At 41.7% G+C, this 135,477-nt stretch overlaps 2 protein-coding genes and 1 long non-coding RNA gene across 7 annotated transcripts; all 3 read left to right on the forward strand.

Moving 5' to 3' along the window:
• The first annotated feature begins 21,389 nt into the window (after window positions 1–21,389).
• TOPAZ1 (testis and ovary specific TOPAZ 1) lies at window positions 21,390–62,897 on the forward strand. Of its 2 annotated transcripts, none has more exons than XM_075745721.1 (20): window positions 21,390–22,855; window positions 24,341–26,801; window positions 31,821–31,888; window positions 34,253–34,383; window positions 36,358–36,419; window positions 38,744–38,859; window positions 41,105–41,190; window positions 41,912–42,049; window positions 46,779–46,842; window positions 47,919–48,070; window positions 48,241–48,333; window positions 48,607–48,722; window positions 49,999–50,065; window positions 51,114–51,288; window positions 52,398–52,498; window positions 56,436–56,601; window positions 57,452–57,616; window positions 58,682–58,885; window positions 59,967–60,150; window positions 61,463–62,897. In XM_075745721.1, exons 1-20 carry the CDS (start codon window positions 21,685–21,687, stop codon window positions 61,674–61,676), a joined length of 5,934 nt encoding a protein of 1,977 aa, XP_075601836.1. In that variant the 5' UTR covers window positions 21,390–21,684; the 3' UTR covers window positions 61,677–62,897. The 2 variants fall into 2 exon arrangements, with proteins under 2 accessions (XP_075601836.1, XP_075601837.1); XM_075745722.1 differs by having other exon boundaries at window positions 41,120–41,190.
• Window positions 62,898–67,185: 4,288 nt separating this feature from the next.
• Window positions 67,186–89,889, forward strand: TCAIM (T cell activation inhibitor, mitochondrial). Of its 4 annotated transcripts, none has more exons than XM_075745723.1 (12): window positions 67,229–67,369; window positions 69,694–69,769; window positions 69,896–69,958; window positions 73,047–73,182; window positions 73,724–73,877; window positions 75,081–75,327; window positions 76,921–77,043; window positions 79,650–79,747; window positions 81,948–82,039; window positions 84,251–84,483; window positions 85,021–85,152; window positions 88,592–89,889. In XM_075745723.1, the coding sequence occupies exons 2-12, from the start codon at window positions 69,741–69,743 to the stop codon at window positions 88,815–88,817; spliced, it is 1,533 nt and encodes a 510-aa protein (XP_075601838.1). In that variant the 5' UTR covers window positions 67,229–67,369; window positions 69,694–69,740; the 3' UTR covers window positions 88,818–89,889. The 4 variants fall into 4 exon arrangements, with proteins under 4 accessions (XP_075601840.1, XP_075601838.1, XP_075601841.1 ...); XM_075745724.1 differs by lacking the exon at window positions 67,229–67,369 and adding an exon at window positions 67,535–67,635; XM_075745725.1 differs by lacking the exon at window positions 69,896–69,958 and having other exon boundaries at window positions 67,186–67,369.
• Window positions 89,890–92,501: 2,612 nt separating this feature from the next.
• LOC142600534 (uncharacterized) lies at window positions 92,502–94,693 on the forward strand. Its single transcript, XR_012834070.1, has 2 exons — window positions 92,502–93,441; window positions 93,820–94,693. It is a non-coding gene; the product is annotated as an uncharacterized LOC142600534 (long non-coding RNA).
• Window positions 94,694–135,477: the final 40,784 nt, after the last annotated feature.

The following is a 135,477-nucleotide window of genomic DNA, read 5'->3' on the forward strand; positions in this document are numbered from 1 at the left end:
GATAACATATTTAAGAAAGAGAAAAACAGCTACAGCGAGCTTTTGCAGCCGGAGAGTGAGAAGATGTAAGAACATCTGCAGACACCAAGGTCAGTGCAGAAGGAGGGGCAGGAGGTGCTCCAGGCACCGGAGCAGAGATCCCCCTGCAGCCCGTGGTGAAGACCATGGTGAGGCAGGCTGTCCACCTGCAGCCCATGGAGGAAGGATGAGGGGGTGTAGAGATTCCACCTGCAGCCCATGGAGGACCCCACGCCGGAGCAGGTGGAGGCACCTGAAGGAGGCTGTGGCCCCGTGGGAAGCCTGCGCTGGAGCAAGTTCCTGGCAGGACCTGTGGACCCGTGGAGAGAGACGCCCACACCAGAGCAAGTTTGCAGGCAGGACTTGTGACCCCGTGGGGGACCCACACTGGAGCAGTTTGCTCCTGAAGGTCTGCACCCCATGGGAGAGACCCACGCTGGAGCAGTTCGTGAAGGACTGTAGCCCGTGGGAGAGATTCACGTTGGAGAAGTTCAAGAAGGACTGTCTCCCGTGAGAGGGACTCCATGCTGGAGCAGGGGAACGTTGAGAGGAGTCCTCCCCCTGAGGATGAAGAAGCGGCAGAAACACCGCGTGATGAACTGACCGTAACCCCCATTCCCCGTCCCCCTGTGCCGCTGAGGGGGGCAGAGGTTGAAGCTGGGAGTGAAGTTGAGCCTGGGAAGATGGGAGGGGTGGGGGGAGGTGTTTTAAGGTTTGATTTTATTTCTCATTCCTCTACTCTGTTTTGCCTAGTAATAAATTAGATGAATTTCCTCTCTCAGTTCAGTCTGTTTTGCTTGTGATGATAATTAGTGAGTGATCTCTCCCTGTCCTTAACTCGACCCATAAGCTTTTCGTTGTACCTTTTCTCCCCTGTCTAATGAAGGAGGGGAGTGATAGAGCGGCTCTGGTGGGCACCTGGCCCCCAGCCAGGGTCAACCCACCACAGTTATGATCACCTTAAGGAGAGATGTTCTTGAGGGGCACCTTGATTGTATTTGCAACTATACATATCTCCTCATCCTCTTGGTATTGCATGCAGATACACTGCTACCTCTCAGGTGCCCATGGGCGACCGAAAGAAATACTGAAGCTGTTTTACCCCCTATGACACAGGGTGCCCAAACCAAAGTGAATGCTGAACCCAGGTCCTCAGGGTGTCAGCTCACAATTTCAGCTAAAGCCATCTTTTCTTCTCATCACTTGTTTCCAAAATCTGATTGTTCTTTCCATCTGCACCTGCTTTGCTGCAGCGCGGTCATCCTTTCTCCCTGCTGACCCCTGCCTGTATTCCCGTGACCGTCCTCATCCTCCCTGGCGAGCAGTGCCTCAGTCGCTATGGGTGCAATACCTAATGCCTCCAACGCCCAGTGTGTTTTCTGCACGCCGTTTTGGCAGCATGGATAGTCATGGTAGACTGACTCTTCTGCCTTCTCATTTCAGCTGCTCTAACAAATATTCAGGCTATGGAGAAGCAATAGAGCACTTTCTAGACCACAGGCACAAGCTTTTTTCTCTAACTAAAAATAGCCAAACTAGTGCAGCAAGTGCAGACCCAGCCACCCTCTGTCAACTGAAATGTGATTCTCATCTCAGTACAAAATCAGAACAAAAGTTTTCTTTCAAAGACTTTCTGACTGCAAAAGCATGGGAAGCAAATATAACAAGTCAAATCCCCAGCCTGAGATAACATAGTCGATAGAAGGCAGGATATGGCTTTTGGTTTGAATTGGATACTGTCTTATTAAATGCTGCTAGGTGCTCATGAATATAAGTTAGCAGTTTCCTTTTATCTAATGTTTTTGTTTTCCTCTGATATGACAGACTCCTGTTTTAGTATATAAAGTTGCTTTGGATGTATCGATGCACCAAGAATTTATCAGTCATGGGGAAAACAAGACAAACGATCATAATATTGGGGGGTTTTGTAACACAATTGTTGAGCTTTCATGATATAAGCATCATAGTAAAATGATTAACTACATACAGGAGTACACATCCAGCTTGCTTTTGAAAAATCGCATTCCAAGCACACACACATACATTTCTATAACAGCCATATAAATAGATACTCAGTCATATCCTAACTTACAAAACATACACTACTGGCAATCAGAGAGATAAACCCTTGTCTAACACCCAACAGCTTTGTCTCTTCCCTCGCTACAATTCTCTACCATGTTGAAAACAATTTTGCATCGACTGCTGAATCCAGGCTCTGAAATCTGAAGACTGTTGTATCACCATGCTGTACAATCACCGAATGCCAGATTAAAATATACGCAGGCACCATATTATTCCATTATCAGGAGAGCACAAATACATCTCCTTTCAGATATTATTTATATGGTTTTAAGAAGCTACATTTCTTCCCAGAAAAGACTGTTTGAGAATTTCCATCTTTAGAATATAGTAATGTTACAGGTATCTAAAGGAAAAAAAAAACAAATGCAGCAATTCGTTTTATACATATTTTGTACAGAATGATTAGCTTCTTAAAAATGAAGACAAAGTTACACCCGTCAGAGATGTGAACATTTTGTAAAATAACAGTGCTTTTCTTGGTGTCACAAAGGATGAAATTTAATTAAAATTTTACATTACTGCTGAAATACATTTAATGTAACAAAAAAAATACCCTTAGTAACGTTAATAGCTAGCTTGCTTTAACAGCTATCAATAACTGATCCTCACAATGACTTCATGTGCCACAGAAAGCCGCAGTATCCCCAGAAGTCTACATGCAGGGAAATTTTAAAAAGCAGTCACACAGCGAGAGATAAACCAGGATCAGAACAAAAGTAACCCCAGAAGCTCTATTTTTTTTTTCTTTTTTTTTTTTTTTAGCAGTAGAGGCGTGCCAGTCCTCCTCTCATCCGCAGCATTAACGTTTCCTCGCCGGAGCCGCGTCAGCGAGAGCTCGGCATCTCGGGGAACAGGCACTCCCGGGGCTCCGGCATGTCAGGAAATTCCTCCTGCTTTTTGCTGGCTGGGCTGCACTTACTGTGCTGGCGGAGCAGCTCGGGGAGCAGAGGAGGGAGATGCACCGCGGAAGGGGGGGGGGGGTTGCCCGGGGAGGTGGGGAGCACCTGGGAATAACCTAAGTCACACTGGCCTTCTGCCTCGCAGGTGTTTGCAGGAGTTTCTGCAAGGGAAAACCCGATTTACAGACAAGCCAGAGAGTGTCCGTTTTCTATAACGTGCGAAATCAGGCAACATGGCATACGTGTGAAATTAAACCTGCCTACACACGATGAAATTGCAGTCTTGATTCAGCTGCATCATTTCCCGTTGCTGCTGTATAAAGAACAGCGTTTAAAACCTGACATCACAGCCCTTTTAGACATACAGGGCTTCCCCAGACAGATGCCTAAACAAATGCCCAGGTAAGAGGTATAATGAGTATTTTCAAGACTTTCTTTATCTAAAAAAGACCCCTGGGCACAGATATGAGCTGTGGCGGAATTTTTAAACAATTCACAAAAGGCTAGTTGTTAATAATCTAAGGTTTCTCATATGGGGTCTTCCTCTCCACTGAAGAAACTGGAGTGATTTATAAATTAAGTATTTTTTTAAAAGGTTGAAAACCGTGGAATTGGCATCGCTGAGATGCGCAGATAAACAGCAGGGAAGGACAGTGTCATTAACTAGAAAGACTGCCTGCACCAGCTGCTTTCACCACCCCGACCAGTGTGTAACTGGGAGGCTTCCTTGGGGGACCAACTCATTGGGAACACCACGTTCCTCATGCAATGCACGGAAGAACAAAGCCAGAACTTGGGCTTATTTTGACTAAAATTTACCTGCATGATATACATTCAGACATCAGGAGACACCAAACCTCTCCTGAGCCCAGCGTTTGTGCGTCCCTAACACTGAGCAGACACGATGCCGACGCGCGAGCGACGGCCAGCAGTTTGTACAAGCCCACCGCGAGGAACAGCGAACCATCCTAGAATGAGTCAGTACAAAATTTTTCCCAAGATAAAACTGGGTTTCCTCCATGTTGGTTTCCTACTTTTCCTCAGGAATTTTTGGGTTTATGTACACTGACGTTTCCCAGTTCTGAGCGAAACTGGACATAAATGCCAGCTGTCTCCCATGGAAGCGGGAAAGCACAGACCGCTCACAGCACTCCCGACCAAATGTGCAGACTCACTCCTTTCCCAAAGCATCTAAAATACTTGGTTGCTAATTCCAATCTACCCAGCAAAGCCTCCATCTAGGATTTCCTGGAAATGACCAAGCTCTTTAGGACACCCAGCAACTCTCTTTTCTGGGAGGTTCAAAAGCTAGGAAAATAAATGGATCAAACGAGGATATTAAAGGAATAATTAAGGTAGCAGGAAACATGAGCCAAAAATGGAGCCTGTACCTACTATCCTCTAAGGTTTTCCCTTTCATATTATCAAAAGATCAAGTTCTTAAGCCTGCTGAACTCCAATGGCTATGACAACCTGAGCTCAAACAGAAGCTGCTAATGAGAGGCATTTCCTAAAGCTGCTTTAGCAGGTGTTTCCTGCTGAAACGGGGAGGGTCTCGAATGTAAATCTCATTTGCAAAGTTTCTAACCCCGGGGATAATATTCAGTGGTGCTGCCACTCTCGCTGCCATCTGCACTAGAAAGTGGTTCAGACTGAACTAGATAGCACTTGATCCCACTGAGTGAGCCCAATTGTTTGCATTCTTGCACAAATGTGTGAATGGCAGCCTTCCGGCAAAGCAAATGCTGGGTCTGCTCCCTTCAAAGGCTTTGCCAGTGATCCTTGCCCTGCTGGCTTCATCCTTAATTGGCCTACACGGTGGGGAGCAATTAAAAATAAATGGTAGCTTGCTGCGCTGCTGTAAGGGGAAGTTTTGCGACTCCAGGCATGAGCGCAGCTACCTTAGTCCACCACGTATGCCATGCACGGCAAGACGGAAAGGGGAAAGATCTGGCTATTCTGAGTAAGCGCCAGGGAAAAAAAAAAAAAATCACACTGTAGGCTGCAATAAATCATCATTAGCCTTACGATTAAAGGTTTGAGTCTCTGGGGCAGGAGTACGCTTTCCTTGGTGTTCCTGCGGAGTGTGGGAATGGCATTTCCTATTACACCTGTAGTCCGGAAATGGGATTTTTCATAGCGTCTTTGCAAGACGGTACGCCCCCCCCCTTCCGTACAGTCTCAATGGAGAGAAGAGAATGGCTCTTGTCTGTGAGCAAAAATTAGGTTTCTTCAAATGAAACATCCAATACCTGAAGTTGTAAAACTAGTCTTTAATGAAAGACAACTAATCTCGATGAAAAGCAGCGTCCTCCTGTAACTGTGTCATCAGGCTCGCTGAAACTTTAATCGTAGGGGGGGAAATTCTGAACCAGCGATTAACTTGCCATAATCACTTGTATCAAGCAATGGAGTGTCTCAGATAAATTCCTATTACTTATTAATGAAAGTTCACTGTAAGGATGAACTGAAAATCCCAGTCAGTTATGGAATTAAAACCTGAATTGAAAATACTGACTTTCACTACACACCAACCCATATTTCTGTGACATTCAGAAGTGGATTAAAGCAGAAAAAAGGGGAGCTGAGAGACACTTGATTTCCCTTCGTCCCCTGAAGACATTTGACGTGGAAGGTGGTCAGCTTCACGCAGGAACTAACCAGGTAACTCACATCAGCAACAGCCATTATATAAACACTGTGTGTGTACATCGTTAGGAAATAGCAAGGTTGCGCATCTCTTTTGCATCTTGCTGCTTTACTATAAAGCATCTCAATGCTTCCCGTATCAGAAATGTGTGGTACCTTCAGGGGTGTCTCTTCATTTCATGGTGGAAAAAAAAGGGATGAAGTCTGCACTGGAAAATCTCCGAGACATCCTTTTCTCTTGTTTCTCTTTATTGATACTAAATTGAGGCTAACAAAATGCTTTACATAGATGATATCCTAAACAATATGTGATGCAGTTTTTAAGAGCTTACCATCTCTGGAAGAAGCTATCACTCTTTAAGCAGATTCAGTGAGCATAGGAGAGAGCCAGCGTACGGACACACACTTCTTGTTGCACTCACTTTTATGCCTAGTGTTTAGAATGAAAATCTAGACGTACCTCTAAAAATTATTTCTCCTGTAGTTAACTTGTGATGGTCCAATGTCTGCAACACACGTCGGGAGTGGGCCAGAAAGGTGTATTTGTTATGTACCAGCCCAGTTCAACCTCTGTGATTAGAGAGAGCTCCTCTCTCCCAGGAAATTACCTATAAGAAGCAGTAAAGAAAGATTTTTTTGCAGTAGATTTCATCTTCAGAGGGGAAACAGGTTATATAAATCAGATCTCTGCATAGAAATATCTTGTGTCTTGTGCTGCAATGTAGCAAACCATCTGAATTGCATTGACAGTATATGATTACTGAGCTGCTGAACTAGGACATTTATGTGCAAGCGCATACATTTGATATATTGTTTGTAGGCACCTCCAAAACTCACCTTCTCCAAAACCACAAGATTTCAACAGCAGTAGGATGCTGTGAGGGCTGCGGAGGTGCTTTTCGTGTTCTCTCCATAGAGGGCCAGAGAAGATAATGTAATCCATAATTCTTCAACAAAGAAATGTCACTCGTCTAAGGCACTTCCCTTTTAGCCTATTAATCTGTGATACAGTTTCTTAAAAAGTTTGAAATGATGCAAATCTCTCTAAACCAGTTCTGAGCCGAGAAACAGTGAGGGGCCAGTTGCTTAGTGATAATCACAAAGGCAGGGAAGAAAATGCTGCAAGCCCTGCTGTATCTGCACAGTCAACGTGATGAAAAGGCCATGGCCTTGCAAGGGAAACAACATTGAGCTGCTTTGTTGTGTTGCTTGTGAAGATTTCTTATATGCTCATTCTACTTGATTACACTCAACATTGATAATCAGGTCTTTTGGCTCCAGGGTTAAAAATTTTCTACTAAACAATCTTAAGGGTTCTGATATATTGTTACTATGACCTTTGTAATAAGGTCTCTGAAAATGAGATGGCATTTCAAAGCACAGGGTAATCCATAGCATTTTGCATATGCTTTGTGTTCCTCCCACATACTTACAATACAGCATTTAAGCACTATCAAATGTGTTTAGATGAGGCACAAAATATGCCATGAGGTCACTTTATGGGGTCCCTTCCCCATTTCCCAGGAATCTTGATCCCCTATTAGTCAGTCTATGGGCCACAGGCAACTGGTCCTCCAAAATTGTTTCTGACTGCTGCCAGCGTCTTCCTGTTCAGGAAACACAAGTCAGAGCTTAGTGAACACTCACATTTTTTAGTATCAATTCCTGACTACAGTGCTTGTGATTATAATAGGAAAAATGTAAATGTAAATGTATAAAAATTGCTGTTCTGCTTACCTGCTGAGTGCTTTTCACATTTACAAGTCACTCCAAAATAGTAGAGTATGAGGTGATCCAAAAATTTTTTTTATTTTTTTTTTTTTACCAAAAAGCTCAATAATTCTTTAATTAACAATGGAATGTACTGCCCCGGTCCATCTAAGAGGACTAACAAGATGAGGGTGCGCATTATTTCTAGCCCTAGAAGTATGCTGTATACTTACACAAACTATGCAAACTTTGAGGCAATACAATACAAAGCCAATACTGCAAACGAACTACAGATTAATGCAAACATAACAAAATGCCACAAGGGGAAATTCAGATTGCACAGCACCTATGCGCATGTGTGAACAGACCGCTTCCACATTGCAGGTGGATGGCTAAATCGTCGGCAGTTTCCAGTGCCCTCTGATCCCTTTCCTTCAATAAATGTTGCATCTCAAGTTGCGTATCACAAACTGCTGGACAAGAGCTGGTACCCAGACGAGGAGCAGCCCTAGGCTCATCCCTCGCTCATGGCCACCAGCGCAGCACCATCTGCTGGGAACACACACACTTTGGACAAATCTTTCCAGCATCGGCGGTTGTCACCACTCGTCTTCCTAAACACAAAACGGCCTGAAAATTTCCACCTCTCTAGTTCTTCACCCTTCTTTTTCAGCAAAGATAAAGTGATTAATCACTGCAAGTTAATCAGATTGTTACTTGAGCAATTGGCAGCTCGAAGGACTTGGCAAAAAGTACAGTACAGCCTGCAGAAAGCCTTGCATTTCAAGGTCCTATCAAAGAAGTCATTTCAATACAGTGACCTCTAATCTCTGCAAGCTAACTTCATGGGCTGGCATTTTCAAGAGACTGGTAGAGAGGTTAGTGTTGCCTGCCCTAGGAGCCTGAGGCAGGGCCCCTTAGATTGAGCAATGGTTTTGGGTGTTCAACCCTTCTGAGGAGGCTGGTTTCAAACATTCCAAAGTGAGACAGAAAAGGCAAGGGTCAATTCGACAGGAGGTGGTGCTAGGTGAGAGATCTAAGCTAGTGAGCATAGCGCTGACTGTGTTATCTTGCCAGCATTAAATCTGTGGAAGAATTAGTCACATTTCCACAGTCAAAACTAAGCTTTGTTATAAAGCAGGACACCAACATCTTTATTAGCTATGAAAAACACCATACATCCTCCCCACATTAGCAGCAAGGGCCAGCTGGAAAATTTTGGCAGGCTTTTTTTTTTTTCCTCTCAGAATATTTCTTCTGCTCAGAAAAACATCCATTGGAGGAGTCTGAACTTTTGATAGAAATCAGAAAGCTTTCACCCCAAAAGGGTATTCCAGGACAAAATTTCTGCACCCTCAGAAGGGCTTGTTAGGGGTATGGGCAACACACTGAGACAACCATACTGCTGCTGCTGGGAGAAATACTTCCGTTTGTCCTTCCTCAGGAATCTCCTCACCCCATCCTGTTGTGGGGTACCAGCAGGGCCAGAAAGACATTACTGAAAAATGTCCAAACTTTTTGCTTGCAGAAGGAAATACTCTATTCAGTGATACTCCTGAGGGTTTTGCGGGTTTGGGGTGGGGCGTTCTTTGGCAAAATCTGAATTCTTGGGTCTCCTTTAAAAGCAAAACAAAACCTCCAAGAGCTAAGGATCCCTTAGTAAGATGTAAGTGTGAGTGAGTTAACTAAATGATATTATCTTAAGGTATAACCTTTACAATGAGTAAAAGATACTTAGGAAAAACACCCAGGAACTCCTGATGGAGTTGTAGGCATTATTCATTACCAGCTAACCAGTTGTGCATGTTGTAAAGTGGTTCAAGATGACAAAACTATCAGAGATTTAGAGATCAGATGCACCTAGGAGAGCCAATTCATCTAGTTTGTTAAAGAAACTCTTTTCCACTCGTATTGGTAATCCCAGCGGACTGAGTTAGCACAGGCAAATCTGCTTGTGAGTTCAGACTTTCAGCGAGAACTAGCTTTTTATTCACTGAGAATAACATCATAGATTAACAATCAAGAAAGGGCCATCCATTATGTTTTTCAAATAAAGGCTTCCTGTTTACAGTCATTAACATATCAAAATATTACTAGGTTTTCATCACTATTTGTCTACAGCTTTGCAAATTCACTACACCGCTGTGTCATTTGCCCCACATTGGTATTTGCAAACGGAGCAGAGAGAAAATCCAATCTATGACCCACAACCTGTATTTCTCCTAAAACACTTTATGATTCTGGAAAACAATTTCTATCATGAGAATTTCATAAAATAACAGGGAAAATTGAGCATATAAATCTATATAAATACCTAACTGTAACAATCTCTGGCACTTTAATTCAACACAGTTTAGTTTCCTCCTCATAAAAATGGTTTCATTTCACAAAAGGTACATTTTAATGCAAAGATTACTATAGTTTGAATAATCTGAATGACATTCCTGATTAATTCTTTTTCCAACTACTTTTAGTAACAAAAAATGAACAGGAGGGAAGGTCACTGTGACACCAACAGCGTTCTCCGAATCCAGCTGGAGACTGCTAGCAGTAGCTATTTACAGTTTTAGTAGACAAATCCACAAGCCCCAAATATTTTTCCAGTGCTAAATCAATTAGTCAATATTTAAAGGCCATATACGATAAAATTCTTCATTCAGTTGCTCCTGCAAACGTTACTGCTGTTATCTCACGTGTACAGCGCACAGCAGCAACCTGCAGGCTCCACAAGCTGGTACCTCACTCTGTGAGTCAGAGACACCCAGAATAACAGTTCCTGACCCAAAAGCCTGCAATTTCAAAGGCAAGTCTCCCCAAAAGAGTGACATAAATGAGGGGTTATATGAGAGGGGATAATAAAAATCTATAGGTTGTGCATTCTGGTGAATACTATTGCAGTGGATATAATTCTTTTTCAGAACAGTATCTCTGAATCTCCACGCAACTAATGAGGCGTGCTGGTCTAGTTTGCTTTTATTTCACATAGGCTATGTACTAATTCATATTATATAGCTTGAAGCCTTCACGCATGGTGGAGCAGCAAGCAGAAGAGGGAAAAGAAATGGCAGCATCCTCACAGAGCATGCCAGTATTTCTCTCTCCAAAATCTCCTGCTTCTCCTTTCTCTTCTTCTCACAAAACGCAGAGGTTTGTACGTGTGTGAAGTCTGGCGATGGTGGCAGAGTACAAACTTCAGCTCACGGGGCCAGCACACGCTGGTCGAGGAGGTTAGCTGTCACTCTGAAAGAGAACAATAGTTACAAAACTCAAGGTGAGGGTTCAAGCATAGCAGTTTTTTGGCACAGAGGGATTTCTTGTAAGAACACCAGTTTTCATTCACACTGGGGTATGCCCTTACCACCTACTCACACATAAAAGAGGAAGACATAGGTGCCAGGGAAATTGCTGGCCGGCCATTGATTTCAAACAGCTTTCAGGCCATCTTTTAATCCTTACATCACTTTACTGAGAGGAAAAAAAAGTGGTCAAATGCCAGGAACGTGGCCAGTCATTCAAAATGCAGGGCCAGCTAAAACATTGGCTGAGACTTCAGAGCCCGAGGCCAGCGCTCCGCAGAAGCAAGAGCAGAGCTTCCTAGCAGCCCCCCGCGAGAACCAGAGGGCTGTGCCTGCCAGAAACGGGCACCGGAGGGTCCTGCCTCATTTTTACATTTTAGCAACACTTGTGTGGGTTTTTGTCCAGCTAATAATATCCAGTTGAATCCAAATGAAATTACATTCACTTACAGTCCTAGCATTCACTGCTCAGGACTGCTGGGGACAAAAGGGCACAGCGGAGTGCAAGGATGTTTTATCAGGCAGCGACTTGCACCATTTCATTGCCACTTGTCTGGAGTTAAGCAATACCAAAAAAAAACCCATTGCAGAGCTCCACACAACCCCACACGTAGCCTCTCAGCAGTGCAGTACCTCCAGCAGCACCAACGAATTCCAAAGCAAACGTAAAGACTCGGCGCAGCCCCTGAACTATTTACAATAACCTCCTTCCCATCTCACTCCATGGAAAAACATTTACATTTGTACATTTGTACCAGAAAGACGTGGAGCTGTTGAAGCGAGTCCAGAGGAGGCCACAAAGCTGATCAGAGGGCTGGAGCACCTCTCCTATGAGGACAGGCTGAGAGAGTTGGGATTGTTCAGCCTGGAGAAGAGAAGGCTCTGAGGAGATCTAATTGCGGCTTACCAGTATCTGAAGCGGCCTACAGGAAACATGGTGAGGGACTGTTTATCAGGGAGTGTAGTGACAGGACAAGGGGTAATGGGTTGAAGCTGAAGGAGGGTCGATTTAGATTAGATGTTAGAAAGAAATTCTTGACTGTTAGAGTGGTGAGGCACTGGAACAGGTTGCCCAGAGAGGCTGTGGAGGCCCCATCCCTGGAAGTGTTTAAGGCCAGGTTGGATGGGGCTTTGGGCAACGTGGTCTAGTGGAGGGTGTCCCGGCCCGCAGCAGGGGGGTTGCAACTAGATGATCTTTGAGGTCCCTTCCAACCCAAACCATTCTATGATTCTATGATTTACTTAGGCAAAGAGAAGAGGAGGATGGGGGTATCAGAAAACAAGTCTCTGAAAAAGGAGCATCAAAAATAAATGCTGTACATAGTGCCTGACTTTTTTAATGAGGCAGCGATTTGTTAGTTCATCTTTCTGTTTTAATAAATACAGCCTATAAAGTAAGGGAACATATTGTATTCACAAGCCTGTAACTACACCAAAGTAAAGATGCTAGTTAAAAATATCCAGATTCCTGATTAGGAATAAGTATTTGTCTTTGGTTACATCTATTAATTTCATCAATTGCCAGGCACTACAGATAACACTCCCCAGGAAGACCACAATGTAGATTTATGTGACAAACCACTACCTGAAATGTAAATGTTATGGGATGGTGGGGAAAAGACAAGGTACCAACGCTGTCCTGCACCACAGGCAGAGGTTTCAGTACACCATTTGCCTAGCCCTGATCACCTGAATCCCTGGAGGCATCCTTCTTAGCTCACATAAGGCAACTGACTGATTTCACTTGTCTCTTTTCAGGCTGTTGAGCATGCAAAATGAATACAAATTATTACATGGCTCTTTTGAAGGTTCAGAACAGAACAGGAAACTCAAATATACAATGCAAACATAGATAACTATTTGCATATTTACAAGAGCAATTTAGATATTTTTAATGTAAATGAAAGATATAATTTATTTACATTTATTTATAGTTTTATTACACAACATAAACTATATCTAAAAATGATTTTGCTGTAAATTCACATGGACCAACGAAGAGGCTCCCTGGAACAGTCCTGAAAAATCATTCAGATGTGTCACATATGGAAACATATTAATCCACATATGGATCAATACTGCTTTGCAGCTTCTAGCCTGTGTGCCCCAACTTTAGGAAACCCTGAAGAACACTTAGGGCCTTCCGGTCACGAAGCTCTGCTAGCAAGTGTAATTCCCATGGAAGCTTTCTCCCCTCCAGCAGGTCTTCTCATAAGCAAGACGTCCCCTGACAGCAAGTCCTGCCTGAAACCCTGTTCAAGAGCTTATGACAAATTTGGTGGCCTTCTATGATGGGGTTACAGCGTTGGTGGATAAGGGAAGGGCAACTGACATCATCTACCTGGACTTGTGCGAGGCATTTGACACTGTCCCACATGACATCCTTGTCTCTAAATTGGAGAGACATGGATTCAATGGATGAACCACTCGGTGGATAAGGAATTGGCTGGATGGTCGCACTCAAAGAGTTGTGGTCAATGGCTCAATGTCCAAGTGGAGATCAGTGATGACTGGTGTTCCTCAGGGGTTGGTACTGGGACTGACACTGTTCAACATCTTTGTCGGCGACATGGACAGTGGGATCGAGTGCACCCTCAGCAAGTTTGCCGACGACACCAAGCTGTGTGGTGTAGTCAACACGCTGGAGGGAAGGGATGCCATCCAGAGGGACCTTGACAGTCTGGAGAGGTGGGCCCGTGCGAACCACGTGAAGTTCAGCAAGGCCAAGTGCAAGGTCCTGCACATGGGTCGGCGCAATCCCAAGCACAACAATAGGCTGGGCGAGGAATGGATTGAAAGCAGCCCTGAGGAGAAGGACTTGGGGGTATCGATTGATGAGAAGCTCAACATGAGCCGACAGTGTGCGCTTGCAGCCCAGAAAGCCAACCGTGTCCTGGGCTGCATCAAAAGAGGAGTGACCAGCAGGTCGAGGGAGGTGATCCTGCCCCTCTACTCCGCTCTTGTGAGACCCCACCTGGAGTACTGCGTCCAGCTCTGGGGGCCCCCAGGAGAGACATTGAGCTGTTGGAGAGAGTCCAGAGAAGGCCACAAAGCTGATCAGAGGGCTGGAGCACCCCTCCTATGAGGACAGGCTGAGAGAGTTGGGGTTGTTCAGCCTGGAGAAGAGAAGGCTCTGAGGAGATCTAATTGCAGCTTTCCAGTATCTGAAGGGGGCCTACAGGAAAGATGGTGAGGGACTGTTTATCAGGGAGTGTAGTGACAGGACAAGGGGTAATGGGTTGAAGCTGAAGGAGGGTCGATTTAGATTAGATGTTAGAAAGAAATTCTTGACTGTTAGAGTGGTGAGGCACTGGAACAGGTTGCCCAGAGAGGCTGTGGAGGCCCCATCCCTGGAAGTTTTTAAGGCCAGGTTGGATGGGGCTTTGGGCAATGTGGTCTAGTGGAGGGTGTCCCTGCCCACAGCAGGGGGGTTGCAACTAGATGATCTTTGAGGTCCCTTCCAACCCAAATCATTCTATGATTCTATGATCTATGATAACCAGTAGCTCTGTAAGCAGTAGGATGACAAGACCTGGTATCTGAAATCTCTCTTTTCTTTGCATTCTCTGATGCTTAATAAAGGGTGAGCCTTTCTGTCCATGGATAATTTTACATCTACGTGGATGTCCATCTTCATGAAATATGCAGGAACTTAATAGCTCTGTGGTCTCTATCCCATCACAGTCAAATTTTGATGAAATTGCTGAATGTTTGATATGTACAGTCAGGAAGGAATGACTGACATAAGCAGGAACACAGTGAGTGCAGCACCATCACTACAGCCAAGAAGGAAACAGACTGCTTTGCTCTTCTGACTTGTCTGTTCAATAGCGATGACAACAACATTGCTATTAATTGAGCATTATCACTTACTTCCAGTCTTATTACAGGTAAGTAAGCTTTTGAAAGGGAAGCTCCTGAGGTGCAAGAAAGGTACTTCCGCATAGATACAGTAACATCAGAGAAGACCTACTCTTCTTGACCTCTGTACCCTATGCCGTGCAAAAGTGCAACCTCACTTCTCACCTGATCATCACAATATGATTGATGCAAAGCACTCCAATTCTCATGTTGAGCAACATGCCAAATAAGCAGTGAAACTACAGTTTTAATTATCATCATGAATAAAAGTCTTTAAACCATCCATGTACAGTCTCTGCTCAGAAAGTCTTTATGAAACTAGCACTTGAGATGGCTCATTCAACCATGCTCAGCTCACTGGCCTGGGCACCAGGAATATAATTACTCACTTTAGGATTCTACCAATGTAACAGTAACAGTAATAGTATGCAGAAAGCCTAGAGTGGAGTCATGACACATAATGGGGTTTCAGAGCTGTGGTAAGTATTACATCATTAAGGGAGGTTTTCTTTATTTAGCCAAAGGAATTGCTATAGAAAGTGGCAAGGCTGAAGGGCAGTCCAGCAAATAATTCCTCCTTTAACAGTGAAACATCTAATTTCTTCAGTAATTACGTATTTCTCTACACCTCACAGGTATAAAGACATTCTGATCAGTTCTCTGCAGTCACAGAGTTGCTGTTTGTGGGACATTGACTCCAGAAATAACACTTTCTATAATTTCTTACGTACTTAGTCTGACTCACCGGATTACAGCCAAGCAGAATAGTGGACACTCTTGCATTTAACACAGTATGGAATCTGGGCGATCACAAACACATCAACAATCCTTTTGCTGATTAGAAGAATATTTATCTAGGTGAAGAGAGGAAAAAGAAAATTATCATCTGTCCCCAAATGCTGGTTAAGCAGCAAAGTGTACAGGCAAGAAGTACATAGATTTTAAATGAACCTATCTTCTTATACACAGAATACAAATAGCTGAGGTTCCGCTTCGAGGTTATGACCCAGCCACTCAGCTCATCACAGCATGAAGATATGCAAGCAATGTCAATATTAACTGAAGAATTTATGCTGGATACAACTCCCTGCTGAATGGGTGCCTTTGAATTTTACCTCAAAGCCTCACTACAGCACCTAGTATGTGCCTGGTTTATCTGAAGAACACTTTCTGTTGTTTTCAAATAGTGTAATTGATTACATATGAGGAAGTAAGCAGATGAATGCAAAAGTATGTAAATCTCTGGGTCTCCTCTTCCCTACACAGCAATTTGTTGCACACATGAACCAATAATATCAACTTTCATGCAACTGTTCCCATAGATTACCTTGGATATGCCAGTGGGAAAATGTTCAGTGGTAAAGCCAGCATATGTTTTAAAACGGTTGTATGCTTTGGTTATGGGAAGCTTTATAGTCAGTCCATTGCTCAATACAGTCAGCATGGCTCAATATGCTCAATATTGTCACCAACTGTAAAAGGTACTTTCATTGCTAGTGAGTAATACTGACTCAAAAAAACCCACAAAAACAAACAGTAACTGCAAATAAACTCCTCAGGTTCAAAACTATATATACAAATTATATAATATATTGGGTGATGTGCAGTGATCTGATGCTTATGGGTGAATCACCCAAGGAAGAAAAGACACAAATTATTCTGAGGCTCCACACTTTGTATAGCCACCTTGACACTATTAAGCAGGGAGAGATGTAAGGCCTTAATGGATGACCACAGCACAAGAAATTGAACCCAGGAGCCAGTCACTGTTCAATGCCCAACAGCAAGATTAATTAGGATTCAGATCTGGATTCTAGTTTGCAATTGATCACTGTCACCATTCAAAGTTCAAGGCTGTCTTTACTTCTCCTAGGAGCTCTGTGGAAGATGGTCCTCTGCTGTTTCTTCAGTCAGTCTGAATCCCAGAGAAGTTTCCTGTTACTGTGTTTTGTCTCCTTTCTTTCTTTTAAGGTTGATTTTCTGAAGCAATTTGCCAATTTTTTGGTCTGATTTCTGTCTAGCGCTATTTTCTCCGCAAATCTACTGTTTTATTACATTCTGTCTATACCTTATCCCACCTCTACCGTTTCTAATCCTATGCCTTTTCTAGCTCTGATTTCCTCAACTTTCATTTCCTCTTTTCTTTTCTTTTGTAATTTTCTCATTTAGAAATCACATTTCATAATCCTTTTTGGCAGTGAGATGGAGATGTTGTGTACTTGCTGGTGTGCAGATGCTTTTCTTGTAAGTCCAACATCTTTTTCATCCAGCCACTAAAAGAAATTGATTCTAAAGGCAGAATTATAACCACTGTAGGTACATGGTTATATACTATCTAGTTAAAGCAAAGATATGCTTTATTTAGCGAATTTTAAAAGAAATTGAGACTGAATGTGCAGTCTACTATTTGATTAATTAATCTGCTACTGCATCTGTATTTTTTGAATCTCAAATTCCAGCTAGCTAGTTAATCTCTTAAACTACTAGCAGTGGAAGTTTAAAAAAGAGCCATAAATGAAAGGGAATAAAACAGAATATGAACCTAACACAGGAGTTCCCTCATGGAACCTTAAAAGTGATTAATGCCACCTTCTGTAACATTCAGATCAGATGTGATCATCTAGAAAGTTGGTCTTTCAGAATAAATGTCAAGCAGCATGATTACCAGAAAACCGGCAAATGGTACAGATGACTTTCAAGCTTTGCAAAGCTCCATGTGAGAGATCCTCATCCCTCCTATGACTGTCCTTTGACAGAAACTGAAGGAGCACAAAATGTGCCAGAGGGAAACACTGATTTCACGCAATCAATAATTTTGATTTTCATGCTGTCACAATTCAGTAGTAAATTAGGAATCAGAGGATCTAGCAAGAAATGCCAGATGGTCCATTATGAAATACACCAGCTGTCCTTTTTCCTCCAATGTCTCATTTTAAACTGGTGGAAAATGAAGTTACTTTCATCTACCCTGTACAGCTCTGTAATAAAAATAGACACCAAAATAAAGGTTGAGATATCCAGCTACTCACTGGATTCACCTAGTCTACCATCATGACGCCATGTAGTGTAATAACTCAGCTTCTTCACAAAACAGATCACATATTTCCACTGAGGTATCTCTGCTCTCAACGCCATACTGACTCTTGTCTAACAGATTTCATAGCGTCAGAGTAGACAAGCAGACAAACAGCAGCTAGTATAAACTGGATCAACACCTATACAGTTGAGTGACCAAGGACATGAGTCAAATGCATACATTGTACCTCAACCCTAACAAGGGTTAGCTTGATTCTCATAGAATAGCACAATTCTCATTAGATGCCGTCAAAGTGGATCCTGCATTAAGTGCCTGGGAATGGAAAGCAAAGGCGGTTTTAGAGAGACATACATGAATGGCTTGAGACAAAACTCCTTAGTTCAACAGATTAGCAATACACCTATTTCCAAAACACCCATGTATTTGAACAGAAGGTAGGGGGTAAAGAAGTTACTTAAAAATTGTATCTATGTTTACTATCTTTGGGTGCTACTTTTGTAAAACCAATAGCTCAGAACTGTTAATAAATAAATCCTTGGGGTTATAAAAGGATAGTTTCTTAGACATACTGGACTAAAACTCTTCCCTTTTTCATTTTAGTTGTATTACTTAAGGGATTAATTTGGCGTAGTTTAAGAATGTAACAGACTATGCGTATTCTTCAGAGCTCAGTCTCAGTTATTACAGTGCAGCCAAACTATTTCCACTATGGTTTGCTAGAGATAACAAATCTATCCCTCAGCCAAGCATGAAGATGTAAGCAGTGTAAAAAGAAGTGGTCTACGGGGACATTTTTCACATTGCCTCACAAAAAACCCAATTAATTTTCAAGTTCTTTTCAGTTCCTTAGCTAAAAAAGAAAATTTAACTCCTGTTGCTAGGTGAGTGTTTTAGCAAAGCCTAAAATACAGCCCAGTAAAAAATTTATATGATTTGCTCACCTATGTAGCAGATTGTGTTTATAAATTTCAATCCTTCAAAAACTTTTGAAAGGTTACTCAAATGTTTCATTGTTAGATCTGCAGCCTCAATTTCTCCACACTGGTAATACAAACTACATTAGTTGGGGGGCTGAGTGCACACACTTACTCCCCTGAGAGAAGAAAGTAATAATAACTTCATGGACTTTACATAAATGTAGTCACACAAGTTCCTTTTTCCCTCTTGGAAATTGCCAGGCATCTCTGAGGGTACTGGTTATTCTGGGGAAAAAAAATGTTTTTAGGCACCAGGATTCCCTTTTTACTTTCAGATACTCGATACCTCATATTTCTATTACTGTGTTTAAGTGTCTAGGATGAACAAGAAACCAGTGAAACAGATCAGCAAAAGTTGAATATGGCATTGAGATAGAGGACGTACAGAACCCAAGAGAAACAAACATTTATTTCCAAAAAAGATATGATTTTAAAATAAAATTTGAACATTTCCTTGTAGTATTACAAATTCAAATGTTGCTGGAATGTGAAAATAGCTCATTCTTCCCCTTTAAGCTGTTTATATGATTTTTAAAGTTATTTCCACTTTAATAACCTACAGTTTTAGTAAGCACTTGACAGAATTTCTTTAATATGTCTATGTATTAAGATTCTATCTTCTTTGAAGTATTTTTTTAAAAATAGTTAATCTGCTTTGCAAGACAATGTTTATACTACCTCTTTTTAGCAGTACGGTAAACTGAATGCAATCTGTTTTTTAACATAACCCACAGTTGCTTCAGAATGTCCTTTCTCACGCTCTAGCCCTTTTTTCAAAGGACTTTCATGAAGAATGTCTTTAATTAGTATTCACTTCAATTACATTTTTTATTAATTTCATAAAAATCCAGTCTGGGTAGAGTTCTCATCATTGTAAATAACTGGCTAAATACTCAAATCTTAAAAATGGTACTGGAGAGCAGTAAGATAAATCATGCACCATTCTTCCAGATTTCCTTTAATGCTTTTCTGCATATCTTTTTCTTTCTTGTCTTGCTATCAAACGTAAAGGACTATGTTGCACTCTGGAGGAGGTTATATTTGAACGTTAAACTTTGCCAGAGCTGAATGTTTTATGTAATACAAGCCTTGCAGAGAACACTGAGGACGATAAACTCTGTGTAGTTAACTCCCTTTTATTGGGTCATTTCTGTCCCAAGGACCTGAAGCACAATACTGAGCTGGAGGAGAAACTGCCCAAGAAATCTCTTTTTTCAGCTCTGACTAGCTTTAGTTAGCCACTCACTGACTTTTTTGTTGTACTTAAGCATGTACGTGCAACCTAAGATGACAAGCAAAAGACAGTGAATGGCTTCCCAGCCTGCCTGTTATTTACTCATCTATGGAGAGCTTTTGCTGAAAATCCAGTGTTCTCTGTCTTTATTTGGACAGTGATGTATTATCCTTACCTATAGATGGAGAAACAGAGATAAAGTGAGTAACATGAGCTGAAGTCACATAGTGAGCCAACGTCAGTTGGTAAAATACACCTTTACTCTTCAACTACTCTTTTACATCCACAGTACTGCACTTCTAGAAAGTAGTGACACAAAAAGCTTTATTTCTGTGCACAGGTCTCAAACTAGGATACAGGAAATGTGAACACAGCGGAGTACTAAGTCAGGGTGAAATGAATAAGGCACTTCATCTCTCAGAGGCCACCTGCAAACAGAAAGGGATCCCTTGCAGGATACAGTCATTTATCAACCACGTGTGATTTTGCATTAAAGTATCACGTTATTAAGTTTAATCATTTATGATTTTCATAGCATTTGCCATTTAGATTCAATCTTTGTACAACATTGTTTTTGTGAACTAACTTCTATGTGTTCACATTAATGTGCAGTGAATGGTCCTGAAGTTTCGGTGCCCTCCATTTGTGTTGAAGCTATCACCACATTTGAAGCCCAAGCCCCAACTTTGGCTGTTTTCTGACTATATTAACTATTTGAGCTATTATTTTCCTAACTCCAATCCTGAGAAACTGTGTTATTTCAAATACAAAGCTTACATAAGCTATGCTTATGGAAACAAGCGTATTGTCCCTCAATTTTGGAGAGTCTCTGAAGTGCTGTGGACAAAGGAGCCAATGCTGCTTCAGTGAGGTGGGTGGAATGCCTAAACTGTTCAGCTGGGCAGTCTGGGGCTTTTTCTACCCGACTCTCAGTTCTAGGCGAGCTGAATCTTTGCCACCATTTGGCACTTTGGAGGGTTTGATCATTCCACACAGGACGCTGGTATCTCCAGTCACCCCTGAGCCCACGGCTGCAGCTGTGGTCGGGCCGGGCAGCCTCTCACCCCACGGCTGCTGCAGCACGGGGCTTTGGGCAACAAGGGAGCAGCACGACGGCTCCCCAGCAAAAAACATGAAACCACCACCCGGCCAAGCTCTGCCGCCCAGAGAAGCGGCGTTTGTCACCCCCGTGCTCCGCCCCCCCTCAGGAGAGGGGTTTCCGCCACGAAGCCGTTGACCCGGCAAAAAGACGAGCACAACAAGGCAGCGGCTTCTCTCGCCCTGCCCCCGAGTTGCCGGCACGTCTGTCCGCACAAAACTCCGCCGCCGAGCCTCCCTCGCGGTGCCTCCCTCACACCGCCTTCCTCCCGCCGCCTCCCGCCCTGCGCCTGCGCCGGCCGCGCCGCCATTACCTCCGGCGGCAAGCGTCCACCTCTCTGCCAGTGGCGCGTTGCGGGCAGGTGGCGCTGGCGGGGCTTAGGCGAAGCGTCGAGGAACGGATTGGTGAACGACAGACGGGGCGAGGAGAGAGGGCGGGCGGTGCGGGGGTGGGTTGGGCGGCTGCTGTGGCCGCGGGGCTGGCGCGGGGGGCGGTGGGCTGCGTGGCAGGGCCGGTTGCGGCGCAGTCCCTGAGTCGGGGAAGGTGCGAGGTTGCTTCCTCCTTCCCCCTCCGCGGTGAGGGGCTGCTCTGGGCTGGGAGGGGGGGTGGTGGTGGTGGCTTGCTGGTGGCTGTGGGCTTTACCCAGGCGGCCTGGGCTTTCTGTCAGGCTGGGCCTCTGAGACCGTGGCCTTAGGGTGGTTGTGCTCCCCACCTGGTTGGGCCTGTGCCTGCCTTGGGTGCTGGGCTGGCTGGAGTGCTGTTAATGGTGCACTGGTGAGTGGATTTTGTGGATTTTGTTGCTGTCTCTAGGCTCCTGTGATGCCAGAGTTAAGGTCAGGAAAAGTGGTAACTGTCAGTGGGGTGAAGTCGGCTAGCAGGATGGTCACCAGCCCAAGCTCTCTGGGTGTGGGGCTAGGACATGAGTCAGGGAAGAAGTTGGTAGTCAGGCAGAGTCCTCACCTGGCACCAAAGAGAAAACCTGAACAGCCCTTATCTTCCTGTCTGCAACCTGCGGTGCTCTCCAGCATTTCATCTGAGCAATTTGCTCCTCTTGTGCCCACGCAGAAGGAGCAACGTGAGAGTAGCCAGAGACTCCCAGGTAAAAAAACTAAGGGGATACAGTGCAGGAGGGCTGTCAGAAGCAAGAAGGGTGTAGCTCTGCCAATTTCAGACACCGCTGTATGTGAAGATTGGCCGGCAGCAACCACGGCTGCAGCAACGTGCTGGGAGGAGACTGCAAGGAGAGGGACAGGACAAGGTCAACAGCTATTTTTCTCAGGAACTACTTTGCAAAATAAATTCTCAGCAGGGATTGAAAGGAAAGAACATAGCTTAGAAGGACTGAACCTCTCAGGTTTCCAGGAGAGTTCAGGGAGCTCAGGAAAAAAAGGCAAATACTCATTTATGGAAATAAAATTACAAATCCCATCCTTAGAGGAGGAAATTGAGAGCACAGAGAGACATGGCATTTCCTGTTTGCCAGAACCAGAGGTGCTGCAACCCAGAAAGGGCATATGTAGTACTGAAATGAAAAGTACTGGCTCCATAATGCAGATGCAAATCCCAGATCTTACTAAGAATTTGGGGATTCGGGAATCCTTGTCTGAACCAAAACCTAAGGAAGAGGTAGATAGGCCAGAGAAGTTGGATAGGTGTTCTTTAATTGGATCAAGAAAGCCAGGGACACAGGAGAAAGAAAAGAGATGCTTGAGCAAGAAAGGCGGGACATCTTCGATGAAGCCAAAACTAGAAGGTCGCCGAGAGGGGCGTAGATCTGCCTTGCTAGAACTGCATACACAGTGTCCAGAGTCCAAGAAAGGAGCTGTGAGTCTGCGGAAGAGGGGCAGAAATGCACTGGTATTACAGCAGCTACAGGGTCTGAGAAGCCAAGAACAACCAACAACCAGAGGAAAGGTGCACCAGCATTGCAGGAAAGAAGAGCAGCAGAGCTCAAACCCTCAGAAAGGAGCAGACAGCCTGGAGCAAAGTGGTAAGCACTTCTGCCCCATTGTAGAAGTACAGGTGCAGAATTTGAGCTCCCAGGACAAGGGACTGGTAAGACCCTTTTAGAAAGCGAAAAAACAGGAGATAATTTTTCTTTTGCAGATGTGTCTGAGTGTGACAAAGTCATGGGGGCGGGAAAAAGTGGCCTGTACCCTATCTCAAAGTGACTCTTAGTGGGTGGTTGCTAACTTAGCTCAAGAAGTGTAGAGAGAAGTGTTAGGGTCTGCTTACCATTCTGTGAAACCAGTCTTAGAGGAAAACAGATTTTTAGGAAGAAGAGAGGCTTTTCTAGAAGGAGAAAAGCAGTTCTTTTGCACAAAGGAGAGGAGACCAGATAGACTTTGGGGGTGGGGGGAAGAGGGGTTATCAGCAGCGAAGACACCGAGTAAGAAAATATTTTTTTCCCCTCATAAACAGTTGTTCATTTAGGTGTAGAAGGTCAGGCACAAGCAGGAAAGGAGACAGTAGTTTCAGCAAAGCCAAAATAAAAGATAGTCAATTCTTCATTCACCTCTATATTATTTTACTATTTTTTAATATGTATCATGCTGTCTTGTTTTAGTGCTTGGCTTTATAGGGTGCTGGGTTTTGTTTTCAGACCTCTTGCTTTTTAGTTGTTATTCTCTGCAAAATCCTAAAAGATGTAGAAACAAAGATTGCATTTTGGTGTTTTAAGAATTTTGAAAGAGGATTTTTAAGTGTCTGGTTTAAGTCTCTGGGTTTTTTCAGGACAATTGCCTAAAATACATTCTTTTTACTTTCAAAGTGGATACATTCAAATAACAAATATTTGCTGTATATTATTAGTAGTAAATATTTTATCTAGACACCATATTCTGAAAAACTGAGGTATTAAAATTGCATCTTACATCCTTTGAAAACTAAGATCTAAAAATAACAACATTCTACTAGTACATTCTTGAGTCCAGTCTCCAGATGAAATTTTCAGATGTACAGTTTCAGTTTTTTACTTCATCTGTATTTGCTCTTAAATAAAAAGTAATACTTTATAAAAATGCAAGTCCTGCAGTTTTCCTGGATCTTCTTGAACCATCTGATGGATTTGATTGGACTGTATATCTGAAATATATCACTATATTCTTATAAACAGGCTTTCCTATTACAGAGAATCTGCTGTGTAAACAAAAGATTTTAAGGCTGAGTGTGCATACAGTATATGCATTTTCTTGCCAGACTTGCTCTAATTTAGTTTCCACCTATGTTTTAAATATACAATTTCCAAAGTGCTTTTGACACCTTCAGGTTCTGTTCAGCTTCGTGTTTTCTCAAGACAAAACATCATTTGTTACTGTAAGTCTGAAAATGGTAAAAATTTACAGACGTGTTTTAGTCTTACACAGTGTCATGTTCCTTAGCAGCCTTGAATGTTCTTTGTTCTCTTTATAAAATATTGCAATAGGTTAGTTTTTTTCCTTAGTGTCTTTAATGACACTTCTTTGTTTTTATTCAGCAAAGGAAACATGGAAAGCAATTGAGCAAGTCTGCAGTACACAGGCTGTGAAAAAGCTTAAGACAAATCGAAACAGATCAGAAGATTCCAAGGAAAAGGAACCTCACTACTCTAAATCTCCTATGGTTGCTACATTAGGTGGGACTCAAAGCAAGACCTTTCTATGCCATCCTGTAACAAAAAAGTCTGGTGTGCAGTATAAAAAAAGGAAACCCAGAATTGATCAAATCAAGTGTTTGCAAAGTTCTGGTGTGACTGCAGCTGAAAAAGTGAGAAACTTATCTGCAAAATGTGATGCTGAACATTGCAGAAACGCCCTAAGCCATTGTAACGGCTTGCTCTGTGCAACAGAAAAGAATCCGTTTGTGAGATTAGAGGCCTGTAGTTACATCAATACATTTGTGAAGTCTTCAGCTAGTGGAACTTCCAGCAGTTATAAATTAAGTGGATTCTTCCATGTAGCCCAGAATAAAAGAAAGCACGTTTTTCTCAATGGTACTGTAGAACAGAGTGATATGGATTGCAGCACTAGTAGAATGCAAAATGAGAGATCGCCGGTAAAAGGTGGTTTGTTTAATAGAGAAGAAAAAACTCAAAACAGAGAAGGCTGTTTTTCATGCTGTCAGAGTGAAAACAGTAAGTGTTTAAGAGGAAAAAAGTGGAATATTGGTAGAAAGCCTAGAAAAAAGATGAAAATCACTGAGAAATCAGCAGTGCAGAATATTTTCACAAACATGGCTAATGAATGTAGTGAGAGTGAGTTACAAACAGAAGCAGCAGTTGCCATGTCAAGCTCCTTTGCAGTCTTGGGACTAAATCATAAAGAAATTACTCTGTCAGCTTCATGTGATCATACACCAGATCTTCATATAGGAAAAAATACTCATGAAGCAGAAAATGTATCAGTCTGGAGAAAGAGTAGTACCAAATTACTTGCATTTGAAGATGGCTTTAAGAAGACATCTGAGCCTTCTGTAATAGCAAAAGGAGAAAATTCAAACAGTGTGGCATATCATTCTGCTGCCTCAGGTAGCCCGAGAGTGCTGGCTCAGGTCCGTGATGTTTCTAGTTGTCACGAAAGCAAGACTGATGAAAAATTGAACAAAGTTAATAAGAAATTTCAGCAGTTTACTTGTCAAAGAACAATACCTATGACTGGTAAAAATGTTTGGCCCTTTGAATCTTGTGCCAGGACTTCTGAATGGGTTCATAAAAATCATAGGTCCATCTCAGAAGGAAAAAGACATTTGAGGGTTGCATTTGAGGAATCCTCTGATAAAAGCAGTGTTAAAGCTGTGGGAAACAGTGCTGTGACTGGGAATTTGAAACAGTTGGATATGTCATTGGCAGAAATTAACAAAGAATCTGCACATAAAATAATAGATCCAAATACTAAATGTCTGACTTCACTTGAAACACCAGAATCCTCTTCTGTGGATATTTATGAGACACTGAAAATGAGCAATGAAAATGTGAAATCACCAGTTAGTATGGATAGAAGTGCCATGGCTTTTAGCCATGATGATGTGCAAGAAGTTAAAGCAACCTTCAATTTTACAACAAAACAAAAAGATAAAAATAAAGGAGCTGTAACAAAAAGAAACCTGACTGTGACAGTCCAGAGTGGTACATCTGCAGGTAACAAAACCAGAATAAACTTCAGCCGTAAAGCATCAGTAATGAACCAGACATTTTCTGATGTAAAGCTAATGAAAGTATTGAACACTGGAAGCCTGACAAAATTCAAAATTCCTTTATGCAGAAACAAACCTGAATCTAGGAAATTGAAATCTGTCCATTCTTTTGAAAGAAAAACCTGTAGTCCACTAGAGCTTCTTGACAGCACTAGTGTTTCAAGAAGACCGAAAACAGATGAAGAGACTTCTTTGGTAAATTCTAAGCAGCAGCCTCTTCCTGTCACGAGTGATGCTACATCTGCAGCTTCAATGAAGAAAAAAGTAGTTGAGATCAACAGTAAGGACTTGAAGCATGATAACCCTGAAATCCTTTCAAATGAGATGTCTGCACTCCCTGAACATTTTTCTTTATATCCACATCCTTTTCTTGACAGACAACTAGAGTCATCCGTGCCTGACTTCTGTGGTGCTGAATGTGTACTAAAACCTAATTTTCCTGATCATTCTTGGAATGCAGTTGACCACCCCGTTGCATTAGAAGTAAATGATAGCAAATCAAGAGGGAATCTTTCACAACACAAAAGTAAAAATTTTCCAAATATTCTTGAAGCTTATGAAGAAGATGTTCTTGTCATTGATGTGATTCAGGATGACCCTGACCTTTTTGGAATCAATAATGAAGAGGAGCTTGCACTTACAGATTGTGAAAATTGTCCTGTGAAGGCATCCTTCACTAGCATCTGCGCTAAAGACAAAAAGGAAGACCTTAAGCCTGAGTATCCTGTTACCTCAGAAGATACAGATTCAGTAGGTGATAATTTTAGGTATGCATATCATTGTTTTTTATTACAGTAATCCTACGTACTTTGTTCTCATATCAGTATACTTTGGCGGTAATGGTCAGGCTTCCTTAAAGATTTTCTCTAATTTCTGGGTTGATTTTAAGTGTCACAATTTGATTGAGGTTTGACAGTATTCTGAATGCAAATAAATTAATTTGTTCTTCATAAAAACTAGGATAAACTCTGAATCAAAAGGAAAATGTAGTCCTAAAGAATTGGTTTAGACAAAGTGAAGTGAAAAATGAAAGTATAAACAAAGCTAATTATTAAGAGTAGTATTCTTAATAAGTAACTTGATATTTTTAAATATCTGACTTGATTTGAGATAGCAGATATCCCTTTGAGGGTATTTTTTAAGTTGTAAAGTGGTATAATACTTAGAAATATTTTTTACTTTCTAGATGTAGCTCATTCTTTTGCTGAATTTATATGAGTAAATGTTTGTCATTACAGTAGTATTCAATTCTGCAATTCTCCTTCCCTGCTTTTCTCCTATCCACAGACGTGATTAGTTTCCAAATCTGTAATTTGGCTAATACATTATAGATGTTTATGATCCTGCATCTTCATTCAGCAAGTTCCTAGTGTGAATTACAAGACATTAATGCTTTTCTGGGTTTTGAGATGATATTAAAAGTCACTAAAAGGGAAAGAGAAGTTTAAAGTAGAAACAAACTTTTGTAAAAGAGGTGGTAGGCCTTTGTGGTATAGATGAACTCATCAAGTGTCTAGTCTGTTTTCTCTCTAAGCTTTGATACTTGTGTTTCATAAATGAGTTTTAAGATTAAATTTTTCATCTTACGAAGGAAATCATAAAGCTTAGATAGAAATAGTACAAGATTTTCCTCTGAAGATTAGTGGTTTTTATTGGGAGGGGTGTTTTAATTTTCTTCCTCTGCTCTTTCTGGATGGCTTTATGTTATCCTTATTTTAAATTATTTCTTTATTTTCAACATTGTACCATCTTATAACTGCATTCTTTCTTTTTTTTACTCTTTGCTCTCTTCATCCTTTCCTCTTCATTAAACCCATGTGCAAAACAGGAAAGGTATCTTCTTTGTGGTGCTGAGCGGTTTTTTAGACATGAGAATATAAAACTTTCAGATGTTAATGGAATAAAAGTTCTGCTGAAACAAGCCTCTGAACAACAGGGCAAGTCTTTAGTAGGACATCCGACTTCTTAAGCAGTAGCTAGGCAGTATCATAGTAAATTTATTATAATGGGAATTCGTTTTGTGTACAGTGTATATCTTATACACACTGTATAGCAGAATGAGTATTCGCTATATATTACCCCAGGGTAATAATGGCTGTTCAGAGAAGGTTTCCAGCTGTGTCCAGGCAGCTGTTGCACAAAATGGAACTTCATGAGTGTTAAGTTTGTTATTTATATAAATACGAACTGAAAATTTTATTGGATCTTGTAAGTACTTTGTAGGGAGAGCAAATATTCCCTTTAATTAGTAATGACATGGAGTTAGAGTACCATTTTCATAACCATTAGATAGATGAAACTGAATTTGTTTGAAGTCTTATTTCAGCTTTCTTCCCGGTATCTGCAGAATTTGCTTACCATCAGCCGAGGAAACTAAAAATGCACAGTTCTTATTTCTTAGAATTTCCCGTTAATTTGCTAAAAAAGCAGGCAAAAACATCTATTTTTGCTTTTTACCTTCCGTAATTTGATGCAAACGTCATTAGAAGGTGACTAATCATAGCTGGTAACAGCCAGGATATATTAATGAACTGAATATAAGAATATTAAAATAAAGCAACAGATCTTACCACAGTTTTATCCAGTAGCTTGTGATATCACCAGATATTAAGAACGACCAGTTCATACTGTTGTTTTTTATTTTGTTAGTATTTATGAGGTACAACTGGGACTTCAACCTTGGCCAACCAAAAAAAGTGATTATGCTGATAGAGTTGTATCTCTGAATATGTTTTCTTGTTTGGCTTCTTATTTATGCGTACTCAGTTTTGCTTCGTTGCAATACTAGTTTGTAATGCCACTTCAATCTGTCAACATAGAACAGTGAGTCAGAACTGCGCTATTGTAAACCATCTCTAACTTGTATAAATATTAGTTTATATGCATGTTTTGTTTAACATTTGCTTAATGTTAGCCATTACACTCTAGATGAATGTAATGTAGGTGATTTTAGGTACAAGAGCAACGCAAGTACTTAATGGCTGCACGTGGTGGTTGCTGCTGAATGCTTCCTTTAACTGTATTAGTACATAGCTTTTGTTATGATTTCCTTTCAGATTAACAAGAGCAGGCAGATGGTGATAGAATCTGGATCTTTGCTAAAACTGTTTTAGTGCATGTACGCATGGGGATGGACTTGAGTACATTAGTTCTTGTGTACTGATATTTTAGTTGGGCATTGGTATATAGCAGTAAGAATTCTGCTAGAAGCAAGTTACTCTGAAAGTAGAGCTGGGTTGTTGAAAAGCTGTTTTAAAATGCGTTGAGTGTTACTTCCGAGTTTAATAGCATTTAAGTTGTAATTGTAAAGGAAACGATTGGTGCCTTAATTTGTGGTGATCTTCCAACCACAAAAATCTAAGATCTAGCGGCTTGTCAAAATGACAGTTGCTATAATGAAGTAATACTTCTTATTCAAGTTTCATTGTGAAACCAAAGCACTGCAACTGTGTGAAGGATGTACCTGGTTGATTCAGTAACTGACACGTGTTCAGTGGCAACTATTAGCCACTGTGGATGTGTGACTATTAGTGTGGATCCATTTTGTTTGAATTTAAACACTAAGGCATGTTTAGCCAATGACATTTTTCATTTTTGTTTGTGACCCTAAAAGCCAGAGGGTTTTTTTTCTAGTTCTGAAAACTCAAGGATAATAATTTTTTGCTTCCAAATTTCAGATAATGAGAGCATGTGTCCTTCAAGAGTAGATCATACTGGTCACAGCAGTAATTGACTTCCAAAATTCAAATAAAGCTTGTTTCTTTTTTCTTTTTTTAAGCAAAATAACAAAGCATCCAACAACCAAAGAGGCACCTAACATTGCTACGCATCTCTGACTTAAAGTTTCCTTACTACTGTCATTGTGGTTGTGCATGTGCCTGGAACTGATGTCTCTGAAGAAGTAGGTTTAGGTAGGACAAGCAGATCCTGTCTCTTAGTCCAGGAAGATTCAGAAAAGGCTGTGTGTATGTCCTGAATGGTTTGATTCAGCTAGCGTGCTCTGACCTTTAGGATAAGTAGGACTGGTTGTTCCTCTGGTAGTCACGTTGTAAGAAGAGAAGAGTGAGTGCTGGTCACTTCCAGACATTAGTTGCCAGTCATCAGGAAAGGATTCTGGACCTGCAGCCTGAATGCGGCAGTGAGACTCAGTTTCTCCAATATACTTCTGTTTACCATTTTCTATTGCCTACCCTTAAGCAACTCCCAACAGTACAGGTTTTTTAATCAACATCTGAGGTCTTTCTTTACTGTCATGCAGGGAATCCAGACACTTAACTCTAACTGACAGCCAGTATGTCTTTTCATCCCAACAGAACTAGTAGGTTCAATGGATACCTTTGAAAGCCTATCAGCCGCCATTCTTGCTCTTAGGAGACTTCTGCATTTTACTGTTTTCCTTTTTGAATAAAAAGCCTAAACTTGAATCCATTTTTCATATGCAAAATAGCAAACTGAACACTGTGGTTTGTGTAACTTATGCTGTAAAGAGAGCTTTGTTTAAACAATGAGCAGCAGCATGCAAGAGTATCCCACATTTTGACATGGTCTAGCCTGTGTCCATTTCTAGAGCTGTAAAATGTGTTGATGACTTCTGGTTCTGTCAGTGCTCCTAGATTTGTCAGGCTGGTGAGGCACTGCCAAGTACTGAAATAAATGTAGTTTTCTGTATGTGTTTTAGGCACCTTCTTTAAAAGAACTTATAAAGTGCTTCTCTAACTATTTCACACTACACAATTAGTAGTATCTGGTAAAGATTTCGAAGTGGCTTTTGACCTGAACATGGAGATTGCAGTTTCTTGATGCTGTTAAATGTTTTCAGTTTTAAGCAATGTTTATGAAAACAACAGCTTTCTGGAACTGTCTGCACTGCAATTTTTACAAAAAAGAAAGTCAGTAGTTGTTGTAGGCAAAATCACTCAAACTTTGCATTTCACATAAAATCTAGGAGAGCGAGGAAATAAACCTGCAGAGAGCCTGTCTCTAATAAAAAAATCCCCCTTGTCTCTGCAATCTTGCTGTAACTTATTAAATTCTGCTTCTTAATGTATCTCGTGTATATACATAGATATCTGTGCCTGTTTGTATAGTTCCAAGTTACACATGCTGGGGAACTTTTTCATTTCCGCTACGTTGTTGGAAATTTTCATTGTTCCATTGTATTAGGCAGCTTGCTGTCATTATACTTGGTGCCATTCACCAGGTACGAGCTTCCAAAATCTGTGATGATGGCGTTGTTGTTTTGTATGTTCTGTATATAATATTTTAATATGTATTTTTACCTTCTGAGCTTTTCTAAGGAGAAATACTTTTTTTCCCCAACTTATGTTTAAAACAGGTGAAGTAAGTATCTTTCTGTGAACAAATGTTTTTGTTACTCTCCTTGAGGTTCATTGTTATGCAGATTGTCTTGAATATAAAATTACTATAAATCACATTTTGTAAAAACTGATGAATTATCTCATTAGCACAGTATTTCCATAACTTGCTATACAGAGAAGATTTCCCTTCTCATTATTTTAGGCAAAGGTGAAATGAGATAACAAGCTTTTACTGACAAATTTTGGGATTTGAAATGTCTTGGTTTTACTTAACGTATTTAGGTGTGTATCTATAGGGATGGACATAAGAAAACCAGAAGAGAGAGATAAGAACAGTCTTAAAACAGTTGTAAGGATTCTGTCCATAGCTAAAAGTATTACTGAGAACTTTAATTTTACATACCTAGTTAGATTAATTCTGCTTTTGTGCAAGATGGAAATCTTAAATGCACTTTTTGTTCAAAACAGACACATTACCATACAAGAATCTGGAATGTCGAATGATACTGAAAATCGCTGTGACTGGGTGCTAAAAGGTAAGAGTCTTTGGAGATTTTTGAGCGTGTAATCAAGAGAAGACAGTAACCACAAATACGTTCAGTGGCAAAACCTAGGATTTCTACTTTCTGCATAAAATGAGAATTTGTTAGTTCAGTAATATCTTTTATTGTAACAATGATTTATTTCCTAATGCATATAAAATGGATGTGTTTTGAAATGGTACAAGCCTGCGCCTTACAGGGAACATCTACTTCTCTGTGGTACTTGTCCGTTGGTAGTACTGGGGGGGTTTTGGGGTTTGATTGTGGGTTTTTTTGACATCTCTCGGATACTTTAGGCAAGGAATTCTGTTAGTCGATGAGAAGATAGTAAGGCACTGAGTACTGTGATACTGCTTTGGAGTCTGACTCATAATCTCATTTGATTGTTCTCTCGTGTTCATCAGCAGACAGAATTTTATAATAGGGTTTTTTCCAGGTTGTACTTTTGGTTTTTGGAGATGCTATGCTCATTCCTCTGACAAACTGCTATGGTTTTGAAGGATTTTTTTATTTTTTTTTAAGAGACAGATACTTCTGACTTATTGGTTTTTTTCTTCCTATTTTAAGCAGAACAGTCCAACTAGGCAGCATCTGAATGTGATTCGTTTTGTTTTCTACAGCTTGCATACAGACCTACTATGCAAGGTATGTCTGATGTGGAAGTTTCTCTTGGATAGGTTGGAGGAACAGGATTTTGACTTTGAGCAGAAGCCCATTACTGACACACTGGAGAAGGCACAGGGCACTAAGCCTGGTTTTGAAAGTTCTTGGTATTTCCGGTGTCAGTTTGTCAGCTTGCTGTTAAGGTTTTGATTTTGCTGCAGGCTTGAAAAAGTGTCTGTCACAGTACCTCTTGTGCTGGATTTTCATATTGTGTTGTATTCGTGTAGAAAGAGTGAGCGGTTTGGGCAGATGCAGCCTCCTGGAGAAAAAGGAGTGAATAGTGACTGGGGGAGAAGAAGTTTCAGGCTTCAGTGATTAGAAGGCAGAATAAAAGGTGATGAGAGTTTAAGAGCTCAGACACCAAGAAATAGGCAGAAGTTGCCTCAGAAGAGGAGTAGGGAGGAAGCAGACAGGCCTCTGGTGATGTAAGGAGCCAGAGGGGCCTGTGCCATGGTATCTGAAGTACTGAGTGACTAAACCAAACCTGGGAGCAAGTCTTGTGCTGTTCAGTAACTTCTGCATTTTATTAAACTGTTTGTTGTTTTACTTCATGTTCTAATGAAGTTTGAGACTAAAAGTCTTTGGGTCTTTTTGTGGTGCTTAAAAAGGTTGAAGTAGGTCCTTCTTCCCAGATCTGAGAAACTTAGTATCATATCACACTCTTAAATTTATATGCACATGGTAACTTTACGTTTGATGTATGACTCTTTAAAAAGATCTGTACAGAACCAAAGAAAAGTGCCTGGTTTTGGTAATTACTGACACTTTTTGCATTTATTTAGAAATACACATTACTGCTTTGGTGTCTTGTGCTGCGTAGCGAGGTCATGGCTGCTTGTCTCAGTGGCTTCATGGTCTAAGGGCAACAAATACTACAGTTAAGGTATTCTGGATGACATCAGTCCTCTTCATCTTTCAAGTGAAAATCTTGCATACATTGTCTTCATGCAGATGTGTCTTGTACTGATGATCATACAGAGACCAGTGACCAAGATTAAAGACTTTCCTGTAATAATCTGATTCTTTCTTCCAGTATCCTAACAACGCAGTGCACTTGAAATTCATTCATGTGATCCAATGAAACATGGGATTTCTTTTCTATGCAGAGCTCTTCTATTGTACATAAACAGCTGCTTCAGAAAGCTGCAGTCAGGTGTTCTGTTCGTTTCCTGTGGCATCTGCAAAAGGTGCTGAAATTTCCTGATGCTGAATTCTCATTGAGTTTACTGTATTACAGGAACTAGGAGTTTCTCAGAGTTATCTATATTTACTTCAGGGTTGCATCATGTCATTACGATTAACTTATCCCCTTCTCCAACAAAGACTAAGTCTTTATTTGTTTAGCAAATTACCATACATATCTTTGGCTGTGTTTTAATAACAAAGCTTAACTGAATTTATTTCTAAAATATTGAATTAAATATTATAAAAATAAACCTGTTGTACTGTTCTACAGGGACTATTACAGAACATGCAGCTTGGATAGAATTTTAATTGCAGATTCAGGTTAATATTTATTTGAAATGGTTTGTGCTTTAAAGGTGAAATAATTTTAAATACAAATTTCACATTTAGGAAGTCCTAGGAGTTCTTAAATGTCATTAGTATTAAGGCTTTGTAATATTTAGGAAATAAAGGCTTTGTTGTCTTGTAGCATGGGAAACACATAAAATAATGTGTTTATACAATTTTCAGCTAAAGATATTAAAACCCACAACTCCTCCAGAGGAAGCAGTCCTTTGGCAGGTGTTAATGAGGACTCTCTTGAAGATGGGCAACTGAGAGAACTAGATGAGCTTTTAAAGAGTTTTGACATGGATGAAAAGGTACTGAGAAATCATGCTTTCTGTCACTAAATAGTTTAAGAAATTATAGTCCATGTAATTAGATAATTTTAATTTGTAATGCTGTTTTATCAACAAAATTTTTAATTTCCTGTAATAAAAAGAATATTAGTGTTTCATAGATTAGTGTGCTATAGACAGTGTAAGTTTTACTTTGTCACTATTAATTCATCTTCAGATTTGAAATGAAACGATATTGTTACATTGTTGTTACAGTAATTCTGTATTACCAATCATATGAAAATTACTGTTCAGTGAACACTTAGGAGTACTACTGTGCATATGTGACAGGTATTTTTACATAACATACCTAGTTTTAAAAGTTGGCCTTAAATGCTTCTCACCACCCAGTCTCAGGAGGATGGAGTGGTGTTGGAAAGCTGGGGAGCTGCACAGCCATCATGCATTTGAGGAGGATCATTCTGTGGCTCATTACTTGGGCAGAAGGGCCATTACTTTAACATACTGACTTCCTGGCACTTCAGAGCGAACGTTAAACCATTTTCATGCTCATTGACTTTATCTGACCTTTCTGTCCTCCTTCCTCTAGATAATAAGTCTAGGTCTTTTAAGACTTGCTGAAGTTTTATACTATTTACTGCTTTGATAATGGATTGGAATTTACATCTCACTGCCACTCAGACATAGCTGCTGATAGCATTTACTGTTTTCCACTGCTTCAAGAGTGGATAATGGTTTGAACTGGATAAGTTAAACTGTAAAATTCACATGGCTAAAAACTGGTAAGTAATTGATAAGGTCAAACAGTAGGGAATCCGTTTCCCTGGCAAATTCGTTATTTAAAAGCAGAATAGAAACATTTCCTTCAGCAAATGGAATTGGGATTGCTAACATCTCATTCACAAAGTGAACAGGTGCTGTTTTGTTCCCTGGCCTCTTGGAGAGGGTAAAAGGCCTATCCTGTCATATAGGATAGGTCACTGGAGGCATAGTACTTGTTGCAATATTGCCAGGTCAGTTCCAGTTGGGCTACTTCCTGGTGTTGTGACTTTATGAAATCAGTGTCCTAATGTTTGTTTTTCTGTGTTGTGTTGGACAGCAGTAAATATGTACAACTAATCTCACCCAAACCTCAAACTTAACCAAACTTAAGCGACAAAATACATGCTACAGCCCTAAACCATTTCCTGTATGAGGATGGAAAACTAGCTGTGCAGACCTGGGGAGGGAGTGGAATGGCAGAACGCTTGTTGCAAGTATTCTACCATTTCGGGTGATTCTGGGGATTTGGGGTTTTGATGGCTTTTCCAACTAAAAATGCTGTGAGAAGGACAAAAAATAACCATGGAGAAAACCCTAAAAATATTTGGGGAACTGGTAAAATTAAGTTTGGAAATCCAGTGAGAGCATATCTATGTCTAATTCTTTGGCTATCGTAAATTAGTGATATAATGTGCAGTTCAAGTTACTTCATGAGTAATGGACAAAACAAAGCCAGGATTTCATTACTTTGTTTGATATCAGTCTTTTCAGATTCTCACCCCCAAATATGTTAGGTGCTGTCTTTTTTTTTCTCCATACCTTTGGGGATTTTTTTACTTATATGCCATGGTGCACAGTTTTAATTTTTCATTAAACTTAATGGAATGTCTTTTGTGGGTTTCTACACATCTGTCAGGCACAGTTAAAATTGGGCAATGGGCCTCAAAATTGCTGGGATTATCAGTGGGAACAAAGAGAAGTGAAGACAATCATGTCACCTTTTTTTCCAATGAAAAAGATCGCTATTTCAGAGATCACAGAGTATAATGGCAGTGTGTCCATTTAAAAAGATGGTGTAAGAGTAATTTGACAGTCCAAATTATAGTTTTTACAGTCAAGACTATATTATCACACCTTCCAACGATTACTAACAGTTTTAAGTCTGTAGTGTAAAGTGTAACAGGCTTAGTAGTGCTTTGTGTATCTGAAAACACATTTTAAATATCTTCACAGTTCAGATTTGCAGATGGAGTGCCTGATGTTAAACAAGAAAAAAAGGGTGAAGCTGAAAAAAGGTATATATCTGTATATTCATGTAACCTGTGATGTTCCCCAGTTATTGCACAAATGAAATATGATGTTTTTACCAAAACACCATCAGCATTTTAATTCAATTTTTCTATGTTATTGTGACTATATGATTAAGAAAATAAATATGTGAAATAACATAATTTCACTGTACAAAGTACAAGGCAAGGATAGTCGTAGCCTGACAGGACAATAGATGTTATTTTGTCCTCCAGATGGTGACAAAATATATCCACTTTATGCCAGTGTCTCACCTTGGCATCTCAATGCGAGTATAGCATAAGACACATTTCCAGACACAATAGTACTTACCAGAACGTTTTAGGTGGCGGGGGGTTGGGAATCAATGAAACTTTAAGCTTTCTTTTCTGCCTCTGGGGACTTTCTAAACTGATGAAAGAATTGAAAGATCTCATTCAAATTCAGGCTGACATATTTGAACAGCAGTAGAAAAAGGCACTTAAAAACTGGGCATGTGGAGTTAAGCATGTGCTTTGCTGTTCTGGTAGCTTCAAGCTATGCTTACAGTGTTTATTGTACATACAACTTCAAGTGTCAGACTAAGAAACTTCCATTCAGCATCAGCCCAAAAGCTGAATAGGACTTTGTAGAAAAAGTATACTTAACTGATGGAATACTTAAGTAATTAAAAGAGAAATAACAGATATTTCAGAGTCATTTTCACAATAATCAAGAAATCCTAGCTAGCATAGAAGACGGTGTTGCTATTTTCCAACACCAGTCACATTTCTGTGACAGACTTGAAGTGTACAAGAAGCTCGTTAAATAGAGAGTACTGCATCTTTTCATTGATCCACTAGAGAGCTCCAAGCTCCTCCTCCTGGTAAAACACTCATTTAAATTTAGCTTAGTAGCATCAATAGTTCTTTATGCTATAGACTAAGTAGATTATGCTTGTTAAAATATGTTTGTGCAAGTGATACTGCGTTACTTCACTTCCTTAGTTGATATGCAGCACTCTCTGTGGTTAGAGAAAAGGCACTTATTCCTTCATTTGGAGTCAAACTATTTTCTCTAGTTTTACTCAAAAATGTTACCATTGCAAAGTTTCATCTAGAAGAAAACACAGTTACTGTTCTTACTTAGCAAACGCCACTTTTAGTGATGCTGTTATTTAAAAAATGAATTGATTGTAGAGTTTACAGTTCCTGGTAAAATTGCGTGTAGTTTCATGCCTAAATTAAAAAGAGAGTGGATATTATTATCCTGAAGGTAAGCTATGAAAATCCTGTGGTATCATATCTGAGGCTGGCATCACAAGGAAGCATAAGAAAAATTTTAGATGGTAACTTGAAAATTCTGAGTAACTAGATCTGCAGATTTTTTTCCCTGTGGAGACCAATACAATACATTGACTAGAATGGAAATAAAGATTGATACTGAATTTGGGTATATTACATAGAATTTATTCTTCTTTGCTGTAGTATTTTTATTTCAAACTGTATTAAAACCAGCCTGCAATTTAGGAAAGATTTGAATTATCCTGGCTATGAGAAGTATTAAATAGCTAGGAAGTGCCCCTCATAAGGGATAGCAAGTCTATTTCTGTCTCCAAACAGCAAGCAGCTTGAAATGTCCTTTGTACTGAATTTAGATTCTTGATTGAAGGGACGAGAGGAGGAAGATCTCATGAAAGGGGATTTTGTTTTCCTCTGGCTTTATTTACAAGTAAGAAAGAGATCACTAAGTACCTTGCTAGCAATATTTGTAGCTTATTTTGGAAAACATCACGTTTTAGTAGTTTAATTATCTGCAATGTACATATTTGGGAATAGTTAAAGGCAGAACAGTCTTTAATTGGAGTTCCCTTTGAAATCACCTAAATCTTCTTCTGAGTAGAAAACAGTTGGCTCTTCACATGTAATCCACAAAGCTTTTGAAATTACTTCTTTGGCAGATATTGCATAACAGACTACTGAAAAGTAGATGCTGCTTCAGTGACAGCAATCATCTCAGTCTTCCTGTTAGCAGAGTGGAAAAAAACTCAAAGTGGTTCATGGGCGTCTCTTCCACTTATTTATTGAATTTCATATAGTTACACTTTAGGACAGAATAATCTCAGCTAGGATCATAATCAGGTTGGACCAGGCAATGAGAGTAATGAAAGTAAAGTTATTGGGACTGCTAGCTATTTAAATTTACACCAAGTTTTGAAATGTTGTGTAAATTATTGAAGAAATTCTCATCTTTTGTAAACTTAATCCCCCTTTTTAGGCATTTAGTATATGGAAGAAGCACTTGTTTAAGTTGGTTAAATAAATTTTGTGTTGTTTTTTTTAATGCTCAACAGTGACCATAAATACAATGATCTCATGAACCGTGAATTGCTATCAGGATTGCATCCATTGTGTGCCCCGAAAGTAAATGTCCTCAGTGAAGCTGCAGTGATGAAACCCTGGAAAAATGGTATTGGTGAACCCTCTAGAATTTATTTTTACATCTGTTTTATTTACCTATAAATCTTAAAGAATTTCTTCAATTCCTGAAGGCATTGGGTAGAATTTGTTTTAGTTTGCATACACAGAAGGAAAAATGCAAGCTCCCATATGATAGGTTAGTGGGGTTTGTTGGGTTGGGTTTTTTAGCAGAATCCTGTCTGGTAGGGTCAAATAGCAAGTTCTGAGATACTTTAATGGTACAGCAGTGCCTGCATTCTTAGTAGGTTGGCACATTGTGTTTGAGCCATGTTATTGGCAAGTAACTTGTTTTTCTTTGTTTGTGGTCAGAGAACACGACTGCAGGTTTTCTTGGTTGTTTATTATCTGTTGGCAAAACTTAGCTAAGGGATTTGCCCACCTTGCCAAAGGTCAGAACCTTCTTTTTATGCCAGTTCAAACATTTGTGAGGCAGTCGCTAGACTAGAAGAGGGAAATGATCTAGATTTAAAAAGCAGCACTTAATTTTGACCTGGTATATTTCACATCTGGGACAGGTACCTCTTAAATGTCTCTGCCACCAGAGAAATCATAATGTAATGGAACTGTAGTAAAAGTTTCCTTCTCTTTTTTCTGCACATAAAAAATCTGACATTTAACCTTACATAAATGCATTGTTTTATTTGACATACAAGATAGAGAAAAACAAGAATTGATTGCTTATGGATAGATACTGCATTGTGTTTCTTTGCAACAGCTGTTTTGGAAATTAATGGGTTTAGAATTAGTGGTTAATATGTTTATAAACATGGATTTCTTGAATTGAGATCAGTGGCAGAGGTTCTTGCTTAGTTTCAAATTATACTGCCTCTCTGAGCTTGTAGAATGATTTTATCATCGTGTCGTTTAACAATATTTTCAGGAAGTGCAAGAAACACAGATGCTATAAAAAGCGACTGTGAAATATGTCTCTAGACTACAGTAATTTCAAATGGCTCATGTCTTTGGCCTTAGAAGCGTGTACACCTTCTGAAGAATTCTTCTAAATCTTCCTTCTTAAAATCACTTGAAACTGTTGCTACTGCAAGCGTTTCTGTGCTAGGAGAGGACAAAACAGCTTTTTTTTTCCCCCCAGAACTGTGCAGGCAGGATTAGCTATTTCACTTTACTGCTTGTTCCTCTATAAATTTGACATACAGTCAGCAGGGAGAGTACAAACTGTTGAAAGGACGTGGTCGGAAGCTCAGTGCTCTGGGGACAGCAAGAATCTAGAGGAAAGACTTCTGAGCCTCAAGTTCCTAGATGCATTTTTCTGCAGCTAGTGGATGACTATTTTCTCAGTCTTTTTCCTGTCACTAAATTTATCCAATCCTGAATTTACCAAATTGACCACCATCACTGCACAAAATCACGCACCTGTGACAGTACTAACATTTAGCTATTTAATTGTTCTACATTGTATTTCTCTTTCCTATCCTGTGATAGTCCTATCTGTTTAGAAAGACATGCAGATTAAGAACCAGGTACCTAGTGCAAGTCTCTAGTAGAACATACTCATTATTGGATGCTCTTCAGTAACAATGGTTTGTCAAAAAGGGCTAAGCACCTTGCTTTTTGAATACCCAGTACTTTAAGGGGCCAGATGGGAACCCTAGAAAACAAGGCATTCAAAAGCTCTTACATCTCTTTAGATATGGAGTTGAAAATTTGAACTTTTATCTTCCATTAGCAGTATTCATTTTTTTCAGAGAAATAAATCTGTTATCAATAATAATTGAAGTTCTAAACCCAAGTGTTAAGTGTTAAGAAACCAGTAACTTAACATTGGGCTTATCTTGATATTGCACTGCTGAAAACATAGGGTATTAAAGGTTTTATTTCAATTCTGGAAAAATAGTTTAAATTTATGGTGAGTGATTTGAGAATGCAAAGATTAATGTGGGGGGTTTGTTTTCCTTTTGAAATTAAAACTTCCGGATATTTTTATTCCATTTCTCTTCTTATCTCTGTAAGTTAGATTAGAAACTTTGGATAAAGTAGTGAAGTTTTTAATTTAAATGTGCTTACTCTTGGAAGTTTGTGCAAAGTCTCAGTTTTAGAATAATTACAAAAACTGTAACATAAATTTCTGACTTTAGATTTTATTAATCAAATTTTCATTAATCATTGCTGTGACTTGAAGGAACTATAAATACAGAGTAAAATAAGATGAGAGTGGTTTCAGTATAATTTGTTTTATTACATGATCCATTTATTGCCCTCATCCTAATTTTTAGATTACAAATTTTCAGGAAAAAGTCCTTTACTGCCGTTGCAAAACTATGGAGATTCTGAGTCATGGAAGACGGAAAAAAATGCAAATGTGAGTTGTTAAACCCTTAATGATTTCTGATCCTTAGGCACTCATTTTGTTACGGATATTCAGACAATTCACCATATATCTAGTCAGAAATTACAAATCTATGTGTTTATGTTTCGACTCTTCTAAAGATGCTATCACTGAGTAAACGTGATTTCTGAGAACAAAATCAGTGATGAGGGGACAGCTATTCACAGTGGAGCTTTGTTTATTTCTGTTTCCAGCTTAAGCAAAATCAAATAATGCTTTTTGGTTTGTTGTTTTTGTAGAACTGCAGACAAGGTTTCACATGTTTAAGACAGACCGCATTATCCATTATGCTGGGCACTGAAAAAGGGTAAAGAAAATTGATGTCCCAGAATTGTCAGACTGTTATCCAGAGCCATGCAGGAGTTTGTCACCTTTCTTCCTCCTTTCTACTCCTTGTCCATCTCATTTAGCAGTTCTTACATTGTTCTGTCTGTGGTCTTCATGACAGATTTTTGTTGTGTTAGACATTAACAAAACATGTGACAGGGGATTAATCTTGGTCTGTGTTGAAATGCTGCAGGTACAGTATAGAGATGAGGGTTGTTTTAGAGTTTTAATTGTAGATCATATATTTTTTGCTTTTGTTTAGAATTCGTAAGTATTTTGAAATTCTCAAAAAAAAGAGCATGTTTGCTTTCAAAAAATACTATTTGTAGGATTTTTTTCTGCTGGTTTTAATTTTATTTTATTTTAGGCTTCTCATTCAGTCCATCGGATCCTCGAGATGATTGAATTGCCCCGTAAATATTGCAGATTTTATTTCATGACTTTGCGTGGGTGTGAAAGAGCAAAATGTTGGTTTTGGCATGTTCCTCAACAAGGAGATGAAAAGGTAAAGAGATTTATTGAAGAAAGGAACAGATTGTAAGTGTGAACACTTTTTAAACGCAGAATGACGTCTCCTTTGTTCAGTTATATATGGAAAGGGAGTAAATTTCAGAGATTGATGGATCAAAGAAAAAGTTCAGAAATTCTTCCTCTCCCAGTCTTTTTAAGTTCTTTTTTTTAAAACAAGGTAGAGTTTTTACCTAGTACACTTTTTAAGAGAACAGACATCAGCAACAGAGCAAGAATTAGGCTGTACAAATAGAAAGTAGTAGAATGGGGAGATTCTGAGACATTTTTATCCCATGCATTGGAGACCTGTAAGCAAACACAGACTTTGTATGTATTCTTAAAAGTTAAAAAAACAGCTATGGTATATTACTGTCTGCAAGTTTTGTGCAACAAGGGCGTGTCTGTTTAAAGATGCTCTAATCTCCTTAAATGGAACAACAATTCTCATAATATTTGCAAGCAAAAGTACTTTTCCAGTGGTGGGCCAAGTAGATGTGTTTTCAAACCATTTAACAAAGAAATTATGAGTCTAATACTTCCAAGCACTGTGCAAGGCAAGCTAATTGTGCTGTCATGTCATAAGATTTTTGGAATTGGCCGTATGAAACTGAGACTTAGGTGATTCTGGAAGTCACTTGGAAGCAAACAAAAAAATTAAAACCATTAAAGACAAATACCTAAACTTGTTTTCCTCAGGTCTTACAAGATTTATTTCTTATCTACCATTTTATTGGTATGAGTCAGATTTGATCATTGGTGACATTAAGTAAGAAATTACAGAATTGAAATGTAAAAAAATAACTTGTGTTGAATCTGTTGGGCATAAATACTTTAAAAAAAAAAAAAAGCATCTAAAGGTGCTTATAGAACCATAGAATGGTTTGGGTTGAAAGGGACCTCAAAGATCATCTAGTTCCAACCCCCCTGCCATGGGGGGGTTATCCATCTCCTTGATAACTTAAATATACTGTGTCAGAATTTTTAAAATACATCAGTATAATTTGGGTTTAGTTTTCTTAATGTTTTCTCTTTTCCTTGTTATTTCTCAAAAAAACTTTTTTTTTTTCTAATGCTTTGTAACTCCTTTGAAAGTGTATATGACAGCTTAAAAATACTAAGCTAATTGGAGGGTAATTTTGTATGGGTCATTTTCCTTTTTCCTCAGTTGTGAAATATCTTCGGCAGGCTGTAGTGAATATCAGTAATTTTCAGCTAGTATGTATGAATTATGTTTTATAGTGCTTCATTATATACAGACACATTAAAGAATTAAATTATTTGCCTAAAACTATTAAAAATCCATTCCATTTGATTTTACTTGTGGTGCAACACTCCAGCACTCTTACTGTTCTGCCCACCAAACCTAGCCTAACTTTCTTGGTAGTCTGGAAGTATACTCTGGGTTTTGTTTGTGTATTTATTTATCTTTTTAGAACTATCCATTTAAAAATGATAGTGGGCCAAGCACCTCATGGTGGCACCAAAGTACATAAATGGAAGACAGGTAAAGCAGCAACAAAGTCGTCAAGTACAGGGGAAATAAATCTCTTTAGGAACTGTTATGCAGACTGGTAGTCCACTTGCTTAATACTACGTTTTCAGTCATGATTGTTAGGAGAATTTTTGAAGGAATTTCCATCCTTTTTATTAAATATCTGTTTGATGCTTTATGACTTAACCTACTAGGATTTAGTACTCTTAACAATTGTTAATGACACAACACAGCAGTGATTTAATTCATAAAAACAGCATATGTTTTGAAAATCGACGTATTCTTGAGCTCAGCAAGTTCTACAAGTTACCAGATGTATTTTTTTTAAAGTTGCCTTTAATTTCACACAGTGAAATCTCTTTTGTATTAGGCAAAGTAAACAAAACTATTAAGACTGTTTTAAATACTTCCCAAAGTATTTAAAAGGTGTATCTTAACGGTGTGTATAAGTATCTGATGGTGGGTTGAAGAAGATGAATTCAAACTCTTCTCAGTGGTGCCTAATGAAAGGGCAAGAGACAGTGGGCGTAAATTGAAATTACAGGAAATTCAGTTTGCGTGTAAGAAGAAACTTTTGTTACTGTGAGGGTGGTCAAACAGTAGAACAAGTTGGCCAGAGAGGTTGTAGAATCTCCATCCCTGAAGATATTCAGAACCTGACTGGGCATGGTCCTGAGCAACCTAGGCTATTTGACCTGGCTTTTAGCAGAAGGGCTGGACTGGATGGTTTAGAGAGATGCCTTCCAACCTCAGCTATTCTGTGATTCTGCTTATGGTTTTTACCAAAAAACTTGTACTACATAGTATTGGCTTGACCTACACTTCAAACTGTAGGATAGATAATAATTGCACAGTTACAACAAATAATTGGTTTGAAAACATCTTTATGAAAATTCTGTTTCTTTGTTTGATTTTATCTTAGTTTTGTGCACCTTACTCATTAACTTTTGACTCATGTTGTATCCACTAAAGAAATGGTCATCTTTTTGTGACTTCTTACTGTCTTTTTCCTCCATCCTATGAACCCCTACCTGGAAACAAACAGGATGTGAAATAGGACAATAATTTTTTTCTTCATTAATGTTGTCTTGCCGCTTCATGGCCTTGGGTGTATGCTTCTGTTGTGGGTTGTGTTTTTTTTTTTAATCTGGCTTCCTAAAGAAATGAGACTTAAAGTTGCACTCTCCTTTTATTACTGCCTCTAAGCACCTTTAAATAATTTTTTAACCTGTTGGTAAGTTTCAACCACCTTTAGTATGGAATGTGTGTCTCAAAGGTGCCTCAGGGTTCATAAACTGAATCTCTTGATAAAAAGATCCTGGTTTTGATCTCACTGAGTGAAGGGCTACAGCATGGGGTTTTCCCCGCTTACTAAATATCACTTACTAAGTATCAGAGTGCACACTGACTGGGAGATGCTGAAGGATTTCATAAATTCTGGTGCTCGTTCTTTTGATTTAAGTACCTCTGTGTTACTGTAGTAGAACTGTGTTTTACTGGGCAGTTGGTTGCTTGTATAAAAAACAAAGTCCTTTTGTTATGGTTTTTATTAAATTGTCATGTTAAATGAGTTGTGGAATCAACTGATAGATGACAGAATAGTATGATCTATTCTACCTTTTGGGAATTGTCTCTTTAATGTGTCTGCATTCTAAATCCATTATCATTAACTCAAAATTTAGAGATTCTCACATTTTTACTTAGTCTGTAGGTTCAGTTACACCTTTTATAAATTGAAACAATTAAATCAACTGAAGCCTCCTAGAAGCTGTAAATGAAGAACACGGTTAGTTTCTTTTATGAATGTAATATAACATGTCCCATGATTAAATACTACTACAACTGGATTTTCCATGCAATTTCACTAATATTTGGATGAGTGAGAGCTCCAGATGCAATCTTGGCTTTTTCGAGGGAGTCAGTCCAAAGGAGGAGGAAAACAGATTCCAAAAGCAAGCAACTTAATTTACATACTGTAAGCATGTGCTGAAGTTTGTTTTGGAAATGCCCTCAGCCACCTGGGATTGTAGATTTGGATTAAATGAGTTAACCCATTGCCAAGGGACACTGCATATATATTAATGATCAGAGATTCTACATGATTTTCCAAAAAGTGTATATTTAGTCTATAGTTCAACAATATTATGACACTGTTTCAAAATAAAAACAATAACCTTTTTTTATGGCCAACATATTTACAAATCTTGTGGTGTTTGACTCAATGATCTGAACAGATTAACAATTTTAAGAAAAGAAAGATGTCTTGGCCACAAGTCAGTATCTTCTGTTTTGATGATAATTCACTTGCTGTGTAACAAACTCTGTGAGCAGATCCTGCCTAATTTTGAAGTTCCATGTAAAAATAAACCCAACTCAATTCTGTGATAACCTGACTACGAATTTAGGGGGGGTTGTGTCTCTTGATTTTTCATTATTTCACAAAATAGTATTAAATATGACCCATTTAAATTGTTGTGCAGAAACACTGTAAATGTTCCAGAAGTGACAAAGGGTATCTGAAAGGATGATTGTTTTTTCCCTAACTTGGAATTCTAAGATTTAATCTCAGTAGTCTTTATTTCTTCATCTGCAGAGATAGAGCAAAATGTGTAAGTATCATGAAGCTGACAGCTTAACGTGTTAAGACAAGAATGGTCCAGTACCAAGTAACATATTAAAATATCTAGGTGTGGATTTTTTGTTTTTTTAATCAACTGGGTCTGAGGTGAAATGGTTCACTAAATCGAGTTAGTTCTGAGTTTTTTTCTTCTATATCTTTGAGTGATTCTTTGTGATGAACAGTGTTACCAACTTCATTTCTCTATGATTTTTGATGTCTTACTTGGTACATTCATGTAATTTTTGTTTATCATGTTTTCACTTTCACCCTTTTGCCTCCTTTTCTCTGTTTACAGTCTGCCACATTTATACTAATTCCAAAGTATCTGTATTTTCAAATATCTTTTTTTTTTGTTTGTTTGCTACGAGTATATACACACACATGCAGTTGTGGTCCCAGCAACGTTGCTCCCAAACATTTCATCTACATTATTCTGTTTGATTTGCTCTCCTTTTGACAGTGCCTTTGCCTACAGACACTATTACCTTCTTATACTATTTGTCAGTATGACAATAGAAGCAGTGTAAAGCTTGTCTCCTTACAGAACTCATGTTTGTGAGTAGTTCTTTTGTTTGATATAAACTGATAGATTTCTTTTTCCTCTTTTTCTAGGTTTGCATGGCAATACTTAGGACATACATTAGTATCAAAGAATCAGGCCTTCTAAAACGTGCAGGTATGATATAATAGTAGCTTTTGATGTATCTTTGATACTTAGCCTATTTAAAGCAAATAAAATAATCCATCAGGAGAGAAATGGGTGCCACTTCAGCAGTGAATAAGAAGTTCTGATTTCAAAAGAATATCATCCAATCCATGTGTTTTCGTGTTCCAGTTTCGTGTTAAGGCTGGGTATTTAGATATGCAGTTATCTCAGGAGGTTGTTATAAATCTTACTTCCACGGAAAATGAACCTGACCCAAATGGAACTGGGCTTGAGAATAGAAATTAGTAACTGAGGCAGGAAGAAAGTTTAACAGAACCAAAATTTTGTTCAGACACTTTTGAACACCCTGGCTGAACATCACAAATCCAAACCCTTTAGAATTAAGCTCTTAAAATGAAGTGCTTTTATGGCACCTGAGCAGCTTTAGTTTAGTCCTTTGACATTACCATATATGCAAACAATTACGATCAACTGCAGTCCCTAAAATGTGTTAATGCAAATCCATCTGAGCTTTTGAGTTCAGAAAGGGCTACATTTTACTCTGGACAGTCATTCCTTTTGTACGTGTCCTGAGCAGTCTGAAGTTTTTGAAAGCTTATTAGAGTGTGGTACAATGTGCACGCAGGATCCCGTTGCACCCTGTGCAGTAATGTTCCCGTGCTGGCATACTGAGCATTGTAATGTAGGTGACACTGGGTAAGTAAGACCATCCACCATGGTAACGCTGCACTGCACTTCCTAGAGCTTCATGTTTGGAAAAGCCTTACTACCTTGATGCGCTTACCAAATCTAACCTGGTTTTGTGCTTTTTTCTTGTGCTGCACCAAATCAGCTAAGCTTTCTTGAAACCCACAGAACTTACGGTGTTCAGCTCAATGACATGAGATATTTCAGAATTCTGGGTCTAGTAAGGTTAACACTGTATTCAAACTGGATCCTTTCACCCATTTTTCTCCATATTCCTGTCCCATAATGTCCTGGATAATTAAAGGTTGTTAGACTGCATTTAAAATTTAAGGAAATAACTTGTCTAAATAGTTAGCGTCAGTTAGCCCAAAGTAAAATTATTTTAATTGCTTTTTCAGTCCGAATATTTGTGAAATATTACAGAGAAGTTACTCCTGGTATGGATTTTGATTCTCAAGTGCTGAATGATCTTCTTATTTCTTTGCTCAAGAACTGTTTGTTGCAGGAAGTATTTCAGATATTGAATGTAACTGTACGAATCAATACACTGGTAGGTGACCTTGTAATATTTTTAAAATCTTTGATCCATAGTTTCTTAGTTTTTTGAGTACTATGCCAGTTGTAGTAGTAAGTTGGGTTTTTTTACTTTGGTACTCAAATCTTGGAGGAAAGAAAATAACAGAGTTGCAAAACTTACTGTGCTTTTTTTGTCTAAATTAGCCAGCTGTAGATGTTCTTCTGAAAGTCTTTGAGCATGTGGCTTCTTTGAATATAAGAGATGCTGTGCCTACATTACTTGGTACCTTTCGTAAGGTATGAGTTTGATTGTACTACTGCTACTTGTTGGAATTTCTGAAATACCTTGTCTCTTTTAATACTCAAACACATCACTTTAATATTATTTCAGTAGTATTTTTTAAAGTTATATTGTGACTAGCTGAATTTGTGGTAGGGGTTTCCATTTATCCCTTATTTTTTGACTGTGACATGTTTTTCCCATGGTTGTTTGTCACTTGCTTCTGGAAATATTTAAGTGATCATTATTTTTCGTATGCTTACTTTTCTTCCTGCTGTTTGATATTACAGCTCATTGATGCTGGTATGTTCCTTGAGTTTGAACATTTTGACTATATCATTAAGTTCCTTCACCAATTGCAAGTTTCCAGTCAGGAAGTAAATATCGTTTTGAACATAAAATCCAGGTATGTCTTTAAGGAGCTATTTTATTTAGTTAGTTCCTTCTTCAGGTTCTATTTTTATAAATTTATGTAAAATCTTTACAAGGCAATTAGAAAATGAAAATTTAGTGTTTTGGATGAAAATACTATATATCATGCCTAATTGTATTGTAAAGTGCTGTCAATCTACTGTGCTTCAAAGATTGTTAAGTCAAAACTTAGATTCTGACCGCAGTTATGATTAATTTTTTCCATATTGATCATCATTGTACAATCTGTTCCCAGCTGTGCTACGAGTTTATATAACTGTGGTCAAATTGGAAACATCATGGTTTGATAGATCATTTAGGCCTGCATAAGCAGACAGTACTTCAGCAATAAACAGCCCTTCTAGGCAATAAGAGGATTAGTTATAATCTGAAGTAATTTTGTAGTTTCATTTACTGTGCTACTGCATAAACATTTGTGACAACACAACTAGGGAGGAAGGTCATTTTTTAAGTACTGCTGGATTATGCTGGGCAACATGTGAAATGACAGCCCAAATCTGTTCCAAAACTACTGATGTCTCCCCATCACTTGCACAAGATTGTGATCCTTTTTTTTTTTTTTTTTTTTAATATATCATCTGCATCATACATGCACATACAAGTTGAGAAACTAAAATTGTAATTCATAAAGCAACCTTTGATTATTAGAGGAAACCAAATATACAGCATCTACTGTGTGGAAACAAGCCATCACTGTTTCAAGTGAAAGCGCTGTAGAAATTATTTGCTGCTTTTCATACTTTTCCAATATAGTACCTTTCAGCCACGAATCTCAGTGTTTTAACAGTGCAATTTACCACACATGTTGGAGGTAATTTTTACCATTGTTTCAGTGGCAGCATCAGAATAAAGCATTATGCTCCTAGGTATTTGAAGCTGAATAGCACTTTTTCATGTAATTTGTTTTTTTTTTTTTACTTTTATGTCAGAAATACATACAATACAGTTCATTTACTTAATGGATTGCAAGTCTTATTCATACCTTTTCCGTTACATTTCTACTGAGACAAGGGAATATTTTCTGTGAAAACAGCTCTGCTCAATTACTTGCTTAATAGGCATACTGACTTCATTTGGCATGATTGTAAATGTCTGTTTTCGGCATCCAGTTTGTGTAGTGTAAATAGGATCAAAAATCATATCAGTTTTTAGTTCATGTATGATAATTTGTTGATCACCTTCTACTAGTGCATACTTTAGTTCAATAGGATATGTTAAAATTAAGTATTAATATTTATTTCTTATGGAAGATTTCAGGAAAGACATTTTGAAAAGAACTGGCTTTTTGACTTCAGCTTGGCAGTGGCTGAAATTCAGGTACAATATGTGCGTTCTTCAAGCCTATTGGAATACTTAAACCATGACTTCTAAACCTACAAGAAATAGCAATTTCTACATCATTTAAAATCAGTGGGCTTTATTATTAAGTATGTTGAGATTATGATAAAATATTTTGCAAAGCCATGTTTGGGAAAGATTAACGTGCAGGGGAAAACTGTCTTTGGCTTTTCTGTGATGTCAGTATTTTAATTTACATACTTGTAGTTTTTATCTTGGGTTTGCATCTAATTCAAAGATTTTATAATTTTAAGCAATTATTTCCCATGCCTTATATTTGTTGGGCTTGTAATTGGTAGTGCTACATCATTCCTCACCAAAAAATTATTTAATATGTTATTTAGCAGATAGAATTCATATCTAGTATAAAAAGACACAGTCGTAAAAGGCCATAATTGTCAACACTAAGCAGGTATTTTAAAGAATAAGGAAATACTATAAAAAATTCTCTAATTGGACACTTGCATCTTTCATATTCAAGGGCAGATTCCTTATTATGCACGATTATAATACAGTTTACATATTATCACACTTACTGCACAGATCCTGAGACCAAAATTTAAGAAGGGAAGAACCAGGGCTGATTTTTTCACTCGTCTAACACCAAAGTCATCAAGTGATCTGGCAAGCAAAAGACTAATTCATATAGAGAATAACCATCAATTTGGCATGCATTGTGGGGAAAAGAGGAAAAAAAAAAAAAAAAAAGTAAAAAAAAAAAAATACTGGATGAATGCCAGTTCTTAAATAGGATGAATAAGTTATGAGCTTCCCCAATTGGGGTCATGACATAAATGGAAAAAAGGATTTTAATTTCTTGAGGGTCAAAAGTTGATTAGCAGTCCATGCAAGTTAGGCAACATGTAACTGTGCCATATTGAACGTGGCGTTCTTGGCAGTAGCATTTCATCTGCATCTTTTTTCTTCTTTAAGTCTATCGCAGGTGTATATCTTGAATTTCAGGATATTTTCTGTTTGGTGTTCTGGAAGCAAATTTGCTTATATTTATCCCTTGCTTTCTTCACAGCATTGCAAGGAAAAAAGTGATTGGACCAAGCTGGGAGCTTTGTATGTTAATGCGAGAGCTGGATGTGAACATTTTGATGATCTTCAGAAATTGTCTTTTTGTATTGCTGAAATACTAACCAGAGATTCTGAGACAGACAGACCAGGAGTTCCTTTTTGTGATTTTGCTGATGCAGGTAAAATTAAGATGCAAGAAATGCTTTTTGTTCATCCCTATTCTTTGTAGAGTTTTCAAAACAGGTAAAAAACCAAATCTGTGTACTATTTTTCTGAATATTAATTATTTTTATATGTTACAATGTTCAGAATTTCTTGAGATGCAAATACAATCAGCTAAAATGCTCAATAGAAACCATTTTCCATCTTCCTAATAAGTTTGCAGAAATCTGAGGCTCAGTGAAGTGTCAGTGGGATATTAAAGCAGTTTATAATGGATGACTCAGATCATTTCCAACCTGTATTAACTACTAAAACACAATGAATGTTTATTCCAGATATGTGACATGACCTTTCTGACCACAGACTTTCATGTTATCAAACAGCTATCACAGCTTCCAGTTGTGACACACGCAGACAATTTTGGTGGGGCCTGGAACTTAGTCTGTTTCCAAACTGATAGGCACCTCTATCAGTAAAGAATTTTTGAGCGCTCACCCCTGGTTTATTTATTGATTTTTGTAACTAGTGCACTATGTAATACTGATTTATGTACTACTGCACTAATATATTAAGTACATTATAAAACATACACCAAATATAAATTAAAAGTATGAGATAAAGATGAAATAAACACTACTTTTAAAAATATTTTAAATTATTTATATTTTTGAATAGTACAAAAAAATACTTTCTTCCCACACCTGAATGGATTGTTGTGCTCACACCCCAGTTTGGAGACCACTGCTGTAGAATACCAACAGTGCTTCCAAAGTCATATAATATGGTTGGAAAAACTTGTATTTACTCAGTTCTGTAATTGCCAACATTTCTTCATGGTGCCAGAAAATGCAAAGCTTACTTTACAAATAATGATGTTACTAAATTATGCCATTACATGTCCAAGCATCTTATGGATGAATTAGACTACTATGAAGTTGTGTCTGAATAAACTGTAGTTATTTACTTCTGGTGTTAAGACTTACAAAGTTGGTACTTTTAATGGCAAATACTTCAGAACTATATTTAATATTTTCACAATGACCGTGTTTCACAAGTGTGTAATTTCTTTAAAACTGCATTTACATGTAAAATTTAAAAAAAAAAAATCTTTTTTTTTTCTCTCCAGTAATAAAAAATCCACAACATAACGAAGCAGACAGAATTTTCATTGGGAGGATTGGGATAAGTGTAATGTATTCTTATCACAAAGTACTGCAGTGGATAAAGGTATACTGGACTATAGTAACCTGACTGGAAGAAAAAGAATGAGTCATTTCTTTTCTAGATGTTAAACTGTGTTTCCTTAGCTGAATGAGTGGATGTGCCACCTGCCTCCCCACCATCTTACTACTTCTTAATTGTCCAGCTGGATCAAAGCATTTTATTGTGCCTTTCGGAACAGTAGTCGTCTGTGGAGCCTGTCATAACTTTGTCTTGCAACCTAAAGACTTGATTGTTCTGGTTCAGCTTTTGACTTTTGAGCTAAGGATGAATCTGGATCAGAAGACAGGTCTTCCTGAGATTCTGGGGCAAGGTGCTGATGGGATGTTTCCCAGAAATAGCACTTTCTTCCATCTGGCAATACAGCTGTATTCTGCATTCAAGTAGTATTTACAAAAGTTTGAGCGGTCCCTTTCCTTCACTGATGCTTCTGAACCTGACTTCAAATGGAATGGATAAGGCCAGGAAGACAGAAGAAAAGCATAGCAAGGCTGCTACTGCACTTGGTGAACTGCTCATTCCCCAGAATGTCACTAGAAGTGCTTTTCTTCCATTGAATCTAGGGTTCTAAGTTCTGTGAATCTTGCAAAGAGTTGGACTTCATAAATAAATACCCTTTACAATCCTTTTTTTGCTGTCAAATACTACAAAGGGCCAGGGTTAAGAGACTAGGCCTTTCACTGGATTTCTTACACTCTTTAGGCCTCATGCAGTATTGATCATTAGTTTACTGCAGCAAGATCCGTTTCAATGCTAAATTCTTTTTCTTCCTGGAAGGAAGCAGTGTAGACCAAGCTAGATCTCCTATAAAATTCAATGTGACCAGAGGCAACGTAAGAAATAATACATTCCAAAATCATTGGTAGTTTATATTTTGGCCAGTGATCACATTCTGAACTTCCCTTTGTGTCAGTGGGCCTGATCCTTACAACTAATAATTATGCTCTACTGGGATGTTCCTCATCCCATACAAGATGATTTCCAGCATGTGTTTTTATGAAGAAAAGTAAACGCTCTCCTTGTCCCCTTTTGTCTCTTGGGGTTTTTTGTGAATTATCATCAAGGAACCCTTTCTAGTTTACATCAAAGGATTAAAATATCTTTTGTACTATTATCTCTAGGGGATGACCTTCAGGAATTCTGTTATGTCAAACCTGTGCACTGCTCAGTCTCTTTTCAGGGTCAACCCAAGTCCCAGGAGATATTTGACAGAGGTGCTTAGTCTAGAGGCAGTACACCCATTTTGATGAATCATTAATTTTGCAGCATCAGCTTGTTGAGTGGAATGGTCTTTATTGGGTCCCTATCAAGCTGCAGCATAGTGTCATACTGTTCAGGGGGAAAGGGAAGGAGAAGGGGTCTTTGCATTAGCACTTTTGTAGTAGTCCACTAGAACTTTTTTAAGCATTTTTGTTCCATAAAACTCAGCAGTTAAGATATTTCTGGCCATAGAAGAGGTAGTCTAAATTTTTGGCATTGAGGAACGGTCAGTGTTCACATGCCCATCAAAAAGCTTAGTTTGGCTTGGGTTTTAGCTGTTTTCCAGATCCATCTCAAGGGAGATCCTGATACTTGGGTTGCAGGACCTCTGATGCTCCAAGGATGTTCATCTTCATGTCCTAATTTCAGAGGTGCAAGGTGTCAAAAGCATGTGTAGTGTTTCTCTTGTATAACAGGAGTTACTAAAAGTAGACAGTTCTTACGATACTGTGATTTTTTTTTTTTTTCATGTCTAGAGCAAAAGGTCATTGCTTCCTTGAGAATGTTGTGTTAGGTATCAAACCCACCTCTCAACAGACTGTTCATGAAGATCCTCAGATAGCTTTGTTGACAGCCTGGGTTGACCACATGGGAGCGTGAATGAGGCTGTGCTCTCAATGATTTTTATCAGAACTGACATCCCAAATTGATTTCTTTAACCAGTTTTATTCCATTATATGTATCAGATATGTCCCTAATCCTGTGGTTATGGGCTAGTATCTGCTTGATCCCATCTCTTGTTTCTTCCAAAAAGTGGTCCAGAAAATAAGATAGTGATGGACTAGTTCTTCCTGTTGTAATTTAGGCCTTCCAAGTAATTTTGGCCTTAGGATATGCCCTGTGCCATTTTATTAATATGTTGGACTGCCTAAAGCTCTAGATGTGCTTTTCAGATCACTTTCCTTTCGTGAACATCAAACTTCTGTGTCACATAGCTTTGATGCTTGGTGGCTCTCTGGGATAAAATATGTATGCTCCTTGGTCCTGAAGAGAATATTCTTTGCAAGAACTAAGCAAAGTTCATAAAACAGATGTACTTTGGAAAAAGAACATGCAAATTTTAAACACCTGAATAGGTCTTCCATGGTGACAGCTCTTCAGGCAACACTAGACTATGTTCTGGATATTTACTTGTAGATAATCCTGCAACATTAACACTCCTTTGGCAACTACTTCATCCACTTCCTATTTCAACTATTTTCTATCTTGAAGGACTTTGCTATGGTTTATTTTTACCCAACTTTTTATTACTTCAGAGCATTGGTCAGAGGTTCTTGTCCAATTATGGATCTCATTCCACAACTGCATTTTAATTGGGTGCCTGCCCTTCATAGATCATTTATGCTTATAGCTGCATGCTTTCCATCTTTCTATAAAGACTCACTTCTTAGTGGCCTGCCCTTTTGCTAGTAGGATGGAATAGATGCATATCCTCCTTAATTTTGTATTTTGTTTCTGGTTGGCACTTAAATTTCAAATTTCTATTTTGCTGTCAGAAGTTTCATCTGAGTCTTTCTGGTAGGTATTTTTTCCCTTCAACTACATATATCTACAGTTCTTCACACCTTAAATGTTAACTACAATGATGTAGTTAGTATTCTTTTATGGGTTATGCTGAGATAAACGATTGCAAGTTCCTGTAGGACTTCAGAAGTCTCCAATTCTGAGCATATGCCAGTCCACAGTATGCATGTGCACATGCATAAAGCATTTTCAAAAAACAAGCTGCTTTTCAGTCAACTTCTGTGTTCTCCTAAACCTCCCTTTTCCTCTACCTTCATGACCCTCGTTCTGCCACTACTATGCAGGCACACACATGACCACAATTTTTAATAAGCCACCTCCTCATCAATGCACCCACTAAGCAAGAGCTAAAACATGTCTAGTTTGGAGTTTCATTCATGTTGCTTGACCAGCAAGGAGCAGCCAGACAAGGACAAGTGTTGAATCCTGCCTGTCCTTGCCTTGCTGGGGACATTAATCTGATATCCCACCCTGACTTGACCATCATCTCTTTTTAGATTGGTCAGATCTTAATTATCTTTGAGACTGCTATCTTTCTTCCATCTTTGACTGAAAAGGCCAACCCCAAAGTTGCTAAGAGGAAGCTTCAGTAGGAAACGAGTCTAAATATCAACGTGGAATATGATGATAAAGTTGGTGGTGGTTATACTGTTGGCCAGATAGGCCCAATTTTTTCCAGCTTACTGTCCTGCTGGGTAGAACTATCAATGTTTTCTTTGGCTTAAAGTTTAAAAATTATGCCTCTGCTGCAAAATGAAAACTCTCTGTATGATGTTTTTAGAATTTTGTAGGTTGTGTAGTGCTGAATGGAAGCAAGAGAGTAAAAATATTACTATATTAAAGACATACAAATTAATTATAAATTGTATTAAAAATACTGTATAGGAATATTATATAGTAGAAATAATGTTATGGGGGAATAGTGTGCTGGGAACTGTTCAACAATGGGGGGGGGTTGCCTACACAGTCAAAAAAACCTTAGTATTCATTAGAAATTTTACCATAGTTTTTTTTTTCCCCCCACGACTCATTTTGGATAACTAAACTGATACATATAAATTTGTATCACTGAACTAAATCTGCTGTAAATATACTCCGTGTTCACTGATATCATTGCTTTCTCTGACCTTCTCCCTTTCCCTTCTTCCTCTTATGCTAGGGAAGGAAGGTTTTGGATAAATTGCATGAGCTACAGATACATTTTACAGTCTTGAAAGGACTTACAGGTGCAGAGAGGTTAGCATCGAGATGTCAAATTGTTAATAAAGCTGCAGAAATTTTTCTTAAAACTGGAAGTTTGGATGGAGCGACATGGGTATTGAGAGGTAAGCTTGTCTTAAAAAACTGAGTTTTGACTTAAATTTGAACAGTCCCCTTCTATGACAGATTTCAGATAAAACTTACAGGCTGGTCTGTGTTATTAAATAAAGTTAATAATATTGGAACAAAAATAAAATGCGATCCATCTTATTGCTTAGTATTCTTCTTGATAACAAATACTATGACTGATACTAAATTTTTTTTGGAAAAGTTTTCACATTAGTCTACCATCAACACCATTCTACTCAAAAGCCTACCATCATAAGGGAGGGGTGCAGCTTGGAAAGTGACCCTGTCCCATGTAGATTTCCTTTGAGCCAGGTGACATTCAGTGTCAAAAACTTTTAAGGCTTGGGTCAATGCAGTGTTTCTTTACCCCTCACAGTATCCGCATTTAGTAAAATAGCTTTAGAATAGTACCATATTTCTGTAATTAAATAGTGCATAATTACTGGCTTTTTGGAATTCTGATCTGCTGAAAAGAGAAGAAACTCAGAAACAAGAATAGAAGGTGTTCTACAAAGTAATATCGAGGAACTAAAATTTGCTATTCAATTTTATATATGTACATAGACATACAGATATTTATATACACACGTTTATATATGTCACTGACAGTCCATTTTACTATCGTGATACTTAATGATAGGAGATATTTACAATATAAAGGTTCAGAGAATCCATCTGAGAAGCATTGGTGATAAGGAACAAATTGCTAATAACTAAACTGCATTTTCTGTGAAATTCTGAAATTTGTTTTCTGCTGCAGTTTACAGTATGTTCTTAATGCCCAAAAGTCTCAGCATCCAGCAGTTTCCCTTCATAGAAATAACTCTGCACTGTTCTTTGCCACAGAGTCAGAGTGGACTACAAATGCACCATTGTGGCCCTGTGATAAAATGGACATCCTTAATCGACATAATCTGTTATGTACACTAGTGCACAAATACTTGAGGAAGAGTTTATACAGGCAGGCATTTGAAGTTCTGCAGAACTTACCAGGTTTTCAAAATCATTCCGGTAAGTAAAGAAGAAGGTACTGTGTTAAAAGCTAAAAATTTAACAGATGACTCTGTACTGTTCTTTTGGTTTGTTTTCCAGCTAAAATTTGTTAAAGAAGTAAGATGGTTTTAGACAAGCCCATTTTTTTTTCCAAAGAGTATGGTGTCAATTAAAATATGTATTGTACTCTGCAGCTCTTGCCACACACATGCATACACACATGCACATACACATACTTGTGCGCACTCAGTTTATACACCTATTTTCTCTTTCCAGTTGGCTTAGTTACACAGGAAAGACCCTCTAAATTTTTATGGATCATACACAGTGTATACAATAAGGTATATCATACAATAGGGATATCATTGGGGCGATTAATTTTATTTAACTGCAGATGAATGAGCTAGCTAACCTACACTTCTTTTACATACTCTGTTAAGAACCGAGTGCTCTTTTGGGCTGAATTTACCTGACAAATTTTGGATGTGCACTTCAAGATGATATGCACAGTTACTTAGGCTCCACTGAGGAAACCTCAGCTGATTCCTCTGTGTAGGTCTCAGTCCTGTTGCCAGTGTGTGCTTTTACGTATGTTAGGAGAGCTTAGTTGGAAGCCCATCTGCTTAGAGAATCTGACAGGATCTAGTCCTTTGGGGCATGAGGTGGATACAAGGCTGCTCAGCCATGCCAAGAAGGGGACAGTTGAGAGGAAGGGGACAGTTCAGAGCAAGAGTAGAAGCAGAACTTGAAGCACCAAGGTGATTTTTATTGGTGCAAATTTTAAGTCTGAGAGATCAGGTGTAGATTGTATTTATAGGCTTGGGCAAGTTGAATGTATTTTATCTGATCCTATTGCTTTTGACAGCTAATTATCACTTGGACCTTAACACTTCTCTTTCACAATGTGAATGAACTGTATGAAAAGACTTGATGAATAAAGCATTATCGTAAGTTATCTCAACCTTGTTCCATTTTGCTGATAGAAGCAAGAGTCCTGATTTAGGTACTGATTGAGAAGCGGTTCTTTAATTAGATTTGCATTTTGACTTAATTCAGTAGTTAATATTTTTCATTTCATTTCAGATACTGTAGATGTTTCTCAGTACAGTTGCCTTTTTAACAAGCTGATAAATGCCTGTTTTGAGAGCAAGAACCTTGGGGTCTCATCTTCTGCAGTAGACTTCATGCTTTCAAAAAACATAGCTATTGATTTTTTTTTACTTAGAGGATTGATCACAGCTTTGGGAAGAAGTTCTTTGTGGTCTAAAGCTAGGACCTATTACAAAAGTAAGTTGCTGCTTAAACAATATCCTTCCCTTACAGTCTTTGGATAACATATGCTCATAACAGCTCAGTGTGTTGGGGAGAAATGGGTAAGAGTATACTTTGTAAGAAGAAAACTGTACTTTCTGTATCACTATCAGGAATTTTTTTGTAACCAAAATGTTTATTGGGAAATAGTGACAGCTGAAAATATGAATCAGTACATACTACCTGGCATGAAATAAATGTAATTCTCATTAAATTAAATTTTTATGTTCAATTTCAAAATTTCAAAAATGTGAATCCTTCACTTTTCATCTCAGCAAATTAGATTTCTTTATACTTCTGTTTAGAGCTGTGGCGGTAAAATTATTTAAGATTTGAGAGGTCCAGCTAAGACGTTTATCTTAATTAAGATAGAAAATTCTTTTCAACTAAAAGCTAACAGTCTGTGATTGTTTTCTGAGCTAAGATAATATTGGGTGTGCTACTCTGATAGGGTCCACCACAAGCCCTGTCTCCATATTGTCACGTTATTTACTGTTTGATTCCATCTTAGAATTGTGGCGGTTAGCAAGCTACTTAAGGAGCCCAACCCTCTGGGATGGATATTTCGCTTTGTTAACGTTGGTTAACAAACCATTGGATTGGTTTTCCTCACCTCTTTTTTTGTTTTGGTTTTTTTTTCCTCTCCCCTGAAACGCTGTGTAGGTGGGGTCTCTGGGATCGCTTGGCAGAAGACGGGAGCAAAGGGGGAGATGCTGTTCAAATGTCCTCTCACTGTGGTTATAGCTAATAAAGCTTCTGTCAGACTAAATTGTACTTGTTTTATTACGCACTTGGAGACCTTGTATTTCTGTCAGAGCTTTTTAATCATCACTGATAATATTCATTGATAAAAATAACATTGTACAACAGTGAATATTATGAGTGAATACTATTTGCTGTGTTCTCAAATCGGGCCATTTCACAGGTGAAATAGTAAAATTCATTAAGAGTTCAGGGTTGGGGACTTCTTCCACATTCTTAGCCACATACTGAAGAAAACAGATCTGTATTCAGTATTGGTAATCCTTACTCCTTACATTTCTGCATTTACTCTCAGGTGCTTTATCATTGGGTTGCTACCCACCACTGCAGGGAAATTTGTATCAGAGACTTTTGACGATTCCATCTTACCTGTCTGAAGTTGAGATGCTGTTGGCCATCGAAATATTTCTTGTTTCAAATGCCAGTGATATTCAAAGTCCAATGGCTACTAGTCAGACTCTTCAAATAATACTGAAAAGGTTTGTCATGTATGTACTATTTTGATTGTATTTATCCACGTGATCATGTAATTAACAAGAGATCTTATTTTCCATTGGCTGGGAAACAGAATGCTTGGGTTTAAACTTGGCTTTAGTCCTTATTTCTAAACTGGTTATCAACAGTAAATGTTTGGTTTGTGGGGTTGTTTTTATTGTCAATATTACTTTTTCATGTTTTTAGCAGAAAAGTAATTGCTCCAGAGTGATACTGGCCTGTGTTCCCTAACTGAATGTCTCTACGGCACTAAGAGTGTACTGTATTTTCAAAAACAGGATAGTTTGATATCTTGGTGTATAGATTCTTGTGTTGTGGTCAAGCAGTGGAGTAGAAGGGCACAGTGAAAATGTTACTCCTTTCAAAAAGCAACTCTAACATTTCTTGGCTGTTTTCTGGAAAGTGCGTGAAGCCATTTTCTTGATTCTCTTTACAGGGGATATCTCGATGTTAAATTTGTTAGATTTTTTTCCCCCTTTCTGTGAGACTTAATACCTTCAGATAAAAATGTTTTTTGTTGCTTTTTCCTTTTGTCCATAAACCACCAACCACTGTCACTAGATTATACCTATAATTTACTTTTCAAGAGCCCATTTTCTCTAAGATTGATTGGCTCAGCATCAAAATGTGAAACTGCATAGGAAAGCTACATTTGTTAAGAAGGATGAACAGGGGCATCTCAAACTTGAGTACTCATGTCTGTCTTCCCCTCTACCCTTCCCAAGGAATACATCTCTTAATTTTGTTCTTTTGATAAATGAGAAGGGTTTTATCTCTTGTTCTCATGTGCATGCTGTTGTATCTCTGCTTGTTTGCTTTAAGAGTAAGTTCTGCTCTTGCAAAAATGTAGGCATGTCACTTAGGCACATCCTTGTTCCAAAAGTGATTACATGCCAAAAATGAGTAATCCTTACAGATTCAAGCATGTACATGAATTCTTCCCATATCCAGTTCATAAAATGGTTTACATTCCTTTACTGAATTTTCCAGCTCAGAGTAGAACGTTTCTCCATGAAACGTGCTGTGAATATTGCAGACCTACTTTGCACTGGCATTGAATCCTATTACTTTTTATTACCATAAAATATGTTAAAAATATACTTTTTCTAACTTTTTAATTCTACAGAATAATCAGCTAAAATTTGTCAGGAAAATTAACATAATCTATGATAAGTGAGGTGAACACAAGGCATTATTTTAATGTTTTTGTAATCTTATTGCCAGTATAAAGCATCAGACAGGTGACACAGGACCTGTATAATACATAATTTTGTATTTGTGAAAATTCGCTTACAGATGTGAAGATCAGACAGTTCAGAATAACAGTGACTATCAGGCAGCAGTGGAGAGACTGATCTTGGCCGCTCGTGTATCTGATCCAAAGCTTTTTCTCAAGCATATGACAATGAATGTTAATATGGAAGAAGTTTACAGCTTGGAGCTTACATCTGCTCTAAAATGGCTTCAGGAGAATATGATATGGGCTGGGAAGGTCTGGCTGTTCCAATAGTCATTAAATAGTAAGGACTTTTGGGTTTTAATGGTTAAAGCAATCATTGTTGAAAATAATACAAATTAATAAAGGCAGTTCCCCCTGCGTTCGGACTGTGCCTTACTGATTTACAGCAAGGCTTCAAACTCAAATTTCATTTTTTTCCTGAACTATATGTATTGTCACAGTGATTTACATAGATGCTTTGTAATGGCATCATTAGATAATGAGGAAGCTGCAGCCTCAGAACCTACATTCTCCTTTTTTACAGAGAATCTAGCACTGTTACTGTTCTCCCAGCAGGTGATAGTATCTAAGTGCATTGATTGAGGGTATCTACTGGTTTTGAGTGAGATGTCTTCCACATTGCTTCATAGTCTGTAGAAGTAATACATGTTTCCTTTTGTCTTCCTCATGGTATCTTGTGAGGATATTGTCCCATCTGTGTACTCCTTAGAGACCTTCATTTCTTTACTCCAAAAACCCAGTAAAAAGCACTGAGAATAAAATAACTTCAAAATCACTTGAGACATGCCGCCTTTGACAGAATTGAGAGAGGCTACACAAGTTGCTCACAGCTGAAGGTTTAGTTGTGTCTTGATAATAACTTGTATATGGCTTCACATTTGTATATATTCATACTTCCACTGAAGAGGAAAACTTGCTTTCTCCCTTGATTGTGCTCTTAGAGGGAAGCGGTTTTGCCCATTTTTTAGTTTCTGCCAACTGCATGAGGAGATGGAGGCTTCTAGCAAGCTGGTTCTAGCATTCCTGGTTCTTCAGGAATTCTTTTTTCCACGTGCAAATCCTGAATCAGATTTGGAGCATGAATTGCTTATGTCACATTTCATCTACTGATGTGCAGCCTGAGTGAGAAGAAGTAAACATTTCATATCAGAAAACTCCTGTGGCAAATCAATGGGACTTCTGTCAAAGTTGCTACTTGCCTGAGCTCCCCACTTCTGTATTAGTTAGTTTAGATCTCCAGTTTAGATCTCTACCTTCACAAACATGCCAGTAATACAGCTCTTTTGGTCCTGCGCTCCATCCCCTTTAGAGCTTTTTGTGCTGAAAATTGCTGCTGTCTTGGGTATGGAAGTTCATGGGGGTTTTAAGGCTGTTCCATCATAAGTGAGATCAAGATGGTGGCATAAGCCCTCAATTTTTCCCTCCTTTGGGGCAGCATGAGTCTGCTCCCAGTTCCAGCAGCATTACTGCAGGTGTCCTTTACACCTCTGAATCGTGAAAGCTATCATGATCTTAGCGCTGGATGGTTGGGGGGGAGGGTTGGAGGGGTGTCGGTGTTTTCTTATTTGGGAGGGTTGCCACTGTAGTCTTGAGGTTCATCCCATTAATCTGATGTCATTAATCTGCTCGACAGTTGTTAGATTCCTCACCCTCTTCAGTGTCAGGTCCTGACCCTTTTCGATACCACTGCTCATCTAGTCTGTCTGGGAGTTGCTACTGCAGAAGAGAGGACTGAATCTGACAACTGCCAAGATCACTGTCTTCCTCCTGTGCCACCTGTACAGAAAAATGTGAGGATAGAGGCTCTTGTGTTTTCACAAGTATCATTCTTCTGTAGGGATCTCATCTGCTTTCCTTCTAAAAAAGGGTAGATTAGGTATTAACAATCAGATGGCATTTCTTTAAACGCTCCTTACATCAAAATTTCTCTTGCAGAACAGTTGGCACTAGTTCAAACAGACTTTGGGTTCCACCGCGTGGTATTCCCCAAGATGGCTCTGCCATTTGTAAGGCTGTCCACCTCGTCAAATCCAGCAGCATTCTGCTGCTTTTGTTTGCCAGTAGCTGAAAGACTGGGTAAGAAGGGACCGGGTTTCAGATGAGGGATCGAAACTGATGTTCTTCCAGCCACTCCAGCATTAGTGGCAAGAGCAATTTTGGAAAGTTTCAGCAAACTAAAACTGGCAGTGAGAAACTAAGTCATTTTTGCTAATTACTTTTTGTAAGATCCTTTGTAGCTTAATCTCCCTTGGAATTAGACAGAGGCTATCTGAACCTCAGCTAAATCCCACGTTTCTGTAAGCGGTACCAGATGTGGCTAATACTGTGTTTGAGAGACGCAGAAGGACAAAATTCTCTTAGTAATCTGTATGGCTTCAAAGCTTGGGATGTCTAGAGACAGCATTATTTTTTCCATTATAAGCAACCTTGAATTTTCACTTGGATCATCCCCAGAAAAAAATTTCAAATATTGCTTTATTTTTCAGACAGAGGTTAATCATTGACCTTCTAGCTTAACTTGGAACCGTGTAAAATATGTGCAATGTTTTGGCTCCATTTCCTGAGTATCATCTTCAGCTGATAGGATGCAATCTCAGTCATGTTTTATATTAACAAGCAAAGCAAGCTCCCCACATCATTGCTCAGAAGTTTTGTTACAACTGGTGCATCTGGTGTTTCTGCCAATATAGTGTTTCTCCCTATCACCGTGATAAACCAGTAGGCAATTTAAACAACTTTACTGTTCCTGCATTTCACATTTTTGTATTGTCTGGGTCCACTTGAAATACCACATGTATCAAAAACCAGAAAGGTTTCTTGAGCAACATTCTCAGTACCATTTTGTTGACAGAAATTCCATGTGCTAAACAGGACAAAACTCTATGTGGAACGGAAACGAGCCTGCAAAGATGAAAAAATGTTCCAAAGAATAAAGTTAAGTACAACAGAGACAATGCAGTTTTGCAGAGCCAGCCACTCAGTAGACAATATCCATATTTTTGCTTTTCTCCAGGTAAAAGTTACTGTTTGTTAGTAGCTGAAAGAACTTCTGTGTTTGAGATTAAGCAACTCATTTGATATATTTAATTTTTCATATAGGAAATAAAATGTATGTTTACCTGTTTGCAGAGAGGGACAGAAAAATGGGCAAAAAACCTTTCCTGTGCTGCGCTCAGTAGGTCTAGACAACACTGCGCTCCTTCAGTGTGTTGTTAGATGCATGAGAAATTCCCTTTGTGAAAATCTTTCCTCAGTTTTCACCGATGACAAGGTATGCTCTTGGAAAGATTAGTTTTGTTAGGTATGGACTGTTTCTTGTAACTAAAACAGAATAATGTTGTTTGGAAGACTTAGCACAATTTTATTTCGAAGCATTGACAGTTTTGAGAGTTTCTCAACCCACATTGGGGACGGAGGTGAGAAGCTGGAAGTGGAAGCTTGATAGTTTTACAATGTTTTATAAAAAGCAATTGGGGGGATCACTTTGGAGGAGTTGTTAAGATGTTAATAAACTTTTTTTATTCTTTATATGAAGTATCCAAAATATCTGTGAGTCAGTATTGTCGTTAAATTATTTAATTCTGTTCAGGTCCCTGTTACTAATACTCTTCGGTATGCAGGAGCATAGGCAAGTGGCAAAGTAGACGTGGAGAGTTTAATATCTTGTAACCACTACAAGAATCTAGAGTATGATATGCTGCATGAGGAGGTTAAGAATGTGTGAAATCAGTCAGACTACGCAGTTTTTCACCATGCCGTAGCACATAATGTAGCAAATGCTCATGAATAAATTGGGCTGAAACTCCCAGCTGTGGTCATGGCCAGCTTCCAGTTTCAACTACAAGACTCGAGCAGAGGCTGCAGTGAGGCCTATGGGCTGTGCTCTGTTTGCTGAAGAATTCTAACGGATGTTAGTGAGAGTGTCACATGAGGAGAAATAGTAAAATCCCTGGTATAGTAATGGAACTTTTAAGTACCACAATCTTAATGCTGTACTCCTCAGCTTAGTAAAATACAGCCCCATTAAGAGCAATTACTAGTTCACATTTTTGTCCTTTCACATTCTCCAGATGCATTTTGCATCTTTGTGGTTTGGGGTTTTTTTTTGGCCAATCCCAGGTCTATGTTTTTCAGTCTTAACTCCTTCTGCCTAACTCCTTTCTAAAATGAGTCGTGTTATGAGTAGTATCAAAAATTAATGCTGACATTATTGGCCTCAGAGCTTCCGTGCCATTGTGTGTGATAAGATTGGAGAAACATGCTGCTTTTTGATCATCTGCAGTCCGAGGACCAGAACAGAAACAAAGGAGCAAGGAGAAAATGGCTCAGTTGCAACAACTTTATTGTGATGCTTAAAATTCTCCTTCTGTTCAGGGACAAGAAGTAGTCAAAATATAAACTGCTTCAGATGTTAATTTTATCTGTTACAAAACAAGATTTCCATTCAGAAATGTCTTGTGCCCCTCTTGCTGAGCCAGTGGGGATGTATCCTGGGAACTGATAGGTAATGACAAGATAAAGTCACAATACTAGTCCCATGGAATATTGTGGGGATATTGATAAGCACTAAGTGTTGAGACCTTCAGTTAAAAAATGGGAATTCATTCCTGTGCTGGGGGGCGGGTCGCTCTGGCTCTGTTTGCAAATGGGTACCCTACGCAATGGAGCTGGTATCTGCAGTGTCACCTGCTGATTACCTCTCCCAATTTATTTTATTCCTCACTGATTTAACAGAAATCCCGGGTGATACAAACAGCGCACTTTTCTGTTGAATCAATTAAATTTATTTTTGCCATCTGCATAATTATGCAACCAATTTGCTTACATAACTGATGGCTCCTATCAGGAGGCAAAAAACATGCACATTATGGAAATTATGCAAATCTCCCAAGGGTTGTGAGAGTGTTAACTTGATTTAAAGCTTCACTGAACTACAGATAGTTCCTAAACCTTGTCAGTCCTGTTTTTAACCTTTTCTGCCTGGAAATGCAATAGATTCTATGCAAATAACTCCAATCCCTAACAGTTAATCTCTCTTTGTTCTGAAACTCGACATCTTTGCTCTGAGGTTGCATGTCTCTGCATCAGCTGCTTCTTGACACAAACTACCTTGGAAGAAAAATAGATGTATAAATGCGCGTATGTATCGAGCCATTAGTAATTGCAGGAAAATAGTGTTTAGCTTTTCCCCATGAGACTCAAGAGCTCACCGCTGGTTTTTTGCCCAATTGGCCTTTTCTTTCTGCAGAACAAAGGAAACGTGAAGCGCGCTCAAGTACATGGATAAGCCCTTCCCTCCTCTTTGCAGAAGAGCAGCGATTTCTTACGTCAGGGATTTCCCTTCTATGTCCCTGAGTGACAAGTGCGGACATGCTCTACTGTTAGCAGCAGCAGTGACTGAAATAAATGAAAAGGGACCGCTTCTCTGCACCCTGTGCCAACAGGCCTTTGAGAATAGCAGCGATACCATCATGCAATTTACAGGACGGGGTGCGCTTTGTACCCAAGGGCAGCGGCAGCAGCACCTAAAACATGATATCAACGTGCTCGTTTCACCTAATCCTCCGGTCCCCGACGCGTCACGTTTTGCGAAAGCGCTGGGCCCGGCCGCAAGCCGCCACCGCCGCCCCAGGCGCCATTTTCGCCCCCGACCCGGAGCGCCCCGGGCGGACGGAGCCCTCGGCGGCTCTGGCGGGCGGCCTGCGCGCGGCTGACGGCGGCCGACCGCGCCTGCGCGGGGGAGGGCCCGCGGGCCGCTACGTAAGCGCCGGGGGCGGGGCGCGCAGAAGCCGCCGGGGCGCAGGCGCGCACTGTCCCCACCCCCCGGCTCCGCCCCCGGCGGGAATTCCCTCGCCCGCCGCGGCGCTGCCACGCCCCCTCCCGCCGCCTCCGGGGCCGTCGGCGGGGGCGGCTGCGCCAGACGATGGGGGTCGAGCCCCGGCGGGCGCTGTCCGGCTGTGGCGGTAAGGGAGGCAGGACCGGGGGCCTTGGGCTTCTCCGCGGCGGGGGATAGGGAAGGGAAGGAGAGGAGGGGGCGGAGACAGCGCGACCCTGAGGGCGGCTGGCGAGGCCGAGCCCGGGGGGCGGGGGGGCTGCGCTGAAACCGGGCCGGGCCCTGTGGCTGCACACCCCCCCCCCCCCCCGCCGGCGGGTTGGATGCCGGGCGAGCGGGAACTCCCCGCCGCTGCCCTGGCGGAGCCTGCGCTCGCGGGTCCGTGCGCTCGTAGCGGTACGTGCGCGCGGGCACGCGCGGGGCGGCCGTTGGCGGCGGCGGTGCGGGCCCGGCAGGTGGCCGGCGGCGGGGCGGGGGGGGGGGCGGGCGGCGGGGCCGTCTCGCTCGGCTCCTCCGGTGGCGGGGTCTCCGCAGGCTCCCTTGGGAAAGCGGGGCGGCGGGCGCCAGTTGGTGCGACCGCGCGTCGGTGTCGCCGTTGTCCGATAGCTCAGTCCCGGGGCATCTGCCCGGGCGCATCGTACGGCCCGGGGTGGTCAGCAACGAGATCGCTCGTTATTCCGTGCCTTCGTAATGGCGGGGCGGGGGGAAGGCCCGTGACACACATCGCTAACGGTTGTGCCGTGAGGTAGCTGTAGGAAAGACCGGTGTCCTTCCCGTTAGTGAATTTTAACGTGAAATTCTATCAGGGCTCTGCTTTACACAGTTAAAACTATCAGCGGTGAGATCACCCGAGCTTACTGTCTTTCAAGCGGTGCGTCAGTCAGCTTCACCGAAGCTTATTTTCACCGTCATCTGGTTTGTTTTCAAACTGTTTTCTTCATATACTGCCTTAAGGGTCGAGCGCAGGTAAACAGCTGAAATGGATGATCTCGGTTTGAGTGGTGAGGCAGTAGCATGCGATGGCGCGTTGCCAGAGGCTTTTTCGAAATGACTGCAACATCATTCATATTTTGTTTTGTGTTGGTGAGCGTATCTTGGTGGGGTGGGGTGCAGGTGACACTTACTCAAAACCAGGAGGTTTTCTTTTCTAACTAAGCAATGTAACAATTTCTAAGCAGTTAGTAGAGCCTTTAAAACAAGAAACAATGATGCTTTTGTCTGGTTATATAAAGTGTCACCACAGATTAGTGAGATTCTTGGGGTTTTTCCATCCTCTGTCCAAATCTCTGAAGCTAAAATTACACAGGGAGAAAACTGTTTTATTACCAGAGAGCCTGTTAATGTACTCAAGTTAGTTTATGATTAGGACTGTTGTTAGGGACGCTAAAAATGAAATTATTATTGTCTTACCCATCTAGTTGAAAGTCAGAAGACAAAATTTATAAAGTATTTTGGGGATATTTTAGCTCAGTGTATTTTTTTTTTCCTCACCCTATTTGCCTCTAGTAAAGTATTTGGTAAACAATTTATATTCTTAGTGAAGTATATTTGTATTAGTATGATGCACTTCTAAAACTTATAAAAGTGTTTTGCAAAATAGTCGCAGGAACTATCCTGCTGCATTGAACAGGGATGGTATTTCTCTGATCACTGCTCATCCCGGGTGCTTTAAAATGGCATACTTGGTGGAAGCATGTTAATTTGAAAAGTACAAAAAAAAAAAGTATATTTAAAAAAAAAGTGCATGAAAATATATGAGAAAACATTGCCAATAGGGAGCTTCCCTCATAATCCCCAATAATTGGGTATAGGTTTGCACTGCCACACTAAGTGGTTTATCTCCTGTTGGAAGACTCTCAGTTACAGTTGCATAGTGCAGAAGTTACTGGTAAAAATTGCTGATTCATTTTTATGAAACTTTTGATAAAGATTTCCAGGCACTGTTGTGTGACAGTGTCTTTCCCTTTGCTTTTATGTTGTGCCCCCATAAAATAATTGGCATATAAATTTTAAAGTGTTATCATTTGTTTGAAAGCTTTGGACTTAGAGTAGAAATCTATGTGGAATTCCATGAGCTGGTATGTGTTGGTGCTTAAAGAACACTTCTATTTTTTTGTTTCTGTGTTTAAGACAAAAACTGAACATCAAGAAGAGTGAGAAACGTTTTCAATAAAGAATTTCTTAGGGTTTTTTCCCCCTAACTGGAACATCTTTAAATATTCATCTTCAAATCAAAATATGGTGACAACTCTTAATACTTGTAAGACTCACTGTTAGTGGAGGAAACTGAAAACATTCTTATGCAAAACTTTAGGTTTTATGTGTGATTTCTCAGTTTTGTATTAGTGTTGTGACTTTAAAAGTTATCACCTAGGATTTAGTGAATGCAAGGGTAAGTAACAGGGGAACATACTCATGTCCATTGCTAAACAGGACTTTTTTCTTTTTTTTAAGTGAGTTAGTGGATGGCTGAAAGTTGGCTTGACCATTGAGTTGCTGAAATGTTTTGCTGCTTTAGAGCCGTGAAAAGGTATGGCATGTTGCTGTGACCTAACTTACCTTTAGCATATGTTTAAATGTTTGCTTAAGACTTGCATGTATGTAAAATTAGTTTGGTATTTTTGTTTAATGCTTCTTTGGCTTCTCATCTTTACAGCTTGAAGCTTTCAACAGAGCATCCACAGCTGAAAATCTCCAAAAGCCATATGCTTGTCTTCGAGTGAGATACTAAAAAGGCTCTCAACAAAACAAGGGCTTTAAAATAGCTTAATTATGAGAAAGTGATAGTCTAAATCTGAATATAATATCCCATATATTATTGCATTATTGAGTTATTGAAGCTCGGTGTTTGAAAATGAGTGACTATATCTGTAATAATGAGCTTAATTTAACAAAGCTTTTCAGTGTCAAAGCTATAAGGCAAAAAGTTAAACTTCAGAGAGATGTGAAGAAAAAGTAAGAAAGCTGAAGGGAATTATTTAATCAATAAATTAAATCAGTCCTAGAGTACGATTGCATAATGTGTTCTAGCAGGGATTGTGTTTCACATCTTTCACGAAGTGGAGATGGCTGTCCTCAAAGTGATTATGACCTTGATTTTAACGCGAAGCCTGTCTTTGCTCTTCAAATCTGAACAAAGTTCTTGGAACAATCCTTGCTCCTTGTGAGCGAAGCGATATGCATCTTTCTTGCATTTTCTCTCTCTCCAACTTCATTTCAATTCATTTATTTTGTCATTTCACTTGAAGGATGCCTCAGAGTTCTGTCTTTCACCTTCAGTGAATGAATTCTTCCTTCTGTCACGCAGACTAATTTTGGCCTTTGAGCGTTTCTCTTTTAAGCAAGTTCAAAATAGACTTTTGGCTGGAATCCTGAGCCTTCCTACTAGCATGACAGTGGTGTTTAGATACAAAACAAGGGAACTAAAGTTAACCATACTTGGCCATTTTTCTGGTAGAATACCAGATGCAAGTTTATGATTAATAAACTTGAAAGTGTGATTAATGGTTTCCAGGTATGTTGGAATTTTTCTTCCTAGCTACTGGAAACAGCGTGCAGTGTAGCTCGGGAGTGGATGTGGGAAATAGTGCACAAATAAGGTGGAGAGAACTGAGCTCCTTCCTCTTAGCAGCTGGGTCTAGGAGAATGTGGGTTTCTTGTGTGGCAATTAGTAAAAAATGCTATCAGATAGGTAGCTGGTTAATTTACTTTTTGTTCCTTTATTGCAAAGAATCTTTTTCCTTTTTACTGCTTTATGTCCATTTGCTAAAAAAAACCCAACCAAACAAAAAACCCAACCAAACAAAATTTCTGCTTTTTTTTTTTTTTTTTCTCAGCAAGACTATTATTTTGATATTTCCAGATCCAAAATGTTCCATATGTCCAAGTGGACTTGTATCCGGTGTGCTTTGCTTCCTTTCTTGCCAGGTCAGGTAGAGGGGTTTTTTTTCCTGTGTCACTGAGCAACTCTTGCATGTTCTCGTCATTGAGAGCTTTTGCTCTCCATAAGAATATGATATTGCTGTGGTACTTCACCATCTCCTGCTATTTGGAGTAGGATCATGGGCTATAGTGACTAGTCTTAGAGTCTTTCTGACGAAGATACAAGTGTTTGCAGTAATACATTTTATCTTTTTTTTAATCTTCCTTTTAATCCACGCACATGAAAATAGGTTTTAGTCACACCAGTTTGAAATTTCATCAGTCGTTGTACATTACAGGTTTTCCATCCCACTTTTCTACGAAAACTTCTCCTGTTTTCAGCAACCTGACTTTGAAGACCTCCTAATTAAATATTTGCCCACCTCTTAGACAGAAAACATTAGCTTTAACTGCTTGCATGTTTCTAATTGAAGAGCTGGAAAGGTTGACAGAAAAAAAGGTAAAGTAAGGGTCACTGCATCTGCTTGACAACTCAACTGTTGTCATTTACTCTACCATTTGCCAAAATGAAAAATACTGTTTATTGTTTGAACACAAATTTGGGGATTTTTTTTTTTTTTTTTTAAATTAATGAAAGCCGTTGGGAAATAGTCTCTCATATTTCTGTGTTCAGGACAATTATTTGGTCTAGGATACTGAACAAATAACTCTTTGTAGAACAGTCTTGCTTACTATTAATGAAGTTATTAGTTTTATGTGAACTGGAAGCAGCTTTGCCTCCAATCTGCTATGTATTTTCCTATTCGAGGCTTGCAGTTTGAATGATACTGTGAGGAGGGAAACAGCATTGTATTGCTTAACAGACCAAAATCCCTACCCTTCTGAGTTGCAAAGTAAAATGAACATTAATCACAGAGACAATGGTTGACCCGTTGAATTTGTTAGCCTGTGAAATCAGCTGAAAGAAGAAACTGTTATTAAATATTTAATAATTCACATTTTCTTGCTGCTTTTATGTATACTGTTTCTTGGTAATTAGTTTGCTATCCTTAATGTCAGCTTTGAGCTATGGCAGGAAATTTTGGTGGTCCTTAATTCAGAACTTGTTTTTCCTTCCATTTCAGCGTTCTGTTACACAAGCATACTCTTTGCAGAACTGTTTAATTTATGCATAATTTGAGGTATCCAATCTTTTGTACTTTCTGAACTTCCTCGAATTTCCTCAACTTAACTATTCCTTCTGATCTTGGGTGAAACAATCTTTTCCTACCACTGAAATTCCTTTTTGTCCTTGTTTTCTTCTATTTCAGTAAAAATCAAAGGACAAAAAAGTTCTGTCTCTTTACTTGATGTCTTCTATAGAAGAGTATGTTTGGGAAAGTAGATTTATTTATTTTTTAAATGGACACAAATACGTGGACCTCAGAAACTAATGTAGAACTTCTTTGGTTGAATTGTGATTATTATTGCTGGGTAAAAATTAATGTTATTTTGGCACCACTTGAAAAATACTGGGTTTTACTTTTTAACTTGGAGGTTCAAAAGTATGTAAAGGTTGGTTTTTAAGACCAGCTTCAGCAATAGCTACAAAAAATACCACTAAAGCCAGTTTTTATCACTTGAACTACTTGAATGGAGAATTTTTATTTGAGCCTGCTTTGAGAAAGTGGAGAGAAAATTATTGTACTTATTTACATGTCTTTAATCAGTTGTTATGATCCACCATTTCTCAAACCTGTTGGATTTGCTCTGTATAAATACAGCTTTGTGAGTCCCAAGGGGAAAAACCCAGAAATCAGACTTCTGTTCAGTTTTAAATGATTATACTTGCAACTGTGAATGTTTACTCCATGCTGTCACGTTCTAATGTAATTTATATCACTTGATTGGTTGCATCATACATAAACATTTTATTGCTTTATTAGGTTATGTCTGGAGAAGATATTGCTGCAAAGCATTCTGCAGTCAAGAACTTTGTCAGGAGCTGATGCCATCAATGCTCTCAGACCTTTCTATTTTGCTGTGCATCCAGATTTCTTTGGCCAGCATCCCAAAGAGAGGGTAAAAAATCTTTTAGTGTGCTTTCTTTGTAAATGTGTCATATGTCAAGGATGGAAATTTTCTGGTTTTCCTGCTGTCAGAGAATCAAAAGTAGTATTAGAAGGGAATGCAGTTGTTACCAGAGAACAAAAAGATGTACTTTCTTTATTTTGAACAAGGATGGATCCCTTCAACACCCGTTATTTATTAGTCATATTTTCTGTTTAATTGTTATAAAGAAAATACTGAGTCCTTCCAGTCTAATTTATAATACATATTACTTTATCACTTTGAAATGCTGTGCATTATATTTGGATCAATGGATTCCTCTAAGCTTGACAACCTTAAAAGTGGTGTTTTGGAATGTACAAGTATGTACATCATACAATTTATTAATGCAAGATAATATTCATTTATGCTGAGAATATGAACTATATCACTACTTCTTAAGAGCAGCTGGCGGTTTGTAGAAACTAATTCTGCATGTAGGATTAAGAGGTTTAGATGAAAAGTAGCCAAATTCATAATTTCTAATGTTGTGGGTTTTTCTTTTTTTAAACAGGAAGTAAATGAAAACTCTCTGAAGAGGTTAAATGGCTACTTGGAGAATCTACAGAAACCAGGATTTCGCTCCTTTAAGCCAACTCAGCTTACTTTTTATGTAAGAGAAAGAGAACCAAACTCTTCTAATGTTCAAGAATCCTTCAGTGCTTCAGGTGCTTTTATATCTTGCAGAATATATCTTCCTGTATTTAAATTTTTTCAGATCATTATTTAGCTTTGTGTAGTCATGATGACTTTTCAACTGAATAAAATCCTGTCAAACATGAAAATATGTATTAGATCAGACAGCAAGGACCATCCCAAGTAATTAAACATCTTAAGCTTTAAAAAGCATTCAAAGAATGAGAAATTACGAAGTTGAGGTCAAGTTACAGTATGAGGAAGTAAAAAACATAGGTTGATGTAAATGATAATTTTCCTGCTTTTAATACCATTGTGGTGTTTAAGTGGAACAACAGGTTTGGGTCCTTGTTTTCATTGCAGATGATGTGTAGTACACAGTGTCAGGGTGCTTTTAGGATCAGTAGGAACTGATTCTGTAAGCAGAAGTTATATAATGTCTGAAGCTTCAGTTTACCACATTGTCTCTTAGCTTTGAAACTACAGAAAATGTTGCTGTTTGGAATATTGGTTTTAGTTAATTTTATTCTACATATTTGTCTCTGATATACCAATATGCCTTATCTAACTGACGAGTTTTGTGTTCTATATCCTGTTAGTCAAAACACTTGAGAAAATTCTGAGGGACCCTAGTGCTAGAAAACAAAATCATATTGTTTTTTAACAAAATAGTAGTGTTGTGTCCAGTCTACTTAAAATAACAGTTAAACTGGCAGCTGTGTTTTGCTCTTGAGTCTAATACTTGCTTTCTAATGGGGTAGTTAGGCCCAATAGCTAAGTGATGGAACTTCAGGCTTTTAGGCAGTATGCAAGTATAATGTTTTGTTCTGAAGGTTCTATTTGTAGCCTGTGAAGAGCCATTGTAGTACTGTGCTTCTACAGTAAATTAGATCCAGAGTGATGATCAGTAATAACGTGAATTGTGTAGAGCTGTTGGACAAAACTGCCACTGCTAAAATGAAAACATCCTTTTTTAGGTTATGCTGCATCTGTAGCTAGGTTTCCAATTTGTCCAATGATTCAGATAGTTAAAATAGCTCTCTGTATTTTTGGACACAACAGTTTTCAAGGTTAAACTGCATGTGAATTTTGCAGTGAGTATTGAAATAACAATATCATAATATTTTCCAACTATGCACACCTTCCTTGGGCTCTTGTAAGATAAGAGAAATATGAATGCATTTAAAATCATTTTAATTAAATAATACTAATTTTGTGGGACTTGTGTTTTGTAGGGTTTCGAGCAGTCAGTTTTACATTACATACTAGGGATCTCCTGAGCACAGTATTAGATATTCTCAACTCCTGCAGTTTATCTACAGAGCATGTTCAAAGTTTGAATGTGAACTCTCAGCCCCACAAGGAAGCAAAAGGCACACTCAACAGACCTATCAAATGGGATAAGACTTACTATTCATTTACTGGATTCAAGGACCCTGAGGAGGAACTAGAACAAGCCCAGAGAGTGGAAACAACTTTAATGTATGTACGGCTTTTATTTAACTGATCTTTTGTAACCCAAATTGGTCTTGTTCTAATGCTGAGTTTTTTAAAGGCAATCAATAAACATTCTGAACAATACAAAACTTTATTATCCAACATGTAATTCTGTCACGCTTTTTATAATTAGAGTTCAAATAAGTTTCTGGGATACCTATAATGCCAGCTAAGCAGAGGCATTCTTGTCTCTTTGCCCAGCATTCATGTTTGGTTGATCTAGTTTTTCATTTTTGTGAAATATTGTTGGTGATTCAGAAGGAGGCTTGCCCCCAGTGGCTCCTTACACGTTACAGGACTTCTGTAACACAAAACTATGAAGCTATTAACTTTATTGTTAGTATTTTGTTATCACATTCTTTTGGGGGGTAAGGAAGAATAATACATGAAAACTAGGGTTAGAATGTTTTAATTTGCCAGATATCTTATTGGTGTGCTTCTGATTTGTTGTTCAGCATACCAACCCTAATATTTAAATTGAGGCAGTTATAAATACTGAACTTACATTAAATGCAGCGTGTTGTGTATTAGAAGTTGGTTGTTTATAAACTCTGTATGTTCTCATTTGGGGGAAGGGTGAAAAATACTGACTTGAAAAAACTTTTTATAACAATGAGACTTAAGTGTCATTTGACATACGTGCAGAACTGTGGTGGTAGTATCTTCAGAGCGAAGAATACCCCTCATCCTGTCTAGCACCTCGCAAATGAAACTACTGTAATACTACTGTAAAACACTTAACTGAGGTTTAACATAGAGAATATTTTTACCTATTTTTACACATTTACAAGAAATGCCACAAACAGTTACATATTAACAGTCTGGTTTTAATACCTAGTCATTGGACATTGGGCCTCTCTTTTGGCTTCTGAGTTTGAATTTCTTTTTGGTTAGAATGCAGTAGGAGAATGGAAGTATTTGTCAAAATAAGAGTATGAAAATAAGTTTATGCTATGAACAGAAGCTAAATCTCTTAGAGTGGTTTTTTCCTAGAAATAAAGTTTTCTATTTATTGAAAGTTTTCGATGTGCTCCATGAGTTGTGTTTGCCTGGTTGTGATTATTGACAAAAGAACTGTAAAACTTTGACCTGTTTAATCTATGTTCATCACAGTTCTGTAGGAGTTACCTAACTTGGCCCTTTAGTACCACCTCGCTTATTTGATAGTCTGTTATGATCACTTTGGTTATGGGTTTGGTTTTTTTAAAGGCACATATGTGGCACACTAATTTAAGCACTAAGTTCTGAAGCTGACCCCCTAAATCACACTAATCTGCTCTTCTACACTTTTCACGCTTTTCAAAGTCTTATGGTTGTAACACTGTCAGTGTCTTTTGGTTCAATTTGATTCCCTAGTCCCCCCCAAAGACATTAAGTGCCAGGTTTTCCTTTGTAGATATCTTAAGGTGAAGCATTTGGCAATTTCGGCTTCCATTCTCTGCTTTTAAAAAAACCCCTTTACCTGGCAGCTTGAAATAAAACATTAATCTTAACAGTAAGAATTCAGTTAGTTGTACTGTTTGAATGAAACATGATACAGAATGCCTCTACTCTTGTTGTTTTTTCCTCCTGTTTCAGATCCTGGCTAGATGATAATGAAGCAAGTGCAGTAAAAAAGCTGAAAAAGAGTTTGCCACTTAGAAAAGAACTAGAACGTTTAAAATTTGAACTTTCTCATCAACTCCAGCTCTCAGATATCAGGTAATAAATTTAGATCAGTTGGACTTACATTAAGACAGTCAAAGCAAGGAGGTGGTGTGTAATACTATGCCATGAGCTTTAAAGACCTATTACAACAAAACAGCTATATTTCATATATGTGAAAGTGTTATTGCACCGAATAATATTTTTCCAGAAGAATTCTATTGGGACAAAAGTTCCCTGTTACGGTCTGCTCAAAAAGACCTAGTATTTCTGGCTAATAATGTAGGCTCCAGTTGAGGCAAACACTTGAGCACTTGAAATAAGACCTGTGTGGATGTATTAGTTTGGGTGTTTTGCTGGATAAAACTGCTTTTCCTGAATTCAAGTGACTATCTACAAAGGTAATTAGATTGGCAGTGAAATGCAACTTTGCACATGGTACATATAGACATCCTGTGAAGGCTTAATAAATACGTCGTTCTTTCTAGTGTCTTGTTTCCCACACTCTAGAGGAGGACAACGTTTTGTTTGCTTGAAAGGGCTGAGTACAGTTAGTAACCTTGATTCTTCAGAAAATAATTTGATTCTTTTGAAATTTTGTCCCTTCGAATGAGGATGTTCTGAAGTGGGATATTCAGCATGGGAAAACAGCAGTGAGGGTATTCAGCACTGGGAAAATAAACTTTGGGGGTTATTTCAAGAGCTAGTTTAAGTTTTTCTTTTAACAGGGAAAGAGAGCTAGAGCTTCTGAAATCATGCCTTTGTTCCCTTCACCCTGTAAAAGACCCTGGTTTCCTTTAAGCTGAAGCCAGTTTTTGTGAACACAATTTCTAATCCTCTGCAACTGTGCTGTGCTGGGGTTTTTTTAAGTTTCTGAAACAGTCTTCAGTATTAAATGTGTAGACTTGGTTTTATTCATGGCTTATATTTAATTTTCTTATAGTTTATGCTTTTAAAATACAGGAAAACTATTGTTCCATGAGAAGTTATTAACCTTCCAAGAGTTGTATTGCCGTAATTCAGAAAAGAATGTATCAGGAATCTGACAAGCAAGTATCTTAAATAGGAAACTACTACTTGTGATATTGCAGCCTAATGCTAGTGTCCAGAGGTTTGCAAACTATCGGGGTTGTTATTATTCCATGTATAAGTTTAGGACAACTGAAGAGAAGGTAGGATTTATAAGCCACCTTTTTACATTCTTGCGTGGTGCTACTGAAAGCCAAAGTGGTACTGCTAGGTAACAGTAAATAGTTATTATAATAGATTGAATCGCCTCATAAGTGCTGTGGTGTAGTCCCGTTCTCTGCATCCCAGAGTGGCTTTTTGCCAGTTAGATTTCCCTAAATGATATGATGTGGGTTGACCCCAGCCAGCAGCTAAGTGCCCACACAGCTGCTCGTTCATACACCCCCAGCGGGATGGGAGGAGGAGAATAGGAAAAGCAAAACCAAGAAAACTCGTGGATCAAGGTAGAAGTTTAATAGGTGAAATGAAGCAAAGTCGTGCATTCAAGCAAAGCAAGAGGAGGAATTTAGTCACTACTCTCTGTCAGCAGCCACTTCTGGAAAGCAGGGCCTCAGCGTGTGTGATGGTTGCTTGGGTAGACAAATGCCATAACCACGAAGGTCCCCCCTTCCTCATCCTTTTCCTGAGCATTTATTGCCCTGCACGATGTCATGGGGTCTGGAATATCCCTTTGGTCAGTTGGAGTCACCTGTCCCAGCTGAGTCCCTTTGCAGCTTCCTGCCCACCCCAGCCTACTCGCTGATGGGGGCAGAGTCGGGGAAAAAGAGAAAACCTGGACACCGTGCGGGCACTGCACAATAGCCAAGAGATGGGTGTGTTATCAACACTGTTATGCTAAGAACACCCAAACCCCAGGGGTGTTACGAAGAAAATTAACTCCATCCCAGCCAGACCAGTACAATAAGGGAATGGTAATTCCCCATTACAAGACAAATTGATATCAGCTAGAAGTTTCATAAAGGATGTAATTTTCAATACACAAGACAAATTTACAATTTAAATGCTTTTTGAAAAGTAATTAGTAGTTTGTCTGATCTGTCTGTGGTGGAAGAGATGTCAAAACTATGTATATTAAAGTCACCAATGTAATACCTGGCTTCTGGTTTAACATGTGTTAATATAGGTACAAAAATTATTCCACTGTAAAATATGATTTTTATGTATATATCAATTTAACACAGGAATCATAGTAGTATTTTCGGCTAGGAACTGAAGGGGCAGGGGGAAGGCGACAACGTCCTTATATACAGTATTTGCTCCTCTAGAGAAACACTACATAGTGTACAGAGACTCTGCCATGTGACTGAACCAAATACTGGGTTGTCTGTTGCTATTTACTTGCTAACCCCCTGCTTATTGGGTGAGAAATTTGCAAGTTCTGTTCTGTCTACCATGTTTTGTATTTATTTTTACTGTATCTCTTTTTATTCCCCCCCTTTTTTTTTGTTTCACTGTAACAGAGATTGTGAAATTTTCTTTAGGCTTTTATGTGTTAAAATAGCATATGACATGGACAGCTTTTCCATAGGCCTTTGCTTTTATTACCATTGAAGTGTTGTTTTGTTTGAGTTGGTTTTGTGTTTTGTTTTTAATAATGCTGAGAATGAAATGCTTTCAATTGTATTTTTATTTAGGTGGCAGAGAAGCTGGGGTATTGCTCACCGCTGTAGCCAACTACACAGTCTAGGTCGCTTGGTCCAACAGAGACCTGAAGTATTAAAGAATGTTAAAGGTATTTCTGTGGCTTGTTTCATATATCCTAATAGAGTATTGATTCAAAGATGAGCGTGAGTCTTCTGTGACAAGGGAGCTCTAGTGCTTTTCATGAATGCTTTTGATAACTGCAAAAAAACCCAGCCAGGCTTACTGAAAAGCTGGTGAGAACTTACAGCTGCTGGGTATTTTTTTAAAGTGACCTTTCCTTACAGTGCATTCACTACACTCAGCTTCTATTTTACTTCTCAATAAATGCAAACTGAGTGAGTTGAAGGCACTAGACTTAGTACTAGCAATGAAAGTAAAAAATCCAGACTGAATCTCTGAAAGGCTGGAGGTAGCACTGGATTGTTACCCATGGTAGATTCAAGACAAAAATGCTAGTAGCTCTTTAAAGAGCAAGTACAGGGAGGACTTAGTAGAATACCTTTAAAATCATATTGTCTTCTCCTATCATGCATGTTCCGTAAAATACCTGTATTGAAGTCTACATCATCTTAGGAAAAACTGAAGTATTCTGTAAGCCTGACCTACCATTCTTCTCCTACAGCTGTTTGACCTCTGGCAGTAGCTGTTAGCACTGTTTGTAACTCCACGTTTTATGCCTGTCTGCAGATACTCAGTTTTGAGTGGCTTTCATTTGAGGGTTCACCTAATCCTTTGTCAAAAGACAGAGTGGGTAGGACAATAAGTAGTAGTTTTAAATTGTATCAAGTTTCAAATTAGTTTCTTTACCTAAGCATGCTAAGGATTTAAAGTGCTAAAGAAGTCTGTCTTGTGAACCTGTTGTAGTCTCCATCTTCGAAGATCTTTAGTAATATACTGGACAAATACCTGTCAGTAATTAAACAGATACAATTGATCTTGCCTTAGGGTGCAAGGGTGGACTAGATGCCTTATAGTCAGTGTTGCTCTTTCTTAAGGATTTTGAAAAACTGATTTCTGAGAGCAGGAGCTTCTATTAAGCCTAGTCTTGTAGATTAATATATCCCACTGAAGACTTTTGTGGAAGCTTGTTTTGATAAATAATCGTCTGTGCTCTCACCCTAAAGAATTCTTGAGAATCTTTGTACCTCACTGTCATGGTTTAACCTGGCCAGCAGCTAAAACAACCACACAGCTTTTTGCTCACTGCCTCCTCCCTCCCCCCAGTGGGATGGGGGAGAGAATCGGGGGAAAAAAGTAGAACTCATGGGTTGAGATAAAGACACTTTAATAGGACTGAAAAGGAAGATAATACACAAAACAAGCGTTGAACAGCACAATTTCTCACCACCTGAAGCCAATGCTCAGCAAGTTCCCAAGCAACTTGCCAACCCCCCAGTTATATATGGAGAATGATGTCATATGGTATAGAATATCCCTTTGGCCAGTTTGGGTCAGCTACCCTGGCTGTGTCCCCTCCCAGCTTCTTGGGTGCCCCTTGCCTTCTCATTGGCAGGGCGGTATGAGAAGCTGAAAAGTCCTTGACTGCTGGGCAGCAGCTAAAGTATCTGTGTTATCAATATTATTCTTATCCTAAATCCAAACCACAGCACTGTACCAGCTGCTAGGAGAAAGCTAACTCTACCTCAGCTGAAACCAGGACATTCAATTTAAAAAAACCAAAACAAACCCAAACTCACACTCACTCAAAACTGATTTGTTCTCCCAAAAACTAAGCCTAGTGTTATCCTTTTATGTTGTCTCTATTCTTTCTTAAAAAAAAAAAAAAAAAAAAAAAAAAAGAAACCACCTGATGTGAAGGCACTTCTCATGGCTTGCATATTGCAGAGAGTTCTGTGGAAGTACTGTTGAATGGCTGTGCTAATAGTTCTTTGACCAGCCCTTACCTTCTTGATAGATACTTTAAGCATATAGGATATATGTCCTACTGTATACGTGATTTGTACAGATTCTTTGAATATGCTGTCTGCTGAGATTTTCTATTATTTTAAAAGTAATCTTAGTAAGAAAAAAGTCCAATTAACTAAAAATCTATCAAGTTTAAACAGGGAGAAGGCAAATGCTAGATAAGGTTTGTACGAAAAAAATTCTTGAACTGCAGTTGTCAAGAATCACTCCAAATTTTGAGAATAACAAAAGCACCTACCTGTGTGTGTTTGTGCTGCAGAACTGTGTTGCTTGTGACAGGTTAATAACATATTTAAGCCTTAAATAATTGTGGGGATAATTGTAATAACCCAAATTAGTAAAGAGCTTTGTTCAATCTTTAGGACGCACGGTAGTATTTACAGACCGTTCAGGTATGAGCGCAGCAGGCCACATAATGCTGGGGACCATGGATGTTCACCATCACTGGACCAAAGTAAGAGGATTTCAAAGTAAAACATAATGCCTGTTGTTATGACATCCTTTTTTTTTTTAAACTATAACCAAAATATTAATTGGTGCAGATAACTGATGGATAGTTTAAAGGAAATACCTACTATGTTTAGCATAACTGTGTACATTGCATTCTAAATTTAATCCTGTGATATACTGTTGCTAACAACAGTCTTTGTCAGATCTTTACTGCTGCTTTCACTAACAAATCAGTCCTACCCCTGATTAGATATAACGAAAACTAATTTGTTGTGCAGTTTTCCAGTCTGTGCAATGAGCACTAGCAGAATATTTCATTATCTATGAAGAGCTCATTCCCATGAAGAGTTTAGGAATTTTATTCAGATTTTTTGTAAAAATGGGACTTAAAGGGAGTTGTCAAGTGATCGCTTCGGTCAACGGCTGCTAACCAACCCTGTCACTCCACTTTGTTCTTTTAGGCAGATAATGCGGATGCTACAGAAATTTATCTTTAGTGACCATGCAAATTCTGCTGCTGCTTGTGTAACGTTTGGAATTGACAAACTTTGCGATATCCTGAATGATAAAGTATTGCATGCAAAGGGCGACAAATAAAATGTGTAGAGATATCAACACGTAACTTGAGGAAATTTTCTTGAATCTTTGTTGCTGAAATCGTATTGATAGCTCTATGAAAAAATATTTCTTTGTAAAGAAGATAATTGGTGGAATTTCATATTTGGGAATTTCACCCAGCTAGACTATCAGAATATTCTTTTTCTGTCTTCTAATCAATGAATAATACAAAAATTTAGCACTTGGTCCAAAGCTTTCTCTGGTAGTTGTTTGAATTTTTGCCTATGTATTTCACTGAGGGGGAAAGCATACTATGGTTTGTTAATGTGAATTATTTACAAAGAACTTAGTCTGAGAAACTAGAATGTAATGCAAAACTTTGTACTCTGAGATTTGTGGGTGTCATTAGCCATTGGAATAAAAGTGTTCTTCTGATTAATTCTAAAAAAAAAAATCACTCTGTCTTCCTTGAAAAGAGAAATGCTTCCTCTTCCTAACTTTTGCTGAGGGAGCTTCTGAAAGGGTCGTACATCTGCACAAAGTATTGAGTTGGTTGTGGTGATGGTGTGTGCTTTGGAAGACAGAGGAGAGGTACGTATTTGAACCTTAAATCAAGGGCTTTTTCTTTTAAAATGCACTGAAGATTACAAGTGATATGCAGAAAGTCAGTGAAAATCTTGGTGAGGTTGGTTGGCCACTTGGTTTTGAGAGACCAAATTTTTTTTTGTCCCGTTCTAACCCATTTTAGAAAGCAGTTCTAAGCACTAGTACTTTTGTTACTAATTATTAGAAAAAGGAAGCAGTAGAATAGAGTCCAAGTCAGTCTGTAGAATGCTTGGTCAGAGACACAGTATGTAGAGGATTTTTGCGGGTTTTCTCTATAACAAATGGAAATGCTGAACCAATGGATTTTATTGTGCCAAAAGCTGTTCTGATTCTTCAACTATCTTAGTTTTCTAAAGAGATAATTCTGTAATCACTCGACTTGTTCCAGCAGCAGTATTTTTTTGTATGGAAAACTGTGTTTTAGTAATAACTGGGTAGATGGTAAGTAGTGACTATTACTACAGACTTTTTCACTTGTTGCCCTGTTCTGGCCTTCTCCCTATCACACCTTCTATGTCTCAGCTTACAAGTCTGATCACTTCTTAACTTTTTCTGGCATAAGTTTCGTAAATTAGAGGTCTGGTACTGTCCTCCTTTCTCCTCTCCCTTCAGACTCTAGAGGAGCTAGGTTATCACCCAAACCCTTGGAAAGAACTAGTTGTTCCAGCAACAGAGAGCAAAACCACTTTTGATTGTATGTGGAATAGCTCTACCACTATAACTGTGGTGATAAACATTTTATGTAGGCCTCAGATTATAATTTTTTTTTTTGATCTGGGACTTAATTTCTGTACATAGAGAGATAAAGGGCATACAACAATCCTTTTGGTGCCTTTATAGTATAAATACTGAAAATACTTACGAGCTTATTCCATTATATCTTGCCCTAAAATATATATACTTGATATTTCTGATTATTTGTATTCTTTGATTATTTTTTCCTCGTGTTCCATGTTTGTGTTGTCTTTCTTTTTTTTATTTTTTTGTTACTTTTTTTCATTTCTTAAGTTACATGCTTTCTAACATGGGAAATGTTTGTGTGTGTGCACAGATTTTTGAGAGATTGCCAAATTATTACAAACTTCAAAAAAGGCTACTGTTCTTGGAAGATCGGATAAGCCAACTTCTGGGAGGCATACAAGTAATATATATTGAAGAACTGCAACCCCTATTGACTCTAGAAGAGTACTACGAGACTCTGGACTCTTTCTATAATAAATTACGTGACAGTAGACTACCTTTTCATCCTCGCAGTCTGCGAGGCTTGCAAATGATTCTGGAAAGGTAGGTGTTTGCAGGAGAGGTTTCTTCCTTTTAGAGACTTTAGTCTTTTCTTTTTTTTTTTTCGTTACTCTGATTATTGTTCTCAGTAAGAAGAAAACTAATATAATCTCAGATTTTAACTATGTCAAAGTCTTCTTAAAGGTTTTAAGTGTGTCTATGGGTTAAGAAGGAGTCAGATTTGAATGAAATATGCAGATTTTCTTCAGTTAGAATCAAAGTTCTGTCTTTATCATACAGTTGTGCAGGGTTAAATTAAAGCTTTTATGCTGTCAGGTCAACACTCAGCTGTGTATGATGGTGCTGCTGTTTATATTTTTTTAGTGTAGTCAACAGAGTTGCTTTTGAAATGTAATTTTTAAAAAGCTTTATGTATGATGGTTCTGTATTCTCATGAACCAAACTTGATTAATTTTTTACCAGTTATTCTGCTTGTGTTTATTTGATATTCTTTTATCTTCATTCTGAAAGTAATTCATGTAAATATTTGTATAAAAAAATAATGATACCTTGTTTTTTATTTCCATCATGTATCATTAGTGACAGATATGCACCAAGCTTACATGAATTTGGACACTTTATGATCCCAACAGTTTGTGATCCAGCAACCCTTCAATGGTTTATTTTTGCCAAAGCACAGGAAGCAAGAGAGAATCTGAAAAGAAAGGAAGAGTAAGTGTTTACGTGACCAAACACATTTAGCTCATGAAAATCTTTGCATATCATATGTTTTAATTGGAGGAGGAGGAGAACTTTGAACAATGTATTCATGCTCTTGTGGTGGAAAAAAATGCTGTTTATAAAATAGAACTGTACCTATCAGTGTTACTAAGTTAAAAATTTCAGCATTCAGTGAACAAAACAGTTGTTAGAAAATACCCATCCTTCACCTTGTAGAAACAGTTGTACTTTATTCAGAAATAAAAGATGTTTGCTTACAAGACAAAATTACGTCATTTTTTTTACAACTACTTCCCCAAAGGACAGGTGGGGTTTTTTAAGGAAAAGGCATTTTTATTGAATAAGAAAAGCAACAAACTTATATTAATGTTACTAACACTGTGACAAGAAAACAGTAAAATCTAAACTAAAAATAACTGAGACCGACTAGAGAATTATTATTTCTAGTTGTTGTCAGTCAGGTGAGGAAAAGATTAGTTAGCACCTAACAAGGGGAAGAAGAAAAAAATGGAGTAGAATGATGAGAGAAATACCTCCTTGGTACCCTTTCACAGATGCAAGTGAGATGAGAGAGATGATAATAGTGAGTCGTAGTACCATACTTATTACAAGTCACAGATTTAATAATGTCACTTAGAACTGCAAATTTTGTCTTGACCTTGTGTTGTATGTGTCTCTGAGGATTAAGAGCATGAAGTAGAGATGGTGGTTTTATTTTGAATAAAATACTGTGATAGGTAACTGGCTATTACTGTCCTTTTAGACATTGTTACTACAAGTTTATTTTTCTGCTTTGGAAAGCTTTCAATGAATTGTTGAAATATCACAGTGTCATGAGTGTATGCATGGTATATAGATCCAGATTTTTTTTTTTTTTGGTGAAAGTTATTTTAGGCATGAGTCTTACTGAAGACCTTATGCTTTTAGCTCTGTTAAGATCTGATTACTTGGGAGGATATATTTTGGAGATGGACTTTGGTAAAACATGGAGGTTTGTTGAAATTTTTCCATAACCCTAGTCCAGCTTTGAAGTTGAGATTTTTTTTGCCATATAGTAACTGCTGAATAGCCATCTATGTAGCTGTCCATATGTAACAGCTGGGAAAGTATTGTCTGTAGAGGTGGGGAGGGATGTAGCAAATGCATGCATTTGCATCTGGGTAACTTGGTCTTCAAAAAATCTCATGCTACACCACATTATGAACATGCTAATCCAGGAAGAATGTCATCTTTAGGCTAGCAGTGAAAGAATTGTGGGGCTCCCCTCAGAGTGTAAGCAGCTGTGTTGTAAGAATGTAAGAGCCAAGCTAAATATCTCAGCTCTTCTGTTGTGTGTTGGATGATTGCTGGTTTGTATAAAATAGTAAAGAACAGCTGTTCCGGGTCATATTGGAGGTCTGTCCCCATCATCAGTTAGCTTACGGAAAGACTATGAATGGGGCAAAAAATGTGGTGGGTTTTTTACTCCTTCCCAGTTTCTGACTGACTGCAATTGAAAAAATACTTGAAGCTGGAAACATTATCTCATGTTAAGAGTGTTCAATAGATGTCCTTTTTTCCCCTCTTAATTGTCTAATTTTGAACCAGTTTGCACTTTGTGGCTCCAAGATATCCCATGGCAGCAAATTGCACAGTTGAATTACATATACCATGTGTATATGAAAGAGGGAAGAGGTGTTTTTTGCTTTATAGACCCATGGCTTGATGCTTTCGTTTGGCATTCTCTTGTTCTTGTGCCATAGGAAATACAAAACAGTCATTCTGTATTTATCACCTCTACTTTTTTTGGTGGATATGTCATATTTCCCCTTAGTTGTCTTTTTATTGAAGCTGAAAACTCCTTTTCCACTTAATACTTCCTTGGACAGAACCCATTCTGTACTTCTGATTTTACTTAGCCTCCTGTGGTTATTAAAGGGACTCTAAGATAAAGGAAAATATTTTGAGATGTACTGGATTTACTGTGCACAAGTAGATGAATGTTTTACATCCAGTAAATAGTATAGCGTAGCTGGCATCCTGTATGACCTGATGCACTGGAGAGTTCAGATGATGCTACTGCTCTAGAAAATGGTCTTATCTGTGTGGATAATGTCAGTTTGCTAATAATGCAGGATTTAGTATGAATCTAGTTCTCCTTCCCTTGTTGTTGTAAATTACCAGTTTTGAATTGTGGTAGAGGTGTAAGCCTCCTTATAGAAGTGACTGAAAATAAACCTGCAGTTCCCACTATGTGCAGCTATCTTTATATCCTTCAAGGGAGCCTGAGATTTCACAGAACAGGAAAGCTTGCTGCTCAGGTATTGGAGACCGTGTTCAGGAGAGTGGTGTGGGTACAGTCAGTAGAGAGGGCAGGCTTACTCCAGGTTAACTCGCTGGCTTAGTTCATCCCTGACTGCCAGAGCTGGGCTGGGCTCTTACAGAGTGATCTGAGTGCCTCAGCAGAGTGTGGTATGTGGAGATCCCAAAGAGACCTCTGGGGAGAGTGGCGTTGAGCTCCTTCGGTAGCGATTTTATGTGAGTCACATAGTATGAGTAGCTGTGTCCATGCTTAGCTTGGGCAGATTCACATCCCAGTGGCTCTGCAAACGTGCTGCTGCTTTGTAGCTCCTCTCACAAAGTCAGGTTGGAGTTGCTCAGTGTTAGCCCCGTTAGCTCAACATCTGTGTTGTTGGGTGGTGATGGTGCTATTTCTATAACCAAGCTGGCTATGGAAGAAGTACAGCTGTGTTAATATGGCACAGTGCCTAAGCTAGTATGTCTTGCTGTACCTGAATTGTCTCTGCATAAGACGATCCACAGTTCCAGTGACTCTTAATTCATTCTGCACATTAACTTTATTTCTGAGTAGCTTGAGTTTGCCATGTGGAGTCTTACAACTCTTTGTCTGGGGTGAATGGAAAAAATCATCTGCAAGCTACAAATTCAATATTCCGTATACTTCCTGCAATTAATAAGTTATTAACACATTTAATATGCATCAGGTGGCTGTACCTGTCATCCGTTGGTTTTGATGACATGCAGAGTACTGGTCTTAGTTAAGAAGACAGAGTAGTTACTGACGTGATTTTATTCTTAAAGCTTAAACTTTCAAGGTTGTTTAAGTACTTTCATCCCTTACATGAAAAAGTGAGCCTCATAGGGTTTTGGTATTTTTCTCCATTACCTGGTGAGCAAAAAAATGTCGTGGTGCAGGCTTTCAAATGTGACACTGTAGGCTTGCTGGTGCCCACAGTCATGGAAGTGTGTTCAGTCTAGCCTCTGAGGTAGACATGGGTATCAACCTGCACAAAAATCTCAGCTGTGCCATAGCTGTATGTGAAGTGATACCTTGTTCACATGCATGTATCCTACAAATATACTTATTTTAAGGGGATTTTTACGAGATTAAGTTTTAATTTTGTCACTGTATGTTGTCTTCATTTGCTAGGATGATGATTACAGAAAAAGAGCTCATCGATACTTCCACTGAAAAATTTTCTTTGGATCGGCTGTATAAGGAGCCCAGTGTTTCCAGTGCACAGATGATAGATTGTTGTAAGCGACTGCTGGAAGAATCATTGCCATACCTACAAGGCATGCACCTTTGCGTTTCGCACTTCTACTCTGTGCTGCAGGATGGAGACCTGTGTATACCTTGGAACTGGAAAAACTGAGGACATATCTGATAGTCAGATGAATTGTTTATTTTCTGTAAGAGGCTATAAATATGAATGTTTTTAAGAGTAAATTATTTAAATCTGTATTTTGATATCAGTATTCAACCCACAAATTTTCTTTAACTGCTACTCAAAAAGGATTGGAGTCCTTGACGATTTGCACAATGCGCAGTATTGCCGGTTCTAGGAAAGACACCTGTACATTCTCCATACTACTGTAGGAGTCCCAGTGTATGGTAGCAGTTGTGAAACCACATTTTTGTAGTGAATTATGAAAATATATTAAATTGCAAGTCTGCAAAAATGTGCATGTGTATTTTTAATATACATGGATGTTGCTGGATAGGTCTTCTTAAATAGTGTACTACTGAAACCCGACATTATATGTAATCTTAAGGGATTCATTGAATGCAAAAGTTGAGTACATAAGTTATCTGGTGGCAACATTGGCATTTCATGTAGCTACCTGTTACTGAATTAAAAAGGATAAGGGAAAAAACACCAGGGTATCTCTGCTTTGCAGAAGAAAGCAGTACATTAACTCCGTCTCTAACAGTAGATTTTCATTTGCTGGTCCAATATTGTTGCCTCAATTTCAAAATATGCCAGTTGTACTGTCTGCGGTTACTTTAAAGGAGATGTCATTCTCTCTGTGTTTTCTGACATTTGCTCCATAAATACAGACAATTGTCTTTGCAACCTGCTGTAGCATAAGTAAATCCCATTCACACACTTAAAACCTGAGTAGTTTAATGTGACATCTAAGGAAAGGAAGCATTGATTTGTGTGGGATTGCCTGCAAGGGTAAGTACTTCTCAGTGAAAGCAAGGAGTTTGCAGTAAGGCAAATGTGTGGATCCTTTCTTTTTTTATTTTTTTTTTAAGGAATAAAGTACCAGTAATAAAGTGTGAATGTATGTCAACACTTTTTCATTGTAATACATGCCAAGATGCATTCTGTATTTGGGTTACTACTTTGCAAAATATCCTTTGAGAAGAACCAAGTGTTTCACGTTTCTGACTTGAATTCACCTATAACAACTGGTAAAAAAAAAAAAGTAATTGTCAAATGCTTACTTGCCTTGTATTTATATTTGTCTTGAGCAGGGCAATTGTTGTGGTTCTCTGTTTCCCCTGATAAAAGGGTAGGTGTCAAGTTATTATGTTGCCAAATTTAAACCAAAACCCCCCACTGTGATCTCAAACATACCTGTTTTAAAACATTGAGACAGAAGCTGTGACTTTCTCGGGCCTTTAATTCAGTGGAATTATTAGCAATTCCTGTATAGGTTCTGGAGATCAGTTGATAGGGTGTTTTTTTCCCTAAGTAGGGAAATTGCACATGACTTCACCATTGCACATGACTTCACCATGCTTCGTCTAAGCAAGTGAGCCAGTCCTGTCAGTTGGAGCCCGGCAATATTCCCTGTAACAGCCCTTTGAAAGCAGGGTGTCTTCAGGGACAGGAGGTGAGTGTAGGAGTTCTTTTTTTTTTTTCTTGAATTAAATGACCCCTTACAGGTCAAGCTACTTCAGTCAAGAAGCAGCTGTCCAGTTTGACTGTAGAGGAGGTAAAGAGTCTTGCCGTGGCTTGTAACGGGGAGGTAGCCAAAATCCTCCAGCAAAATGTGGCAGACCTCAAAGGGTGGCTAGCAGCCTGCTCTTGTGGCAGGTACCTCCAGGCTGGAAGTCTCAGCCTGTGCCATAAGCCAAAGGGTTCCAGTCCCGTTGCCATCCCACCAGAAAGGTGGTCAGCTCAGGTGCAGGGGGTGTTCTGCCCATTTCTGTTATGTTTTGAGTTGTGTTTTCCCAAGTTTTGAAGGAGATGCACGTCAAGATCTCTAAAAACTGCTCAAAAGTTGAGCAATGTAAAAGTGAAGATTGCATATAGTTCAGTCATTCAGCACGGTAAAGTCTAGGCCTTTAATAGAGGTCTTTTGCGGTGCACTTTATCATTTTTACTGCAGAAGGGTCAAGGTGACTTTACAAAAATCCCGGCCTCCCAACATTTTAAAACATATTTAGAAAAGTAGTGGAAAAAACAAACTGGTAAGTTTAATGTGTGTGGTATAGGCATTTACTTTGTCAAGTTTGACTTATTTTGAACAGTCCCGAAAGTAATGGAGAATTGTCCATTTACGTAGCTGTGGATGGGTTAAATCTGTCAGAATTGTGTTTTGATTTCTGACATTTTAAGGGGCGGGGGGGGGAAGGGTTTAGAATTCTGAAAGCTTTTCATCACAAAGGCAGGGCGGATTTCAAACTTTTGTCTGTTTTCAAACTGGGCAGAACACCTCAAATTCTGCTCAACAGACTCTATACTATCAGCTCATTGTGGAAATTGATTTAAATTAGTACTAACATGTCGTGGAGTTTTATTCAGTACAGAATTCCTGCTTGTCCTGTGGCTAACTACCCAAACCATGCTCGGTATGAAGTTTCAAAAAGTACTCTCTTTAAAAACAAATCCTAATATTAAATTTGGTGGAGTTGATGTCTTACTGTTTTAATCATTACTGTTTGGCTTAGATTTTAGTTTAGACATTTGGCATAAACATTTGAAAAATAAGTAAGAATCTCTACCAGTGATCAAAGACTTGAAATGTGTGCTGGTCATCCGTCATGAGTCAATAAACCGTGATGCCGAAACCATGTCATTCAACCTCTGAGAATGGTTTAGTGTTTTAGTGCAGCTGCCAGAAGGAAATTCAATGCTAGATTCGATGCTAGAATAAAAGAGATGGGGACTTGGGACAAAATTTATCATCTTAATGAGTTATTTTGATGCTGTTTAATACTGTGACCTTGGGATGCATGCACTGGCAAACAGCAATTTCCATTTTGTCAGGTGTCGGCACAAAATTTTCCATTCGGTTCTATATGAATTCCAGTGCTATGGGCTCCTGCCTGTGTGTTAATGGCTTGATACATGATTTTTTTTTTTTTATTCTTAGAGTTGTGTAGGAAAATTGTATGAAATTGTGTGAAATAATGCCCATTTTGTCACTGTTCTTTTGCCTGTTAACTGCTGTGACGCAGTCTTGGGGACTAATAGGCTTGTGTTCATGTTTTGTAAGACATTTGAAATGTTGATTATGAATCTTGAGAAAGACTTAAAAAGGGAAAATCTTCCAGAAGATTAGAGCTGATGTATCAAAGCATATCCAAAATTCATCAGAAGTTTTCTTGGAGAACATAAATCTCATCTAATGTGTGTACGTTACAGCTAAAAAAAAAAAAAAAAAAAAGCAAACTGTTTGAGGGAACCAACATTTTAAAGCTTAGTAATTTAAATTTGTCATTCTGAAAATGTAGTGTTTGCCTGAACAGGGTTATCTCTGAGATTCCTTGGACATATGCATATATTACATGTGTGTAGTACGTGTATCCAAAGATAAGACTTTCCTAATACATATTTCGTTATAAGCTTAACAGGATATGGATTTGTAACAGAGCAGGGCAGATTTAAATAACAACAACAAAAGGTGACCTAGCTGAGAAAGAAAACATCGCTTTAAGTACAGTGAAAATGTTGGGTTTAAGTCAAACTTCTTAAACTATGAGATTAAAAGCTGGGATCTCAATTCTGTGCATGAAAAAAAACATTTATATATCTCCCTAGAAGGCCCTGTTAAAACTCTGAAAGCCTTTCATCACAAAGGCAGGGTGCAATATTCAGTATATACTGAAGTAGCAGAAAAATAGTCTTGTTTTGCATTTTGTCCTTTACAGCTACATATTCCTTACACGATTGCTTAAATGCTGAATAATTTAGTACTTCATTTTTGCTAAATCCTCCGATGGGGCGCTGTATGTCTAAGTAGCCAGACTGATTGATTATGATCTCCGTGATGTCTTTAAAACAAAAAAGAGCTTTTGAAGATATTTTATTTAGTAGACCTGAAATTATTTCTTGCCCCCTTTTACATTCTGAAAGCGGTTTTTTTTGGGTGGGGTTTTTTTGTGGTCTTCTATTTCCATAGCTTTTGGCTATTGTGTGGCTCCATATTTTAGCAAGTTTAAGTATTTTTTAACCCTTTTGCTCTTCCTAACGTGTTTACCAAAAGAGCACAGGTTTAAATTAGCCCCATCTATGCTGTGGACTGCGCTAACTACAGACCCCCCCAAACATGCCTTTAACCAAGCTGCTAACCCCCTTGTAAACTTCTCCTGGGTTTTAACAAGGAATAAGATTTCGGAAAAGCGAGAGCGGCCGGGGTTTGTGCCAAAGGTAACGGCTGCGATGACGACATGAAATGGTGTTTAACATCAAGGTTAGATAAAAAGAGCAGGGTTACAATTTTCTTCTTAATTTAGTTCCACCATCCCTACCTAGCTGCTCAGGAGGACAAAAGGCAAATTGATGTAACTTAAGATATCAGCTTTAATTTCTTTTTGATTCTTTCTCTTTAATCATCTGCTTTGTCATTCGATTTTTATATGTTGTAGGGGCATAGTTGAGCAGTCAGCTAATGCCTGTGGTAGCTGTGTGCACCCTCTGTCTGTAATAGGATATTCTGGGACCGTTGACTAAAAGCAGCGATCGGATGAGAACCTGATGTCCTCCCTCCAGACCGCTCTGTGATCTGGCGGCCACAGTTCAAGATCAAGGCGTTTCCTTGGTAGTGCTTTGTCCAACCCACACGTTATTGTACCCGTCAGTTTGTCATGCTCCTGAGAACCTCTCGTTCTGGGTTGTTTTTTTTTTTTTTTTAATAGGATGTTTCAAGTTCATTAAGTCAGTGGGTTATTGTTGTAGACTGAGTGTTTTGAATCCTGCTTGTGTTTATAATCCGAGGGCCTGGGTAACTCCCGTTTTCAGCTTGCATTGATTTCAGATGGTCCATCAAGCTACAGCTGTAACTTCTACACAATCACACTACGTGCAAAAAAAATTAAGAGTAAATGCAAATACCTCAATTTCACACTTAATTACAATTACTAAAAGTACTTAACAAGGAGCGCTACAGCTAACTTTGATTTCTCTCACCGATCTGCAGCCAGGGCAGCGTTGACTTGGGGCTCACCCTGCTAGCGGGGATCCGTGAAGGTGATGTTGGCTCAGAGAAGCAGAGCTACCAAGGCTGAGTTATTGCTGTCTTCATGAGTACTGCCTGGGCAGCCTTGCGGGTGGAGTGGTCTGAAGAGCCCTGCTCGTTTAAAGAAAAAATAAAAAATTTTAAAAACCCTCCACAAAACCAAAAGGGAGGAATGGCCTTTCTGAAACTGCTACCTGGTTTTGTAACAGTGTTGAGGGTATAACCAACAGCTCGTGGTGTTATGAGACAATTCTCTTGTGCAGTTTTGCACCTTTCATGTAAGGGAAGATTCCTGGAGGACGATGCTGTTGCCTTCAAAATGGACGATCCCTCTAGCCAGCTGATATTTAAACATGGGGCCGTTGGTGTATTGCATGATCAGATGCACATTCCTCTCTGTTTAATCTTTGAGCTTGTGAGACCTTTCTCCAAAGGTCACAAAGCATTAATTTAAATGTTACTAACCAGTTCACAAAGGTTTTAGCAACAGGGAATCCTGTCTTGGTTGGTATTTGTATGAAGCCCGGAATAGCTGGGTCTCTTGCGCTCTGTATTAACAACAACAACAACGAAAATTCAAGTTAATGAATCAGAATTTAAAAGCCTGTATAGCTGCAAATGGTTTTTCACTGCTCAGATCTTTGCTGTCCTGATATGACAGGCTTTGGAGGAAAAACAAGCTGTGCTGTAAATTGGGCGATGTACATACATTCTGGTTTCAGCCAGAAATCTGTGCTAAACCCCAAGATTCCCTATCTTGATTTTGAGATGGTGAAAAATGTGTGGGACAAAAGGCCCTGCAGATCTGAACCTCTCCTGGCCAAGATCAGGACTTTATATATATATATATATATATATCTCACTACCGTATGGTTCATTCCATCTTCACTGGGTATGGAAACCACAACTAACCTTCTGGCAAGAACCACGTTTCATCTACAATTTATGCTCTGGTCTAAAAATAAGGGAAAGGAACAAGGTTTGGGGTTGCTGCAGCTTGGCACTTAGAGTTTTTGCCCACCTCCTTCCTATGCAGTTTGTCATGGCCAATACTGAATGGCAGATCTTAAGAGCAGGTTCCAGCTGAGATTTCTAGGTATAATTTGGTAGCATATCACTACCTGAGTGGCAGCCCTTTGAAAGCCATGGAGACCCTCCCGCCCTTGCAGGTACCTTCAGATGTCTTCAACAAGTCCTAACAAACCTTCTCAGCTTGCAGGTCTCTCTTAGAAGCCTTGAAACTTAATTGCGTCTTAATTTAAAAAAATCACTTGTGAAAAAACAGTCACCGAAGTGAAGCTGTATAGGGCTGTATAGTGAGCGTAGAATGTCTGCATAGCTGGTTGGCACTGGAAGTTTCTGTCAGAGAAAAGGACTGCGGTTCTGGATAGGTAAGCAGGATGAATTTCTCCTTCATCAGTTTATTCTTGGTAGGTACAAATGATAGACCAGTTTATTCTAAATGTCTGTTCAAAAGTGGTGAAGAAGAGAGCGCGAAGGGATTGGGGGTTGAGCACGTCCCTGTCTTCCTCCTTCCTCTCCTCTCCATTTGTCGTCTCAAGCGCTAGTGCCGTTGGGCAAAGGCTTCTCCGTCCTGAGTGAACACGGACCATTGGCTGCGATGGTGACAAAGAGTTTGTCAAGAAACTACAAACCAGGGTGTCCCAGACTGCTTTCTGCTTCTGATGAAATAAAAGCTTCACTGGGTGCAGGCCGTCACTCTGCATCTCAAACCCTCGTGCTCCATCGGAGCGTTGCAGAATGTACCCGACTCTACCTGCGTTTACGTACGTGCTAGCATGCTGCTCGTCACGGTGGTAGGCTGTAAAGACTCTATAGAAACACAGAGTTATTCATGGCACGGGATTTTTGTTAACTGCTCTGTTCTTTTTTTTTGTTTTAAAGTTTGTGCTGTTTTGTCATTCTTCATTGTTACCTTGTTTTATGATGTTCATTTATTCCAAAGATATACCAGGCTTTCTTGGGAACAGAATTAATATTAGGTGAAACACCATTGTGCGGTGATTAATGGAAGCCTAGTTGCAGTTAGCAATTACTGAAAATGGGCTGGATTTCCTGATGATTACTTTGTTCCATGCAAATTTATTTTGCAGACAACTTATTGTACTGAATTCTTCTTGGATAATGAATTTGCGAAACATTTTCAGCATCACCCTGAGGCGCTGGCAGCAATTGCCTCCTACACTGACCGCGTATGACAAACAACTAAAATGGATAGGATGTCGCACGTATCCTGCACGCTTGAAAGGCCTGCACAATTCCTAGCTTTTTAGGGAGAGAAAAAAAAGGTACCATGTAAGTGAGGAGAATTCCACTGGAGGATTTGATTGTTATCATCGTGGTGTGCTGTTAAAGTCACAGAGTATGTCTTTAGGTGAGAGGCATGAACAAATGATATGTGAAAACCAAATTGGAGTAGCTGTAAGCTCTCCTAATATTTCCCTTTCTGCTTTATTAGTCATTGTAAACCTCCCGCTACCCGGGTTATAACCTTGGGATTATTCTTTATGCAATAAGAATAGAGTGAAATTTTGTGTCCCATAACTTTAACCATAGCATACGTTATTAAAAATTAATTTAATGGTCCTCTAGGATCCAACTCTGGAGGTAGCAAACAAGTGTCTCGGTTATATATCGTCTTCAATTATTCATTAAGAACTATGGGGATTTTCTAGAACATCTCTCTAGCGAAGCTCAAAGCTCTTCTCCTAATGCCAGCAACAAAGCTCTGCTGCTTAGTTTAACAGAAATGGACATGATTTCCCTGATGGCTTTCTCTGTTTGAACTGTGTAATATTTTACCGCATTTAATAAAGTTTATTACAAACATGACTTGGTATAAGCAAAATCCTAGTGGTGAGGCTAAAGCATAATTTGATTTTGAATGGACGTTTTGCCAGCAAGGATTTTAATATATCACCATGTGTGTAAGCATAATAAATAGTTTAACACAAATTACACAGCATCATTATGGATAATTGTCTTGTACACTAGAGCCGTTTTCTCAGCTCTTTGCACTCCCAATTGCGTTTCTTCTATCTTCGATGTTATTCTGGTTTGGACTTTGTAGTTGTTGCCGTTTTGTTGGGGTTTTGGGGGTTTTTTCGGTTTGGGGGGGTGTGTATGTGTGTTTGCTTTGTTTTTTTAAACAAGCCTGTTTTCCTCAAAGAAGCTATTTACTTAACGGAGCTGCCAGTGCTACGTCACCGCTCTGGGAAAGGATGTCGTTCCACCTGGTGTGTCAGATGTACAGTCACCCAAATGCACGTGGGTCTATGGGAAAGGTCTATCTGGGGAAATGTCACCAGTTTGAGAGCCAGAGTTGAATTCAGGATAGTTAAAACAGCGTAACTTCTTGTGTGGATTCTTGTTCCAGTGTTTCCTTTCCTTTTTGGTGGTTGTATTTCCTTAAACGTATACTCTTTGCCATAAGTAAACTTTAAAAAAATATATTAACTGTTCCAGAACTGAGTTCCCGGGGGAGAATTACACCAGAGTTATCATAAGTTAAATGTATGCTTATAAGGCGATCACTTTTGTGATGACAAGCCCTTGCGTGGCTTCAGTGAAGCTGTTTCTGATTTACACCTCAGCTGATGCGTTTTAAAATATTTCCCCATTCCTAGAGGATTGCATTGGAGTTCAGCGTTTCTGTAGTGCCTGTTGGATGCTTTGCATCCAGCAATTGCTGTTCAAACAATAGTGCACCCAGTGTCCTGGATTTCTTTTTGTAGATTTTTAATTCCTGCTATGAACAGGTCAAACGCATAGATTTTGTAAAAAAAAAAAAAAAAAAAAAAAAAGCACCTTTTTTTTTCCCTTTTGTTTTTCTTTTTACTTTCTTATTTTGAAGGGTAGAGCTTGCTTTCTCCTGCGATTTTACTGCCCTAAGAGGAGGGCAGAGCACAGGGAGAGATATGCAGGGAGAAGATAGATTGGTACAATTTTCAACACAATTATAACTGAACTTTCAACAAAAGCAATGTGACTTCTCCCCCCACTGTACAAAGGTTCAGTAGAGAATACCATACCACAAACTTCACACTGGCGAACTCCCGCTGCGAAGGCAGGCAGTGGTGTTGGAAACCTTGGCAGTCGCTCGACTGCCTTTTCCTCGTGCGCAGATGCAGCTTTTCTGCAGGATTCCTCTTGGAGAAAGGTCCTGGCCGCTCGCGTTCCCAGTGATGCGCTGCTTCCGTGGCGGTTGATCTCGCAACAGCCAAACGCTGAACCGAGCCCTTTCCCTTTGTGGCTGCTCTGGATGTTTGCTCGCTGATACCTCCAAAACCAGCTTGGCTGCGGACCTGCTGGCACGTGCCAGCACCATCTCCTCTCCCAGTGGCGTGTGTGTCACCAGGAGGGTGAGCGACCGGTGACACTATGGTGGGCTTGAGGGAAGGTGACCATCTGTTGTTATCGATGCACAGGCAGGAGGGCTGGGTTGATGGCAGGATGCAGTTTTCCCTGGCAGCCAGGGAGGACTTTGAGGTAATGCTGGTGTGGTTCCTGGCTAACTTGCTTAGGTGGATTTGCGGGGAGAAGCTCTGGATTTTGGGACTCTTACTGTCTTTGGTCAGCGAGGTTCATATTTGACATTGGTACGATGCAAGACAATCCCCACCACCACCTCCCAGCTGTATCTTTTTAAATTGGGAAGGACTTTTTAATCTTCCTGGCCAGACTGTTCCTTCCAGCTTCAGAAATGCTCCTGCCCTTTGCATGGGGGCACTTACCACCTCCTGGGGTGGCAAATGTCCTGCTAATGAGAGTTCCTGTACTTGCTTTACTCGTGACTAATTCGTTAATCCATTCTGAGATAAAAGCATCATTTTTAGACCAAGTGGAGCATCTAAAGTACTGCTTTTCCACACACACATTTTGCAGATGTGCCTTTATATTCCAGGCATGCGTGAATACGTGTGTATTTATTTGCTAACCACACCTTACAAAGCCATGCAAGTGGAGCAATGAATAAATGCAGCATGCTCCTAGCCCTCAAGGTGACAAAGTCTCTGTGGGGACAACAGGGCCCTTGGGTTAAGTGAACACCCAGGTCAGTCCCCATGTATACCCCGTCTGTGATTCATTTCCAGACCTTCTGATTTTTAAATAGTTGTGTCCTCTGCTGAATTTCCAACAAACGGAAGATGAGTGATGGTATTAGGTGATTCAACAGCTCAGAACAGTTCAGCAGGCTACAGCCCAGTCTGGTCCTTGCGGGAGGAGATTCATGCATATCACTGGATTTCCCAGTCTCCATCTCTGCCATCTCTGGGAAGAGCATGAGCCAGCATCCAAAGGACCTGTCGATCTGCACAGAAAGAGTAAGAAAGCAAAGGCATTGCCGGCAGTTTCTGAGCATCATTCAGGTTGTAAGCTCTGGGGCAAAACAGCACCTGATCCTGTGACATACATATGGTGGGCACCGGGTAAGGATCAGTCTGTCTGCAGGACTTGTGGAGACCCCAGTGAAAAGAGAGCGTTTCGGTCATCCCTGCAGCAGTTTGTTTGCAGGTCCCCTTCAGACAGCCTGACTGAGGGACAGTGCTGCTTGATGGTCATGTTGGTCATCTGCAATTAGGATGCTACATCTGATGTAACATCTGCTGCTGCTGAGGGTCATGGGCCAGCAATGCCTGGGGAGCACGTGAGCCCAGGGACCTGCAGCAAGCAGGTATGCCTTGGTGGGGTGAGGGGCTGGCTGGAGTGAAACCTCTTGCCCAGACCTGGGGCTCCTCACGTAGGAGAAAACGCCCATCCTTTGCGGGGAGCCCAGCCAGGAGAGCTGGAGGCTGCCTGGAGATGAGGTGAGGGCCACCGCGGGCAGGGAGCACAGCGTGGCTGCAGGCAGCTGCCGGCAGGAGGGCTGCAAGCCGCTGCTTTGCACCGTGCTGCGCGAGCGGGAGAGCCGTGGCCCTGGTGAAGCTGAGGGCTGCGGACCAGTGCCAGGGGTGCCGAGCCCTTGCTAGGGTGATCCAGGGCACGCGGGGCGGATGGGCTCCTCCTGCTCACCACTTGTAAGAACCATGTGTCAGTCTCCTGGAAATGCTTCTTATAATGGAAATGCTTAGGTTTGGGACAGGATAACTATGAGAACTGTAGTCATCCCGGTATGGAGGGGTTGCACCTGAAAAGACCACACAGGCTGCCCCAAGCTCTGGGGACGGGGCTGCTCATGGGGCAGAGGGGAGTGACAAGGCTCCCCCCGTTCACTCACACTTTATCTTCGTAGTTTGCCTTATCTCCAGGCCTTCCAGGTTGGGGTTGTTTTTTTTCCTTCCTGGGTAAGGGCAGTGGTAGTCAGCAAGCAGCATCCCTAAGGTGCAACCAGGGGAGGACAAGAGGGTTTCAGAGAAAGCGTGCTGTAGCACCAAAGCTGGTCGTAGAGACGCCATCACGCTTCTCCACTGCCCACCAGGCACCTCTCGGGACGGGCTGAATACCCCAGCTCTCCATCATCGCTACGAGCTGCCCTCCTCGAATGTGCAGCAGCAGCTTCCCGGCACTCGCTGTGGCACAGCACCATGCCCCCTACATGCTGCCGCATCCCCCTGGGAGCGCGGTTGGGCCCCTCTGCTCCAGCCCCCTAAATCGCAGTGCAGGATGCACTGTTTAGGGCGCCATTAGCCAGTAAACTGGATTATATTCTGTCTTTTTTTATAGCGCGTTCGAAGACAGAAATATCCAGGTTATTTGTATACCTTGAGGGTTGCACTCAGTCTGTCCAGGTGAACTCTCTGGGTCTTCTTTTTAACACAAACTAGAATATGCCTATTTTTAACTTACCTATCTTAAAGATAAATCTACTGTGAGGTGTGGTCTAATGCAGAATGAAGCTTTAAAATGTTTTAACAAAGGGGAGGAGGGTGTGTGAGACCTGGAGCTCTGTCCTGCCGGAGGAGCAGCCCCGCGAGCGTGATGAAAGATATTCTGCCGGGGGAATTCTGACACACGCTGCCCCTACATTTCTGGTATTTATTATAGAGGGAAGGGAAGACAAAAGCTCAAGGGAAAACAAAAATCTAGGTCTGCCTCAGGTTATTATAAACTGAGAATTGATAGGCAGTCTCAATGGCCTGTTGCTAAGCAGCCAAGAGAATTGGTTGACCATACCCTGGGCCTTTTAAAAAAAAGAAAAAAAAAAAAAAAAAAAGAAGTAGAAAGCTCTGTGTGTGTTTGTGTTAAGGGTATGAAATAACCTCTAAATATCATATTAGCACAGAGACCCTCACTATTATTTTTTTTTGTTGACTGTGTTTTTGAGGTGGTGCTGCATGGGTGGTGTGAAACAAGTCAGGCCTGAGGTGGACAGTTTAACCTTTGCTTTAAAATAAAAAGAAAGAGAGGGAGAAAGAGAGATTCTGCCATGTCAGCAAGGCCAAGCAGTACTTTCTTGGGTTTTGAAGGGTCCCTTTAGGGTGTGATCTTGCACCCCCTGAAAAGCTGCGTGCTGGTGGTTGCAGGGACCGATTCCTGGGAATCCAAGTTGCTCCTCTCCCAGCCAGTGTCACCAAAGTGGCTTTCAGCTTGCTTTTTTTTTTTTTTTTTAAAAAACGACCGTGTTTTTCAGCGCAAAGCCCTGGAGAGCCCCCGTCCCTCATTCCCCCCAGCACTGGTCTCAGCTTGCTCTTGCCCGGAGCTGCAGGAAAGGCAGGATACAAAACTCATGAGGTGAAGTAATGCATGCCCAGGTCCCCACTGTCCCCGGGGAGGGAGCGGAGAGCCCAGCCCCCCTGGGGACACCTCCGTACTGACGGGTCCTGCTCAGCTCTCGGCAGTCAGGTAGAAAGTCAGGAGAAAACCAGCACCTGCCTGAAAAAATAGTCAACCAGGAGGTTATGCGATTGTTGTGGGGTTGTTTTATATTCTTATGGGTCAGCTAAACTAAAATGGTAAAATAAAATAGATATTATGCTTAGTGAAGGGGGTGTTATCTTGGGAGCCAGCTTTGCTATTACCACCTACGATTATTTCACCCTATTTTCCTTGTTTCTGCGAGCGTGATTTTGCCCATCTTAAATGGAAAAAACCCAGCGCCTATGTTAGTTTTCAATAATCAGTCTCTAAATTGATGATTTCAGCGGTTTGCCTCTGACATCCCCAAGACCCTCCTCCTCTCCGGTACCTTCCTGGCAGTCCCTCGCTGACCAGGAGCGCACACAGGGTTATCTCAACACGGAACAGACATCTGGCAGTGTCCGCTCTCCTTTGCACCAAACCTTGTCTTTCCTCCCGCCACCCAGGGCGAATCCCCTCGGAAGCTGCAGGCGGCCGAGCGCCGCTCCCCGTCCCAACCAGCTGTAGCACGTACTCCTCCTCCTCCTCCTCCTCCTCCTTGCACACGCCGAGCGGACAGGGCAGACGTCGGTCTGCAGGGGATTTGGGGTGGTGAAAGCACCCCGGTACCAAACCCGGTGCGCTCAGCGACTCGGAGCGTGCATGGGCACATGGGGCCACTGCTGCAACGTGCAAACAGGGGCACGCGCGGGGAGGGAAAGCAGCGGAGCCGAGCTATGGGGCAGGGTCAGGCCACCCCTGCCCCCCCCTCCTTCCCCAAGCACGGGCCTAAAAATAGACGTAATCGGGTTTCAAAGAGGAAAAGAAATGAAAAGGTCGAGTGTCGTGACCTTAGACATGCTCTGAGGTTGCTTTTCTCCCCACGTGGCTTGCCTTTGCTGGGCCTCCCGCCGGCGTTTCCGGACCAGAAGCGGCTGGGGCGTGCGCCCTGGGCATGGCCATCAGCTGTGGCCTCTGGTCAGGGGGTTCTTCCTTTTTATCCCTCCCCATCCGCCTTCCTGCCGCCTGCGACCAGCTCCTTCCTCGCCTAGGGAAAAGAACCGGCGGGCGCCCGGGGCTCCATCCTCGCTCCTTGCTGCAGTCGCCTCATGGGGCCTACCCGCTCTGCCAGGGCTCCTGCCGGAGCTGCATTGATTTTGGGGTGCTTAAGCCCCACTCCATGCCAGGTGGGTGTAGCGGGGCACCTAGCATTATCCTTTTGTGAGCTTTGGGTTTCCCCCAAGCTTTGGGTTTCCATGAGCCCACAAGCTTTGGGTTTCCATGGCCACGCTTCTCCATCTGATTTTGTTCAAATCATACTATAATAAAGTGGTGTGTTTCATGCTGGGAACTCAAGACCCATAGCAGGGAAGGCAGAAGATATGGTGTCTTTGCAATTACGGTCTCATTTTTCCCAGTTGGTGAGAAATTCCTCCATCCTCCTTTGTTTTTCCTCTGCTCAAATGACCTCCAAAAATGTTGGATAATTGTTTTTAATGCGTATGTGCTCTGTGCAGGCATGAGTCAGGACTCATGCTTTGCCTTGTCTTTCCTTTTGTTGTAGTGAGGAGCACACGTCCACCCTCCAGGTCCAACCAAAGAGCCATCCTCTGCCAGCAGCAAGTCTGCCCCAGCAGTCTGCGTTTATGAAAGCTGCAGCAGAAGACACCGTATCTCATCGTTTGTCAGTGTGTACTGGACTGGCACAGTAACAAAAACCCACTCTGTGTTCTCCATTTGCAGATCTTCATGTTTCTTATCATCAGGAGCATTTCACTCAATGGTTTGATTGTCTTGCAGCAGGAGAAGGTAATAGCGCAGCAAACCCAATCCTTGGGTGCTTTCAGCTCAGTGCATCCCGAGGGCAGACAAAACCTGTGCCATGTGCTGGCTGATCCCTGAGGATGCAGGAGCTGGTGAAGCATGATCGCTGCAGGCAAAGCTCCAGTAACGCATTTCTTCTGCAAAGAGGAGAGGCGGGGTCTGGGTTTCTGGGGATGCCGTGCAGCATCCCCATGGCAGGAGAGCCCCTCGCTCTCGGCTGGGTGTGCAAAGTGCTGCTGCTCCCTCCCCTCCAGGGCTGGGGGCAAGAGGACACCAGAAAAATTACATATTAAATAAACCTCGACATTTCTGAGATGCAAACGGTTATTCTAACCACTTGCAATGTTCAGCACTGTGGCACTCTGTCTTCAGCGCTTTGCTGTCCCCTCGCTTTGTCCTCGTCCCCTGCTTTTATCCTAAAAAAACTCCAGCTGCCGCGTTCCCAGTGCTTCCCCCTCGCTTGCCTGCACCTCAGCCATCCTCCTGCATCCTGCATACCTGGGATCCTTCTTTATCAAGCACAGCGGAGGATTTCAAAGCCGGTCATGTCCATACCAGTCCACCCATCCTTGCCCAAAATAACTGTGGCACAGAGGGAAGTGGTGGCTGTTGTACAGAAAATGTTTTCCAGGAGCAGCGAGTAGCCGTGCGCACACTTTGCACAAGCCATGCTGCCAGCAGCTAGTGCCCTGGGTGGATGCACGGAGTCTCACCGAATTTCCCCTTTTGCTTCCTCCTGCCAGTGCTCAGTTCGCTGTGGAGGTCCCTTTTCCTCCCCACCCCCCCACCCCCCCGCAAGGTCTTGGCTCCACTTTTGCATCCGCAGACGACCAGCCCCATCCTACACAGCTGCCGCCATCCTCTCCCGCTCTTATGCTAAAGCTGAATGAAGTTCTGCATAAGTTTATCATGAAAATAAGTAAATAAAACAGTTAGCTCATATAAGAAGAGGCAACGGAAAACTAGAATTAAAAACAGTGAAAAAACTGACAAGTTAGAACTGCATTTGTGGCTGATGAGCACAGGATTGGTTTGTTCTGCTTTTCAACTAAATAGTTTTATTATATTGGTACAACAGATCAATATAAATATCTTCTATTATGTTAAACAATATAGTTGATACTTGTTCAAAACGTTAATACTAGAAAATCACTCTGAAAGGGAATATTCAGAATAATACCCCTTTTTCTTTACACAAGAAGAAATTTCTACTTAACAAGCATATTCTTTGCTTTAAAATGTTCATTACTTCTGCATTTTTCTACTTCTGTACATTTTAAATCTATTCTGGGTACGTGCCTTACTCCATAATGACATGTGGGAAACCTGATGCATGTCATTTTACTGGTTACTTGCTTCATCTGCAATACCAGGATCCGCCATCCAAGGCAGGATTTGCCTCAGGATCCTTAAAAAACCTTTTGCTTGGCAAATAAATCAAAGAGCTGCTTTAAAAAAATTAAAACCAAGCCCTTACAGTAGGAAGCTTCCCTGTCCCAGATGGGATCTCCATGCAAACCGATGAAAACGTTTCTGTAGGAGACTGTCTCAGCCCGGATGGTGATGCCAGGTGGTACCTGGAGACACGGAGTGTTACAGGAGCTCTTGGGAATCCATTAAGCAGAAGAAAGTTCATGGCCATGGGCACCCTCAGACCTGTAAGGTGTCTCCAGGCAGCAGGTACCCCTGCTCGGGGTCCAAAAGGATGTGTGTGGGCCATCATCTCCTAAACATCCTACGTGACCTGGTGGAAGAAAGGCGAGGCAGTGCTATGAGACCGCAGGTTTAATGCGCTCACACCCTCTTGTTCTGCATTTTGTAAAATGGGATCCATTGATTTTCTATTTTTATTCTTCATACCGACCAATTTTTGCTAGAACTATAGAGGCCCACACACCTCCCCCTCGCTAGCCCAGATCCACCTCTGGGACTTCAGAAATAAAACCTCTCGATGCCAGACCACGTGCAGTCCCAAGGAAGGACGTGGGAGCTCAGGGGGTGCCATTCCCGTGGGGCTCCCACAGACCTTACTTCAGCTGACAGGGACATCGGCAGCAAGACCCCTGCGGGCTCCTGGGACCCCCCAGGGACAGCAGGACCCTGAACACTTTGACGACGGGTTTTATGGTCTTGAGCACTGCATGTGCTGGCTTAGCACACCACAGCACAGCAGTCCCATGCCGCTGGTGAGCAGGGAATGCTCTTTTGGGGACTGAAATCTTGCTCTTACTGAGCTGGGGGGAGCTGCCACAGGCTCACTCTTCCCTCTGGAGTCGGGGGAGTCATCCGCCAAACTGCGTCTTGTCAGCCACATGACTGCCGAAGTGCGTGGGGTTGTGTCAGCGCCGGGAGTCACAGGATTACCTCGTGTCCGCTCCAAAAATAATCTAGGACTTTGCATGAGCAGAGATTGCAACTTCTCCTGAAAGTTAATGAAAACTTTTCCCAAAAGCTTACTTACTTGTGCAAGGAAAACTTGCCTCTACATCCGTCTTAGCGGAGCATTTTGAGCAGCTTGAACAGGGGCACCAAGCCTACCCGAGGAGGCTGGACCCAAACCTCGTGATGCGCGGCGTGACCTCTCCAGGCGGACGAAGAGCTGCGCTGACGAGCTGAGCTCTGGATGTTTTTCTTCAGGGTTTGGTTGGGGTTTTTTTTTTTCCACAGCATTGGCTGACCTTGGCCAGACCCTCAGGCATTTACCCACAAGCAGCAGCAGCATTACAGAGTACGTGGCAGGGGAACAAGAACATGGCAGCGTGCGGTGCAGCGGGTTCTGGTACGTGAAGTACGTGCCCACCACATGCACCAGTGTGAAACCTGTGTCGGGGCCTCTGACGCATTCAACAGAAGCCCAACACGCTTGTGCCCCATCTGCTTCAAATTTCTGCTCCAAGTGGCACAATTACACGCAGACAGGGTCTGTGGCCTGAGCTATGAACTGACACGGTGTACCCCATAATTCAGCCCAGGGCCTGTACCATGAGATTGCCCCACCTCCTCCTACTCATCCTGTGAAGAAAAATGTGCGCTGGGAATGAAAACTTCCTGAGAGAAGCCTGGTTAGACAAGACTGAAAATACTGAAGGATAAATCATGCTGGCTAAAGGAGAATTGGGCTCACTTCAGAAATATTTCTTGCGAAAAACACTGATTCCTCATGGCATTTTGGCATGAACTCCTTAAACATTACCAGCTTCCCAAAGTATGAGTTTTACATCAGGTCTCCTTGAGAAACTTCATATCCCACCAGCCGAGTGGTGCTGCGCAGCATATGGCTGTTGCTGTGGCAGATGGAGTTCAATTAGTTGACATGTTGCAGCCACGATTTTCAGGTTTTTGCTGCCTCGCACCTCGAGCAGGAGGAGAGTTGGGAGCCATCACCTTGGGTGCAGTTTCCCTACTGAATTGCTTGCACTTGTAGAGCAGCAAATTGAAAGCAAACCTTTAGGGCCAGAGGCTTGTCTTCCGAGGTTGTGTCTGCGCAAAGAGGGTTGAATTCCTCCTGGCTTGTCAATCATGCTGCTAATCCCTCTGTGCCTGGTTGTACCCATAGCAAATATAAAGCGTCATTCTTCCCAGTCCCTGGCTAGATTGGTTTTCTCCCTGGGGGGTGTATGACACACATCCATGGGCAGTTCTCAATCAGTGATAACCTGTACAGATAGTTTGGCCGTGTTTTCATGCCCTCCTGGACGTGATTCAGCTCTCTCATGTACCTAGACCCTTGCTCAGCAAATTAAAATGTGACTTGGTGTACTTAGTTCCTCATGTTGGTCCACTGGCTGGAAAGGATCTGGTAGTGAACTGTGCTTAAGAGAGGACCCGGGGCCAAATATCCATTTTGCATGGGTAACTCTTCCTAACCCTTGATGGGAGGAGTGTGATACTTCTGAAATATGGAGCTCAAGTTTCTTTCTGCTCCTTTGCCATTTGGCTTAGACACAAGGAGACTTTCTTCCAGTGTGCAGAAATGGGAATATCTCCCCTAATGTCAGGCACCCAGAGGACAGCACTGGTTACCTGAGACAGCAAAAAAGTGGAGGAATCTGCTCTTTTGAGACAAATTCCTCAGGACTTGGCACCTTTGCTAAAACTGAGAGCCAAAGCAGTGTCATCGTGCTCTGGCTTTTTGACACAGACATGTTTGTAATCCACAATGCAGCAAACTAATGCCTCCAAGCTGTATTCAATCCAGCAAGACCGACCTGGCATATTTTAACAAAAGCTTTTTAATTACCCTTTGGAAAATGCTGATGAATTACCAGGAAGAAAACTTCTCAGCCGGGCATTCTCAGAAGGTGCAGAGCAGCTCCCAAGGAGGGTGGCGGATGAGCCTTGCTGAGGTGTTCAAAGTCAACCAGTGTTAAAAAATGAACACTACGTAGCAGAAGGTAAAAGAATGACGACAGTGGGTCAGATCTGGTGTGTCTCCTTATCCCAAACCTCCCTCTAGCAACAATGAGTAGCAGATGTTCCAAGAAAGATGAGAAACAGGGTAAATGCAAAGTGATCTTCTCCCTATATGTCCTCACGGCTTTCGGCACACAGTGGTTTCAACAAATCTGTAAGTCTCAGGGAAAAATCATAAATGAGATCTTTTTTAATTCTTACTTCTGCAATGCATGACTATGTGATTTTTGTCCTGAGTCCACATGAACTCATTCAGCCACTGACCGGGCTTTTCTGAAAGATGGTATTATCACAATAGCCAGAACTTCTCCGTGGCTTTCCACGTGACTGCGGTGGAAGGGAAGCCTGCCAGGCTATCTAAATCCAGCCAGGAAGCCTACAAAATACCACTCAACAAGTCACGTCAGCTCCAGTTTCCTAGCGGTTACATTAATGGTTGCAACTCTGACCACAGTGGGAATGGTGCGTACCCCTCTGCGGAGTGAAAGCAAGGCCACAACTTTGTGTTGCTCAGTCCTCCAGGGATGAAGAGCCATTAAGATCTGCTAGGACGGAGAGGACGTGACCACCCTGAGAGGCAGTCCCAGGCTGTAACCCACACCGGAGACCGCCTGCTTCCACGGGCTGAGCTGGTGGTAGGAGAAAAAAGGGACAACTTGGAGCAGCCTAATCCAGCATTAAAGTCCTCACTAATTCTCTCCTTCCTGAGGACACCTGAGCCACTGGGCTGGCACGTGGGGGTCGGCGGCTGCCGTCCCAGTTGTCTCGAGCAGCTGCAGCCGTCTGCAGTACTTGTCTCCGGCAAGGTACAGTTTGTGCAGGATGGATGCCCCAGTGTTGGATTTCTGCTCCTCAGGAGTCACCTCAGACCTGGGGAGAGAGGAATGCAGCTTTCTGGACAAAAGGAAAGGACATATGTCACATAAACATCTCTGGTGCCAGGTGGGAGATGCCAAACCTCTGTGTCTCTCCAGCAGCGTTGCCGGGGAGGAGGGAAAAGTGGTTGCATGGAGCAGAGCTCTCCCCTTACCCCAGTAGCGTGACCTGCTGGGAACCAGGAGAAACACGGATGCTGTGTTGAAAACTCTGCAAAGGGCAGGCAGAGAGAAGGCAGGGAGGTCCTACCCCATGGGGGGAATAGGGCAGGTCATGTTGTAAGCAGTTCGTCAAGAGATTTTATCCCCAGTTGCTGCCAATGACAAGAGAAATTGTTGAGTCTGTGAAAAGGTGAGATGAAAAAACTCAAAGTGGTTCTTGAATATATGCTTATAAAGTAGCAATGATCTGTGAATCGTGGCTTTCCAGCTTTGGATCTTTATAATGTGGTGATGCACGCACTCAAATCCACAAACAGTAATATAAACTGACCTGAAAAAAAAAATCAGACTGATGCAAAACCTAGAAAGGAGAAAAGATACAAGAACAATACGCTTCGCATTTCCCTGTCCTTTTGGGTTGTTAGACCCACTGAGGCTGAAGCAACTTTCAAAATGCATAAACAAATCAAAGAATTAAAAATAACACCAAATGATTAACTCATCCAGCCGTATATTCACAAGTGACGCTTACTTTTAAAATAAAAGGATCAAGACTGGATTTTTAAAATCGTCTCTATGTTATTTAAGCACACCATAGACTGTGGTGAGTAAAAATATCTATATCCTTCACTGACTGCTTTCTACCTTTCACGCTGATTTGTGGGGTTTTTTTTCTTTTTATCTTTATTTTCCACTGCTTGGAGAATGAAATCAGCCCGGCCAGAGAAAATTTCTAGTTCTTCTGCCCTCACACAAAGCGGCTGGGCCAGTCTTCACCAAGACATGAACATCCATCTGGGGCCTCTCATCAGCCCAAGGGGCAGGGGGTGAGATCCAGCCTGGAGGATGCTTGCGTAGGGCAAGGAAGGTGACCAGGGTGTGAGAGTGACTCCCACAAGTATCGGTACTGGCTCAATTGCAGGATTGCTGAGTGCCCTCAGGGAGGTCCTGGGCCAAGTCCTGGGCCACAGTCCCACATCTGTAAAATGGGGATAATATTTTCAAAGCTTGCACAGCTTTTGGGAGGGTTGTGACTATTAATGGTCATGAGAAGATCCACCATGGCAGAGATGGGGTCCTTACAAGGACTGCTGTCTCTCTCTTGAGAGAAAAGACTTAATTCAAATCAGCTGTCTCCGCTGGTGTTAAAATTGTTGTCACCGTTTGTCTTTTGGCTGCCTTGGTGCAATCTTTTTCTTTTTAGAACTAAAACGGCATTTTAAAGCTTTAAACTGAAATTTGACCTCCACAGCTTGGCCGGATTCCTTGAAAATAGAGATTGGAGTTTGCTTTGGATTTTCTTCTCACACTCCTGGCCACAACTGGGCTTGAAAACATAAATACCAGCCATCAGCATTCAGATAAAAATTACTCTGGAGTTCGAGAAAAAATGGTACCATTATTTGGAAGCCATGCTACAAACTGCCAGCTTCCCTCCTTCATGGGTTTATGAAAGGCAGGTCCTGCTTGACTAACCTGATCTCCTTCTATGACCCACTTAGTGGATGAGGGAAAAGGCTGTGGATGTTGTCTACCTAGACTTTAGTAAAGCCTTTGACACCATTTCCCACAGCATGTTCCTGGAGAAACTGGCTGCTCATGGCTTGGACAGGCATATGCTTCGCTGGGTAAAAAACTGACTGGATGGCCATGCCCAAAGAGTTGTGGTGAATGGAGTTAAATCCAGTTGGTGACAGGTCACAAGTGGTGTTCCCCATGGCTCAGTGCTGGAGCCAGTTCTGATTGATATCTTGATCAATGATCTGGACAAGGGGGTTGAACTGCACTGCACCCTCAGTAAGTTCACAGAGAACACCAAGTTGGGCAGGAGTGTTGATCTGGTCGAGGGTAGGAAGGCTCAACAGAGGGATCTGGACAGGCTGGATCGATGGGCCAAGGCCAACTGTATGAGGTTCAACAAGGCTCGGTGCCGGGTCCTGCACTTGGGTCACAACAACCCCCTGCAACGCTACAGGCTTGGGAAAGAGTGGCTGGAAAGCTGCTGGCAGAAAAGGACCTGGAGGTGTTGGTCAACAGCCAGCTGAGTATGATCCAGCAGTGTGCCCAGGTGGCCAAGAAGGCCAACAGCATCCTGGCTTGTATCAGGAATAGTGTGGCCAGCAGGACTATGGTAGTGACCATCCCCCCCGTACTTGGCACTGGTGAGGCTGCACCTACAGGGCTGTGTTCAGTTTTGGGCCCCTCAGTACAAAAAGGACATTGAGGTGCTGGAGTGTGTCCAAATAAAAGCAACAAAGCTGGTGAAGGGTCTAGAGTGCAAGTCTTATGAGGAGCTGCTGAGGGAACTGGGGTTGTTTAGTCTGGAGAAAAGGAGGCTGAGGGGAGACCTGATCGCTCTCTACAACTACCTGAAAGGAGGTTGTAGCCAGGTGGGTGTTGGTCTCTTCTCCCAAGTAACAAGTGATAGGATGAGAGGAAATGGCCTCCAGTTGCACCAGGGGAGGTTTAGATTGGGTATTAGGAACAATTTCTCCACTGAAATGGTTATCAAGCATTGGAACAAGCTGCCCAGGAGAGTGGTGGAGTCACCATCCCTGGAGGTATTGAAAAGACCTGCAGATGTGTTGCTTAGGGACGTGGTTTAGTGGTTGGACTTGGCAGTGTCAGGTTAACAGTTGGACTTGATGATCTTAGGGGTCTTTTCCAATATAAACAATCTTATGATTCTGTGATTCAGTGCGATAAAACACAGATAGTTTTAGTGAAGAAGTAAAATTAGTTCCTGAGTTTCCGTCCCAAGCTTCCTACCCCTGACTGCTATTCCAGACTGTTTACATGAAGATGCCCTATTGGGATAAGGCAGTGAATCTAGCCAATGTTGCAGAGATGAATACCTTTATTCTTCTTGAAATAAAAATGGTGTCACGGGATCTTTCATGCCTCCCCACAGACAGAAGCTTGATTTAAAATGTCATCTGAGAGATCACATCACTAGAAGCACATATTACTTCCTAGCTCGGTGCTAGGGTGTTGACAGAAAGCAATAAAGTGTCCTCAGCCATGACGTGCAGTTAGACTTTGTGCTCCAAAGAGCGGCTCAGCCTCTGGGCACCTGCACCACCGCGAGGGACAACTGGGCTCTTTGGTCCCTGGACCATGATGGCAGGATTGCACCTCTTCGCTGGAGATATTTTTCTATCTGATTTGGTGTAAGTATGGCTTTGTAAAGAGCTAATGAACTTGAAACATCCCCCCTACAGCATTTACTCAGCTTTGGCTTTTGACAGTGTAATTTACTTTTCCCCATCCACACCGCTATTTTCAGACATAGTACAGGAAGCTCAAGTGTAAAGATCCTTGCTAAGCAGAAAGTTTCCCATAATTTATCTATTATTTCAACCTTCCCTTGAAATATGTTTGCTTAGTGGTGTCAGCAACTTCCAGCTGACATCACTGGACATCATGGACCCCCATCACGACCTGGAGGAGGGCTGGAGCCTGGGGCACTGGGAAGCAAAGATGGCTGCTCCTGCCATCAACTGGGAAAGCTGGAGCAGCAGGGACCACCACGCCTTCACCCACCCATTACTGCAGGACCGTCTCTCAGTCCAAGCCTCCTGACCCAGCAAAGAGCTACAAAATCTCCAGGGGTTATCTGTTTTTGCCACCATCCTCACAGAGTTTCTTGATGGAGGAAAGAAGGGAAGCATTTTGTGGTTAAGAAGGTAGAAGAGGGACCGTGCGGAGGAATGAGGCTTCCCTGGCTGGAGTGGGATTGCCCTGAGAAGAGCAGGTCTGTGACAGGCATCCAGACTGCACGGAGGTGGAGGGCAGCCCAGATGTGGCCCACTTGGAGAAGCACTTTGAGATGAAAAGTGACTCCCCAGGCTTTGGAAAACAGCCACCCTGGGGGAATGAAGTGCATTGCATGCCCAGGTACGCTTGCAGGAGGAGTGAAATTTTCACTGAAGTTGCTAAAACATTTTTTTTGAGCCTGGCTTGACGTCCTGCCCCTCCCATTGCCTGGTGTGTTTAGGAAAGGCAGACAACAAGCAGTCAGGGCATTGCTTAACAAACACTTGGCCATGAGGAAAAAAATGACTTTAACCACGACATGGAAATCTCAGCTACACTGAGGTTACTACTAGCAGCAGAGCTGTCTCACCACCACACAACCTGCTTGGCTTTCTGCCCCAGGAGCCCATGCTCTCCAGAGCAAACCCTTTCTCTGCTCCTACATCCATTCCAGATTTCTTTGTGGGAATTTGCTGTGTTGAACACCAGCTCAGGGCTACTTTTTTGGCATGGGGCCTCAGAATCAGCTCCGCTCTCTGATGGCTTCCTCAGGTGTCCTCCAGAGATGTTTTCAAAAAAATAAGCGAGCTGAATAGGTAAATTCTGCTGGGGAGGGGGGGGGGGGGGAGTGTTCTTCAGTGATCTGCTCTCTGCAATGAAGACAAGAAGTAAATAAAATAAACAAATAGGCATATTTGTGAGGCCATTAATCTGAGAGGGAAGAAGTTGAGCTGATGGGGGAATGACAACTCCACACGTGTTTATCAGTGAAAGGGTTTAATGGCATGGCACTAGCTCCTCAGCACATGGAATATGGTTTAGTTCTCGCACTGCTTGAGTCACTGTGTTGGCAGGCACTGGCCTGCATCACTGCTGACCATTTCTGCAAGCAGTGAAAACTGCTGGGCAGCAAACTCACACGCTTGTCTGCAGCCAGGCTAAGGGACACCTTTTGTGCACCTGCACAGCATCGCTTGGTCTGCAGGAGTGAAAATGCAGCTTTTCCTCCAGGTCTGATCCCAGGAACAGCTTCTGAGTCCGGTCCCAGAAACAACTCTGTGTGAAGCGTGCCGGCAGAGGCCAAGGCAGCAGGCTCTCCTCTTGCACTCCTACAGCTGCTGCTGCTGAAACACAACCCTCGTTTTAAATCAGCTGCAGTGAAACGGAAGGCTTTGAGAAAACAAACTCCCTCCAAACATATCCTTAACTTCATTTCCTCTGGTGGCCCTCCTTCTTTCTGGGCTAGGTTTCATGGGTCACTTTGTATTTTTTTTTTTTTTTCTTCTTCTAATTTTAATTCTTGTCCCACCAGGGGTTGTTCTTTCATAGGAACCCAACCACCAGTTCTCAGATGGCAATGAGAGCTGAGACAGGCACTTGCCTGTGTTCTCTGCTTTTTTCTTTTATCTTTTTTCTAGGTTTTAAGCTGAGCTCTAACATATCCCATATTTTATTCATTTAGAAGGATTCTTTTACACCACAAGAAAAGTAGATTGTCTGCCCGGTCTGTAATCATGCTAAAAAGATTAAAACCAATAATAAATACAGTTTTTTCCTTAAAATATTTTTTCCACCAAACTCCACTTCTATTGAAATGCAGCCATTTGAGCACCATTTATTTATCACATTTCCAAAACCGCAGTTGGATCATCCTTATCAACAGTCTCTTCTAACAAAGACAGCAATGTTCAACGTCCTAAACAGGGGTAGGGTTAAGATCCACTCACCCTAGGAGCTCAGCGGGAGCAAAACCGGCAGAGCCTGGCACCGTTTCTGTTGGAGCTGTCTTCTGGACAGACCCAGAGGAGGAAGGTGAGTGACGGGCTGGCTCCTGCTCTCCTGGCTGGGCTTAGTGGCCCGTGGGCTCCCATGGCTGCATTGCAGCAGACACCACCCATGCTTCCTGTGGGCTTTGGGGCTGGTTCACAAGAGCATGCAGAGCATTACTTGCTAGGCACAATTAATGTGGTCTTTGTTACTCTAAGGCAGTGGATTAAATTATTTTTGCCAAAAATCTGTTCCTAAGTGCAGTATTGCCAACCCAGGTGCTCTGGCAGGCTCAGCAACCACCAAAATGCCACTGACTGGGACTGGAGTTAAGTCTGACAGATTTTCATCTCCTCTTCCATCTCTCTTGTTGGCAGAGGAAGTTGAGGTTTGCCTCATGCAATTCAGCCCTGGAGCACCGCTGTCCCCATCCTGGGAGGACTCCCTCAGGACAAAACTGGCAGGTGGAGGAACCCCGCTCTATGATATTTGTAATAGCAAGAGAAACGTCCCAAAGCTGGAGCTCCCTTTCTCCCCCCCTCAGCACAGCAGCAGCAAGCTCAGACCTTCCCCACGGCTTCCTCAGGCCTCTGTCACTCCTTCGTGTGTGGTTTTTTTTTTTATTAAAAAATAATTTTGAAAAAGCAGTTTACAAGTCCTTCCCAAGAGGCTGGGAGTCCTGGGCTGAAGACCCACCTCCAGCCCGGCCATGTTCCCGGCGGCGTCCCGCTCCCCGCGGAGCCAGGCCCGGGCAGCGCTGGCCGCCGGCCCCTCTCCGCAGCCCGGGGACCGAGGTGAGGAGAGCATCCCTGTGATGGAGTCACCAGCCACTGGGTGCCACTCTTGTCCTGCCAAACCCCGCCGAAACCGCCGCCGAGGAGGGAACCTCCAGCAGCCGCTGCCGGGGCCGCCCTGCCCGCCGTGCTGCGGGAGCTGATCCCGCCCGCCGGCTCCCCGCCCGCCTCCACCTCAGCAAGCAAACCTGCGAAAATGGGCGCTAAAGCAGCCCTTTCTCTCCAGAGAAGCCCTTGCGATGAGGCTAGGTATTCCCGCTCGCCGTCCAGCGACGAGGCGGGCATCGGCACACCGCCTGAGAGCATCGCCAGGTTCACACCGCGTGTTTTCTGTGTGCGACAGCAATGGTTTATAGCTTTGATTTCTGCCTCCTTAAACAAGCCTGAACACTCCGCAGTCATTGACCTTCACCACGGTGGGGGCCGTGATCTCCCAACCCCACGGCCGGGGAAAGGTACAGGTGGCTTTGCCCAAAGACCTGCGGCGGTGGTCCTTGTTTTCCCACCGAAAATGCAGGCTATGGCACCAGGCAATGCTGGCCAGGCCTAGGACTCAAACCATGTGTCGAAGTCCTGTCAGGGTTATGCACAATGAAAAGCTGGAGGCCCTTAAACTAAGCTTTTATAATAATATTTAGGTGCTTTACTCCCTTTGAATTCAATGAGAGTTTGACGCTCGGATATCTTTGTGGAACTGAGTGGTTAGATTATGCTAAAAAAGGGCAAAAGAGCAAGAGAAGTAGGCCAACATAGGTTTTAATTTGGCAGCATCATTTTACGGCATATCTTCACAAAGTGAGTTAATTTTGCCCCTCTGGTAACACTAGTTACTGCATTTTTTTGTGTGTTTTTTATTGAATGGAATGAACTTTTAGGTGGAAAACACTGAATTGCGTAGCATCAGGATACTAATACTCTAAATTATCATTTTGTATTACTTGTAGATGTTTAGTCTTCAGCTGGCAAAAAGCAGATGGGCACCTATCAACAAACACAGGACAGTGGCAAGAGCAGCTGGACAACGCATTAGCTCATCTCTATTAAAAGTATATAATTGAAACTTCAATATCAGAATTCACTTAAAAATGGGAAGCAAGTTCTTACTGCAAACATCAAACAAATTTTCCTGTGTTCGTCATTGGTAAAGTTCAGCAACTGGCTGCACTCAGGGATGTTTCAGTCTATTTAGAATATTTACACTGCCAGTTTCCAAAGAAAAGGAGAAACAGGACATGGGAATGACTCAGTAAGTACAACTTTCAGATGTAGCATCTACTGAAAAATTCATTAAGTACCTACCTATCTGTTTGACCCCAGGTCCATTAATCCCAGAGTGAAAGCTCTGACAACCACCTTTTGGTGGGGGCTTTCAGAGAGATCTTTCTTCTTAGTCCGCATGCCCCCCCCTCCCAAAGGAAGCCCCCGTGCAATGTCCCCATGTGACTTTTATATCCACTGGAGATTGACAGACCTAGATCTCCACTGACTTCGGGCCATTAAGCTCTGAGATACCTCTCTGTGTGGCTGCCAACTATGCTCGGTCAGAGGAATTCCTCCTGGAAATGTGTATATTGAAGGAGTGTGGATGGTATGGGATTTTATATGCTGTAGGATTAACCTTTACTCAGCTCATATACTGGGGAGGAGGATTTAAGTGATGTGCTGGAAAATGTCCCCTGAAGATACTAATCTCTCTCCCTTCTTTCTTATTTCTGTTTAAGCCTTCTTCAGGAAATTGCTTGTGTTTTAAAGGTGAGATCTCTGATTTACCAGGAAACACATCTCCCAGGGGCCCGAATCTGCATTTCACACACAAAAAACCACTTTCAGCCAGCTCAGGTGTCTGTCGAAGCACCAGTGTGTAAACCAAGGTAAAGAAGAGATACAGAGAACAGAGAAACGTGCTCCTGGAGCCACGGCAGAGGAAAGAGCCCATCTCCAGGACTCAGCAGGGAGCTCTGAAAACTGGGATAGGGCACTAGCAAAACAGTTTGAAAGGCCAAAGAAGCAGTGATTTACCTGAATGAAAACTTGCTAAAGGTTAGCTATGCCTTTTCTTGAGCAAAACTGTATGTTATTATTTGGGTAGTTTGGATTTCTGAAGGTTCGGTTTCCCATATAGTGTAAATACAGCCTGAATGGGAGTTTGACCATTTATCACCCTGGGAATGTAAATCAGACCACGGACTACCCCTAAACTGCTCATTCTCGTAGAGTAATCACGAACGTGAAACAGGTTTACATGCTTCAAAAGTGAGCAGCCAGTACTTAGCATGGCAGGCCAAAGAGCATTTATTATCCCAAATCCTGCAACGATTTCTGTAAAGCTGTAAAGATTTCAGTTGTATCCAAAACATATCATTAGGCCTTCTCTTGATTTTTGGTAATTAGAATCTTCCCAAATATCTCTGAGCAGTTTCATTACTTTGTAAATTTTCTCCAAATAGTTTAGACAAATTATTTTCAACAGATGGCTTGTTATGAATAGCTTGTGAATTTTTCACTTTGACATCTGTACTGTGTTTACTGGGTGGTTTAATCAGTTCCTGGGCTGAATGACTGAAATGTTTGCAAGGGAGAAAAAATGAACACAGGATACTAAATAAGAAACAGTGCATTTCAAGGACAAACATATTCAGCTGACTGTGCTCACAAACATTTTCAGAGGTTTCCAGCAATCGCTGACTACCCCATGGATGCTGGATGCCACGATGTACGTGTGCCTGCAAATCAAACTTCTCTCGTTCAGCCAAAAGTGTAATTGTGAACCTTTTCTCATTTTTTAGCAGCCATGTTATGTAGTCAGAACGCATTAGCAGAATTTTTGCTCCAACGAGTTATATTTTAACCCCATGCCCAACCCTGACTGTCTCGACGCTGATGTGGAGGTATTGTTAAGCAGAGCTGCATGTCCAAACAGGCTACTTTTATCTACTTGCTTTGTCTTTCTCAAAATAACACTGGAAGATAAGGTACACTCTTTCTTTGATCCCTAATCTCCGACTCTTGAATGGTGACCACAAAGGATAAGTATGCATTGAACAGAAGTCCTAATGATCAGCACGTGATTACAGTTTCAAGGAATGGGAAAATTAAAACAGAAAACAAAAAATCCAAATATGGAGGAGGCAGGAAAGGACGGGAAAAGGGCTAGTATAAAAAACTTCAAATATCTTCAACAGAGCAGAACCATCAAACAAACATAGGCATTTGCTGATGAAAACTAGCATATTCTTGCTTTAGCAGTGTCCTCTCCTACCTAAAGATAGTTTAATTAACAAGAAAATCACACTATTATGGAGCAAACCATTGGGACAAGGATTGCCTCTGTGGTATGTTCATATGGTGCATGGTACAAAGGAGTCCTAGCACTGCCATCATGCAAATATTAAATAAAAATAGCATTAGGAGGAGTGACAGGAGGTTGTGAGACTGCAGCACCAGTGGCAAAGCCATCTGCAGCAGCACAGGCTGCAACACGCTCCAGGCTTCAGCCGTGCCTTTTCTCACGCCAGATGCTGCTGCGCCCACCACCTCGGCTCACCCCCGAGTCCCCAGCATGTCTGGCAAGCCACGGACGGCCTCGGGCTTCTTGAAAGGCTTGTGATTTTATGCACTGAGTTGCCATCCAAATGGTAAGTAACAAACACTTTAATAATTCATAACCAGTCAGTAATATCTTAAATTATTTAGCAAACAATTTGTCATCTTTCCTTGTGATAGAAGATGTTGGCTGACGAGCGGCTGCAGAAGGTTTTGTGTCCACCTCACCGCTCCCCAGGAGCGAGCTTTGCCCCAGCCGGAGCTCAGCCAGGTGGATGCAGCCTGCAGGGGAGCAGTGGGAGCCCACCTCAACCTCAGGGGTGTGAGGGCAGACCCGCCAGAGGAACAGGGGGAGCCACATTCAGCAATCTTCTCCTGTAATTGTTTTTCTGGAGCCATTCTCCTACCCACAGCCCTCAGCGACAAGACACTAAATTCCCTTATTCCTGCTTTTCTCCAGTTAAGCATTCATCTTCTCTGCAGAGTAGCACAGACCCTGGAAGACACAGCTCCTGCTTTGTCACCCAAGCTGCTAAAGGATCACAGCAGGCTTAAGGTAGGCTGGCGAGTCAAACGGCCCTTCATTCCCATGCGGTTTAAGCAGCAAGTCCCAACAAGATGGATGTTATCTTCCAAAGGCATGGAGAAGACCTTGGAGGAATGCTTAGTTCAGAGAACCACCTCCGAAGACAAAACCTCAAGAGAAATAAGAGATCACACATGCTTAAGTCGAAAAAGGTAGTTTTACCTGGTTAGACTGTAGCACATGTCTTCAGCTTAATCCCAGCATCACATTAAACACAAACAACATCCAGTGAAGCCAGCCAAGCTCTCCAGGCGGTTAAAATCATACAAGTGCTTAAGATTGTAATTGAGCAAAGCACGTAAGGAACACAAGTGCTGACAGCTTAGGCATAAGGCATGTGTAGTAAGTCATAAAGAAGCACTCTTTTTATTATGTTTTAAAAGAAGTCTGTGCTCTTATTTCCAAGTAGGTCAAATCCTGCTGATGGATACAATCCCCTGCTTTTTTAGGAGAAGATGTTGCATTGGATCCAGTGAAGTTATGCTGGCAGAAAATGTGGTTCCCTGCAACTTAGCTGTTCCCCAAAAGGCCCTTTAGCTAAGGGATTTGCCATATCTAAATATGTATTTTAATTGAAGAGGTGTATTTTCATTTAATAGCAGCCACCCCACTATTAAAAGCCTTTAAGATGACCCCAACCTTGCAGTGGGCTAGAGCAAACAGGCAGACAGCCCACTGGAGCACTGGTGAGCACTGAGAAGGATGGCAAGGGGAGCAGGACAGAGCATCAAAGAGGCTGCACTGCCCAAAAACTGCACCAGAAGGAAGCGTGGCCTGTTCCTGCTGCCATGGCATCCACACCATGCTAGGAAGGCGAGAGCTCAGGCATTTCGCAGGGCTTGCTCCCAGAATATGGTCTAGCCCAGAAAAGCAGGGGAAACTCAAGCCGTTCTTACCCTGCAAACACATCTGTGGCTTATTGGTATGGCACAGCATTTTCAAAAGCTCCGAAGCAGGGCTTAGGAGCTTTACCCGCCCCCAAACAGGTGTTTGAAAATCACTTTGAAAATTCCCTCTAGGCTTAAAAGTCACTTTGGTGACTCATGACAGGGAGCTGCTGTTTCTGGGCCTTTTTAATGGCAATCCTGGGAGAAGGGAGAGCAGAGGGAGACAAGCCTTTCCTTGCACAGGGGATGCTGGTCATGAGTCCCCTCGCACAGAGATGCTTTTGCTGAGACCCGGCTGCTCCTGGGGACAGCCCCAGCCCAGCAGGGAATGGCTGGAGATGGCAGGAAGCTAGGTCCTGAAGCAGTCCTGGAGATTTCTTTGAACCAAAGGACTTGGACTTCATCCTATAATGCCTTTTCCATAACAAGTGACATCTAAATTATCTCTCACAGCAGCTACTACTGTCAGCGCTGGTTCAGTGGTGCCGTTGGCCAACAAAGAAAGCTTCTTTGGGAGTTTCTAAATGATCTCATAAATATATGCCCTTGTTCACAGGTCCGCTCACCCACAAACACTGATGTAACACTAATTAACTCCTCAGAAGTGCTCTCCCAGCCCTCGGTTCCTGCTTTCTCTCTCCAGCCCTGATGCTGTTTCTCCTTTGACAGATTTTAGTGTGCTCAGGAGAATCCCAACATTGCAGGCACTGCGTGGTGGCAGGGCTGTCCCAAGGCTCACTCCCATTTGATGGTTGCAGTAGTTTTTTACTTCCTTTTGAAGTGGTCCTTCCCCCACCTTACAAGTTTTTCCCGTCAATAACTCCTGAACCTTTTTAGAAAAGATACAAGCTGACACAGTTGGTTGATGTCAGGAAAACTGTCAGTTACTGTATGGGCAGAAATCAGCCTTCTGGGAGATGTGATACATTATTCATCATCTTCCGAAGATCATCTAAAGGTCAGGCTATTTTGGCCTCAAGGTGGACAAGATACGCAATTCAGCCTCACGGGCTGGCTAACGTTCCTGTACCCGGAAACCTGAGGTATTACACAAGGTGCTTGCATCAGAAACCTGAAAAGCAGAGATGGCTTCATAGCTTTGCAGGTCACCGTTGCCGGGATCAGATAGCTATTTATGGGTTTTTGGAGACACCCTCGGTCTACCATGTCAGGAGGGAATCAGCACTTCAGCTTTGTGAAAAGGTAGCGCTTTTCCGTTTCGCTGCTGAGGAACTGCAGTTTTTACCAGGTTTCGTTCTAACTTTTGGATCTGTGCAGTGAGAGAATAAAAGTCCAACAAAACTTCATCTTAAAAGACAAATACATGAATTCGGTTCAGAGCAGCCACAGGCCAGGGCCACCGTGGCAAGACGCCCAAGGGCAGTCAGGGAAGGGTAGATGCTGCCTCAAATCTCAGCTCCTGCTCTCAGCATTGGGTGTTTTGATTTTCCTGAGATGCCCAGTTTCCCAGGGGTGCTCAGTGCTCTGAGAGTTTTGTTCTGATAGTCATGCAGTCAATCATCCCTCAGCCATGTTTTGGCCAATATTCAAAGTATCTTTGGAAGGTGTTTAACATTATGGGAAGTTTAAAACACTTTCGTCTTAAAAAACAAAATATAATTCCCCAGTTATGTGGAAGCTCCCCAGTTAGGTGGAAGCTTTTTGAGTGTTGTGTCAAGCAATATCAAGACAAAATACAAAATCAGTTAAAAAAACTAAGTTTTCCATATCTGGGATTTAAAAAGACAATGACGGAAAGATCGGTTACAGTATAACTGTTGCCAAGTAGAAATACTGTTTGCATTCAGGAAATACAAAGTATTCCCCGGTACCTCCAGAAATTCTACGGTATTCTCCTATTTCTCTGATGCTGCCTTTGCTTTTAGTGCTGAAGACAGCCACATCAGAAGGACTTAAACTGGATCAAATTCTCATATCCAAATCTGTCATTCACTCTGCAATATACATGCAATTAAAAGGACTAACAGCTAGAAGCAGAAACAGAAACATGTAAGGTTACTAACTGTAGCAGTGGTGTAGGATAATGTGTCTTCTTCCACCTGAGGAACATCCGTAAACCCAATACAGTGATTTTCCCAACTGTTTGAGAAATAGACTGTAACACCATGGATTGGTCATTGGTCAAACTGCAGAAAGTTCTGCAATTTTAATTGTCACTGTCTCGTGTTGTCCCCCATGCGCAGTATTTGGGGTTTTGCTGGGCTGCTGTTTTCCGGGTTGTGCAATGCTCGCTGTGATGTCATGAGCAGTGGCTTCTGCAGTAGTAGCTATCACACTGCACAGGGATCTTCACTTGCTCCTTTTATCTTACTTGAAGGCTGCTTTGTACATCTGTCAGCTTCAACCAAGCTCTGTGTTTGATCTGCTGATTGATGGCCAACTTGAGGTCTGCCGTTAGCATCAGCCCATGTACTATCCTGTTTGGATTTGGTTGGTGAGACATAAAACATGATATTGTTTTGGTTCTGCTTGTATAAGTGCAAAGCACACCTGGCCATGATGGAAAATGCAACAGACATGCACACACACCACTACTGGTGAAGGGCATTAATCTGTCCCAAATCCAGACTTAGATACATGCTGAATAGCTTGGAGTTATGCTGGGGGGCCAGTCTGCTGTCCCCTACCATCAGGTGCACACAGCAAGACAGGGCTGGGTGCTGGGGGAGACCTAGTGCCATGCCAACTTATAGAATCACAGAATCACAGAATGGTTTGGGTTGGAAGGGACCTTAAAGACCATCTAGTTCCTACCCCCCTGCCACGGGCAGGGACACCCTCCACTAGACCACGTTGCCCAAAGCCCCATCCAACCTGGCCTTGAACACTTCCAGGGATGGGGCATCCACAACTTCTCTGGGCAACCTGTTCCAGTGCCTCACCACTCTAACAATAAAGAATTTCTTTCTAACATCTAATCTAAATCGACCCTCCTTCAGCTTAAACCCATTACCCCTTGTCCTGTCACTACACTCCCTGATAAACAGTCCCTCACCATCTCTCCTGTAGGCCCCCTTCAGATACTGGTAAACCGCAGTTAGATCTCCCCAGAGCCTTCTCTTCTCCAGGCTGAACAACCCCAACTCTCTCAGCCTGTCCTCACAGGAGAGGTGCTCCAGCCCTCTGATCAGCTTCATGGCCCTCCTCTGGACTCTCTCCAACAGCTCAATGTCTCTGCTGTACTGGGGCCCCCAGAGCTGGATGCAGTACTCCAGGTGGGGTCTCACAAGAGCGGAGTAGAGGGGCAGGATCACCTCCCTCGACCTGCTGGTCACTCCTCTTTTGATGCAGCCCAGGACACGGTTGGCTTTCTGGGCTGCAAGCGCACACTGCCGGCTCATGTTGAGCTTCTCATCAATCAATACCCCCAAGTCCTTCTCCTCAGGGCTGCTTTCAATCCATTCCTCACCCAGCCTATAGTCATGCTTGGGATTGCGCCGACCCACGTGCAGGACCTTGCACTTGGCCTTGCTGAACTTCATGCGATTCGCACGGGCCCACCTCTCCAGCCTCTCAAGGTCCCTCTGGATGGCATCCTTTCCCTCCAGCATGTCGACCGCACCACACAGCTTGGTGTCGTTGGCAAACTTGCTGAGGGTGCACTCGATCCCACTGTCCATGTCGCTGACAAAGATGTTAAACAGTATGAATGCCCACAGTCCATATAAACTGAGAAGTTTTTACTCCGCAGCAGCAGCAGCATTAACTACCACCTGAGAGAAAGGCAGAGTTCATCTGGTCAGGCAAAAACTGTAATGAGTTGCTCTGTACTTAAATGACATCTAATTTCCTGGCTTGCATATGGGGCAGGCACAAACCCCACCAAGCTGTGGTGTGCCCTGCCATACAGCTTCCTACCTAGCTGGCACTCAACCATGACCTTGGAAAAGCCTCATTCAGTGCCTTCTTTGCCTCACTTTTACTGACAAGGTCTCAGCCCAGTTCCACAGACTGGGGGAGAGAGGCAGTCTCCATGCTACAGGTGGGTGAAGCTAGGGACCACAGAGACAAGCTGCATACACACAAGTCTATGGGGCCAGAGGGGATGCACCTGAGGGTGCTGGGGGTGATGGCCAATGACGCTGCGAGGCCATGCTCTCTCATCTCTGGAAGGTCATAACAACCAGGGGAGGTTCCTGATGACTGGAGAAAGATGCTTGCCTCAAAAAACCAACCAACCAAACAAACAAACAAAACAACCAAAAAAACAAGCTGAAAGGAGAATCTGGGGAAAGGCCAGCTGGTCAGACTCAACCCAGTACCTGGGAAAATTATGCAGCAAGTCCTGAGCAACTCTGTGTCCACATCATGAAGGACAGGAGAGTGACTGGGAATAGCCAATATGGGTTCTCCAAGGGCAAAGTGTGCCTAACCAGCCTGCTGTCCTCCTGATGGAGTAAGCTACCCACTCTGCAGGGGCAAGGGCAGTGGATGTTGCTTTCCTTGGCTTTAGCAAGGCTTTCACCACGGTCTCCCATGACATCTTTGTAGCCAAACTGAGGTGGTATGGGCTGAATGGATGGACTAGAAGGTGGGTGAAAAGCTGTCTGGATGCTTAGGCTCCAGAGGGAGTGTTCATGGATTCAGAGTCCATCAGGCAGCCAGTTATGAGTAGTGAGTTTTGGGGTCAATACTGGGGCCAGAACTGTTTACACCAATATCACCCATGACCTGCACAATGGGAGATAACACATCCTCAGCAAGTTCACAGTGTCAAGGCAGGAGGAAGTCATTACCTCGGAAAGCAGGGCTGCTGGTCAGAGGGACCTGGACAAGATATAGAAATGGGACACCAGGGACCTCATGAAGTTCAACACGAACAAATGCAAAGTCCTGCACCTCAACTCCCTGCAACAGTGGGAACTTACTACCCCGGCAGCAGCTCTGCAGAAAAGGACCTGAGGGTCCCAGTGAGCAACTGGTTGAACATGCGCCAGCAGTGTGCTCCCACAGGGATGAATGCTAACTCCAGACTGGGTTGGATCAGCAAGTGCGTAGCCAGTAACTTACTTAGAGGATGAGCATGATGTGTGAGAAAAGCTAAGGGAACTGGGTTTATTTAGCCTGAGAAGACTGGAAGGACAAGAGGCAGCAGTTACGAGTTGCAGGAAGGAAAATCCTACCTGGACGTACAGAAAAACCTTCATTGTTTTGAGAGGTGAGTCAGACACGGGACCAGGGGCACAGAGATGCTGGGGAATCTCCATCCCCAAAGATTTTCAAAACCACCCTGGTAGCCTTTTCTCTGCCTGCTACCAATGCAACAGCCACTCTTCCAGGGACAACAAGAAACATTTTTACTTGGCTTATTCTTAAATGCCTCACAGGATCCAAAGCACCAAAAGTACCATTTACTGAGTGAAGGTAAATGGTTACACCCTCTTAGGAACAGACACGCTGTGACTGGCCCAAGGGCAACGTAAGGGCAGGAAGGTGAGTGCCTGGGGCTGCGGCAACACTTGGTCTCATCACCTTGGTATGGGACTTCATGAAATGATTGAGAAAGCTGCTAGTGGCCACAGTTGAGTTGGAATTTGGCCTGGAGTGAAGTCAACAAGAAAGGGGAAAAAAACTAACATCAAAGCTTTCCTTTCAGGGTCAATTTACACCCTCAAATTGTCTGTTGTTTGAGTCAATCTAACAGCTTGCTGCTGAAGGGGAGGGTTTGCTTACCTCCAAGGACCCCAGCCCTCTCCAGCTCGTCCAGCTCCCTGGTCCCACCACCTCCTCTGCTCAAGCACTCGTCAGCCCCTGCTGTCAGCTGCCCCGGGTGTCCAGAGACAAGCAGCAAAGAGCAGGAGCCAGAGGAAAGGAGCAGGACTTGCCCCTTTCTGAAGTGTTGAGCTGTTAGATTGGCTCAGCCACCTCCTGTCGCCTCCTGCCAAAGGGCTCGGTGGGAGGGAGGAAGGGAGAAGGGGCTAACGGAGCTGTCTCGCTGCAAAAGAAAATCCTGCCCTTGGAAATGCACAAGACCAAATTTCCCTAACCTAGTGCTGGCAACATCACTTGAGATTCTCTGGTAAGTGGTGGCCGCAGATGTAGCAGCAGTCCTCCCTGAGTCACTGAGTGTCACTCAAGTGTCCAGAAGGGCAAAACCACAGTTCCCAGGTGGATGTTTTTCCCACATCTACCTAAGGCCAAGGAGGCAGGATCTGCAGGTATGTAATGTTGCCTGGCATAGAGATTGGCAATTACTGACTAACCATTTATTTTTACATAAAAGAAGATAGCAACATGCATGGGTCAAATTGTCTTTCTGCTTCATGCATCGCAACCTCGAAGGCTGCCTTTCCTACCACTGCTGCAAATCAATCCTTCAAAAGTTTCCTGGCTTGGTCTCCAAATCACTTGTCTTTGATTATTTCTAGTTCCACTGTATAGTCCATCGTGTCTCAAGGCCACGGGACAAAAGCCAGGAGTCCTGCAACTGCTCACTTAATTCCTTGGGTGTCTTCCCTGCTGATACATAGCAGAGATTGGCAACTAATCTATATATAGTACAGCACCGCAGCCGAGACACAATGGCTGCATTCAGCGTGCATGCATGATGATGTCAGCAATGGCTGTTTAATTGCATCATGGGAAGTGAGGGGAGAAAAGAATTGGAAGGAAAAAAAAAAAAGAAAGGGGGCCCCTGGCCCCTCCACTTTACATAATTTCCTTCACCGCCAGATGGGAACGCATGGGAATGCCGGCCCCGCATCTCGGGAGCTCCCTCCCCAAAGCCTGGCACGGCCACATCTGTTTCCCTGATTTCCTACGCTTCTGATCTTCTTCACCTGCCCTGCACCCCACCACCTTGGGCGAGCTTCCTGAGATGCTGCTACCGCCATTTGATTTGGCTTCCTGAGGCTCACTCCCTCCTTCCTTATTTTTACTTCTCCAGCTTGCAGTAGCATCCGAAGGCCGGTAGCTGTGAAACACCGAGGAAGGGTAGGGTCTGCACTGCGGAGACCACACAAGCCCCTTGGCTGCTTTTATTTAAACAAATGAGCATCTGTACTGCCAGGCAGTGCTTCACAAAAGGGGCTGTCAGGCTCAACGCAACTCCACTGCTCTGCAGCTAGCAAACAGAAGATATACAAACTTCTCTTCCCAGCAGCCATCCATCATTGTAAATGTACGTGGGTTTTATTTGAAAGGAGAGACAACACCCTGCTTTAGTAAAGTGAAAAAGGGAAAAGATCTTCAGAGTGACAGTGTTCCCCTCTCTGAGACCTACAGCATCAGCCAAATAAACAGCTTTAAAATTTCCCCGAATCCCTGCCTTCCCTTTAAAGTTCCCACTCCTGCAAACAGGACCCGTGGTATCCTCCATTTTAAGAAAGCTTCCCTTTGTCTTATCCCCCAGCCTATTTATAGCTCCTGTGGCGGAGGTATACTGGGGAGGATTTACACCAGCAGACACAGGGCTCTTCTGCTCACGGGGAGGAGGCACGCCCCAAAGGGACATTTAATAGCCTCCACGACATACGTGGCTCCTTGGGGCGCATTTTCTGGGAGGAGGCTCTCACCCAAAGGCTTCAGCCATGTGTTTCCCCAGTGGCACGTGAGAGAGGTTTTGGACTGTGATGGGCTGCTTTTGTAAGTCCACTTTTAGGAAGGACCACGGGAATGCCATGAAAGTCCCACGTAGGAGAGGAGACAGCTGCCCACTCCCGCTGCCAGGGAAAGACATCTGGGCAAAGGTTTCTCCCTCCTTGGCTACTTCATGGAACAGTGAGGAGGGGAAAGGCCTCTTTATGGGTCACTTCATGTTCCCAGGGACTTTGCAGAGAAGCCGGGACCTGAGACTCCAACCTCTTGCATGTCGTGCAAATGTGCAACAGCCTTATCTTGTAACCTGAGTCTGGAGGAACCGCATGATGCAAGGTAGCAAAAGCTTCCGTTGAGTCCATCTTACAGCTTTCCCTACAGGAAATGCAATTATAACCACAATAAATGCTCAAACGAACCAGAAACTTTGATTATCAACCTGCACGGCTGCCGGCTTGCCCATTCGCTCTCGTAAAGGAGCGTATTCCCTTTGCATATACCATCCCTGACCAGTGTTGGTTTCAACATACAAAACTCTAAACAATTCAGGTCCAGAATAGCTCAAAGACTGTTTCCTGCTGTAGACAATGCAGAAATACTTCCACTTTTCCCTCTCAGCATTCAATTTGTATCTCTGGAACTGGGCAGAGCAGCTGCGGGAGAGAGCAGCACCTGAATGCAGGTCAGGATTAGCACTGCATGTAACACAAAATCACCTGAGGGCACATGCCACTTTCCGAGGGTCAGTGTTTGCCGATGCTCAGGGAATTACACTGCATGGCCCTGAGGGAGAAGCCGTCTGTCCAGGTTCCCCAGGGAATGACGAAGAGGCACAAGGGGATGGGCAGCACTTGGACGCAGATAGCCTTAAGACGTAGATGATGTTTCTCTGCAAACAAGTGAAGCGATGTAAGATACTAGTGTCCCTCTGAACAGGCTGCACGAGCACCTCACCCTTGCCGGCACAAGGTCAGCCATCGCGGTGCTGCAGTGTGTTAGGGGACACTCACACATCCCAGTTCAGGGGCTGAACTGGGGGCTGGTAATGGATAGCTGAGGGTGCCAGGCTTCCCAGCTCCCGCAGCCAGATATGGAGGGGAACAGCTGCCTGCGCCCAGAGTTTACACAGCTGTGTGGAAGCGTTAGCAGCTGACAAGCCATTCTCCCTTAAGCATTAATGTAGACCACCTCTTGCAGTTAAAAGCACTCCCCCAGCTAAGTAAAAGGGTCTTGGGGATGTGAACAAGAACGAAGGTAGGGCAGACTTTTGCGTTACAGCCAAGTTAACTGTGCAGAGAGGACAAATGCGAAGTGAGGTATCGGAGCAGCAGCAGTGTCAGGAAACAGAAGGCTAATAACAAAACATTTGCAATTATTAGCCCATAATGTTGGCACCTGCTTTCTACCTCCAGCTGCTCAGAGCTTGCATTTCTTGACCTGCAGAGCATGTTTACAAGACATGGCTATTCTGCCAAGCTCTTCCTGAAGGGAAAAGTGATCTGACGGGACATTTCATTGAAGGTGAGTTTGAGAGCCTTTAGTACTACTCCAGCATTGGTTTTGATGTGTGTTTTGTAAAGTCCAACATCCAGTCAGTGAAGTCACGTCTTGTGGGCCAAAGCCTGAATTTAGACCATTCTTAACGGTAGGCATCACGTTTGAAAGCTGTGATAGGGTTAGAGCAGAGTCAGGGTGAGAAGAACAGGCATTTGCATCTTCTGGCCTTGAGCCCATCCTGGAGGGCAATGGTCTCACTGTCACCGTCAGAGATTAACGCCAACACAGGTACTTAGTCTAACAAGAAATCTGATTGAACAGATGGTGAATAGAGAGATTTGAGATGTCTGGAAGAGGAAACTAGTTTCAGAGATGCAGTCATAGGGAGGCAAAGGTCCTTGTGATGCTAAATCCTACTACATGCTTAGAAATTAATGGTTTTCAGCCAGAATTTCTGAACAGAAGAAGGAATGAATGAGGATGCACAGGGAAAAAAAAGAAAAGAAAGGTCATTTAATTTCCTCTCAGATGCATACCAAGTAGTAGGAGAGCTAGAGTGAGGCTTAAGCAGAAAAGGTGCTCTGGGAGACTATTCCTATAAGGGCAAAAAACCCTCTTTCTTTAGCACACCCAAAAATGACACCTTTCCATCAGTTGCCTTCAGAGCTTTGTGCTGTAAGGCAACACAGTAGGTGCTTAATCTTCCCTGGGACAAGAGAGCAGAGGTCGATCCCTAAACTTGGTCGTGTCTCTGGGGTTAAAAACAATGACAGCTGTTTGAGTGCAAGATCCCTGCTTCCCAAAGCCAGCCTGTGAAGAGCGTAGAGACGCAAAGATGCATACCAACAAGATCTATAGATTTGACTTGCACATATGTATAGGGGAAGCTATCTCTGCTCCCCTCTGGATCCCATCACATCCTAACAAGCACATCTTTAAACTCAAGGTGACCCTGCTGTAGGGGAGATGGATGGGTGGAGGAGGGGGTGTCGAGAGCGTGAATTAATATGCTGAGCAAGGCACTTCCCAATGATTTATACCATGGGGACAACACATACTGCTTCTTTGCTCCCCAATCCTCCACCCTGCTCAAGATCCAGCATACCATACAGGAAGCTCAGCAACACATGCAGAAAGTTGAACTTACTACTGTACTTACTAATGGATCCAATGACAGATATACGGTTGAGCGAGAGTCAGTATGCAAGAGCAGGCATGGCAAATTTGGAATCTGAGGCAAATTTAGAAGTTTGTGCTCACAAGAGGAAAAACGAGGAAAGGAAAAAAAAAAGGCACAAATCAGCGCTAAAGTGGCACAGTTGTCCATGGACTGCAGTTGTGGTGAAAGCCAAAAAAAAAAAAAAAAAAAAGATATTCCTCTGAGTGTAATGAATAAGTTGCTAACAGCAAGCTAAAAAACTACAACAAAACCTTCCTCTTTTATTTATCTGAGACTATTTGACAAATGTGAAATCCCCAAAGGCTACACCAGCTTCAAGGTCTTGCTGAAGCCCTTCGCTGTGGATAGACCTGTTGGAAGTGCTCCCTTTGTACATTGATTTACCAGTCAAATTCTTGAGTGTGGGAGGCAAAGATCCAAGCAGGCTGCAATGCTCTGTCTCTTGCCTCTTTGTTAACAAATAAAGAAGGAAGGGGATCCTCGGGTGCACCAGGACAGGGAGAGTAGTTTTAAGTCTTTATAATCCTTGGAAAATACTATGCGGAACTTGAAGCAATGAACCACTCTGTTGGCTTTTTATGTCCGTGGACCTCTTTGGTATAGCAATACTGGAGATGGAAATGTTTTCCGGGTCCTTAGGTGCAAAACAGCAACAATGACAACAGCAGTTCAGTCATATGTATTTATTATTACCTGTGCACGTCTGGGGACTCGCACCAGCTACTCAGCTACTTCTGTTCACAAGCCCTGCCGAGCGTTGAGCTTGCGCCCTGCCTTAGCTTTCAACCTAGCAGGGCTATAGCTGCTGCTGGACCATTTCACGCAGGTGGTATAGGAGAGAGCTCCTTATGTGAATGTTTGCCTCTAAAATTACAGTAAAATATCCCCAAACCCACAATTACTGTACCTGGTTCTATTTAACAAAGCTTTTAACCTCCAGACCCCTGGCTTTTCCAGCTGTATTGCTTTTGGCAGGAACACCATTCTGTTTGTCCTGTAGTGCTTCTGGTGGAAAGCAGATGCTTTCCTTCAAGCAAACAAAGCTTCCAAGTACGGACAGTGGAAAGCAGATGCTAGGGAATGACTCAGGTGCAATCTTCTGCCCCAATGTCCTATTTTCCACTGAAAAAGAAGGGGAAAATGAAAAAAAAAAATGTATTTTTAATGCATAGTTTAGCTGCAGTGGCTGGGCAGTTAGTCAAGGACAGACAAATGTTGCCAGATAGAGATTTTCCAACGAGGTGAAAGTTGGCCAATATCTTCAGAGCTATTTTGATGCTCGTTAGGTGTCTCTGAAGATCTGGCCAGCCATGCCCAGATTTTAGCATTGTTAGAATGTTTTAACGGTTAATGTTTTAACACAGTTCTGATGTGGTCTTGACACAGTTAAGATTTCAACAGTTTAAATGATGGGCTTGCCTTTAGTGTAAACTACACCGTTTCAAATTCAGACCAGCAACAGTGTATGAATGGAAGACAAAAGAAAGATGAGAGAAACGAGTGTGAAAAATACTGGAGAGAAGGGAATAAATGCGAGAAACCTCAGCAGAGTGACACAAAGGAGAACGAGCAGAATGCAGAGAAATGCCTCAGACACTCACGTAAGCAGTGAGATTTCATTTATTTGGCACAGAGGGACAATAGCCCCGCTAACCAGGATAGCTATTGTTCTTTTGTTTTTAAGAAACAAAAAGGGTAAATGTGAAGCACTAGCTTCCCAGGGAAAAATTATAAAAATAAGTTCTCATCCTGCTGTCTACCGAGGAACGAGAAACCTCTCGTACTTCACCTATAGCCCTCGTGCTGTTATTCACCCACGTGTTTGTCGGCTTAGAAAACAAATGAAACATATTGAGGCCTTGCTCTATCTGAGGAGAGCTGAGGGCTGTTTCTCATAGCAGAACAAGTTAATTGGATCCAAAACCATCGAGTCAATGCACTAAGCAAAAAAACGCACGGTGCTATCTGCTGTGTAGTTGAGGATGCAAATGTTCCAGCAGCTAATGTTTCAGAGTGTAATATTGGGATATTCCCTGTAGCTTTATTTAAGCATTTTTCATAACGAAGACAGAAAGCCATCCATAATCAGAGGAAGCCTCAAAACTCTGCATTCCTTCAGTGGTGGCGGAGGGAGAAGAAAAGGAAGACTTTGATTTAGAAAGACAGAGGTGCTCAAATATGAGGATGACAGCTGGGGAATAAGGACTCACTGTTCAGGGACAGTGAATTGCTTATAGCCTTTTACAAGCTCAGGGAGGGTGTAAGCTGTAAACAAGGTTCGGGAGCTTTGGCACAAATACAGTGGATCCTGTCAGCAAAAAAGCAGTGTAGAGGTAGCCTCGTGAACCTGTTAGAGCCATTTGAAGCATGGACACGCAGAATTCCCCTCTTCAGCCAGTTAGCTGGAAAGCAAACAGCTGTCACTGAGGAAGGCAGGGTGTCAGATATGCCTGGAGACGTGCATCTGGGAATTTCTGCCCAATTAAAGTATTTCTGAACGCAAAAGATGATGGTTTCTACTGAGGGAGCTAGTGGAAAGCGTTATCTGGGAAACTCAGATCAACTGCACGTTTGTTGTTCAGGGAGTTACCGTTCTTCGCAACTAACTGGCTTCTTCTGTAAAAGCACAAGCTCCACAGCATCATAACCCTCTGCGGCAACCACAGGACAAACAAACAGAGCTGAGGCAAGGCTCGATGATTTTTTTTAACCTCTGCTAGTCAAAGCTGTGGTGGGTTTCACCTGCATGCTCAAATGCGAACATATGGATATGCAATATAAAGAATACAGCCCCCGAGCCAAATCCTTTAGTGATACATAAGGCAAGTTCCCAGCTGAGTATACTACTGAGGGGCATAATAAATATTCATGCTTGTTTACAACTTAACGTTAGTTACCGCATGGACTTCATCAGTGATTCTCATTGCTTGGTCTCGCGTAAGGACGGGAGCACTCCTGAGCTTCTCAGTTCTCTGAAGGGCTTTTGGTGAGAGATCCTCACAGGCATGGCTCATGGCTGTGTGTAGTCCCTGTCAGCAAAAGACATTTTTAAGTAGCCAATTTAAGTTAGTGTTATGTGTGTGTCTAAGGCCTAAACAGAGTAGGAATATAATTCAATATATTTTAATAGCCAGTTTTATTTTTCTGCGTTTTGGGGGTTTTTTAAAATTATCATTACTTAACACTAATTTGTTTTGAGTTTATTTTGCTTAGTTACAAACGGTTTCATTTACAAATCTGTCTGTACCTTTTCCTATTTTTATTCCTTTTCCTATTTTTTTGGCTTTCCAATCCCCGAGTCCAACTTTTCAGCATTTCCAGTTTCCTTGTTAAGGGTAAAATGCCACGCGTCCTCTCTTGTTAGTACAAGCCCCACTAAAACAAGAGGGTGGCCACTCAGTTGTGCTGCTGCTAAAACTTTCCTTTTAGCAGCCGCTGGCTGCGAGGCGTTTCAACAAAACAAAGTAATTGTTGCGTTTTTATTTCAGTTTGGTTTCGCAGCGGTGCAAATGGCATCGCCGCTAATTTTTTGCTAACTTCATCGCGTCAGTTTAAAGGAGAGGAAACGTGTGCCCCTGGCTAGCAGCAAACCTCGGGCTCGCCCTCCCGGGCACGGCAGACCCGGCAGCAACCGCAACGGTGCAGAAAGGAGCCGGAGATCGCCCCTAGACTGGGCGTAAGAAAACAATTAATCGAGCGACTTAATATTTAAAGCTGCATTAACACCCCGATGCTTTCAAAGAACGGCTCCGGAGCCCCGCTCCTTCCCCGCTCGCATCCCAAACCGAAAAAGGACGGGGGGGGGGGGGAGCTGGCAATCGCCTGAACCACTGCCGAAGCGCGTCCAACCGAAGGGGTGGGGGTGTCCCCGGTGCCGAAAACAGCGATATTAAAAAATCGCGGTGGGGGGGGAAGGGAGGGGGCGGCGGGGCTGGATGCGGGCGGATGGGGGCAGGTCGGGCAGGCGGAGGGCGAATGTTTCCTGCCCGCCGCCGCCGCCCCCCCGGCCGCCCCCCGCAGCCGGGCGGAAGTCAGCCCGCGCCGTCGGAGCTTAAAAGGCTCCCGCACGCCGCGCCGCCCCAGTGCCGGCGGCCGCAGCGGGGCCGGAGCCAGCGCCGCCGCCAGCCCTGTGGGCCACGCCGAGGCGGGCCATGCGCTGCCCCGCGCCCTGATCTTTCCTTCCCCCCCCCCCGCCCCGAGGACCGGGTCCGCCCGGCTCTGCCCCTCCGCACCCCGCCAGGCAGGGGGAAGGCGCCCGGCGCGATGGCTCTCCCCGGATCCCACGCCGCCCGGGACGGTGCTGCCGCATCAGTGAGTAATTCCTGCTAATTCACCCCCCGGGGCCGGTGGGCTCCGGCTCGACAGATCGCGGGGGAGGCGGGCGTTTCGGTTTTTGCTGTTTTTTTCCCCTCCTCCCTCCCGCTCTTCGGGTTTTATATTATTTTTGTTTTCTCAATAAAACACCACGCGAAGAGGCGAGATGACAAAGGAAATGTGATCCTAGGCGCTGCAGGGGCTCAGAGCGAGCGAGAACCGGAGAGGAGGAGGAGGGGGCGAGCGTAGCGCTCTCGGATAGCATTGCACAGCGGCTCCAATTTGTGCGAGCGAATATAATACACCCTCCATGAATAATTCAGGGCGGCCGGCGAGGACCTGCCGCTGCTCCTCTGCCCGGCCGCGGCCGCCGCAGCGTGTGCGAGCCGCGCCGAGCCCGCGGCGCTGACCGGCCCGCCGCCGGCCGGGAGAGCCACCCGAGCCACCGGGCACCGCGTGTGGCGGGGCCGCAGCGGGCTCGGCGTTGCCCTCCGCGGGGGAGCCCCGCTTAAAGGAAGGCGTCCGGCGGGAGCCGGGACGCTGAGAGGGGACCGATCTTCTTAGCCGTTCCCGGAGCCCCGTTGGGTTTTTTTTGTTTTGGTTTGGTTTTTTTTTTCCCTCTTGCCTTCCCATCTCCTCCTCCTCCTCTGTGTCCCGCCAGCGTGAG

Source organism: Balearica regulorum, chromosome 2 (genome assembly GCF_011004875.1).
Source record: "Balearica regulorum gibbericeps isolate bBalReg1 chromosome 2, bBalReg1.pri, whole genome shotgun sequence".
NCBI lineage: Eukaryota > Metazoa > Chordata > Aves > Gruiformes > Gruidae > Balearica > Balearica regulorum.

Coding starts and splice junctions, on each gene's coding strand:
- TOPAZ1 (XM_075745721.1), top strand. CDS start 21,685: ATGCCAGAGTTAAGGTCAGGAAAAGTGGTAACTGTCAGTGGGGTGAAG. Junction 31,889..34,252: donor CTGTGACTGGGTGCTAAAAG/GTAAGAGTCTTT, acceptor TACAATTTTCAG/CTAAAGATATTAAAACCCAC. Junction 50,066..51,113: donor TGGCAGTGGCTGAAATTCAG/GTACAATATGTG, acceptor CTTTCTTCACAG/CATTGCAAGGAAAAAAGTGA.
- TCAIM (XM_075745723.1), top strand. CDS start 69,741: ATGTTTTGCTGCTTTAGAGCCGTGAAAAG. Junction 73,183..73,723: donor GCCAGCATCCCAAAGAGAGG/GTAAAAAATCTT, acceptor TTTTTTAAACAG/GAAGTAAATGAAAACTCTCT. Junction 85,153..88,591: donor AATCTGAAAAGAAAGGAAGA/GTAAGTGTTTAC, acceptor TTCATTTGCTAG/GATGATGATTACAGAAAAAG.